General features: G+C 39.4%; 2 protein-coding genes and 1 pseudogene across 7 annotated transcripts; 2 read left to right on the top strand and 1 right to left on the bottom strand.

The window, feature by feature from the left end:
* Positions 1 to 32946: 32946 nt before the first annotated feature.
* LOC129552316 (mitochondrial glutathione transporter SLC25A40) lies at positions 32947 to 100022 on the bottom strand. Of its 4 annotated transcripts, XM_055420603.2 has the most exons (13): positions 99792 to 100021; positions 94061 to 94348; positions 60260 to 60328; positions 58823 to 58943; positions 57172 to 57231; positions 55290 to 55396; positions 46488 to 46555; positions 44100 to 44224; positions 43304 to 43477; positions 41370 to 41479; positions 37706 to 37787; positions 35416 to 35496; positions 32947 to 35098 (listed from the first exon to the last, which is right to left on the bottom strand). In XM_055420603.2, exons 4-13 carry the CDS (start codon positions 58917 to 58919, stop codon positions 34986 to 34988), a joined length of 1017 nt encoding a protein of 338 aa, XP_055276578.2. In that variant the 5' UTR covers positions 58920 to 58943; positions 60260 to 60328; positions 94061 to 94348; positions 99792 to 100021; the 3' UTR covers positions 32947 to 34985. The 4 variants fall into 4 exon arrangements, with proteins under 4 accessions (XP_055276578.2, XP_055276577.2, XP_088689889.1 ...); XM_055420602.2 differs by lacking the exon at positions 94061 to 94348; XM_088833763.1 differs by lacking the exons at positions 94061 to 94348; positions 99792 to 100021 and adding an exon at positions 70283 to 70487.
* A 182-nt stretch (positions 100023 to 100204) lies between these two features.
* Positions 100205 to 125549, top strand: DBF4 (DBF4-CDC7 kinase regulatory subunit). Of its 3 annotated transcripts, none has more exons than XM_055420591.2 (12): positions 100205 to 100510; positions 101621 to 101793; positions 109625 to 109804; positions 111967 to 112017; positions 112498 to 112567; positions 112777 to 112853; positions 115179 to 115215; positions 116253 to 116295; positions 119603 to 119731; positions 120185 to 120299; positions 122182 to 122306; positions 124289 to 125548. In XM_055420591.2, exons 1-12 carry the CDS (start codon positions 100465 to 100467, stop codon positions 125262 to 125264), a joined length of 2022 nt encoding a protein of 673 aa, XP_055276566.2. In that variant the 5' UTR covers positions 100205 to 100464; the 3' UTR covers positions 125265 to 125548. The 3 variants fall into 3 exon arrangements, with proteins under 3 accessions (XP_055276566.2, XP_088689875.1, XP_088689882.1); XM_088833749.1 differs by having other exon boundaries at positions 116250 to 116295; XM_088833756.1 differs by lacking the exon at positions 111967 to 112017 and having other exon boundaries at positions 116250 to 116295; positions 124289 to 125549.
* A 6714-nt stretch (positions 125550 to 132263) lies between these two features.
* Positions 132264 to 134587, top strand: LOC129552311 (calcium-independent phospholipase A2-gamma pseudogene; annotated as a pseudogene).
* The last annotated feature ends 9592 nt before the right edge of the window (positions 134588 to 144179 follow it).

Raw genomic sequence — 144179 nt, 5'->3', positions numbered from 1 at the left:
CAGACTTGGGGTGTAATTCTATCTTGTTTGAGGAACATCCAAGAAGCCAGTGTGGCTGGCAAGGAGTGAGGGAGGGAGAGAGGTAGAAAATGAGGTCAGAAACATCACAGAGAGGGCCAGCCACTGCAGGCCAAGGCGCCCAGTGGACTGGGGCCTCTGGGGAATTCGGATTTGAGGCGTCACGTGATCTGACCCACTTTTCAGATGAATCACTCTGGCTGCTGCTTTGAGAATGAACAAAGGCAGGAGAGGGGGCGAAGACAGGAGCAGAGGAGACTGAAGAAGCTCTGCAGTCACTCAGGTGAGAGATGAGGCAGGTTGCACCATGCTGGTAGAACTGGGGAGACAGACAGTCAGACCCAGGTGGCGCAGTGATAAAGCACCCGCCTACCAATGCCAGAGACGCAGGAGACCCGGGTTCGATCTCTGGGTCAGGACGATCGATCCCCTGGAGGGGGAGGTGCAACCCACTCCAATATTCATGCCTGGAGAATCCCATGGACAGAGAAGCCTAACAGGACCAATAGTCCAAGGGGTCCCAAAGAGTCGGACATGACTGAGCAACTGAACATATATTTTGAAGCCACAACCTATAAAATCTTCTCATGGAGTATGAGGTGGGGAAGAAAGAGAAGAATGCAGGATGACTCAATATTTTTGCTGGTCAGCTGGATGGCTGGAGCTGTCAACTGAGAAGGAGAAACACCTGTTGCAGAGGCCAGCTTAGGGGAAAGGTCAAGAGTCAAGGCTGGGCATGTTAAACATTCAAGTAGAGAGATCAAAGATGCAGTTGTATATATGAGCCAGAAATTCAGGAAGGAAGTCTAGATTAGAAAAAAAATTAGACACTGTTGGACACAGATAGTATTTAAAGCCATGAGACCGGCTGAGATTACAGAGGGAGTGAGACTAGTCAGAGAAGATTCATGAGTCAGCCTTGGAGCACTCCAGTGTTGGCTGAGAGGCAGAAAGAAGAGGCACAAACTGAAGGACGCTGAGAAAGAGTGGCCAGTAAAGCAGAAGAAAATCCAAGAAATACGTGGTGTCCTGGAATTCAAATGAGGAAAAAGTATCAAAGAAGAGAGAAGGATAAATTTGTCAGCTGCTTGAATTTGTTAAGTCAGATCAGGACGAAAAGTTGACCTTTGGATGGAGCACGGTTATCAGTGGCTTACCCAGGGCAGTTTTGGTAGTGTGAAAGTTCAAACTCCTGATGCGAGTGTGTTTCAGGGAGGACAGGACGACAGGAAACGGAGCAAGTGATAGAACTCTTTTAGTAGTTTAGGTGCAAAGAGAAGGAGGGAAATGCAGTGGCAGTTAGTAAGAAAAGTGGGGTCAAGAGAGTGTCTTTTGAGATGAAGTAACAGGGATGGTCCAGCAGGGACAGAAAAGTTGACAAGGCAGGAGAGAGAAGGAATAATGTCTGCTAAAGAACTCACTCCTGAGGGGCTGGGATCCATAGCATAGCAGTACAGATGAAAGGACTGGTTGCATAAAAGGGCATGGATAGTTCATTTGGAGAAGCTGGTTCATTTAGAGAAGGCAGGGTGCTGGGTGCAGATGCTGGTCAGTGGGTAAGTGTCATGGCAGGAGATTATGGCAGTACCCTTCCAAACACTGTGACTTTCATCAGTGAAATAAGAAGCATTGTACTTTAGCAGAATGTGAAGATGTAAAATGACTGAAAGATATTTGAGGGAAAAGGAAGCTTGAAGTAATGGTCTGACATAGTGGAAGAGTGAATAAGGAAACAGTTGCTATTGGGCAGCGAAGGTTGGAATACACCAGTGGACAAGACAGTGAAAACTTTGTTCTTATGAATCTTGCATCCCTCAGAATGGACAATAAATAATCTGTTCTGTTCTGTTCTGTTCAGTCACTCAGTCGTGTCCGACTCTTTGCGACCCCGGGGACTGTAGCCTACCAGGCTTCTCCACCCATGGGATTCTCCAGGCAAGAATACTGGAGTGGGTTACCATTTCCTTCTCCAGGGGATCTTCCCGACCCGGGGATCGAACCCGGGTCTCCCGCATCGGAGGCAGATGCGTTCTAAGCATAGTAAATACATTAAATATATAGTAAAGGATCACTTAGTTTCATGGTGGGACAAGTCAAATGGTTTTGTGTTTTTCTTTAGCCATGCCCTGTTGCCTGGTGGAAGCTTGTGGTCGTCGGATAATTTAAATTAGCCAGAGTTGTGGTTTTACCAAGAAACTTGATGAAGAGAGAAGGCAAGGGGTTGTGGATGTCTGCAAGATGAGTGGAAGACAGCATAGCAAAATAGTGAGGAACAGTTAAAATATGCTAAGATCGATGAATTGGAGGAAAAAGATGTTTTAACCATCCAGTACATTTGACCCATCGTCTCCATCCCCACTGCCCTGCACTAGTTAAAGCGGCAGCTAAGAATACTGGGAGGATTAGCATTCTGACTCCCTCAGTTATAAAATCTGTATTCTGTTTCACTTTAACTTTGTTTATCTCTGTCCAAAATGTACTGCCTTAATCACAATAGTTTCACAATAAAAGTCTTGATATCCAGTAAGGCAAATCTCTGATGCAAAGAGCTGACTCATTGGAAAAGACCCCGATGTGGGGAAAGATTGAAGGCAGGAAGAGAAGGGAGCGACAGGGGATGAGGTGGTTGGATGGCGTCACTGACTCAATGCACATAAGTTTGAGCAAACTCCAGGAGACAGTAAAGAAGAGGGAAGCCTGGCGTGCTGCAGTCCATGGGGTCACAAAGAGTCCAACACGACTTAGCAACTGAACAACAACAACAACAGAGGCAAGTCTCTGAATCAGTTCAGTTCAGTTCAGTCGCTCAGTCATGTCCAACTCTCCGCGACCCCATGAATCACAGCACCCCAGTCCTCCCTGTCCATCACCAACTCCCAGAGTTCACTCAAACTCATGTCCATCGAGTCAGTGATGCCATCCAGCCATCTCATTCTCGATCGTCCCCTTCTCCTCCCACCCCCAACCTTTCCCAGCATCAGTGTCTTTTCCAATGAGTCAGCTCGCCGCATGAGGTGGCCAAAGTATTGCAGTTTCAGCTTTAGCATCATTCCTTCCAATGAACACCCAGGATCGATATCCCTTAGAATGGACTGGTTGGATCTCCTTGCGGTACAAGGGACTCTCAAGAGTCTTCTCCAGCACCACAGTTCAAAAGCATCAATTCTTCGGCGATCAGCTTTCTTCACAGTCCAACTCTCATATCCATACATGACCATGGGAAAAACCATAGCCTTGACTAGACGGACCTTTGTTGGCAAAGTAATGTCTCTGCTTTTTAATATATTATCAAGGCTGGTCATAACTTTCCTTCCAAGGAGTAAGCATCTTTTAATTTCATGGCTGCAGTCAGCATCTGCAGTGATTTTGGAGCCCAAAAAAATAAAGTCTGACACTATTTCCACTGTTTCCCCATCTATTTCCCATGAAGTGATGGGACCAGATTCCATGATCTTTGTTTTCTGAATGTTGAGCTTCAAGCCAAACTTTTCACTCTCCTCTTTCACTTTCATCAAGAGGCTTTTGAGTTCCTCTTCACTTTCTGCCATAAGGGTAGTGTCATCTGCATATCTGAGATTATTGATATTTCTCCCAGCAATCTTGATTCCAGCTTGTGCTTCTTCCAGCCCAGCGTTCCTCATGATGTACTCTGCATATAAGTTAAATAAGCAAGGTGACAATGTACAGCCTTGACGCACTCCTTTTCCTATTTGGAACCAGTCTGTTGTTCCATGTCCAGTTCTGACTGTTGCTTCCTGACCTGCATACAGGTTTCTCAAGAGGCAGGTCACGTGGTCTGGTATTCCCATCTCTTTCAGAATTTTCCACAGTTGATTGTGATCCACACAGTCAAAGGCTTTGGCATAGTCAATGAAGCAGAAATAGATGTTTTTCTGGAACTCTCTTGCTTTCTCCATGATCCAGTGGATGTTGGCAATTTGATCTCTGGTGCCTCTGTCTTTTCTAAAACCTGCTTGAACATCTGGGAGTTCACGGTTCACATATTGCTGAAGCCTGGCTTGGAGAATTTTGAGCATGACTTTACTAGTGTGTGAGATGAGTGCAATTGTGCAGTAGTTTGAGCATTCTTTGGCATTTCCTTTCTTTGGATAATTTTCCTAAATAAACGTGAAATAACTTCTTAGGGAAAAATGTTGAGAAAAGTTATCACTGGCTAGAGGAAGCGTTCCAAAATAGTGGCTCTGAGATGTAGGAAGAAATAAAGAGAAAGAAAAGGATCATACATGTATAGATTAATCTCAATGATAATCACTGTAAATAATTTCATAAGGGTCATAAAAGAAAAAAATTAAAGTACATGACAGTAGTCGTGTGTAAGAGGTGGATGAATGAGGTCTGAGCATTTTAAAGTCCTTGCCTTGGCCTGGAAGAGGAAAAAGTGCCACTGTTTAGTCAAAGATAGGCCATGATCTCTAGGAAAGAGTTAACTGTTAAATAGAAAATGAAATATGTACTTATTAAATCAAAATAACCAAAGAATAAAAATAATCCAAAAAAGCAATAATTAAGATTAAAAAAAAGAAATAACTAATGCAGCATGCAGAAGAAGTAAGATGGAGGGAAGGACATTAACTCTACATCAATGAGAACAAAGCAAGATTATCTCAATATCCTACCAACAAAAGAAAGTTGAGATTTCTTACAGCCTGAGTGTCATGGAGAACTCTCCAGTTTATCACAGTGGCTTAAATACTGTTTTTTAATGAATAACCAGATGGATGCACCAGGTAAGGTTGTTTTACTGTTATTAGATAAATGTAAAAGCAGCCCTTGGAATGGGCTGTAACACAGGCAAACACATAAATACAGTCGTGTGGGCATGGCTTCTCTCTCCCCACACACAGGCCTCATGTGCAAGCAACGTATGATGAACACTTTTTTTTTGTCTTTATTATCAAAGTTTATTGTTAGAGTCAGTTCCTATCTACTGGGGAGTACAACTATGTCTCAATATGTGCTATAGTATCTCTAGGGTAATAGCCATTCTGCAGAATAGTTGTACTGGGGCTCTGTTATGCATAGATCATAAGTCAGTGGAAGAGTGAGCCCAGAAAACCCTGACAGTAGAGGAAGTTCCAGTGCTATGCGACCTGTAAGGCATCATCTGTCAGCTGATGATGAGACTCAAGGAGGTGTTGGTGGAATGAAACAGGAGTTGAACCCATTTTCTACTCTTCTCTGCAGGACAACCGTGACTCCAGTGCAGGAACCAAAAACTAGGTCTTATAAAATCCTTTAAGCTCTCAAAACAAGTGAAACAGGAAATAAAGAGGAAAGGGCCAGGAACCAGGATAGTGGAGGATAAATTAAGTGGAATTGGAGGGAATGAAAACTTCTGGAATGAAAAGTAGCAGGATTTAGATGCCATTTGAGATGATAAAGAATACAGTGCAGGTAAAAGCAAATGAGGAACAGTTCAGACTTTGAGAAGTAGTCAGACACCAGAAGTTAAAGTTCCCCTCTTGGAGGAAAACTGGTTTTAAAAAATGAGGAAAGTGGGTCACTATTAGGAATGAGTACCTGAGTAGAAATAGGTGTTTCAGGATGCCAAGAATATTATGATATACCAGTGAGCTGGGTCTATAGGAAGGGAAAGTGGTTGTGGTAGCCTGTTATCCAGATCTGACATTGGAATGACATTTCTAGCAATGGCTTTGTCTTTGAGGTTCTGGTATATTTTTTTGTAGCACAGGTAGCTTTGGTGGAATGTTTTCATAACACTCAACTTACATGGGAATGCAAATTAGTATAGTGTAAAATTTCAAAGGTCTCCCACCTATTTCTGTGGGATAGAAGTTTAGAAGTCCTGAAACAGCTGTGGCTCAAGGCCCAAGCCCTCTTACCAGCCTTGTGATAAAACTATTAAAGGAATTAACCCAACAGTATCAGGTGAGTCAATGAGCTTTGTACCATGTAGACAGCAGATAATTTATGGTGACTTCTTCAGGCAGCCTGAGAAACAGAAGAGCTTGAGTACGAAATGCTACCCTATCATTAAATATAATAATAATGAAAAATAGGGCCATTAAATGAGACCCTAGAAAAGTCTAGCTGCCAACCAGACTGGGAAGATAAATAAAATAGCATAGTTTATTTTAATCTGTATCTTCCATACTAACCTAGTTTGTCTGTAGAAAAGCCATCTGCTGGCACTAGACCAGTATGTATGAATTTTGTCATTATTAGCATCTCATTTTTCCAAAAAAGGAAATGTGTAAGTAGCATGTATACATAAATGATCATTTCTACAAAGCCTTCTTTGCAGTCTTGACCTATGTGGGGACAGGTTCTACTGATGGAAGCATTTTTAGAGGCAGAAGAAAAAACATTAATTTGAGGTTTTCTCCAAAGAAAGAATACCAGTGGAGTTGGGTCCATATGATAAGTTTCTTGTTGGTGTTGAACAAATGGTCTCTTCTCTAGAAAATAAGCTTGTTCACACCTATTTACAGGTTCTATAAATGTAATTTCTAAAACAAGAATTGAGGCAGAAGCAGTTTCTTTTCTAATCACGTCTCTGATGAAATGAAGGCTCCTCAACTTTTCGGACTCTTCATGGTGTAGGATAGTGTTGGGCTCTATTCCAGGGCCGGATGCTCAGGCTGCTGTCCAGACCTGGGTTATTTCAAGCCCCATGGCCTTTTCCTGCTTCTCCCTGTACATTCAGGCTGCAAGGAATCTTCTTGAAGATTTTCCTCCCCAAATATTCCAAACACAGTTCTATTTGCTCAGCTTTCCCTCAGTGACTCTCCGTCAGGCTCTTGATGAACACTTTTTATAGGGACAACTTTATGAACTGACTCTGACAGGGGACAATGTCATATTCCTGTGTGTTGGTTTTTTGTTTTTGTTTTTTTTTTTTAGTTCAGAAGCTTCCTACTTCCTCACATGTCTACCTTTTCACTCTCCCAAGATGTCTTTTATAGAAACTTAACATCTCCTTACAGGCTACTGAGTTTTATAATGTCCTCCTGTCACCACCAAGCTTTCTTTCAGCTCAACAATTTCAGTTGCTTTAATTGTAGAGTATTTTTAAAATAGTGATCTGACCACCTGTTAGACTTGTGAAGAAGAGGAATTCTGGTTGATCAAAGAAGAGAATCCTCCTGATTGTGGTAAATGGGCTAGGAAGAAAAAACATTTTTAGAAAAACCTGTAAATAAATTCATTTCTAATAATTCTAGAACATGCCACAGTTCCAATCAACTCTTAGTCATCTCTTCAAGTCAGGTTCTGCCTAGCTCAAGGTGATATGCAGAGCTGGGTAGAGATAAGTGGCATATTTTAGAGTGAGTGCTGGAGCTCCTGGCTCTTATCCCAGTCTCTCCTCATCAGCCTCTTCTGATCTTGTAACTGTTAATACTAGGTACCTCTTATATGCCAGGCACTTTACACACATCATGTCTAATCCTAATAACACCTCAATTTTACAGTTTCTGTAAAATCAAGAATGAAATAAATTGCCTAAGGCCAAACAGTAAGTGACACAGGTGAGATTCCAGGGTCTGCCGACAGCACCTCCCCTTGTAGGATGCTCTTTGTTTTCTCTGGGAACCCGAGAAAGCCACGGGATGACTTTTATGTTAACAAGACAGCAGGAGCAAGGACCAGCAGGTAACCCTGCTACCTGGTTGGGAAGAAGGGAAGCCATGTTTATGGAGTGCATTGTTTTAGGCTCAGTACTAGCTCCTTTTACCTTCTTAGTTCATTTATTCCTCACGGTGACCTAGTAAGGGGGGTGTTTTATCCTCATGTTACCATATGAGGAAACTGCGGCTTAGAGAAGCGAGAAAGTGTCCCAGATGACGTAACTAGGCAGATAGGAAGCTCTGAGTTTGAATCCCACTGGCTTCAAAGCTATGATAACATGTTGCTCCCTGTTTTAGATTTTTCCTTTAGGAAGGAGTGTGGCGTGAGGTTAATGAAAAGGGACAAGAAAGCCACACAGAGGATTCCCGTTGAGTGCGAGGTTTAGAGACACTTGAGCCCAGGGAGAAGTCCAGGATCAGAACAGGATGCCAGGAGAGGACACTGGAGACTGGACCCTGGTCCTGAGGATGCAGCCACAGGTGAGACGCCACTCTCTGGGCTTTAGTTTTCTATTGGAAAGGGAGTGGAGGAGAAGCGGGTTTGAATTTGGCGATTTCGAAAGCCCCCTCCAGCCCTAAAGTTCTGTGACTCTAAGTGTTAAGAAGGCACCGACCGCATTATCCTGAGAAGAGCTTATGCGTTGTTTTTGGGCGGCCCTGCCCTGTTCTCAGCATCCCTAGAGATGGATGGGTTCGGTGCCCCCGGGCAGCAGACCCCGGGATGCAGAAGCAGCGGCAGGTGAGCCTAGGGGTCTCTCAGCTGCCCCGTCATTGGTGAGCACGTACAAACTGTCCCCCGCAAGGCTTCAAAAAGAAAACCGCACCGAAGGAGTGCGACAGTCACTCTGGAGGGCTCGCGTGGCCCGCCAGGCAAGGCTTTCGGAACACCCAGGAGCACCAGGCTGGTCGCGGGGCTTATCGGCTGCAGCTGGCGTGGCGGGGCCGGGGCTGGCGGCCCTTCCGGGGTGGGCGGCAGCGGAGGGCGGCGCGCCGGGCACCCTTCCCCGCGGGCTGTGCGGAGCGAGCCTGGCGGCCGGAGCGCCTCCTCTGCCCAGGGCTTCAGGAGGCGTCGCGGGGGCCGGACACTCGCGGGGTGGGCGGGGGCGGGGTCTGGGATCGGGGGCGGAGGCGGGGGCGGGGCGGGGGCGGGTTCTGGGGGCGGTGGTCTGGGGGCGGGGGGATCGGGGCGGGGGCGGGGGCGGGTTCTGGGGGCGGGGCGAGCAAAGTCCCCGGCCCCGCGGCCGCAGTCCCGGCGCGCCCGGCGGCTCGGCCAGAGTCAGGCGCGGTCCCAGGTGAGGGAAGCTCGGGAAGCTGGGCTCCGGGCGGGGGGCAGCGTGGCATCCGCGCGGTCCTCCCGGGTCCCCGCGACCAGTCTGCTGGCCCCGACCCCCGGGCGGGGTGGGGAGGCGGGTGTTGCGAGGACGCTGGGCGACCTCCCCAAGCTGGGGCTGGTGCCCTTGCACCTGAGACTGGTTTCTCCCCAGGCTGAGATGGATCCAGAGGTGGGAAGGATCGCAACATTCCGGATCACCGAGACCAGGGAGGACAGATTTGAACTGGGCGTCAGCAGGTACATCACCCTCGGCCCCCGCTGGTCTGCTTTTCTCGTTACACGCGAGTCAGCAGAGCCACATGTAGCCGAGCAAAGAAGTTGAGTTGATGATGCCGTTGGCCTTTGTCTTGGAAAACTCTTAGAGTCTTTTCTGTGGTTCTGACTTTACTCAAGGAATGTCACTGAGGCTTCTTTTGCGACAGGCTGGCCCTCCTGGTGGCTCAGTGGTAAAGAATCTCTCAGCGACGCGGGTCCAATCCCTGGGTTGGGAAGATCCCCTTGAGACGGGCAAGGCAACCCACTCCTGTGTTCTTCCCTGGAGAATCTCCATGGACAGAAGAGCCTGGTGGGCTGCAGTCCACTGGGTGGCAAAGACTTAAACACAACTTAGCCAATAAACCACAACAGGAAACAGAACATGGGTTTGAAGTGCCCTCTTCTCTTTGTGCAGGGCCCTTCGATGAATATGTGTGGTATAACATTCCTTGCATTATGGAGCTCACGACTTCTCCAGAAAACTTTCATAAACATCGTCTGATCTTTCGGGCTTAAAGAGCATCAGACCTCTGCTGTTGATGGTTGTACTTTTTAAACAAATGCAGTGAAGCAGGCAGCTCCTTCCTTGCACCCATTATTCCTCTTCCTCCTCATTTTACCCACCCTCCTCTCAGCTTTCCGGTTCCCTCTTCCTCCCCTCTGGGGGGTGAGGGGTGAGGTGGAGAGGGTAGCCTTGAGCAGCCTGGGGTGGGTTACCTGCGCTTCCAAGGAAATTGTTGCTCAAATGTGAGGGGGAAACCTCTCGCCTTTCTCTGCTCACCTGTCTCTCTCCCTGTGCTGGCTCTTTGGCTCGCGAGGGCCCTTGTCGCTCTCAATTCTCCACCTTAGTAGGGCCATAAGCAATCAGTAAGAGGCATGCTGTCTTTATCCCTCTTTCACTTTGAGGATAGTGAATCATAAGCCTTCAGCCTCAAAATTTATGAGGCTGTTGTGGTCTCTGAGCTCATGCCAAGGCACCCAGAATCAACTGACCTGTGTCATCCAGTGATCACCCAGAGGGAGAAACTTATCAGGTTCTGTAGTGGGTCCTCAAGCTGCAAGTGGCCTGATTAGTTAACAGAGAACATGCCTATCTGGTGGTTAAACCGGGACATTATTTTAGTCTGTTAATTTCTTCATACAATGATCTTGCTTTGTTTCTTCTACATACCATGGTATTCATCCACAGAATATCTAGTTTGCCCTATAAAATTGGAAAACCCATGGATGGTATTTTTTTCTTCTAGAAAAATGTGGTTTTCATTCGCTGGCAATTTAGGCTGGAATTGACTGTGAATCTATAAATAGATGGCATTTTCTCCAAGAAGTCTATTTCTGTGTTGCACTGACTAAACATTGGTGAGTGTACAGAGCTGTTACCCCTGCAAAGGATGCAGTGACACACCAGAACCCAAGGAAGTTCTCAGAAGTGGAGCTCACAGCCTTGTGCTGGGAAGAAGACAGTTCAAAGAGTACAAAAGACTAAGAAAAAGTTAAGATTATGAAATGAAGTGTAATGAGACACATTTTTATAAAAAATAGACCAAACCTTGTATGTTAAAGGAAGTTCAGTTGTCTCAGGAAAATTGAGAGTTACATGGTTGTTCTGATCATGCAGTTTTGCCTGTCACATTCTTGTGAATATATTTCATTGCAGATGTCAGTCCTTTGATTTTAGAAAATGTTCCAGATAGTTTGGGATCAAGTCCTGTGAATAAAACTTCACCTGGAAATTTAAATAAATGCATTTAGGTAAAAAAAGTCTGCTGTCATACAGTTAGCATTTATTTATTATTGAGAATAGATGTAAACAATACATATGCTCAATATGTAATTGCTAAAATCTTGCAAGTAGTCTTTATATGCCATGGAATTAAAGCCCAAGATACATAAAAGAAAAACATTACATCAAATTCCATCTTCCTGCCTAAGGGGAGAACCAGACTGTGTTTCATTCTATACCCAAGACTGAGAAAGCAACAGCGTTTCCAGCCTAAAACCAAATTACTAGCCTGTGGCTTCTGAGACAAATTATCACCAAAGGGCATCAGATATCCCAGACCAGGAAATCAGGGGCACTCTTGGGCTTTAAGTAACATAAAGTTAGATCTACGCAAATATGTGGTCATTTGTGAAAAAGTAGCATCCATAAACTCTTTTCCCAGGGGCACTTAGTCCTGCAGACAATTTTTAGCAGGTAATGAATGCTATGGGAACACGTTAATTAAGGCTAAAGAAATCAGGAGTGCAAAAAAAGCTATTTTAAATAGGGTAGTTAAGGTAGGTCTTGTTGAGAAGGCAATATTTAAGCAAGAACTTGAAAAAAAAATGAGAGAGCTGTGTGGCATATATGTACCACTCCCGGCAGAGGAAATGCAGACCCCGCAGTGGGAATGTGTTTGGAGTGTTCACAGGACAGCAGCAGCAGAGAGACCTAGGTGACTGGAGCAGAGCTAGCAGGAGTGGGAGTGGGCACTGTGCTCAGAGAGGTAACAAAGAAATAATCATGTGGGGCCCTAGAGGCCAATGTAAGGATTTGGCTTTTACTCTGAGAAAAGTGGAGCCACTTGTAAGTCTTTGAGCAGAGTAGCAGCATAATATGATCTGAGAGTTTTTTTTTTAAATTTATCGAAGTATAGTTGATTTACAGTGTTGTGTTAATTTCTGCTATACAGCAAAATGATCAGCTATACATATATATATATATTTGCACACACATTCTTTTTCATGTTCTTTTCCATTATGCTTTATTACAGGATACTGAATGTAGTTCCCTGTACTCTTCAGTAGGACCTTGTTGTTCATCCATCTTATATGTAATAGCTGGCATCTGCTAATCCCAAACTCCCAATGTGTCCCTCGCCTCTTCCTCCTCTTTAGCAAGCGTGTGACTTGTGTTTTTAAGTAATGACTCTGAGTATTGTGTTGTGAATAGACTAAAGTGGGTAAGCAAAAGTGGAGAAACAAGGCAGGAGTTCTCCTGGCTATTAGGGTAGTTATGCAAGTGGTGAAGAGTGATTGAACTCTAGATGTATTTTGAATGTAGAGCCGACAGGATTTCCTGATGCCACTCCCTATAATCATTCAGAAGAGCTGCCTTTACTAATTTTAGATCAATATGTACATTTTTGGCACATGAAGAATTAACTGATCTTGCAGACATTGTTAACATGGTCATCTTCCTTCTGTGCATGCGTGCTGCAAGGCAGGTGACCATTCCCCGGTTATCCAGAGGTTCCTATAGTACCTTGGACAGTTCCTTTGCACTTGGTTATTGCCTTACACCGTGCGTTAAACTGGATAATTTCGACAGTTTGTGGACATCACACTTTTATATTTGATAATATAATATTCAAATATGGTAACTACTTAAATTTATATTCAGTTGACTGTGAAATATTTTGTAACAGTTTTTAAATTCTATTATATATATATATATATATATATTTTTTTTTTTTTTTACAGCAGCCAAGCTAAGGAAAAAATGAAGAAAAGAAAATTTGATTGGACCATTAACATTGGTAAGCTGTGAAATATTAAGTTTGAATCAGTTCTGCCTTCATTTAAGTTTGATGTCTTGGATCTGTAGTGAGAAGTACTTTTAAGATTGTCTGCAGGCAGCGATAGATGTCCTGGATTGGCTCATTGTGTTTACTGGGCCACATTCTCAAGGTGGATGATAAAACAGGTAGGGATAGGCTGGCTGGGAGAGCAGAGCTAACTGGTGTACAGGGAAATTGAAGTTAGGACTGGTGTTTGAAGCACCATACAAACCAATTAATTTCATAAAAATACATCTCTGTGCTTGTTTCACACACACACAAACACAAATTTACCTTAAAATAAACTTGCATATAAGGAGATTGTTAACTACAGAAAATGGTAAATGCTTAAGAAATCTATGTTCACGTTGGCCTCCAGGAAAATTGATTAAATATGAAGTTACTATTACAGATTCAGATATGTTTATGACAATTCTCAGTGGTTTTTCCACTGGTCCAGGGCAAGTCAACTTATTTTTGGAAGAAGTCAAATCTGTTTTTCATTTGTAATATGTCTTAGAGAGGGGACCCAAGAAAATGTCTGCCCACTTTTGGTGAATATGATACGTAACTATGACAGCCATTATTTGATAGCAAAGAACTTGGTTTAAAAAAAAAATGCATGTCATCTGAAATCTCCAGCTTATTAAGTTTCACTCTCTTCTCCCTTATGCTTGTGACTTCTGTGTTTAAAAATCTCAGTAAGGGTGACATTTTTTCAATTCAGTGCTTTAGAGAATAAATTGTTTATAAAACTAAATCTGGTTTTAATGCAAAGGTTTTAAATCTGCCTCTTACAGAAAACAAAATGTCATAAACCTTAAAGTAGAAGCAGAAATTTTCATTTGAATTTGAAAGTTTAACCTTAAATATAAATGTAATCTTTTCCACTCTCTTAATAGATTTTTTTGCTGCTGTTCTGATTGAGGTTCAGGATAAAACTGCATTTTAATAGGAGTTACATAGGCATTCGGGCTTCTCTGGTGGCTCAGAGAAGATCTACCTGCAAAGCGGGAGATCTGGGTTCGATCCCTGGGTTGGGAAGATCCCCTGGAGTAGGGTATGGAGTAACCCACTCCAGTATTCTTGCCTGGAGAATTCCCATGGACAGAGGAGCCTGGCAGGCTACAGTCCGTGGGGTCACAAAAAGTCGGACACGACTGAGTGACTAAGCACAGCACAATACAGAAAGGCATTCTTTTGTTGAAAAATCACTGAAAACAGATCTAGGTTACTTAGGATATTACTGTGAAATTCCTGGAATTTTCACTGAAACTTGGAGACAATAAAATTTTGTTTCATTAATATGAGAAACTTTTTAATTGAGGTGCAGTGTGAAGAAGAACTAAAAAACCTCCTGATGAAAGTGAAAGGAGAGTGAAAAGGTTGACTTGAAGCTCAACATTCAGAAAACTAAGATCATGGTATTTGGTCCTATCACTTCGTGGGAAATAGAGGGGAAAACAGTGGAAACAGTGTCAGACTTTATTTTGGGGGGGCTCCAAAATCACTGCAGATGCTGATTGCAACCATGAAATTAAAAGACGCTTACTCCTTGGAAGGAAAGTTATGACCAACCTAGATAGCATATTAAAAAGCAGAGACATTACTTTGCCAACAAAGGTCCATCTAGTCAAGGCTATGGTTTTTCCAGTGGTCATGTATGAATGTGAGAGTTGGACTGTGAAGAAAGCTGATCACCGAAGAATTGATGCTTTTCAACTGTGATGCTGGAGAAGACTCTTGAGAGTCCCTTGGACTGCAAGGAGATCCAACCAGTCCATTCTAAAGGAGATCAATCCTGGGTGTTCATTGGAAGGACTGATGCTAAAGCTGAAACTCCAATACTTTGGCCACCTCATGCGAAGAGCTGACTCATTTGAAAAGACCCTGATGCTGGGAAAGATTGAAGGCAGGAGGAGAAGGGGACAACCGAGACTGAGATGGCTGGATGGCATCACCGACTCAATGGACATGAGTTTGAGTGAACTCCGGGAGTTGGTGATGGACAGGGAGGCCTGGCGTGCTGTGATTCATGGTGTTGCAAAGAGTCGGACACAACTGAGCGACTGAACTGAATATATTATGTTACATGAGTTTCAAATGTACTATGAAAAGCATTTAAAACATTCCTCAGTTTCATGTAGAAAAGGAAACGGCAACCTACTCGAGCATTCTTGCCTGGAGAATCCCGTGGACAGAGGAGCATGGGGTCGCACAGAGTGGGACACGGCTGAAGCGACTTAGCATGCATGCATGCATTGGAGAAGGAAATGGCAACCCACTCCAGTGTTCTTGCCTGGAGAATCCTGGGGATGGGGGAGCCTGGTGGGCTGCCATCTGTGGGGTTGCACAGAGTCGGACACGACTGAAGCGACTTAGCAGCAGCAGCAGCAGTTGCACATAAATGTTTGAAGACAACATTATATGTCAACTTGCTCCTGTGCTTGAGCTGTGGCCCAGAAACTCAGGTGCTCTATCTCCCTTCCCCTCCGGCCACTAAGGTGAACCTTGGGGACACTGGTCCCTTTGTGGCAATTTTAGGGGCCCTTCCCCACCTGCTCTGGACTTTACCTGCCCGCCTTGTTTCATTCCAAGCTCCACCTGGCTTCCCACCCTTTGTCTCTCTCAACACTCTTGCTTGCCCTCTGTGTTTAATGATGGAATTTGGTCTCCCAGACCGAACTTCTGGAAATCCCTGAGAACAGTTGGCACACCGCCTACCCCCCCCACCACTTCGCACTTTAACCTCAGGGTGCCCCTCCATGGTGACTCCCTCTGACTCAGCCTCCACTCTCAAGGACCCCACTCTGCCCAGCCTGACTCATCACCCATTCTCTTGATGACTGTTCCTTCTTTGTCCCCCAGCGGGAGTGGGGTGAGGAAATGGGCAAGATAAGGGTTAAAAAGATGAGAGAGATGTGAGGGACAGAGGGGAAAGTACAGAAATGGAAAACTAAGAGACGGGAGATGTAGTCTGGAAGGCAGAGGATGAAAGAAGAACAGAGAGGCAGTTTCGGTCAATCAGAAATGGGGAGGAAAAGTGGGAATTTGGAGAGAACTAAAAAAGGTGGTGAAGGACAAAGGGTCTTGGAGTATTATGACACTGATCCGCTGGTTAGCTCTTGGGTGTTGTGCACTTTACTGGTATAACCACGTCCCTCTATAAGTGATAAGAGGAAGTCGCTCAGTCATGTCTGACTCTTTGTGACCCATGGACTATTCAGTCCATGGAATTCTCTAGGCCAGAATACTGGAGTGGGTAGCCTTACCCTTCTCCAGGGGATCTTCCCAACACAGGGATCGAACCGAGGTCTCCCACACTGCAGGAAGATTCTTTACCAGCTGAGCCACCAAGGAAGCCCTCTATAGATGGTACTAAATCCGAGACAGTTGGTGTGGCCACCAGGCCTTTTAGACCTCTCTCTAATATCGTCTTCCATGCTCTGTACTGTGTGCTTAGAAATTCCACCACATGGAGTTCCCTGAGGACTCGTGTAGTTTCCAGTCACCCTGCTGTTCTAAGCCCCCACTTCCCCCCACTTTCTCTGCACTCCCCAGTTCTCCCTCGCTAGTTCTCCCTTGTCCCTCAAGATTCTACAATGAGTATTATCTTCATAAGCAAGACTTCCCCAAAGCACACACCCAGGCACTCCTTAAGTTTCTTGCCCTTCACTATTGATCTGTCTTCCAAAAGCTAACTTAAGCCTCTCAAAGGGGCCTTATCCTCAAAACCCAGAATATCTGTTCCCTCTCTGCCCTTTACAATTCTCCCTCTGAAATATTCTGAATGTCTTTTTAAAGGATGTATTATGTGTGTGTATGTAAATGACATCAGCCCCTAGCTGTTTCTAATTCACTACCTCAGGAGCTCCAGAAGATCAAACAGTATTTCTTAATGAAACAAAATCTTAATCACTTCTGATTATATTGCAATCACTTATACAAATAAGACACTGATTCAATGAAACTAGAATTTTTTCTACACAGATACAAAATAAATAGAATCTTGAAATTACTCTGTCAATGATTTGAATTGAAATTCTCTTTCTTCCCTAATACATTTATTTGGAACAGTTACAAAAGTACTGACCTTAAAGGAAAATCCAAAGAACATACATTGTGAAAAAAGATAAATTATGTTATACAAGCTAAGAATTCTTATCTTTTCTTTCTTTCTTTTTTTAGTTTCGATACTCTGATTGGCAGGATAAATTATTTATGTCTTTTGGCACTATCATGGCCATAACTCATGGATCAGGTCTGTCCCTCATGATGATAGTATTTGGAGAAATGACTGACAGATTTGTTAATACTGGAGGAAATTTCTCCCTTCCAGGTAAGCATCTTTAATTCAGATATGTAGATGTATAGATATATTCATTTATTTAACTGAGTGAAAGATTAGAAATTGATTTTTCTATTCATCATCTGCTTGCTTCATGATTTGCACATCTGGGTAGCTTCAGATATCACAGAAGGAGTTTAAAATTCTCAGTAAAATTCCTCAAATAATCAGTTAAATTTCAACAAATAAATGTCTGCTATTGGACTTTAAGTATAGAATAAGGAAATTTCCAGAAAGCTTTGTATTTCAGTAAAGTAAGGAAGTCAGTCTGCTTGAGGATGGTGGAACCATAGCAGAGCATGTCTACACAGTGTCCATTCAATTAATGGCTGTTGATGAGCTAGCTTCAAAATGCATTAGTTAGCATGGCAATACTTCTTAGCTGTCCTCGGCTTGTAGGTCTGTTTTTTATTTTTTCTTCTTCCCCTCCCCCTCTCTGCCATCCTTCTTCCTAAAATTACACCTACTTTCTGTCTCTAATATTTGGATCAACAGGGTTGACTGTTCCTTAACACAACACTTTACTGAAGAGTTAATGGTTACATACATACAATGGAGTGTTAAAAAGCCTTAAAAAGGAAGGAAATTTTGACACCTGCTGCAACATGGATGAATCTTGAGGACATTACGCTAAGTGAAAGAAGACAAATATCATATTATTCTGCTTATAGGAGGTGTCTAGAAACAAATTCATAGAAACAGAAAAGAAGATAGTGGTAGCTGCGGATGGAGGATAAGGAAATGGGGAGTTGTTTAATGGGTGTAGTTTCAGTTGGGGAAGCTGAAAAAGTTCTGGAGATTGATTTTACCATAGTGTAAATATATTTAGCACTATACTTTGCCAACCAAGGTCCGTCTAGTCAAGGCTATGGTTTTTCCCATGGTCATGTATGGATGTGAGAGTTGGACTGTGAAAAAAGCTGATCAATGAAGAATTGATGCTTTTCAACTGTGGTGCTGGAGAAGACTCTTGAGAGCCCCCTGGACTGCAAGGAGATCCAACCAGTCCATTCTAAAGGAGATCAATCCTGGGTGTTCATTGGAAGGACTGATGCTAAAGCTGAAACTGCAATACTTTGGCCACCTCATGCGACGAGTTGACTCACTGGAAAAGAGTCTGATGCTGGGAGGGATTGGGGGTGGGAGGAGACAGGGACGACAGAGAATGAGATGGCTGGATGGCATCACTGACTCGATGGACATGAGTTTGAGTGAACTCCAGGAGTTGGTGGACAGGGAGGCCTGGTGTGCTGTGATTCATGGGGTCGCAAAGAGTTGGACACAACTGAGCGACTGAACTGAACTGAACTATACATTTAAAATGGTTAAGATGGTAATGTATATTTTATCACAGTTAATTTTTTTTAATTGGGTGCAATGTACTTATCCCAGGGAAGCTGACATTTGGTCCAGTTTTATTAGTCCCATTTTTGTTTTTGCTAACACCAGAGTAATTCCACAGCTTTCTTATTAGGAGCAGTCTGCTTATTTTTAATGTGTTTCTAATTATGCAACCGAATTGCTTTGAAGCTGGAATGGCAGACAGGTGCCACGGACTGTGCCCAGGGCCAAATTCAAGGTCTTTCTGGGGAATGGCACGAGCAAGTCACTTGCAGACCTGTGACTGCTGGAGTGATACACTCACCAGAGTTGCCAGCTTAGTTTCAGTGACCTCCGAATTAAATGACACTTGGTTCTCTACAGGCACATTTGTCATTAGGCAACTTGATTGTCTTGGAGGGTTTGGAATGAGAAGTCCCTCAAATGTTATTAATGCCAATGTCCACTCTTTAGGTTTGTACAAATAATATTCCCATGGCTCTTTGGAGAAAACGAATTGTTACATTTCATGCTCATTCTGAATCCAGAGAGCTCATTGATATGTTTAGGTTTGTAGAGTTTAGCCAAAGTCATGGGGGTTGAGAGACGATAGAGTCCTCAGGTGTCCTTAGCTGAGCTCACTAGCTCATCTCACTGAGATGATGTTTGTTTAGAATCTATTCTTTAGAATTGTTGGATTCTTGGACAGCAAGACTCAAGGGGACCAAAATGAGATGAGAATGTTAGAAGAAAAAAAAGGTTTAAATTACAAGAGGGTCTGACAATGAGTTATTGTGAACAGAGTCCATCCTTGTCAACAGGATAGAGTCTCCGTGACAAGGTTGTTCCCTCACAATGACTCAGTTGTGCAGAAACTATGCGTAAAACATTCCACATCCAAACCTTAAGAATGGAGCCATAGGAAACAGGGTTTCTACAGAGTATGAGGAACTTGATACTTTATGTCAGGTCTATGTGGCTGTAATAATGTAGGAGGTTGTGTGGAGAAATTGATACGCCCTGTGTGCCCTTGCATTGCCACAGAGATGAAAGGAAAAGACATTTTTGATCCCCAGTTACCTTTATTTATTACCCATACTGCTAAAACTGCCTGGACATCCACCAATTCTGTCTTGTGCTGAGTGTTTCTATGTAATATTAATAAAAGAAGTCCTGGACCGAATCAAGGGAGGCAGACATCGATTTACTTTGAGACTCAAAGTGACAGCACTCCTTATTTAATGTCTCTTTGAGTGTTCCTTAAGATATACATTTATTATTTAGGCCTGCACCTGAATTTGGGGCAAATTACTTAACCTCTATAATCCCTATTGTTATCACCTTTGAAAGGTAGGCTTGCTGATAGAATTAAATGAGATGACGTATGTCAAGTGTCTGGAACATAAATATTGAGGGGAAACTAGCTGTAAGAACTTGGAAATGCAACAACCACTCTGAGATTCTGTTTCCTCATCTATAAAGTGTTTAAATGTATGGAGTATATGGGAGCTCTCTAAAATGAAAAGGCAGCTTTAGAATTTCCCATTTCTTTGCCATGGGAGGCATTTAAGCAGAATAGAGAAGGAGTTCTCCATCCTGGTAAATTAAAGTTTCAACTGGAAGCAGTTTTTAGATTATCATCTAGACTCAGCTAGAGGTTCTGATTCAGCTGGTCTTGGATGGAGCCTCAGTTCAGTTGCTCAGTCATGTCTGACTCTTTGCGACCCCATGGACTGCAGCACACCAGGCTTCCCTGTCTATCGCCAACTCCTGGAGCTTACTCAAACTCATGTCCATCAAGTCGGTGATGCCATCCAACCATCTCATCTTCTGTCGTCCCCATTGGACATTTTTATTTTTTTCCACCCACCCCATGTGATTCTAACAGGCAGACAGTGCTGTGAACCACTCAACTAGATAACTGCTTGAAGATTGTTTATGAGGCTGAAGCCTAATACGTAGCGTCTGGGAAGACCAGGTAGCAGTGAATCCCGTGAGATTTCCAGATCTAGCATTCCAGATTTCATCACATGACTCTTCAAGGAACACATTCATACACATTTGTAACATGTGTATGTTACAATGGCGTAACATACGCCATTGGTCCTCTGGCAGCAGAAACTTGGCTTCCTCGGGGCTTGAGGGCTTCTAGGGTTACTCACCCAGAATTAGATTGCCATTCTTGGCCTGGGACTCTGAGAAAGGAGCAGGTCAAGTTCGTAATGTTTGTAGATTCTTATTTCCTAGGAGGGAAGATCAATTTGAGTTATAATATTGGTGTTGGAGAAGAAAAAGTCATTTTAAGATTTCACCTGCTTTCTAAGTTCAGGGGGAAACAGCCCTGTGCGTATAACCTGCAGGTTTCCTTCCTATCGAAGGTACCAGATTTATGAACTCAGGAAGCAAATGAGCGCACAGAACTGAACGGATGAGAACAGAAGTAGAGTCGGGTCTGCTTTCTCAAGGAACTAGTAGCTGATAAAGAGATAGATTAATAAGCAGAAACACTTTGCTATGAACATCTACAGAAAGAACAATCCTGAGGGAGAAATTATGCCGCCATCGGGGCTACAGGCCGGTAATTGATCCTGGTAGGTTAAGTTTAAAATAAATTTCTACCTCATCTCCCTTTGGAAGAAGATACGTGATAACAGAACACCCAGAAAATGTGACCTCGGGGCTATTTGCACAGGATAAAGGAACAAAGCCTAGTTTCTCTCCCAGCATCATGGTAGATGTGTTTCCCAACAGTGCTCTGGTAACATTTCATCCTGTTACTCTGTGAATGCAGTGGGCATGGGCTGTTTTCTTTTTCTTTTTTACTTTGTGTTTGTTAAAGAAGTGAAATGAGTCATTGCCACCTGAATCGATGGTGTGGTGTGGTGTAGTGTCAGGTGCCGTATGAGACAGTGTTGGGACTCTCAGCCTACTCACTGTACTAACTGAGTGGCTTTGGGTTAGTTACTTTATATCCCTGTGCTTCAGTTTCCTCATCTGTAAAACAGGAATTTATGATATAGCCCTACCTGTATAGTTCTATCTATAGAACTGTGAAAATTAAATCATGTAATGCGTGTATGATATTCAGAACAATGCCCAGCATATAGTAAATGCTCACTGGATCCTAGCTGTTACTAAAACATGTGAACCAGAAAAGGCACATTGACACTTTTATCAAAATCAGTTCAAAGTAAAAGACCAAAATACCAATTTACAGGACTGCTAATAAGCAAGACAAGGAATGCAGGACCCTGATGGATCACCAGTAACCCACTGACTTGGCTTTGAGCAACTCAGTGATCTTTCTTGTCTTTAATTTTTCTCTCTTTGCCATGAATGTAATTCAGACTTTCCATTATTTATGTTGTGAGGAAGCATGTAAGGGATACAGACACATATAGTAACGCAGAATCAAAAGAAGCAAGTATCCATAAAGTGCTTTGTACCACTAAGAAAAAAGTACCTGTTAAATCCTATGTGTCTATGTGGGCCATTTCTTTTTTCTTCCCCTGCCTTCTGTATGCCCTTTGTCAGCTCCTCTCTGCTGCTCTAGGAAGCTGTGTTGCTAAAGGCCCAAGGCCTCTGGTTGTGGGGGGTGGGGGGCAGTACCTGGTGGGGGGGGGCTTTACTTCCCCAACTGGACCCTCGATGCACCCAAACCCTAGGGCCCTTTACATGGACCAGATGATAAGAGTGATTGAGAGTGACAGGGAAAGAGAAAAAGATTCTAAAAACCTGGCAGTGACTTTCAAAAATGTCTTATTTTTATTTTGTTTTTATTTAGTGAATTTTTCACTGGCAATGCTAAATCCAGGCAGAATTCTGGAAGAAGAAATGACTCAGTAATTGGCTAATATATGTATAGATCATGTGTACTTCTTTATACTGTGCTTTTAAAAAACATTTTATTTGAAAATAATTTCAACCTTATGAAGAGTTACAAGCATGTACAAAGAATCCCTGTATACTCGAGCTTTTGTTAGACTCTTTATCCTATTGTTTCCATTTATACCCCCTCCCGTGCATTTTAAAGTAAGTTGCACAGGGGACTTCCCTGGTGGTCCAGTGTTTAAGACTCTGTCCTCCCAATGCAGGGGGTCTGGGTTTGATCCCTGGTCAAGGAAATAGATCCCACACGCTGTTACGAAGACCCAGGGCAGCCAAATGAATAAATTTTTTTTTTTTTAAGTAAGTTGCCCAGAGCATGGTCCTTTACTCATAAATACTTCAGATTGGTTCCTAAGAACAGGGCATTCTCTCCATAACCACAGTACAGCTATCGACCTCAGTATTTAATATTGATACAATACTTTGACCTGGTCTTCCATCTGAATTCCAGTTTTATCTGTTGATCTAATAATGTCATTTATGGAATTTTTTTCCCTTTCTTCAGCCTTATTAATAGAAATCCCCAAAGCCTGTCATATAATGTTTTTATGTTTACTTTTCAATTAATGTTGCTGACTTAAATAAGTACTATCTGTTGCCATAGAGGCCTGAAAGGAAAATACATTTGAGAGTAATGAAATTGAATTTATTATTTCTAAAGATACTAACTTCCCTCTAATTTAGTTAAGACTACACTCTGAGTTGATTTGAATTCATAACATTTTAGCATTGGTTTTAAGAAATCTTTCAACTTCTGCCAATCAGGAAGAGGGTTTTTTGTTCTTCAGGTGAACAATATGGGACACACTTAACGCTAAGAGCTATTCTGCATGTTCAGCCTCTTTATTCCTGTATTTGCAACATGGGGAAGTTTTTCAGAACAGTAAGATATGCAAGTCTAGAATGAGAATTATGGCAGAGTCAAATTGTGTCTACAGATTATCAGTGTAAGTTTTAAAATGATTCATGAACACCACTGTATGTTTGCAGTTAACCACACAACTTTATTTTCCCTTTGGCTGATATTTCAAGTGGATAGATTGGCCACTGTTCATTATAACGTAATAAAACAAAAAAAAATTGTGTTATAATGTCCTACGTGGTCTTTGTGATGTCAGTAAATGTATTAATTTCCAATTCTGAATATTTCTCTCCCAAACATAAAGACTATTTAAAAGAAACCTTTGAATTGCTTTCCAGATATGCATATTATTATTCAGGATTAGGTGCTAGAGTTCTTCTTGCTGCCTAAATACAGGTTTCATTTTGGACTTTGGCAGCTGGCCGACAGATTAAGAAAATTAGGCAAGAGTTTTTTCATGCTCTTCTACAACAGGAAATAGGCTGATGTGACATCAGTGACATCACTGAACTCAATACACGGCTAACAGAGTAAGTATATTGTTACCTACACGTCCATAAATAAACTACTAGCTATAGATGATGCTGTGAAAGTGCTGCACTCAATATGCCAGCACATTTCGAAAACTCAGCAGTGGCCACAGGACTGGAAAAGGTCAGTTTTCATTCCAATCCCAAAGAAAGGCAATGCCGAAGAATGCTCAAACTACCGCACAATTGAACTCATCTCACACACTAGCAAAGTAATGCTCAAAATTCTCCAAGCCAGGCTTCAGCAATATGTGAACCGTGAACTTCTAGATATTCAGACTAGTTTTAGAAAAGTCAGAGGAACCAGAGATCAAATTACCAACATCCGCTGGATCATCAAAAAAGCAAGAGTTCCAGAAAAACATCTATTTCTGCTTTATTGACTATGCCAAAGCCTTTGACTGTGTGGATCACAAAAAATTCTGCAAAATTCTGAATGAGATGGGAATACCAGACCACCTGACCTGCCTCTTGAGAAACCTGTATGCAGGTCAGGCAGCAACAGTTATAACTGGACATGGAACAACAGACTGGTTCCAAATAGGAAAAGGAGTACGTCAAGGCTGCATATTGTCACCCTGCTTATTTAACTTATATGCAGAGTACATCATGAGAAATGCTGGGCTGGAAGAAGCAGAAACTGAAATCAAGATTGCGGGGAGAAATACCAATTACCTCAGATATGCAGATGACACCACCCTTATGGCAGAAAGTGAAGAACAACTAAAGAACCTCTTGATGAAAGTGACAGAGGAGAGTGAAAAATTTGGCATAAAGCTCAACATTCAGAAAACTAAGATTATGGCATCTGGTCCCATCACTTCATGGGAAATAGATGGGGAAACAGGGAAAACAGTGGCTGACTTTATTTTTCTGGGCTCCAAAATCACTGTGGATGGTGATTGCAGCCATGAAGTTAAAAGACGCTTGCTTCTTGGAAGGAAAGTTATGACCAACCTAGACAGCATATTAAAAAGCAGAGACATTGCCAACAAAGGTCCCTCTAGTCAAAGCTATGGTTTTTCCTGTAGTCATGTATGGATGTAAGAGTTGGACTGTGAAGAAAGCTGAGCACCGAAGAATTGATGCTTTTGAACTGTGGTGCTGGAGAAGACTCTTGAGAGTCCCTTGGACTGCAAGGAGATCTAACCAGTCCATCCTAAAGTAGATCAGTCCTGGGTGTTCATTGGAGGGACTGATGCTGAAGCTGAAACTCCAATATTTTGGCCACCTGATGCGAAGAGCTGACTCATTTGAAAAGACCCTGATGCTGGGAAATATTGAGGGTAGGAAAAGGGGACAACAGAGGATGAGATGGTTGGATGGCATCACTGACTCAATGGACATGGGTTTGGGTGGACTCCGGGAGTTGGTGATGGACAGGGAGGCCTGGCGTGCTGCGGTTCATGGGGTCGCAGAGTCGGTCACAACTGAGTGACTGAACTGAACTGTCATTTCTAAAAAAATATGGTTAGAATTTTGATGGGGATTACATTGAATTTGTAGATCAATTTGGGACACATTGCCATCTTAACAATGTTATCTTCCAATCCATCAAAATAAGGGATGTTTTTCCATTTTAACCTCAACTTTGTTTCAGCACTATTTTGTAGTTGTCAGTGTACACACTTGCATACTTTTGCTTAAGTTTATTCCTAAGTATTTTACTCTTTTAGATGTTACTGTAACTGGAAATGTTTCTTAATTTTCTGATTCTTCATTGCTTTTTTTTTTTATCCAGTCAAGGATCACACAGAGCATTCAGTTTTCAATCTTTTTGGTGTCCTTTCATCTAGCAGAGCACCGCGCCCCACCCTCCAACTTTTTCTCTCACTTGACATTTATGTATTTTATGCACCCAGCCAACTGTTTTGTTAAATCCCTGACAATTTAGATTTCTCTGGTCGTTCATTCTTAGTATATTCTGGTTACACATATTTGGGAAGAATCAGTTCAGTTTCATCGCTCAGTCATCTCTGTGACCACATGGACTGCAGCATAACAGGCCTCGCCATCCATCACCCACTCCCAGATGCAGCTTAGCAGCAGCAGCATGTCCTTTGAGTCAGTGATGCCATCCAACCATCTCATCCTCTGTCATCCCTTTCTCCCACCTTCAGTCTTTCCCAGCATCAGGTCTTTTCCAGTGAGTCATTTCTTCCCATCAGGTGGCCAAAGCATCAGCTTCAGCATCAGTCCTTCCAGTGAATATTCAGAACTGATTTCCTTTAGGATGGACTAGTTGGATCTCCTCACTGTCCAAGGGACTCTCAAGAGTCTTCTCCAGCACCACAGTTCAAAAGCATCAATTCTTGGGTTCTCATCTTTCTTTATAGTCCAACTCTCACATCCATACATGACTACTGGACTGGAAAAACCATAGCCTTGACTAGATGGACCTTTGTTGACAAGGTAATGTCTCTGGCTTTTTAATATGCTTTCTAGGTTGGTCATAACTTTTCTTCCAGGGAGCAAGCATCTTTTAATTTTATTTGGAAGAATACAGTATAAATAATGCATGTTTTTTAGTGCATCTCATTAGGAGGTCGCTGTCCTTTTTGCACACTGAGAGACCCTTTAAAAGTTCCTTTCAACATCCCAGTAGTCTGTCACAGAGTCCTTGCTTTGTGGAAAACAAGATGTTCTGAGCTTCTTTGGTACATTTCATGCCCATACCCAGGATCAGCTGTTTCTCCAAGAAGTCCTGTTTCCTTACACTAGAAAATGATACCGGAGAACATAATCTGGGCCATAGAGATGCCTGTTATGACTGGATTGGTCACTGTTTCTAGCCTCTTCACTGGTGGGTTAGGAAGCTTTTTAAAGAAAAATATACCTCAAATTTATTTTACTTTGTAATTCATACATAAAAGGTATCCATGTACTTGATTTTGTATTTCTAAATCTTTCTTATGAGGAAAATATTGGTCCCTAGTTTATAGGAACATAATTATTTGCTTTTCCTTATTATTTGTTTTAACTTCAAAGGAATATTATCTCTGTTACTAAAATAGGATGTTAAAATAGATTAAGATTCGTTAATTATCTTGCAAATATATCCCAGAGTCAGAGTACTATGATTAAAGTTCATGTCAACTCTACTAACTTCTACTTTCATAAGTAACTATCTTATTAGTTTAATTATCTATTGTTCTTTAAAAACATATGCAAATTAAAATAAATTCATGTTCCTCAATATAAAAGATAACATATTATGCGCTTTGCTTTTTCCACTACATAGTATACCTGGAAATTATAGAGATCTTTCATTCTCTTTTATACCTGCATATTACTCCACTGTGTATGTTAGACTGTTAGTCTTTGCAATTACTGTTATAATCTTTATGTATTAAAAATATGTGTAATCAAAGTATATACTCTCAAAGAATTGAAAATAGGACTCAAACAGATACTTGGATGCCAGTGTTCACAGCAGAATTATTTTCAGTAGTCAATAGGTAGAAACAACCCAGGTGTCCATACAGATGAGTGGAGTAACAAAATGTCATACATATATACACACCATGGAATGTTACTGAGCCATGGAAGAGGAATACATACCACATGTATGAGCCTTGAAAAACAATATTACGTTAAGTGAAATAAGCCAGACACAAAAGGGTAAATGCTGTATGATTCTGCTTTTAAGGATGAATCTAGGATAGGCAAATTCACAGAAAGTAGATTAGAGGTTTCCAGAGACTGAGGGGAAGGGGAGAAAGGAAAGTTACTGTTTAAAGAGATAGGGAGTTTTTGTTTGGCACGATGAAAACTTTTTGAAATAGTGGTTGGTGATGGTTGCACATAGTGTGAATGTAATTAATGCCACTGAATTGTACCTTTGTGTGTGTGTATGTAATTAGCAGTCAGTCTCTTTGAAATAGGTCAATGATGAATTAGGAATTTGGGAGAAACCATTGAAGCATTTGAGTTCCTGGAGCATTTAGCAAGAACTCTAAATGGCCTGAAACAGGTCTCTAAGCTTAGACCTTAAAAGGAACATCTGTATCTTTTGATGGTAACAAATGTTATCATCAAAATAAAGTCACTCAGTCGTGTCTGACTCTTTTCAATCCCGTAGACTGTAGCCCACCACGCTCATCCATCCATGGGATTTTCCAGCACGAGTACTGGAGTGGGTTGCCGTTTCCTTCTCCGTAGGATCTTCCCAACCCAGGGATTGAACCTGGGTCTCCCGCATTGTAGGCAGACGCTTTACCATCTGAGCCACCAGGGAAGTCCTTCATCAAAATAACATTTAAAACCCAAATGTAACAATTATTCTCCCATATGTTTTCCTGACAGTGTTGTATCTTCCTATATTTTATTAGTCAGCGAAACCGTGAAGTGAACATCTTTTGGTGTCTGTTCTCATTTTACAAAGGAAGGAGCAGGCTCAGAGAAGGTGCCTTTCCCCAGGTCACACGGCTCTAAGAACACAGGCGTTCTTTCATGTCCCAGCACAGTTCTTACTGAATCATTCATTATATAATTATGCAATGAGTGTCTCCTGTGTGCTGGCACTGGGAATATGACGACAACCACAACAAACTCCATGTCCTTTCTCAGTGTGATTTTTTAATAAAGGAGAGTGCCCCACAGTGATCATATAGCATGACAGTGAAGGCACTGCAGAGGGGCTGTTTGAAACAATGTAGGGTATTCAGAAGCGTCTGACATCTGGTTCAGTTTACATTTCTGTAAGGACGTGAGTAAAGCCTAAGCTTTCCATCTCCTTTGGAAAACTGATTTTCACCTTCCTAGCCTTTCACAGCCTTAGGCCAGCCTCTTAGAGCAAGTGTGCGCACAGTGGGGGTGGAAGCTTGTGCTGCTGGGGAAAGAACATGTTTTCCCCAGGCATGGACAGACCTCTGCCACTCCTCCTTCAGGGACCAAATGACTCTAGCAGGTAACCGTATTCCTCGAGCAGAGTAAATGCTGAATAAGTTTATCCAGTCAGTGGACAAAGGTTCCCTAGGTCAAGCCTCCAGCTGAACTGAAGCAGTTCTGCTGCTTCTGCATCACTTTACCCACATGAGGATTTCCTGCTGTTTCTGTCGCCTGGGCACTTGTATTGTTGCTATAGTTTTTTGTTATTCTTTACTAATTGAATATGACCATATTCTCCCCCAAAAAGGTAAATTCCATTTTTGTTCCAGAATATCTCAAGCTTCCATATCTAGAACCTTAAAAGGAGCACAAATAATCCCTCTGTAATGTTTCTATAAGGGATAGCATTGAAATCACTGGAAGATCAAACATGTCAACATACAGATGTTTGACTTTACAGTATGTTTGCACCGTTTTATACAGTATGTAAAGTTTAATGGTTTTAGGATCTTACTAGAATCAGGCTTCAAGAACAATTAAATATTTGTTATCTTATCCTAATTTTCAGGTAAAGAAGATACTCCCTCATTACTTGGCCTCTGTGGGTCTCTAACATCAGTGGCAAGTTACAAATCTCTAACAAGCCTAAAATCGAATGACTACCTTGCAAGTCCTCCTACAACAGAGATGACAAGTCCAGGTCTGACTCCATCCTGAAAACTTATATGTAAAAGTCAGAAGTTTTTATGTTGCAAATATTCCATATACGTAAGTTTGACTGCTGGGAAAATCTTTGGAATTTTATATTGTTCTGGGACATGTCTGAAAGTCTGTTGCTTAGAGAATTCAGTCCACTCCATGTAAACTTCTGGGTGAAAAAAAAATGCTGCCATTTTTCATTTTAAAATGATTATATTTGTCACTGAAGTTTAAAAATAGGCTTAAAACACTTTCAGATATCCTCTAATAATCCATTGTAAATTGTATATATTATTCAGCTGATTTTCATATATTTAAATGTATCATAGTTGCCAGAGACTGAGATTTAAGTATTTTCTTTTGCTCTCTTATTCAATTATTACATTTTCTAAAAATGACTTACTTCATTATCATGAACTCCTTCCCAGATTCTGATGTTTAAATGCCTTGTCTTTGACGTGAGGAAAAGGTTCTCAGCTGCAGTTTCATAGCAGTTTGTTCAGTTTGACTTTAACAGTTACCATCTAGCATCAATCTAACATTCCATTCAGCATTTTATAAATTTTGTAGGACATGCCTTTAGGCAGTTACTAAATTTGTTTGGGTCACAAGGAAAGTATTTTACATTATTTTAGGTCATTTAGGTAAAATAAATAACATTTTGTTTTCCAAAATTTCCTTTAAAGTTTACCAATTTTAAAACTGATCACATTTATGTCCCATAAATTGGAAAAACTTAAAAATGTAGAACAGATGTCGAAAACAATTTTATCAGGAAAGATTTCAAGTTTATTTAAGGATCTGAGAAGTTTTAAAATAAGGATCAGTTGGCTAATCACTGTACTTAACAGCATGTCTGACATCCAGTGCTGTTTCTCTCTGGTGTGCAAGAATGAATCGTGTCTTACGTGCTTTAACAGCTTCTGTCATTAATCATGCCATAATCTCATTTTAAAACTGACCTTAAAAATTACTAGTTAAAAATTAGTTTTCTTAAAAAGCTCTGAGCTGTCTTTTATATTTTTGCTAATTTTGAAACAATTGTACCTTTGGTCCCCCCAAATTCCACCATATTGAAAGAGGAAACGTATGAAGTATATTTTCTAGAGTAAGTAATATGAGGAAAACATGGTCAATTGTGCCAAAGATGTTTTATACATTGTTTACATGAAGAGACTACTACAGTACTTATCTGGAACTTTGTATGCTATTTTTTGATAATAAAACATTACATTCAAACTTAGTAACTGACTACAGAAAGAACATTCCTTCTAGAATATTGAGAGAAAAGCAGCACTTCCCACAGTCATTCTTGGTATTAGAAATGTGGGAGTGTGGTGGTTCTCTGCAATACTTGACTCTCATTATTCGGAATTTAAGATAATAAACAGTAACAAGGCTAGGCTTATGTTAAGACAGTTCAAACAATGTCATTTCAGGGACAAAGAAAAGAAGGCCTGGAAGCCCTTACATTATTTAGATGTATCAGAACATACTCAGAGCTTTCTTCCTTTAGCTTAAGTCTTTAGTACTTGTAGTAATGCAAATGTTCTTGAGAAATGGTACCGTCAGTCTAGTCTTAATTCTGTGTACCTTACTGTGAATGATGTATCTACAGCAATTTGTAATTCAGCATGGGGAATGGAAGGAAGGTTAAAACAAGGATACTGGAAACCTTGGGAGGAGCAAATGAGAAACAAGTAAGGGCGAAGGGAACTTCAAAAAGTTTAGGCTAGCCTTAAGCACTGTTGCTGCTGCTTTCCTAACAACAGTCAGACTATTTAAATGCTTTCATTCATGGTCCACTCTCAAATGACATTATCCTTCAGTAATTAAAGAAAATCACTGTTACATTTTCCATACATTTTTATAATATAGAAAGGAAATACAGGATTCCATAATTGATCAAAATTTTCGGATTTGTTCTAATGTGTACAGAATCTTGTGCATCTTAACATGCTGCTGAACGCAGACCTAAACACGACATCTGAGGACGGTGACTTTTCCTCCTTTCTTGGAGCTCCTGGTATAAAATTGATCTGCTAATGTGACTTCAGGTTTCTACACAGTTCATTTCTCGCTAGTTACAGAGACAGTTCGTTAATGTTTGCATGGGGTACGTCTGGATCTTCAGCAGTGTTCATTGTTCACACACCCTTCCCTAAACAGAATGCTGAACTGTATGCTATTTCCACGTGTATTTTGTTGCCTTGATGTGTGATCCGTGTTGCATGTATATTAAACATTTTGTACCATGCAGTAGTAGTCTTACTTTTTGACAAAAATGATTTTGGAGAAATCTTCATTTTGTTTCAAATTACTTTTTATTTTCTAAAAAATGACATAATATGCTTTAAAATTGACAACATTCACTCAAGTACAGTACAGTAGTGGTTTTGGCTGGGTTGTGATTTAATTATGTAACAGCCCTGTTTGTTTTCTCATGTGTAAAATGGACTCACCACCATCCTCTCAGCACCGATGTGATAGCATCAGGATAAAGTCAACATTAAATAAAATTATAAGTTCTGAAGTGGTAAGTACCAAGTGCAAACTCCAATTAACTGTGACTGACAGGAACCTTAAACATCCAAGTAGACTAAGTTGGTTTTAAGTCATCTTTATTAGATTTACATACAAGTTTTCAAGTGGTTAAAAATGTTTATCAAATTTACAACTTATGTAAATTCTTTGTTAAATTTCCTGTTGTTGGTTAGTTTCTGGTTTTGATAAACTCATACCCTGGATTACTCTGGAAACGTCACATGACTGCTTTGAACATCAGGGCTCTTAATTTCTTTTACCTAGTCCACTTTGCTCTTTAGTAAGCAAAGCAACCTCTATTTTGCTTTAGCTTTTTTTCCCCACCCATAGGAGGGGGAAGATAAATTATACCAATGCCATGGTGGTACCTTTTAAAAATATACTTTAGTATAAACCAAAACTTTTGTTTTTAAATAGGTCACCTGATCATAAGTCCCATTTTTCATCCTGCCAGTCATTTTTCTAAAACCAGCTTCACTATATAATACTTGGTCTTAATATGTGACACATTCTGGTGTTTTCTGTTTTATTCTAGGCTAACCCATGCTATCCTATTTTCTTTCAGTTTTAAAAAAAAAAAAATCTTAAGAGAAAAACAAAACACAACGCTGTAACTTTTCAGAGCTGTGCCCCAAATACTTCCTTGGTTTTCTCTTGCCTTCTTGTTCCTCGTTGGCAGACCAGGCCCCTTGAACTCCTTTTTCACTCTGATCTACCACGGGGTATGTATATTCTGCTCAAGCCACTGGTGCTAAGTACCACTGCCTGATTGAAGACTCCCAACCTCCAGGTATGTTGCCTTGGACTGCCTATCCTAAGAACCATTTCCCGACCAGTCTCTGCACCCCAGGCCAGGGGAGAATTCTTCAGCTTCTCCATTACTTCTTTTGCTTATTTCTAACAATCACAGCTGAACCCTTACGACCAATGAGAGTAGCTGCAGTGTCTTACCTCCAGTGCTTTTTATACTGCCTACCACGTAAAAGGACTCATCGCAGTAAGTGTTGAGTGATGGAAAAAAACATAATAACAGTAATTTACTTTTAAAAGTTCATTTGGAAAAAGTAATACACCAAACTTTCCCATATCCCTGGAATTTGTGCCCCAGGGGCGGAAAAAAAAAGGCTAGAATTAAAGGAGTCAAATGTGGCTAAATAAAATAGTGAATAGTTTTCCTAGAAATAACTTTATTTTTAAAAAGTAATATAGAATTATATGAGAGGCAGTAAACATGTAATACTTGAATAAGACATTTTCCTTAAAAAATTTACACACATAAGAAATTAAATGTGTATGTTAGAAATTTTAACATTAACAGAATGCATTTAGAAACATTACCAGGAATACAGTTTGTAGCCATACCTTTTTTGGTTCCTACTAGTAATGCTTTTTTTTTTTACCACTTAAGTATAGACAAAGCCTAAATTCAGACTTCTTTTCTTTCAGATACATTGCATGTAATGTATGTTACAAAAACTACAGGGAATTAGGTTTATTTAATTTCTTTTAGTTACAAAATAAGAATTTTCCACAATGCAGTCAGTAGTGGGGCAAGAAGAGGATGAAAGTGACATTAATTTGAAATACATAACTGTTTTTTGAGACTACTGTTCAAAACCTAATTTTTTTTTTGCCTTTTCCTACCAGTTACCCAAAAGAAGCACAGCAGAACAAAGGTAAATTTAAATTTAATACTGTTAAATTCAGTGTTCAAGATAAACATCCATGTGTGTTTTATATATATGTTGACAGTATGGCATTAACATAATTTTATATGAAAGTATTTAGCTAGAAGCACAGTGGTAGCTTTAGAAAGCACAAAATATTTCAATGAAAATATAAATATTTATGGATATATATGTTGCAAACTTAAGGTAAATCAACACAAGATAAAATAAACACAAAAAGCTTAAATACAAACCCTATATAGTTTATTTCTGGTGAAACATAAATATTTTTCTACTATATTAGAAAATACATTAATTCCTACCAACACTAGAGATTTGTCACTTAAATATATATTACTCTATTTTAAGGAAAAAAAGTTTCACATTTTCATAAAATACAGATAGACTGCAATAAAGTGCTTTTTCCTAGAGTATACAGATCCTGAGAAAAACAAAAACATTTAAAAATATTGTTTGCCTTGAAATCATACTCTTTTTCATTCTTACATTCATAAACTAAACTTCTTGGGCATTAGCCTCCAGTGACCGAAAGCTCTTTCTTACAGGAAACTGGCTTGGTAGCTCTTGGTCTAGCACACTCGTGTGAGATGTGTGAAGCCAAGGGACATCTTGAACATACTCTGTCTCAGCGATGTTAGAACAAGCCAACAGACATGACCTAGAGAACATCACCAGTGGTGATGCCTGATGGCAGACAGCTGCAACAAGAGGCCTTTCTGTGCGGAAGCAGCACTCTCACTAGCCTGAGTACAGCGCAGTTTCCCACTGCACACCCAAGTCTGACTGAAGTGAGCATTTAGGATGGTCAGTGAACGCTCTCTCTCACAGAAACAGTAGATAATACAGGGTCTTTAGACATCAAAAATAGCATCAATATCACACAAATTATATTTTTGGTTCATGAACATAAGACAGCCATACCTTTGATCAGAGAAATCTTAATATACATGAGGCCTTAAAACAGTAACAGGGTGGGAAAGAAAAAAAAACACCCAAATATATGTGAATTAAAGAAAGTAACTGATAGGCAATATTTGGTAAATGATGTGAATGATAATATTTAAAGACTGCTTTCCGTTATCTATTTGTTGAAACACTTAAGTATCTACGTCCATGATTTAAACGTGTATAAAAGGCTTGGGAATTCTTTTAGACTCTGTACATCATTCAGCACACAACTGCAAAAATGTTCGACATCTCTGACACTCCCAACAGGATGAAGTTACACAAAATCTGTATCAAACTCTGAGATTATTGCTTTCAGTGTAGAATAATTTTTCTCTTCTTTACAAGAATGCTCAATGGTTAGGATTTCTGGAATATCTTTTCCAAATTCTCAAAAATTAGGATAAAAATTTGAAGTTAGAATGATTAAATGCAAAGTAGAGATTCACTATTCATTTAAATTATAGATAAGAATCATAGAAAATCACTAAGATAACAGTGAAAAAAGCTCTTGCCTAAGAGTCTCCTGTTATTATTTGGTCATGGTTGTTATTTCAGGTTGAAACAGCATCTCTAGTATTGCTGTCTTTGAGCATTTTGTTTCTGGAAGAAAGACTTTCCAAATTCATATGTACTGATCATAACAGCACAAGCAGGAGCAATTTTAATTAAACGAGGAATCAGTCCTAAAAAAGGGAACAGAAAAATTGAGACCAAATTTTACCTTACATTTTAAAATGTAGTTTATTTGGTTTCATTCTGACAGTTATCAAATTAAGTGAAGTAACATATAAAACACTGTCCCATAACTGGTCTCAAAGAACAAGCCGAACTGTTCACTCCAAATTACTTCAAAAGCAACTGGTATTTAAACTTACAGCAAAGATATTTAGGAGGAAATAGTAAATGAGGAATATTTTCAAAAATTTTCTGCTGAAAGGCAATTAATTTAAAAGGTAAAGAAACTTTTTAGTCAATAGCTTGGTATAGGAAATATTTTTACCTGTAAATAATCCAGAAAATCCATTCTTAGCAACAATGTTCTTCATTATAGTCCACGTTGACATTTGCAAAGGCATAGAAACTAAATGTTAAAGAAACGATGCTATTATAAATTAACACTTAATTTCTAATATAGATAAATACATATAAAAGAGTGTTTATGGGCTTTGGGATATATCATTATAATAAGAACAGATCTGTTTACATAAAGAACTATTTTAAATCTTATTTTTAATAGTTGGATTCATTAAAAAGAAATTTTAAAGGCCCTCTTAAGGTACACAGGACCATATGCAATCAAGGAGGAACATACAGAAAGCCTCTCCTGAACTGATGTTTAAGCTTGGCGGTGTGTATCCTTTATACTTTTTTCCGTATCTTAAAAATCTTTCATAAAAATTTTAAAGATGTACAGGAATTTTCATGGGGTTCCCCAAGTGAAGCCATGATAGCCAATTTTCACTGTACTTTTAGTGCATACATTAAAAAAACTTTTTTCCCCCAAAGAGAAGCTTTAAGGAAAATAGCTCATTCTCCCTAGGGAGGGTCCACCTTACTAGAATCTTTCTGAATAGATGTGCTAGTCTTGAAATAAATCAGTCCTGTCTCCTCTGAAGGGAAGAGTTTTCCTGTAACTAACAGTAACATCTCACTTACTTGCAACTACTCAAGTGTCTGGAACACAGTAAAGAAACAGATTTATACATCTTTTGAAAACAGCAAAAATAGATGTTACTCATATTTAAACATAAACCTCATGAATCAGCTGTACATACACAAAGTTCACTTACCTTCGTTGTACACAATGATTCTAAGCAGCTGGCTTAGCCCACAGACTACAGACGCTAAAGGTGAAAAAAAATCTACTAAAATGTGGGCATCCTACCATGAGAACACTGTGACAGCTGAAGATTTCAGTCTTGCCCAGACCAGTGGGTGATAGGCAATCACTCCTAAGTTATCCTCACTAGCTTCTGAGAGCTGCGTTATGAAGCTACAGTGATCAGTGTGTACAGTGATGGCAACGCTGAGTCATTAGGATTAAAGTACATTTTAGTAAGTATGCCTAGGGGAAAGGGGAAAATTAGGGAAAGGGGTCATTCAGTAATAGCTCTGTAGAATTTGCAGCTTAATGAAGAGGGGCTCATTATCTCAAAATTTCTTTTATATAATGTCAGATTCTCTATGAAGATAAATGAGGCCTTGTCATTTAAGAAGCTAAACTATCTATATAAATAGTGTAACTACAGTAATTAGAGCAACCAAACAGAAAGGATACATTTTAAAACCAAGAACAAATTATTTATGACTGAAATTTAACTATAAAAACAGTGACAAAAGCTTTATACTACAAGTTGGCAACTTACACTCCTTGTTTAAATGTTTTCAATTTCGGAAACAACTAGTAAAGAAAGGAGGCTAAGTAGCTGGGTATTTCTAATCTTACGGAGCTCAAGTTCCAAACTGGGCTCTATTTTAATAGTAGGGTGAGATGAATGTAAAAGAAGACAAACAAGAAGACTTCTCAACTGGAGGTAAGCCACGACCGAGCCCTGCCTAAAGATCCAACGTCCAAGAGCTCTTTCTGCAGGGGAAAAGCAACTTCATACACCGTAAGGAAACACTATGATTACTCAAGTACAGACAACAAGAAACACTCCTCTACTGACCAACCAAATGATCAAATCCTAACAATTTTATGCTTCAGAAACAAAGCCCTATTTCCAGGGGGCTTGCTACACTTCCTATAATAATAATAGAATGAATCTAGTAGAAGCAACTAATAGTACTTTTTTATAAACATGGACCATTGTTGAATTCTTTATTGAGGTTGTTCAGTATTGCTTCTGTTTTCTTTTGGTTGTTTGGCCAGGAGACATGTGGGATCTTAGCTCCCCAACCAGATAGAACCTGCACCTTTGCATTGAAAGGGAAGTCCCCAGGACAATACTGTTCTAGAAGAAATTACAGGTTATAAAGTAGTAGATGGGATAATAGGCAGGCAGGGGTAAAAACACATCAAAAGGGAAGCTAAAAAATAGAAAAAAAAAAAAAGAATATGTATATGCATACTAATAATATAGTCTTTAAAATTTCTTAAACTTTTTGTTTAGGTTTAGAGTTTTCTCTGGGTACTCCATTCTAACAATACATTAGTTTGAGTTAAGTAGGGAGGAAGGCAACAGAGGGGCAGGGGGAATCTTGTCTTCCCTATCTAGATATTCCTAACCATCTAGAAAGAAAATACTTTTCATGGCATCTTAGACACATTTTAAATTAATTAAACTTACTTTTCTGGCTTTCATATATCCAAAGTTGTGTCTGCTTTTGTGTTTTTACCACATCAAATGGCAAAGTTGCAACAGCTGCAAACTAACAAAAAGTAAAATTGATTAATTTAAATTTTTTCCAAAGTATTTTATACTCTAATTAGCATATTACTTAATAAGGATAGTAATAAAATCATAACTAAACTGAAACATAAAGTAAAACCAGAGATGTTTAAAGAGAAGCTCCTATTGAAAAGAACAGATAAAGTCTTATGTATTCCTCCCAAAGTTCAGGAGTAAACAGTCCCCCTATATTCCTGAGGTCACACTACACTAGTTGGCAGTCAGAATTCCAACCAGACCTCTGACTGCAAAACCAGTATTCACAATTTCTGATGCTCCTGTGTGTTCCATTATTCCTTTTCTACAGATGAAGGTATAATATGTATTTTAAAGCAGAAATTCAAGTACCTAGTAATTAGCATTTAAAATTTTCCAAAAGTTTAAAAATTGTTAAAATTAAAGAAAATGGACTTTTGAACTTTTAGTGTTACATACGTTTTCTTTATGGGTTTCAACATATTTATCAAATGTAGTTCACAAATCATTTTTAAAAACACATTTCATGCAAATCAAAACCACAATGAGGTACCATCTCACGCCGGTCAGAATGGCTGCTATCAAAAAGTCTTCAAACAGTAAATGCTGGAGAGGGTGCGAAGAAAAGGGAACCCTCTTACACTGTTGGTGGGAATGCAAACTAGTAGAACCACAATGGAGAACAGTGTGGAGATTCCTTAAAAAACTGGAAATAGAACTGCCATAAGAACCAGCAATCCCACTGCTGGGCATAACACCAGAACTGGAAGAGACACATGTACCCCAATATTCATTGCAGCACTGTTTACAATAGCCAGGACATGGAAGCAACCTAGATGTCCATCAGCAGACAAATGGATAAGAAAGCTGTGGTACATATACACAATGGAGTATTACTCAGCTATTAAAAAGAATACATTTGAATAAGTTCTAATGAGGTGGATGAAACTGGAGCCCATTATATAGAGTGAAGTAAGTCAGAAAGAAAAACACCAATACAATATATTAACGCATATATAAGGAAATTAGAAAGATGGTTACGATAACCCTATATGCAAGACAGCAAAAGAGACACAGATGCAAAGAACAGACTCTTGGACTCTGGTAGAAGGCGAGGGTGGGATGATCTAAGAGAACAGCACTGAAACATGTATATTATCATATGTGAAATAGATCGCCAGTCCAGGTTTGATGCATGAGACAGGGTGCTCAGGGCTGGTGCACTGGGATGACCCTGAGGGGTGGGATGGGGAGGGAGGTGGGAGTGGGGTTCAGGATGGGGAACACATTTACACCCACAGCTGATTCATGTCAATGTATGGCAAACCCACTACAATATTGTAATTAGCCTCCAATTAAAATAACTAAAAATTTCAAATTAATCAATTTAACAGTTATTTCCATAATGCCTTAATTAAGCAAGAAAGGTTTTTCTGAAAGAACAAAGTCCCTTAAGAATGTCTTATATTTGATATAACAGTCATGAAAAGTAAAACCTAGTCTCTATTTGCTGTTTCCTAGCTTATATCTGGCCAATATGCTCATAAAGTAACCTTTAAAGTCATTTATTTCTATTTCACCCATCTATGTAAAGAGATTTAAGTTCTTGAAATCAAAGATCCAGGTAAGATAAAATCAATTATCGTTTCTCCACAATCTAACACATATAGTTGCCCTTCCGTATCTGAGGTGTACTGGCTGCAGATCCTGAAACCCATGGAGTATCCATCCCTGATACAACATGGCACAGCACAGCTGGTTCTCCGTGTCTGCGGTTCCACATCTGTGGATTCAGCAGCCGAGAATCAAACTGGTTCAAACTGCAGATGCAGAACCCCTGGATAGGGAGGGCTGAGGGGAGGATCACAGGTAGCAACAATGCGGTATGAGCCTGACACTTTGCAGAGTAACGGGGTTTAGGCTGTTCTGTTTTCTAGCAGGAAGCCTGGACATTATCCCACTGATGTGCTTTTTCTCTTGTAGAGACACATTTTTATTTGTTTAACAGTTAAAAGGCAGTAATATTTTCTAAATTATTAAAGACTTTAAAACTATATTTTCTGTGTTAGGTAAGAAATAATAAAACAACATTCTTTCATTACTGGAAAGCTGGGACAACACCCTATAGCCATTCACCTTTTTTTTTTTTACTTAAAGCACTAAGTACAGAATTGGTTCTACAGTTCTGTTATGGATCACTAAACATAAATGGTACTTGTTTTTCATCATTCATGGTGGATTAAGATATAAATAAAATTTGTAAGTTAATTTTAATCACCTCACAAATAGAAATAATGAGAAGATTTTGCTGATATTCTAACTTCTTAAATTGCTACAAAGAATTGCTCTTTTGCCTCAATATATTTATACCCCACTGGAGGGACTGGGGGCAGGAGGAGACGGGGACGACAGAATGAGATGGCTGGATGGCATCACCAACTCGATGGACATGAGTTTGAGTGAACTCTGGGAGTTGGTGATGGACAGGGAGGCCTGGTGTGCTGTGATTCATGGGGTCGCAGAGAATCAGACACGACTGAGCGACTGAACTGAACTGAAGGGTTAATTTGACATATACCAGACCCGAGAATCTTCACGTCTCAGTTTTGAACACAATCTCAGGGTCTTCTGTAGCCTAGGTTTTCTGACAGTGACTCCAGTATTTTTCCGCCAGTCTCCATGACTTCACTGTGCTCCTTCACTCTCTCAATCTGCTTCCAATGTCAGCACATCACTGTATCATCACAAATTCATTCTCAAAGTATGTGGGGATAAGAAAGCTCTCCATGTCCAAGATCATGGTGATAAGAATCTGCATAAAGGCCCACTACATGAGTTTTCATTATGTGGAGGAGTGGCCAAAGGTGAACTCCCTACTACCCAAAAATGGTCACTGGGTACTCTTCCTTCTAATTGTAAGTTTTGTTAAAATTCTTTTAAGAGGTACTCAGCCAGCATGTTCCCAAAGAAACAGGAATTAGCAGCAAAAGATGCAATTACTTCTATTCAATCAGATGATACACAGAGATAACATTTATAAAATATTAACTAACAAGATCTACTGGTATTTAATGACCAAACTGCCAAACACCTTGTGTAATAAAGTACCATCTAAACTCATTATCATAACTAATGATCTAACAAGTTCAAAAGTTTCAGAAAGATATAATGTATCTGTAATATAATAAAGACAGATATAAAATGCACTGCGCAATCCCTGGTAGCTCAGATGGTAAAGTGTCTGCCTACAATGCTGGAGACCCAGGTTTGATCCCTGGATCAGGAAGATCCCCTGGAGAAGGAAATGGCAACCCACTCCAGTATTCTTGCCTGGAAAATCCCATGAACTGAGGAGCTTGGTAGGCTGTAGTCCATGGGGTCGCAAAGAGTTGGACACGACTGAGCGACTTCACTTTCACTGATAATTTATCTTCACAATAGGGTAGTAAATACTTAGCACTTTGAGAATGCACTACTTTAAAGCTGTGTTACCTCAATAGACATGAAATGCTACATAATATTTTGTTATGTTTCAGTAAGACAATTATCACTATTTCAGAATATAACAACAAAAGAATAAACTTACAGAACCAGACAATGCCCCTGAGGTAAAGTTGATCATAAATGTTGGTTCATATAAGCCAGATTTTGCACACAACCACTTCTTTAAGACTTCATAGTTATACCAGTACATTGCTACAAAAACAGAATACAATGAACACATTTAGAAATGAAATGTGGACTTTACGGAAAATATTTGAAGAATATTATATATTAAAGGAAAAGAGAATTCTAGTATTGACAAACCTTGCTTTCTGCTTAGATAAATACTAGGTGAAATTTGTAAAAATAGTAAACAAATTCTCAGTAATATTCTAGGAGTCTTATAAACAAAATTATGCATCAGTAAAAAGGAGGACTTTAATCTCAAAACCCAACAAGAACACAAGAGAAAAGGTGAGAGTCAAATCTCATGAACACTGATGTAACAATCCAAAAGAAGAAAAACTGAAGTATTTCATGAACTATCACACACTATGACTAATTAGGTTATCTGATAAACACAGTGGTGGTAAACGTTAAGAAATGCTTTAGATACCACGTACCACATTAACAGAATTGTAGAATCATCCAAAATTGATAGAAAAGCATTCAAAGAAATTTCTTAGAAACCTAGGAATAAATCGCAGCTTCTTCAACTGGATAAAGGATATTCATCACGAATTTAAAAATGAAATAGTTATAATTTACACATTATTGTCTACATAGAAAAAAGGTAGGCAGACAAATGAGACTTTATAACAGTTTTAGAAGAAGCTGAATATAAGCTAACAGACAAAAATCAACTCACACTGCAACATCCACAAACACCCGGAAAACTTTTTTAAATAGATTTTTTTAAAACAGGTACTAAGACCTGCAGATCTTATACATACCCACCAAGAGACTATTCATTTATAAACAAGAGTGACGTCAAAACAGTTGCACATATAAAACAAAACTTAAGGAATATTTCCAAGTAAAATAAATTTTATACCTCACAAATAGGTAAAAATGAATACCATTGTTTAGCAATAACACCTATGTGGTAAAACTAGTTTTTAAAATCAAATAAATGATAAAAATTCAGCTAAGAAGTTACCACTAGGATGTGACAGTGGAGGTGGACATATGTGGTTTCATGATTTTAAACTATAGCGTCTAATTCATTTACAGAGGTGGTGATGTCACGGGTGTTTATTAGCACACTTGGTAATTTATATCCTTTTTATGTATAAAATATCAAAATAAAAAATGAAAACGTATTGGTCTAAGAATCCATGGTGTTTCTAAAAAGCACAGCTGAACACAAAAGTCAAAGAAAAATACTAAAGGAACGGGAAAGATATGGGACTGTGAGCAGGAGTCCAAGCAAAGGGTTAACAAAAGGAGAAAGAATGTGGGAAGTTAATATAACGGTTCTCAATAATGATTTCTTCCAGGTTTTAAATGGAAACATCAGTTTCACAAGAGAAGTACTACTGAAGTATGCACATTCTGTAAGTTGTTAAATTTTGTATTTCATGACTTTCTCCCTTTTCATAATGCAATGGTTAGCACAATCTCGAATCTGATTTATAATGGTCCCTATAAGACACTCACTCAAGTGGGGGAGATTTTTAATAACTGAAAAAAGTAGGAGTCAATATAATTCACAGGTGGTCTTAAATGTTATATTTTGATTTGTAGTACCTTACATATCTTACTAATTATGACTTCTTTACAATAATTTTAAAGGTAGTTTGCATTCAACAACTGACATTTAAAAAGAAAGAAAACACAAAAAGAAAAGAAAACCAGGCTTGAAACAGAAACCGTTCATTAAATAAATACTTATCAAGATCTGAGAGAGCCACACTGAACTAGGTGTGTGTGATCACCTAAGACAGTAACATGCCTTTAGCCTTAAAGAGTCTAGAATTTCCTTGATTTAAAAGTGGTATACACAAAGCTTCTTAAAATGTAGCAGATAAATCCTACCTGAGAATGGTACATCTCTAAGAATGGTAGGAGCCCAGCCCCTCCAGAGGGAAATCCAACCATCTTCAGATACTTTCTTGCTGACAAATCGATGCAGTTCCTCGTAAGAAAACTTCTTAGATTGCATCTTGGTTCTAATCAATTCCAGTGGACTTATTACAGTCACTGCGCCAACTGGTATAAAACAAGCAAATACAACAAAAGCAAAGCCATGCATTATGAAAACATGCGTGCAGAAATGAGTATTTCATGCATTTTTATATTTTAAAATTTTATTCCGAAATGTCTGCAGACTCTATCTAGCATCCGATGATGGCAACATCCTGGCTCAGGTTTTTTTCCTTGCTAAAGGTATTTCACATACTTATTCTTTCAAGAGCAGTTCCACAGTCATTACCCATCAACCAGGACTATTATAAACCTCACTTCCACTACAAAGAGGAAAATGTCCTTCTGATTAAACTCTGAATCTCGAAGTGTATACAGAAAATGACGAAAGACTCTGGCATTAATTAGACTCTGTGTTATTATCCTAAAATCTAGAATCTAAGGTCTACAACCTCAAATCTAAAACTTCTGTCCAAGAATTAACGGGATAGGTTGATCCCGTCCCGTTCTGATGGCAGTCACCACACAATATGACCTCTAAAGCATATAGGTATTAACACATGAGACAAACTACAATGCAAAATAAATGTTTACCAATACTCTATGTGAAGTTCTCTATGAATATAAACATTCTAAAACAAGCTTTAAGTAGAAATCAAAATGAAAACATTGTGAATTTATTACTTACGTCTGGCCACGATTCCAGCAACAATTGGTACGCAGCTTTCATTTTCTCCTAATTTAGATCTCAGAAGAGCAGTTAATTGATCATAGCAGGTAAAATAAATAACTGTGGCAGGAACTGCCATCACTCTGTTAGAACAAACAAAAAGATTGGTACAAAACTATCAAAGGCTTAAACATATTCTTACATTATTATGAAGCACAAGATACGGTGCATAGTGCATGCGTGAGCAGTCATATCAGACTCTTTGAGACCCATGGACTGCAGCCTGCCACGCTCCTCTGTCCATGGGATTTCCCAGGCAAGTATACCAGAGTGGGTTGACAGTTCCTTCTCCAGGGGGTCTTCCTGACCCGGGTATCAAACCCACCTCTCTTGTGTCTCCTGCACAGGCAGGGGCGTTCTTTACCAACTGCACCACCTGGGAAGTACAAAATGAAGATCCTTCTATTTTACAGAAGCTGAAAAACACAACAAATCAGCTATGAGATCAATTTTTCTTTAAGAATTAGCAGTGTTTAACTTAGACTCTTGAGAGTCCCTTGGACTGCAAGGAGATCCAACCAGTCCATTCTAGAGGAGATCAATCCTGGGTGTTCATTGGAAGGACTGATGCTAAAGCTGAAACTCCAATACTTTGGCCACCTCATGTGAAGAGTTGACTCACTGGAAAAGACTCTGATGCTGGGAAGGATTGGGGGCGGGAGGAGACGGGGACGACAGAGAATGAGATGGATGGATGGCATCACCGACTCGATGGTCATGAGTTTGAGTGAACTCCGGGAGTTGGTGATGGACAGGGAGGCCTGGCGTGCTGTGATTCATGGGGTCGCAAAGAGTCAGACACGACTGAGCGACTGAACTGAACTTAGACAACAAAAATATGTAAAGTAGGTTTCTGCTCTCCAGAGATTTGTAATGTAGTAGAGAAGGTAAATTCAGAGCACCCAGTCAGGTCATAAATATGAAAAGACAAATAAGTCGTCTTGACTTATTCTATGTCTGGTCTTCATTCCCAACTACATACATTACGGTAACATGAAAATCACTAAAGTAAAAAATCTTGTAAAAATTACTTGTAAAAAAGTACAAGCACAATTATAAAATACTTTTGAACTGCGGACCATGTCATACCTGCTTATACCTGAAAATAATGTCACCAGAATTATATATACTCAAAGCAAATTCCAATGACATTCTTTCAAATGAAAATATCAAGAGGAAGTTATTAATTAAGTCGAAGTTATTAATTAAGTTATACAAAGTCGAAGGTACTGTCATGTCATAAAGATTTAATGCATAAGTCTCTGTTTCTGGTCTAACCAAAGGACAATCACAGACCACATGTGGGAATGCCTAATACTCTACAGTTAAGTGTGGTGATGAGAACTTAGTAACAGGACTGATTGCTGCTCCTGGATCTATCACCAACCTTATAACCTTAGGCACTGTTTAGAATATGTGCCTCAAAACTGACTAATGTGCTTCATAACAAGATAAATCAGAAAGAAACGAGGCAGAGAAAGGCAAGGTATCAATTGTAATTTTTACATTCAGCCTTACTAGCTTGTCATATGAATTCACGTAATAGCTAGTTAGTACAGAATTTAATTATCTGGAAAAGAAGTATAAATAGCACAATATCGCTCATTATTTTACTAAAATAAAAACTCAAATGAACACTAATTTCTTAATTTCTGAACATGAAAAAATAAACTACGCTTGTGCCCCAAACTGGTATCTTCAGCAGGGCCTATTTGCTTGACCTTGGGTCGTCTTCAAGGAATTTAGCCCTTGAAATATTCCCTGTAACAAGGCTTTTCTGTATGTCTGGAGCACTAAATCAGCTTGCCTGCACTGATTTGTACAAATGATGTGAGTTTTGGTAAGCATCTGCTTCTTTCAGGGGGGCTGGAGTTTCAGTAACCACAGCCAGTCATGAACACAGCATGTGTCTATATCATCAGCCCCTAGTGCAAACCCTAGACTCAGATTCAAGTGCCGGTAAGGCAGAACCCCTGCACTTGCTGAGGCAGCCTGGGGCTGGGAGAGGCAGCATGCGCCCTGCGTGTCACAAGCGGGGTCTCGGGAGGACTCCGCCTGGCCAGCTCCTGTTGTGCCTTTCCCCTCACTGATTCCGTTTCATGCCTTTTCTCCTTACTGATTCCACTTCGTGCCTTTTGCGGTAATAAACCACAGACATTAGTATACATCCTGTGAGTCCTTCTAGCAAATCATCAAATGTGAGGTAGTTGTGAGAGTCACAAAACAATGCTCTAGAAAATGAAAAGTTCTGATATTAAAAATACGTGATGTTGTCTCATCATACTGATAAGGCAAAACATAACCACCACCATCACTGAGTAAGAAAAACACTAAATTTCAACTTACAATGTAGGAGGAAGGCCACTCCAAAGGGATTTAATACCCTCATTTCGAATGATTTTCAAAAAAGCATCCTAAAATTGTAATAGAAAAAAGTGGTCAAAATATATACCTGATATACCTGAACCTGATACAAAAATGTTTATAGTGATAATTGGTATTTGATTCTTTTAAGCATCATTTCTAAAATATAAGCTTTCCAGATTTATATAAGTCCATTCTTTAAAAAGGACAAAAAAATGAATTTTTCTCAACTTCCAGACACAAAGCATTTCTAAATGACAGTTCCTGCTTACAAAATAAACCTACATTACTCAGCTTGGGAGTGTTCTACTTAGGGCTGAGAAGCAGTATTTTTTGAAGATTATTATAAAAAGGAAGTGGAGGGATGGCTGAAACTTAGAATAACTCTCCTCTCCAATTATGAAATCTAAGAGAACATTATTTAAACCCAATATTTGAAACCTCTGAGGAAGAACAAAAAGCAAGTAGAAACTAGAGGGAAGCTTACTGTTAAAAGTCAAAGTGCTGTGAATGAAGTTTGCACATTTACAGCTTTTTGCCCATGGGAGCTGCAAGGAACAGTACATTTACTTGCTTGAGATGGCAAACACCAGAGTTCAGACTCATAAACTAATCAGAAAGTCAGAAGGGAAATCCTAGGAAAAGAGGCTATGAGAACATGTTGTTGTTGCTGTTTTAATCGCTCAGTCATATGTGACTCTGCGACCCCATGGACTGCAGCCCTCCAGGCTCCTCTGTCCATGGAATTCTCCAGACAAGAACACTGGAGTGGGTTGCCATTTTCTTCTCCAGACAGAGGACGTTAGCTCTTGAATATAGAGACAAAGTCAGCCACAAGATGTAGCTCACCACTCAATTGTGCAGCCCCAGGAGAAGACAACAAAAACAAACCAGACACCCTGTGGATGGCAGATGGGATGGGAATTTCAGCTGCAGCCCACCACGGTGGTGCCTGAGTGTGAAGTCTGAATCTAGCCAAAGTTAACTGCCTTTTAGAACAGAACTGTCTCTTGGGAAGAATATAAAAGAACCCAGAGTCTTTACAATGCATTCTTCATAATGTTCACTGCTGCTGCTGCTGCTGCTAAGTTGCTTCAGTCGTGTCCGACTCTGTGCGACCTCACAGACAGCAGCCCCCCAGGCTCCCCCGTCCCTGGGATTCTCCAGGCAAGAACACTGGAGTGGGTTGCCATTTCCTTCTCCACTATCCAATCAAAATTCATTAGACATAAAAAGAAACAAAAGGAAAAGTAATCATCAGAAACCATCACTGAGACGATTAAGATGATGCTATCTGCAGACAAGAACTCCAGAACACCTATTATAAATATGTGCAAGGGTTATTAAAAAGATGATGGGTCCATAGTACATGGACAAATTTGGAATTCAGCAAGGAAATAATTACTGTTAAAATTGCCAAGTGAAAATTCTAAGCCGGAAATGAAAAATTAACTACATGGGCCTAACAGCAGAAAGGAGACAGCAAGGAGTCACTGAAGACAAACCTAAAACTAAATCAGAAGAAGGAAGAGAAAAAGAATGAAGAAAAATGGGAACTTCCCCGTGGTCCAGTGGTTAAGACCCTATGCCTTCACTGCCGAGGGTCCAGTTCAATCCCTGGTCAGGGAACTGTGATCCAGCAACCCATATGGTATGGCCAAATAAAAAAAAGCCAAAACTTTAGAAAAATGATCAGAGGCTCAGAGACCTGAGGGGAAATATCAAGTAGTTCAACACTAGTTTATGTGGAGTCACAGAGAAAAAGAAAGAAAACAAAATAGGAAATCACCTGATGAAATGATGAGCAAAAACCTCCCTGAATTAGTGAAAGGTATCAATTGACAGGGTCCCCCCCCCAAAAAAAAAAAACCCAAGTGAATTAAAAAAAACAAACAGTAGAGGAAAATGACAAAATACATATAGGGGAAGGATGATTAAATGAAGACCAGCTTCTCAGCAGACACATGAAAGGCCAAAAGACACTGTAATAACACATTTAAGGTGCTAAAAAAAAAGCAAGCCAGAATTCTGTATGCTGCCAAATACATGTCAAAAATGCTTTATAAAGACATCCCATAGAACAAAGAGATTACACTGCCAAAATACCTTCATTAAAGAAATGCTGAAAGAAGTCTTTAGGATAAAGGGCCATAGTGGCGCCACGTACTACCATCTTCAGAAAGGCAGGAAGGACAAAAGAAGTGGCAGATATATGGTTACAGGTAAAATATGTATTTCTTTTTAACTATTTAAAAGACATAAGACTATTTAAAGTGAAAATTCTAACTGTGACTGTGGCATCTGTAAAGTCCTAGGATGTCCATCCGGGAGGCAGCAGCACAAACGAAGAGGAGGGGGTAAGGGTGTCAGGACACGAGGGGCCTGAGATCCACTCTGCTTGCGAGTCAGCAAGTGGGCCTGCGTGGCACCATGAGAGCCCAGGTAAAGACGAAACTCTGGGGTGAGACATAAAGTTCATCATCGTGGCAACAGCAGCAGCCAGAGTGTCGGCATTCTGACCCCTGTATCGAGCCCCAGCTTCCACGGGCAGTGTGACGAAGGCTAGATGACGCTGAGCACACAGTGGATGCACCACAGGAGAGGAAACCTGACCTCAGCGACCCACATCACTGACGGCGGGGAGTAAGCACGCCTGTGTCTTCCAAGGTCACTCACTCTCCAAACAGCCTTGAAAAGATGATCGGGAACAAAGGACAGACGATGCCACACACATGAGATATGCCCAATGTGAAACACTTTTGAAGGACTGTTTGCCTAGAAACGGGAATTGAGGCATCAATATAATGTTATTAAAATTCAAACCAATAACAGGAAAGGAGGAAAACAGGGAATAATTAGAAAAATACACAAAAATAGATTAATACTCCAACCATATGAAAAATTATATTAAAGGACTAAACTTGCCGATTAAAAGTTACTACATCAACAGCCATCTGCATCCTATTTGTGGAGCCTCTAGGCCTTCCCAGGTGGCGCCAGCGGTAAAGAATCCACCTGCCAATGCGGGTTCTATCCCTGTGTCAGGAAGATCCCCTGAGTAGGAAATGGCAACCTGTTCCAATATTCTTGCCGTTAGAATCCCATGGACAGAAGAGCCTGGCAGTTCATCGGGTCACAGAGGGTGACAGAACAAGACAGAACTGTTACAGAAAATTAAAGACCAGAAATTGAAGGTGACTCAAACAGATGTTTTTTGATTGGAAGAATAATGTTAAAATGACCATACTACACAAGATTCAATACAATTCCTATCAAAATGACAATGGCATTTTTTACTGAACTAAAATAAATTCTAAAATTTATATGGAAACACAGAAGATCCTGCATTGGCAAAACAATCTTGAGAAAGAAAAACAAAACTAGCGGTTATCATTATCCCTGATTCCAAACCACATTATAAAACTGCAGTCATCAAAACAGACCCCTAAGGTGGCAGAGTTGAAGGATGTGTTCTCATCTTCTCCTGCGAGAACTCCAAAATTGCAACTAGCTGCTGAGCAATCATTGAAAGACTATTGCATCCCATCAAAAAAAGATACTCCACATCCAAGGGCAAAGGAGAAGCCCCAACAAGACAGTAGGAGGGGCGAAATCACGTTTAGAATCAATCCCCATACCTGCCAGAGACACTTGGAGGGCTCAAACAAAACCTTGTGCATGCCAGGACTCAGAGACCCCACAAAAGACTGAGCCACGCCTACCTTTGAGTGTCTGAGTGTCTCCTGTGGAGGCATGGGTCAGCAGTGGCCTGTTGGGGGGACAGGGGCTCCGGCTGCAGAACTGGGAAGCACAGCATGTGGCCTAAGTCTTCTTGGAGGAGGTTGCCATTAGCCCAACCACAGAGTCACCGAGCAGATGCCAACCACAGAGTCACCGAGCAGATGACCCACAAACTGGAGAACAGTTATACCGAAGAAGTTCTCGCACTGTTGCAAAAGTTCTAAGGCCCAAAGCAGATTTCTCAACCTGGGGATCCAGCAAAGGGACTGAGAATCCCCAGGGAACTTGACTTTGGAGGCCAGTGGGATTTGATTACAGAACTTCCACAGGACTGGGGACCAGACTCTTGCAGGGCACAACAAAAACTTGTGTGCGCCAGGACCCAGGAGAAAGGAGCAGTGACCCCATAAGAGACTGAGCCAGACTTGCCTGTGAGTGTCCCGTGTGTCCGGCAGAGGCACGGTCAACAATGACCTGCTGTGGGGTCATGGCACTGAGGGGGAAGGAACACAGTCCCACCCATCAACAGAAAATCGGATTAAAGATTTACTGACCCGCCCATCACAGCAAGATCCAGATTCACCCACAGCCAGTCCCTCCCATCAGGAACCTTCCACAAGCCTCTTCCCTTTATCCATCAGAGGGAAGACCAGAATCTGTGAAAACCAGAATCACAGAAAACTAACCAAACTCATCACATGGATCACAGCCTTCTCTAACTCAATGATACTATGAGCCATGCCATGTAAGACCACCCAAGACGGATGGGTCATGGTGGAGAGTTCTGACAAAACATAGTCCACTGGGGAAGAGAATGCAAACCACTTCAGTATTTTGCCTTGAGAACCCCATGAACAGCATGAAAAGACAAAAAGATAGGACACTGAAAGATGAACTCCCCAAGTTGGTAGGTGCCCAATTGTTACTGAAGAAGAGTGGGAAATAGTTCCAGAAAGAACGAAGAGGCAGAGCCAAAGCAAAAACAACGCCCAGTTGTGAATGTAACTGGTGATGGAGGTAAAGTCCGATGCTGTAAAGAACAATACTGCATAGGAACCTGGAAGGTTAGGTCCATGAATCAAGGTAAATTGGAAGTGGTCAAACAGAAGATGGCAAGAGTGAATATTGACATTTTAGGAATCAGTGAACTAAAATGGACGGGAATAGGCAAATTTAATTCAGATGACCATTATATCTACTACTGTGGGCAAGAGTCCCTTAGAAGAAATGGAGTAGCCCTCACACTAAAAAAAACCCTGAAATGAAGTACTTGGGTGCAATCTCAAAAACGACAGAATGATCTCGCTTTGTTTCCAAGGCAAAGCATTCAATATCACAGTAATCCAAGTCTATACCCCAACCACTAATGCCAAAGCTGAGGTTGAATGGTTTTATGAACACCCATAAGGCCTTCTAGAACTAACACCAAAAAAAGATATCCTTTTCATAAAAGGGGACTGGAATGCAAAAGTAGTTAGTTAAGAGGGACCTGGAGTAACAGGCAAGTTTGGTCTTGGAGTACAAAATGAAGCAGGGCAAAGGCTAACAGAGTTTTGCCAAGAGAATGCACTGGTCATAGCAAACAGTCACTTCCAACAACGTTAAGAGATGACTCTACACATGGACATCACCAGATGGTCATTACCGAAATCAGACTGATTATATTCTTTGCAGCCAAAGATGGAGAAACTCTATACAGTCAGCAAAAACAAGACTGGAAGCTGATTGTGGCTCAGATCATGAACACCTTATTGCAAAATACAGACTTTAATTGAAGAAAGTAGGGAAAACCACTAGATCATTCAGAAATGACCTAAATCAAATTCCTTACGATTATACAGTGGAAATGACAATAGATTCAAGGGATTAGATCTGACAGAGTGCCTGAAGAACTATGGATGGAGGTTGTTAACACTGTATAGGAGGTGTTGATCAAAATCATCCCCCAAGAAATGCAAAAGGCAAAATGGCTGTTTGAGGAGGCCTTACAAATAGCTGAGAAAAGAAGAGAAGCTAAAGGCAAAAGAGGAAAGGAAAGATATACCCATCTGAATGCACAGTTCCAAAGAGCAAGGAGAGATAAGAGAGCTTTCCTAAATGATCAGTGCAAAGAAACAGAGGAAAACAATAGAATGGGAAAGACTAGAGATCTCTTCAAGAAAATTAGAAATACCAAGGAAAGATAGGCACAATAAAGGACAGAAATGGTATGGATCTAAAAGAAACAGAAGATAATAAGAAGAGATGTCAAGAATACACAGAAGAACTATACAAAAAAGATGTTAATAACCCAGATAACCACAACAGTGTGATCACTCACCTAGAGCCAGACACCTTGGAGTGCAAAGTCAAACGGGCCTTAGGAAGCATTTTAACGAACAAAGCTGGTGGAGGTGATGGAATTGCAGCTGAGCTATTTCAAATCCTAAAAGATGGTTCTATTCAAGTGCTGCATTCAACATGTGAACAAATTTGGAAAACTTAGAACTGGAAAAGGTCAGTTTTCATTCCAACTCCAAAGAAAGGAAATGCCAAAGAATGTACAAACTACCACACAATTGCACTCATTTCACACACAAGCAAAGTAATGCTCAAAATCCTTCAGGCTAGGCTTCAACAGTATGTGAACCGTGAAATTGCAGATGTTCAAGCTGGATTTAGAAAAGGAACAGGAAGCAGAGATCAAATTGCCAACAACTGCTGGCAAGTGTTGAAAAAAGCAAGGGAAATTCCAGAAAACATCTACTTCTGCTTCACTGTCTACGCTAAATCCTCTGACTGTGTTCACTTCAGTTCAGTTGCTTGGTCACATCCGACTCTTTGCGACCCCACGGACTGCAGCACACCAGGCCTCCCTGTTCATCAGCAACTTCCACAGTTTACTCAAGCTCATGTCCATTGAGTCAGTGATGCCATCCAACCATCTCATCCTCTGACTGTGTGGATCACAGCACACTCTGGAAAATTCTTAAAGAGATGGGAACACCAGACCACCTGACCTGCTTCCTGAGAAATCTGGAGGTCAAGAAGCAACAGTTAGAACTGGACATGGAACAACAGACTGGTTCCAAATCAGGAAAGGAGTACATCCAAACTGTGTATTGTCACCCTGCTTATTTAACTTATATGCAAAGTACATCATGAGGAACGCTGGGCTGGAAGAAGCACAAGCTGGAATCAAGATTGCCAGGAGAAATATCAATAACCTCAGATATGCAGATGACACCACCCTTATGGCAGAAAGCGAAGAAGAACTAAAGAGCCTCTTAATGAAAGTGAAAGAGAGTGAAAAGTTGGCTTAAAACTAAACATTCAGAAAACTAAGATCATGGCATCTGGTCCCATCACTTCATGGCAAATAGATGGGGAAACAGTGGAAAAAGTGACAGACTTTATTTTTTGGGCTCCAAAATCACTGCAGATGGTGACCGCAGCCATGAAATTAAAAAGACGCTTGCTCCTTGGAAGAAAAGCTATGACAGAGACAGCATATTAAAAAGCAGAAAGATCAATAAAGGTCAGTATAGTCAAAGCTATGGTTTTTCCATAGTCATCTACAGATGTGAGAGTTGGACCATAAAGAAGCCCAAGTGCTGAAGAATTGATGCTTTTGAGCTATGGTGTTGGAGAAGACTCAGATTGAGGGCTAGAGAAGGTGGCAACAGAGGATGAGATGGTTGGATGGCATCATCGAGTCAAAGGACATGAGTTTGAGCAAACTCAGGGAGATGGTGAAGGACAGGGAGCCTGGTGTTCTACAGTACATGGGGTTGCAAAGTCAGACAGGACCGAGTGAGTAAACAACGAATGACGCCTCCATTAAAATCTCTGAAGAAAGGCATCTGGATGCTTCCAGGCTGGTGAGCACAGGGAGGTGCCGGGAGAATGACAGGCCTGGAGAGGACACAGAAGCTCTACGCCTCCCCTAAGTCCTGCCCTGTGCACCTCTAGCTGTTCCTGAGCTGTGTCCCTTCATAATAAACTAGTAATCTCTTAAGTAAACTTCCTTCCTGAGTTCTGAAAGCTGTTCTAGCAAATTACTGAACCCAAGGAAAGGATCATAAGAACTTCTGTCTTTTGACTTACAGCCTGTCAGGCAGAAGCACGGTGACAACCTGGCCTTGAGAGTGGCGTCTGAAATGGGAGCAGTCCCGTGGGAGCTGACAACTAACTCCAGGTAGATGGTGTCAGAATTGAGTTAAACTGCAGAACACCACCGAACTAAAGGACTGCTTGGTAGGGGGAAAATACCACTAATCTTTTCAAAAGAATTCTGAGTGTTCAGAGAGAAAAACAGTAACTAGTTGTTTTCTAATACGTTGACACCAAACCTGTGAATGAATGTATGCAGCAGTTTTACTCGGAGTCAAAAACTGGAAACCACCTGAAACAAACTATGGTATACCCATACCATGTAATACTAGTGAGTAATAAAAAGGAACAAACTATTGATACATTAAAGAACTTGAATGAATCTTCAGACAATTAAAATAAGTGAGAAGTACCAATCCCAAAATGTCCTTTTTATGACTCTATTTATAGAACATTCTTAAGATGACAAAATTATGTAAAGGGAGGACAGGCTAGTGGTTGGTAGGAGTTAAGAAGGTGGTGTGACTACAGAAGGGAAACAGGAAGGATCCCTGGAATTGTTCTGTATTGTCACTGTATCAATGTCAACATGCTGATGGTCATATTGTACTCATCCTGTTACATGTTACCAACTGGGAGAAACTGGGAAGAGAGTACACAGGGTCTGTCTCTGAATATTTTTCTTAAAATTATGTATGATCTACAAGCATTTGAAAATTTTAAAACTCTACTCCCTTTTCCCCCGTATATAAGAAAGATGAACATAAAGTTAACAAAGAATTAAAAGTAAAAAAAATCCCTCCCCTCTCCTGCTTCAGTGTCTACCTTTTAACTGTGTGCTAACTACATGATGGACTTTTTACTCTCTTGCAACTGTTGAATCTTTCATACAGAAGAGTAAACATAAGAATAAAAACCATGCTGTGATTATAAATAATGTCAACTCTTTACCAATGTTCCCTGGAAACGTCCTGGCTTCTTATACCATGCTTTGTTGCCTTCCTCTTCACAGACACACAGATGATCCATTAGTCCATTACTATATAGAAAACATTTTCCTAACAAAGAAGATTACAATGGTCAACAATTATTTCACACAAGTGTATTATTTTTACAGATGATCAAAATAAAAATACAAGGAGGAGCATGAACAAGGTAAAATTTTGTCTTCCCCTTTTAGGATGAAACAAACAATCTGATTTGTTTAATGACAAACTCACAGTGGGCTCTAAACTCACAGTGGTGAAAAGCAATTGAATAAACTACCGGATTCCGTTTGCAGGACTATAGTAAAAAAATGTACACAGAAAAAAATTCTCTTCAGTTATCTGAGGTAATGGAGAGGAAAGATAAGAGGAAAATCTCTTTTGAAAAGACAGTATGGGTGTGCGTCTTGTCTATCTGATCAGAAGAAAACTCTGTGGTATGTAAGGGAAACTCAGACCAAAATACATTATGAAACAATGCATATCTGAATCTTAAAAGAGCTCATTACAAGGAAAAAGTTTTATTAACTATACGAGGTGATGGATGCTGGCTAAACTTACTATGATAATCATTTTTCAATATATACATACATGAAATCATTATACTGGACTCCTAGAACTAACACTATGTTCTATATCAATTACATCTCAACTGAAAAAGTAGATTATGAAAAAGTATGTTTTTCATAATCTCAACCCATGTGAATAACGCTATGCTTTGTGTCTTTCTCTGTATTTTTACTGCTTAATCTAGACATTGGTCAGCTCCCTCTTAATTGACTACAACTTTTTCTAATGATTCCTTCCCATTATTGGATTCATTCTTGCTCTCACAACTGTCTTCTCCATTTGACCATATATAATTCTGTCAGTTTTATAACACACTGATCTACCTTTAATACATAGGGAACTACTCTGCTTTTCATCCCTTCCTACAATCCAGCTATCCTTTGATCCACCTGGATACCTGTGGTTCATTCTGTCTCCCTGATACGCATTCAACAGAGTGGCATTTATGTACGAGCCTTTTTACAGTCTGTTTTCCACTATTTAAACACATTTGAAATGACATTATCTTTATAAAAACTGCAAAATATGGATCAAGGAACTGTTATTTTGCCTATCTAATAAAAACATATAACTACTCTTCTCAAAGTCCACATAAGCTATAATGTCTAGCGATTAACCAAGCTGCTTGATAAAATATTGAAATTCCTATTACTATTCAAGCAACAATTAGATGCCTGTTGGAGGAATACTGTAGGATTGGCACAGCTCTTGGACTACAGCAGGAAGCTAGAGTCAAGGTCCCTTATAAGTAAAATTCTGTTCTTACTTGTGAGACATATACTGAGATACAAAATTGCCCTCTCCATTTGTTAGTAGGTTCATGAAAGTGCTATATGTGTTATACATATACACACATACACACACAGGCTGTTGACCCTTGAACAACCTGAGTCTGAACTGTAAGCGTCTACTTATACAGACTGTTTTCAGTAGTAAATACTACAGTTACACGATCTGCAGTTGGCTGAGTCCAAGGATGAGGAACTGCAAAAGCCGAGGAATTATGGACATTGAGGACCAACTATAAATTATAGGCGGATTTTCAGCTACACCAATGGTGGGCAACAGTAACCTCCTCATTCTTCAAGGGTCAACTGTACTTGTTTTCTACCTAGACTTCATCAGGTACAACTAAGAAATGAGGAAAATGTTTCCGCATGAGGATAAAGGCATTAGTTTTCACAAACTGGCAGAAAGAGAATATTATTTTTAAAAAAATGAATGCAGTGACATTTAAAAACCTAACATTACATTTTCAGGATAAGGTGAACACATACCTTTGGGGAATGGATTGTTTTGGGCTTGGAGTCGAATTTTAACAACATCAAAGGGTGTCACTATGAAGATACATAACAATTTCAATTAACAAGTGATAACTGTAATTTGTAGAGATGTTTGTCCAAAGAACACAAAATATACCACATGATACCTATATAATGGTTTTATATTTATCATAAAGTGGTTTTAAGTGTTAACATTCTAATTTTTTGGACTTGAATTTTGTTTAAAGAGGACCAATGAGAAAATTTAGTTACTTTTTCACAGGTACAAAACTCTCATTTTGGAGAAGGCACTCTTGCCTGGAAAATCCCATGGATGGAGAAGCCTGGTAGGCTACTCCATGGTGTCGCTACGAGTCAGAAATGACTGAGAGACTTCACTTTCACTTTTCACTTTCACGCACTGGGGAAGGAAATGGCAATCCACTCCAGTGTTCCTGCCTGGAGAATCCCAGGGACGGTGAAGCCTGGTGGGCTGCTGTCAATGGGGTCACACAGAGTCGGACACGACTGAAGCAACTTAGCAGCAGCAGCAAACTCTCATTTATACTATTTCTACAGCTATAATTCCATTAACATTAAAGCTAAAATACTAGTATTTGTAAGAAAATATGTATTCTAAGATAAAAAATGTTCCAAAAGACCACTTAAATGTATTACAAGTAATCAATAATCAAATAATATAAGTCTCCCCATATTAAATTAAAGTCTCCCTCTGTTAAATGCACCTGTATCAAATAAAAACCACAGGTATTGCAAATTTGAGTGAGCTAGTAATAACTGATTCTTGCTACCATATTGTGTTACTCTATTTGGGAACAGTGCAGCAAAGGAAAATGGCATTATGATCTGAAGTAAAATACTACATTCTTAAGCAATTAGTTTACATTTGTTCTAACCATCTTGGGCTTTCTGGTGGCTCAGACAGTAAAGAATCTGCCTGCAATGTAGGAGACCTGGGTTCAACCCCAGGGTCAGGAAGACCCCACAGAAAAGGAAATGGCAACCCACTCCAATATTCCTGCCTGGAAAATTTCATTGACAGAGAAGCCTGGTGGACTACACTCCATGGGATCACAAAGAGTCAGACACGACTGACAGACAAACAAGTGCTATCTTATTTAAATAAACTAGCCAACTCATTAAAATGTTAAACTGTCACCTACTGTGTCATTTGGCAGTGTCTATAAAAAATTCATTTAAAGACAGAGAAATGTAGTCCAGAGAAATTTAAGCAATTCACTAAAAGCAAAGTAAAAGATAATCTGAATTTCTTGCTACTGTAAGTTGCCCAACTTCTGTATTTTTCATTATGCTAATATTTAACCCCATATTTTTACTATTTTAAAAAGGATAATAGTCATAAAAGTTTGATATTGACAGAGACCTCAAAGAACTTCAGATCTAAGCCCCTAAATTTACAGAGGAGAAATTAAGTTCAAAGAGAATGAGGACAATCCCGAAGTACATTCATCCTGAGAACAGCAAAGTAAAGACTAAAATTCTAGCCTCTCGATTCTCTGTCCAGGGTTCTTTTCTGTTATCACGCTGAAGCATCAATGATAATATTATCAGTATTTCACAGTAAAACTCAAGTGGGATCAATAATTCATTCAGATACATCATCTACATCCTAACATTATTTTACCCATCAGGGATGTCAGTATAGCTCCAGTGCAAGAGGCGAACATTTGCTGAAGCGGTGTCACTGTGATAACTGGTGGTCCCTCTGATTCAGGATCCATGTCTTTAACTAACAGCAGCAAAATCTGTTAAAGAAAAGCAAGATGTAAAACAAAAGTGTAACAGAAGATGCCCTCAAAACTAACTGCTCAAAGCTAAAGAAACTATGAAAACTAAAACCAGTATTACTATCAAAGCACAGGCTGTTGACCAGCAGAAGTATACACGTAAGTTCTATATGCAAAGGCACTACACTATTGTCATTAAGAGAACATATTCTCGGATGTTCCAAAAGGGTAATGTACTTCAGCTAAGCTATGTGAACAGCATCACATTTGCAAGACAAATCAATAGAGCATTAAGAAAACGGACTCTAGCCATGGAACAGAATGAAAGCAGTTGACCAATAAGACTCAAAATCAGAATTCGGCCTCATAAGAACCCCTCAGATACTTGAATCTAGTAGAGTTATCAGCAAATGTAGCACTATTTTTATTGCACTGCAAACACAGCTGCAAAAGGACAAAATAAATCAAAAGCATAACCTTCATAAAAAGCATTATTTTAGAAATAAGACAGTGAGAAAAGCAACATATACTCTTTCTGAAAAACTCAACACAAAAGAGTATAAAAATCACTTATAAACTTATTAAAAAAATAACCACTGGCAACATACTGTATCATCTTTCCAAAGGTCTATGTACACAAAAACGCAAATATGGAGGCAGATTACCTCTAACCAAATATGTACAAACATTCAAGTATCTATACATGCATCTTTTTTGAAAGACAAAAATAGATTAACACCATTCATAGCTTTTAGTAGCCAGCTTTAACGCTTAAAAATATAGATGTTAATAAATACAGATTGACATTATCATTTTTAATGCTTACATGGTTTTCAATTATATTTAGTCAGCCTCTTATTCAGGTTATTGCCAATTTATTAATTCTTTAATTTCATAAACTCTCATATAAATATCTTTATACATACATCTTATTGTAGTGTCTTTACAATTACTACAGGAGAAAAAGTAAGACTGCTGGGCTAAGCTAAAAACCTAAGAAAAATTACCAATGCTTTCCAGAAAGACTGGACCAATTTATATTTCTATGGTAATATATGAGTTACTGTTAGCCCATAAATTCACCAAACACTCTCTCATACTATATATCATTTACTTTTTCTGACCCATTTGAAAGTAGACTGTATACATCATACCTTCTTCATCCTAAGCACCTCAGAATATTTTCATATAATTGAGGTACAATTACCAAATTTAGGAAACTTAATGCTGACAGTATTCTAAAGTTCATTTTCCAATTCTGTCATTTATCCCAATTACAACCTTTATAAAATGAATGCTTCTATTGTTTCTTTAGGCTTTTATTATTTACCTACCTGATTTAAGTCTTTTCCTCAACTCTATGTTCCAATATTTTATTGTTTGTAACATCAGTATCTGAAAATCTGTAATGAAAAAAGAAAGAAACTGTCTTATCTTTTCACACAGGAAATGGATAGCAAACCTAAAGGAAAGGAGTATATAAAAAAACTTTAAAACATAAATCAACTAATATTTATTAACAATTATTTATGAAATATTTTTATTAAGTACTTTGCAGAATATGATGAGCACTCCAGAAATATTATCATTAGAGTTATGAAAGTATTATCACACAAAAATCTTCATATTATCCCAGCAAATATACTCTACTTTAAAAACAGACAATTCTAAACCTGAACATACTGACGCATCTTAGTATCAACAGGAGTTGAACAACCAGATTTTGTGACCCTTAGAGGAAATTCAGACTAAAGTAACATGGTAAAGGTTGCCACAATACAGGAGATGGTAACATTCTGGTCTACAGGACTAAGGTCTTATCTTCTTCAAGTGAAAAGTAAGGTGTGAAAAAGGTGGCAGGGAGGTACACTGTTCTATAATAAAGGAATCCACTCAAATGCATCCTGGTTTAAATAAGAGAACTTTAAAAAGCCAGTTTGAAAGTGACTAAAGAAATCTGAATGTGGGTTGGATATCAGATATTTTTAAATTATTCTTGATTTTGTTTGGTCAGATAATGCTATTGTGCTTACATAAGAGGTCTTTTGGAATGATTTTGTTCACTGCCTGCTGCTGCTGCTGCTAAGTCACTTCAGTCGTGTCCGACTCTGTATGACCCCAGAGACAGCAGCCCACCAGGCTCCCCCGTCCCTGGGATTCTCCAGGCAAGAACACTGGAGTGGGTTGCCATTTCCTTCTCCAATGCATGAAAGTGAAAGTGAAGCCGCTCAGTCGTGTCCAACTCCTAACGATCCCATGGACTGCAGCCTACCAGGCTCCTCTGTCCATGGGATTTTCCAGGCAAGAGTACTGGAGTGGGTTGCCATTGCCTTCTCCATGTTCGCTGCCTACTGTACAATATTACGGATTTCTATCTATAGTTCTTCAGGCACTCTGTTTGTTAGATCTGATCTCTTGAATCTATCTGTCAAATTTCCTCTTCTTCAACAAACAAGGGAAAGAAATAGAGGAAAACAACAGAAAGGGAAAGACTTTTTCTCTTCAAGAAAATCAGAAATATAAAGGAACATTTCATCCAAAGATGGGCCCAATAAAAGAAACAGTAAAGACCTAATAGAAGAAGAAGAGATCAAGAAGAGACGGAAAGGATACATAGAAGAATTATACAAAAAGGTCTCAATGACCCGTATAACCACGATGGTGTGGTCACTCACCCAGAGCCAGACATCGTAGTGTGAAATCAAGTGGGCCTCAGGAAGTAATGCTATCAGTAAGGCTAGTGGAGGCAATGGAATTCCAGCAAAGCTATTTAAAATCCTAAAAGATGATGCTATCAAAGTGCTGCACTCAATATGTCAGCAAATTTGGAAAACACAGCAGTGGCCACAGGACTGGAAAAGGTTGATCCTCATCCCAATTCCCAAGAAGGGTAGTACTAAAGAATGTGCAAACCACTGGACAATTAGTCCGGTGCTCATTTCCCATGCTATTAAGTTTATGCTCAAAATCCTCAAAAGCTAGACTTTAGCATCACGTGAAGTGAGAACTTCCAGGCATATAACCTGGATTTAGAAAAGGCAGAGAAACCAGAGATCAAATTGCCAACACTCTCTGGATCATACAGAGAGCAAGGGGATTCCAGAAAAACATCTACCTCTGTTTCACTGACTATGCTAGTCTTTGACTGTGTGGATACTAACAAACTGTGGAAAGCTCTTAAAGAGATGCGAATACAAGACCATCTTCCCTGTCTCCTGAGAAACCTGCATGTGGGTCAAGATGCAACAGTTAGAACTTTGTACGGAACAACTGACTGGTTCAGGATTGAGAAAGGAGTACGACAAGTCTGTTGTTTATTGTAACCCTGTTTATTTAACTTATACACAGAGCACGTCATGAGAAATGCCAGGCTGGGTGAGTTACAAGCTGGAATCAAGATTACCAAGAGAAATACCAACAACCTCAGATATGCGGGTGATACCACTCTAATGAGAGAAAGCAAAGAACTTAAGAACCTCTTCATGAGGGTGAAAGAGGGGAGTGAAAAAGCCAGCTTACAACTAAATATTAAAACAAAACACACAAAGAACTAAGATAATGGCATCTGGTTCAATCTCTTCATGGTAAATAGAAGAGGAAAATGTGGAAGCAGTGACAGATTTCCTCTTGGGCTCTAAAATCACTGCAGATGGTGACTGAAACTGTGAAATTAGAAGACAACTGCTTCTTGGAAGAAAAGCTACAACAAACCTGTGTTAAAAAGCAGACATCACTTTGCGGACAAAGGTCCATATAGTCAAAGCTATGGTCTTTCCAAAGGTCACATATGGCTGTGAAAACTGGACCATAAAGAAGGCAGAGCATGGAAGAATTGATGCTTTTGAACTGTGGTGCTGGAGAAGACTCTTCAGAGACCCTTTGACAGCAAGGAGATCCAACTAGTCAACCTTAAAAGGAAATCAACCCTGAATACTCATTGGATGAACGGGTACTGAAGCTGAAGCTCTAATACTTTGGCTACCTGATGAGAACAGCCAATTCATGGGAAAAGACCCAGATCCTGGGAAAGACTGAAGACAGAGGAAGAGTGTGAGAGAAGATGAGGTGGTTGGATAGCATCACTAATTCAATGGACATGAACTTGGGCAACTCCGGGAGATGGTGGGGGACAGGGAGGCCTGGAGTGCTACAGTCCATGGAGTCAAAAGAGTCAGACACACCTTGGCGACTGAATGACAACAAAGTGTCTTTTGGGAGAACAGTACGGAGGTTCTTTAAAAAACTAAAAACAGAACCACCATAAACCCAGCAATCCCACTCCTGGGCACATATTCTGAGAAAATCGTAATTCAAAAAGACGTATGTACCCCAATGCTCAATGCAGCACTAGTTACAACAGCCATGACATGGAAACAACCTCAGTGTCCAACCACAGATGAATGGACAAAACAATGTGGTACATATATGCAATGGAATATTACTCAGCCATAAAAAGGTATGAAATTGGGTTATTTGTAGAGATATGGATGGACTTAGAGTCTGTCATATATAGTGAAGCAAGTGAGAAAAACAAATAACACATATATGTAGACTCTAGAAAAATAGTACACATGAACCTACTTCCAAGGTAAAAATAGACATGCAGAGGTAAAGAACAGACACGTGGGCAAGGGGGAGGGGGAGTGGAGGGTGGGAGGCATTGGGAGATTAAGATTGACATATATACACTGCACTGTGCTTAGTCGTCAGTTGTTACGACCCCATGGACTATAGCCCACCAGGCTCCTCTGTCACTGGGGATTCTCCAGGCAATAAAAAATACTGGAGTGGGTTTCCATGTCCTCCTCCAGGGGATCTTCCCAGCCCAGGTCTCCTGCATTGCAGGAGGATTCTTTACTGTCTGAGCTACCAGAGAAGCCCCATATATACACTACTATGGAAAAAACAGCAGTGGCCACAGGACTGGAAAAGGTCAATTTTCATTCCAATGCCAAAGAATGTTCAGACTACCATACAATTGTGCTCATTTCATATGCTAGCAAGGTACTGCTCAAATCTTTCAAACTAGGCTTCAACAATACGTGAACGGAGAACTTCCAGGCATACAAGCTAGATTTAGAAAAGGAAGAGGAACCAGAGAATAAATTACCAACACCCGTTGGATCAGAGAAAAAGCAAAAGAATTCCAGAAAAACATCTACTTCTGCTTCATTGACTATGCTAAAGCCTTTGGCTGTGTGGATCACAGCAAACTGTGGAAAATTCTTCAAGCAATGGGAATACCAGAACACCTCACCTGCCTCCTGAGAAACCCGTATGCAGGTCAAGAAGCAACAGTTAGAACCAGACATGGAACAACGGACTGGTTCCAAACTGGGAAAGGAGTATGTCAAGGCTGTATATTGTCATCCTGCTTATTTATCTTACATGCAGAGTACATCATATGAAATGACAGGCTGGATTAAAACACAAGCTGGAATCAAGATTGCCAGAAGGATCAACAACCTCAGATATGCAGATGATACCACTCTTATGGCAGAAAGAAAAGAGGAACTAAAGAGCTTCCTAATGAAGGTGAAAGAGGAGAGTGGAAAAGCTGGCTTAAAACTCAACATTCAATAAGATCAAGGCATCCAGTCCCATCACTTCATGGCAAATAAATATGGAAACAGTGACAGACTTTATTTTCTTGGGCACCAAAATCACCGCAGATAGTGACTGCAGCCATGAAATTAAAAGACATCTGCTTCTTGAAAGAAAGGCTATGACAAACCTAGACAGTGTATTAAAAAGCAGAGAGACATTACTTTGCCAACAAAGGTCCATCTAGTCAAAGCCATGGTTTTTCCAGTAGTCACGTATTGATGTGAGAGCTGGACCATAAAGAAGGCAAAGTGCCAGAGAATTGATGCTTTTGAACTGTGGTATTGGAGAAGACTTCAGTTCAGTTCAGTTCAGTTCAGTCGCTCAGTCGTGTCCGACTCTTTGAGACCCCATGAATCACAGCACGCCAGGCCTCCCTGTCCATCACCAAATCCCGGAGTTCACTCAAACTCATGTCCATCAAGTCATCTCATTCTCTGTCGTCCCCTTCTCCTCCTGCCCCAATCCTTCCCAGCATCAGACTGTTTTCCAGTGAGTCAGCTCGTCGCATGACTTGAGAGTCCCTTACTCTGCAAGGAGATCAAACCAGTCAATCCTAAAGGAAATAAACCCTGAATATTCTTCGGAAAGACTGATGCTGAAGCTCCAATACTTCAGCCACATGATGCAAAGAACTGACTCACTGGAAAAGACCCTGACTCTGGGAAAGACTGAAGGCAGGAGAAGAAGGGGACAAGAGAGGATGAGATGGTTGGATGGCATCACCGACTCAATGGACATGAGTTTGAGCAAGTTCCGGGACATGGTGAAGGACAGGGAAGCCTGGGGTGCTGCAGTCCAGGGGGTCGAAAAGAGTCAGATACAGCTGAGCGACTGAACATCAACAACAGATGTATAAAATGGATAGCGAGTAGGAACCTGCTATAAACCACAGGAAGTTGAGCTCTGTGATGACCTAAATGGGTGGGAAAGAGGTGAGGAGGAGGGAAGTCAGGAGGGTTTGGATATATGTACACATATAGCTTGATTCACTTTATTGTACAGAAGAAACTACACAACATTGTAACGCAATTATAATCCAATAAAAAAGAAGATATTCAAATATTAAAAAAGAAACTTTATTAAGAGATTCATACTGACATATTAAGGGCTAAAATGTAACAGCTGTAGCTTACACTACTTCAGAAAAAATAAATATATTAACATGTTAATAATCTGTTAAATCTAGGTTTTAAGTATTTTAAGTACTTAAGTATCTTAAGATACTGTCTTAAGTATCACACAATAAATTTTTTAAATTCCTAAAATGTATGTAGAACCTTCAAATCTAAGAATCTACTTCTAACATATGAACACAGGTCTTCTAAGTAAAAAAGTAACATACATAAGCTAAAATACATGTATATACCTCCTCCTGAAAGGTTAAAAGACGTATATGCTTTAATACCCATCCTGCAAGGTGGCAACTTGAATATTCTCACCTGAAATTAAAGCCAAAAAAATTACATATTTCTACCAATTATTTAGAATGTAAGGGGGAAAAAAATCCAAAAAATTAGATGTAACGTTTTAGAACCAAAAATTAAAGTCATTGAACTTTCATTTCTTAACATATATATATATATTTCAGGAAAAGGTCATTATCAACAATCTCTAAAGATCATAACAAGAATCTACTTATGATATCTGAAAAATCAGTCTCCTTTTAAAAATACTAGGGGTCAAATGGATAACCCAAAGATTAGGGAAATATGAAGAAAAAAATGGGAAGTTCCTAATATCTTAGTGGATCATCAAGAACTCAAAACGTATTCTCTAGTGCTGTAAATTCCCTCCAGTCTAATCAACCTACTTACAGCTTTCTTTGTATCTACTCTTCTGTATGGCAGGTACCATCCCTTCTTCAGGGACCACATGGACTAGTCAGAAAGATGACATTAATATCTCCTTTACCTTATGCAGTCACAAACATATTTCTACAGGAATAGCTTCCTTCCTCAACTCCCTATAAAAATTCTCTTTTCTGCACTTTTCCTGCATTCTGAACTCAAGTTAGTATTAATGATTTGCTCTACCTGGTCAAGGTGGTCTTCAAGTATAAACGGTAAACATTCTCAAACATGAGTAATCAATGAGCTCCTCTTGGAGGAGAAACGAAAGCTACCTGATGACAACATCTACTCAACCAAGCAATAAATGGAGATGATTTAGTAAAAGGATTATAGCAATATCCAAGTCAGAAGATAGTAAATCAATATATACTTAGTATCATCAGAACTTTAAAAATTTTCCACAAGTGTGTGCTAAATGCTATCTTATTACAGTCTTATGTTTCCTGATCATTAATGATTTTAACATCTCTTCATATTATTAATAGTAGCAGCATTTATTGCCTCTTCCGTAATATGTCCATTCATATCTTTTGTCTTATTTTCTTACTGATTGATTGACTGCCGCCCCCCATGGCATGTGGGATCTTAGTTCCCCAACCAAGGATTGAAACTACACCCCTTGCACTGGACCAGCAGGCAAGTCCCATTTGTCCATTTTTCCCTTGGTGTATTGACATTTTTTACTGGTTGAAAGAATTTTTTATTCTTAGTACAAATTATTTGCAGGTTGTGTGAATTCTCTCTTCTCAGAGTCTATGATTTATCTTTCTACATTCTTTACAGTATCTTTTTGATAAAGTTCTTCATTATTTTTTACAGAAAAAACACAACATGAACTCTACAGCACTGTTAACTGTCTGCACATTATTTTACAGATCTCCAGAACTTTTCCATCTTGTGACTGAAATTCTCTACTCATTACTAGCAACTCTTTCCCCTTTTCTTCAGTCCCTGGCAACCACCGTTCCACTTTCATCTTCTAGAATATGATTACTTCAGAAGCTTCCATGATTAGAATCATGAGGTGCTGCTCCTTCTATGACTGGCTTATTCTGCCCAGTGTAACGCCCTCAAAGGTAATTCATGTTGCAGCCTATGACAAGATTTTCCTCTTTCAGAAGGAGTATATGATACCCTATTGTATGTAAATACCACATTTTAATTATCCATTTACCCATCAAGAGACATCTACGTTGTTTCCACCTCTTAAACTGTGCATATGGCTACAATGAACACAGGAGTACAAATCTCATGATCTTGATTTCAATTCTTCTAGATAAATATCCAGAAGAGGGACTGCTAGATCATATAGCTATTCTATTTTAAATTTTTTGAGGTATCTCCACAGTTTTCCATAGCTTATCATTCTACATTCCCACCAACAAAGCACAGGCTCTGATTTCTCCACAGCCTCACTAGCACTTGTTTGGTATTTAACTATGGCCATCATACCAAGTATAGGAAAGACTAGATATCTCTTCAAGAAAATTAGAGATACGAAGGGAACACTTCATGAAAAGGTGGGCACAATAAAGGACAGAAATGGTATGGACCTAGCAGAAGCGATTAAGAAGAGGTGGCAGGAATACACAGAACTATACAAAAAAGGTTTTAATGACCCAGACAGTCACGACGGTGTGGTCACTCATCACAGACACCCTAGAGTGAAAAGTCAAGTGGGCCTTAGGAAGCATTATTAAGAACAAAGCTAGTGGAGGTGATGGACTTCCAGCTGAGCTATTTCAAATCCTAAAGGATGATACTGTTAAAGTGCTGCACTCATTATGCCAGCAAATTTGGAAAACTCAGCAATGGCCACAGGACTGGAAAAGGTCAGTTTTCAATCCAATCCCAAACAAAGGCAATGCCAAAGAATACTTCAAACTACCACACAACTGCACTCATTTCACATGCTAGCAAGGTAACACTCAAAATCCTTCAAGGTAGGCTTCAACAGAATGTGAACCAAGAACTTCCAGGCATACAAGCTTGATTTAGCAAAGGCAGAGGAACCAGAGAGCAAACTGCCAACATCTGCTGGATCATTGAAAAAGCAAGGAAATTTCAGAAAAACATCTACTTCTGCTTCACTGACTATGTGAAAGCCTTTGACTATATGGATCACAACAAACTGTGGAAAATTCTTAAAGACATAGGAATACCAGACTACCTTACCTGCCTCCTGAGAAACCTGTATGCAGGTCAAGAAGCAACAGTCAGAAATGGACACATGGAACATACGACTGATTCAAAATTGGGAAAGGAATATGTCAAGGCTGTATATTGTCACCCTGCTTATTTAACTTACATGCAGAGTACATCATGTGAAATGCCTAGCTGGATGAATCACAAGCTGGAAACAAGACTGCCAGGAGAAACAGCAATAACCTCTGATATGCAGATGGACCCTAATGGCAGACAGCAAAGAGGATCTAAAGAGCCTCCTGATGAAGGTGAAAGAGGAGAATGAAAAAGCATGCTTGAAACTCAACATTCAAAAAACTAAGATCACAGCATCTGGTCCCATCACTTCATGGCAAATGGATGGGGAAACTATGGAAACAGTGACAGACTATTTTCTTGGGCACCAAACTCACTGCAGATGGTGACTGCAGCCATGAAATGAAAAGACGCTTGCTCCTTGAAGAAAAGCTATGACAAACTTGGTGGATTAAAAAGCAGAGACATCACTTTGTCAACAAATGTCCATATAGTCAAAGCTATGACTTTTCCAGTAGTCATGTACAGACGTGATGTGAGAGTTGGACCATAAAGAAGGCTGAGCACTGAAGTACTGATGCTTTCAAACTGTGGTGCTAGAGAAGACTCTTGAGAGTCCCTTAGACAGCAAGTTCAAACCAGTCAATCCTAAAGAAAATCAACCCTGAATATTCATTGGAAGGAATGATGCTGAAGCCAAAGCTAAAATACTTTGGCCATCTGATGCAAAGAGCCGATTCATTGGAAAAGACCCTGATGCTAGGAAAGACTGAGGGCAGGAGAAGAGGGAGACAGAGGATGAGATAGTTGGATGGACGATGGACTGACTCAGTGGATGGACCCAGTGGACATGAGTTTAAGTAAACTACTGGAGACCGTGAAGGACAGGGAAGCCTGGCACCCTGCAGTCCATGGGCTTGCAAAGTTGGACAGGACTGAGCGACTGAACAAGAAGTATCAAGTGATAACCTTGGGATTTTGATCATCTGCTGGATGATTAGTCATGCTCAGTGTCTTTTCACATATGTTGGTCATTTGTACCTCATCTTTGAAAAATGTCTATTAAGGTCTTCTATCCAATTTTAAATCAAATTATTTGTTTTTTAAGCTAGAGGTGCTTCATAAATATTTTGGATACTAGACCCTTAATAGATATATTGTTTGTAAATATTTTTCTCCCATTGTATAGACTGTCTTTTTACTAGTTTACTGCCTTTGGGGTACAGAAACTTTTCAGTTTAATATACTTTCATTTTTATTGTTGTGTTTCTCGTGTAACATCCAAGAAATCACTGCCAAGATAAATGCTATGAAGCTGCTATCCTGTTTTCTTCTAGGAGTTTTTATAATTTGGGGCCTCACACTTAAATCTTAATCCATTCAGAGTTGATTTTTTATATGGTATAAGAAAAAGGTCAAAGTTCTTAATGTAGCCAAATTTATTGATCTTTTCCTTTATAGATAACACTTTTTTGTGCTTTCTTTAAGCAATCTTTCCCTACTCAAAAGTCCAAAACATATTCATCTATATTTCTCCCTAAAAGTTTTAAACTTTTGCTATCACCTTAATCCATGACTGACTAAACTTTCACCTTCAATCCATGCAGAAGTATTTTAATAGCATGTGAAGCAGTGATCCAATTTCACCTTTTTCCATGTTAAAATAGATAACCACTTTACCCAGCTCCAAATATTAAATCCCTCTGGGACTTCCCCAGTGGTCCAGTGGTTAAGACTTTGTCTTCCAATGCAGGGGGTACAGGTTCAATCCCTGGTCAGGAAGCAAGGATCCCCTAGGCCTCAGGGCCAAAACACAGAAAGATAAAAGCAATATTGTAACAAAGTCCAAAAAGACTTTAAAATGGTACATGTCAAAAAAAATATATTAAAAAAAATATTAAATCCCTCCTTTCTCCTTTAAACTGACATACTACTTGGTCAAAACTGAGTTTCATTTCAGTATGACCTGCTTCAGGTCTCTCTATTCTGTTTGCCAACTTATCCATCCTTAAACTGTAGCACACTGTATTATTATTATGTCCTAATAAGTCCTCATGTTGAAAGGGTAAGTCTACCCTCCCTGCTCCTCTTCTTCACAAGTGTCATGGTTACTCTCGGCCCTATGGTCCCTTCACAGAAGTTTAAAAACCATCTTACCATGATCCTTGAAAAACCTCTTTGGGATTTTGACTCGAATTGAATTGAATCTACAGATAAAACTGGTGAGGATTTTAACTGTGAATACAGTGTATTCTTTCATTTCAGTTCAGTTCAGTCGCTCAGTTGTGTCCGACTCTTTGAGACTCCATGGACTGCAGCACGCCAGGCTTTCCTGTCCATCACCAACTCCCAAAGCTTACTCAAACTCATGTCCATCGAGTCTGATGCCATCCAACCATCTCATCCTCTGTTGTCCCCTTCTCTTCCCACCTTCAATCCCAGCATCAGGGTCTTTTCCAGTGAGTCAGTTCTTCCCATCAGGTGGCGAAAGTATTGGAGCTTCACCTTCAGCATCACTCCTTCCAATGAATATTCAGGACTGATTTCCTTCAGGATTAACTGGTTTGATCTCCTTGCAGTTCAAGGGACTCTCAAGAGTCTTCTCCAACACCACAGATCAAAAGTATCAGTTTTTCTGCACTCAGCTTTCTTTACAGTCCAACTCTCACATCCATACACAACTACTGGAAAAACCACAGCTTTGACTAGACGGACCTTTCTTTCATTCATTCAGATCTTACTGTTGTTCTAATTTTTAAAATTTGTCCTATAGAGATATTGCATATTTGTGGCAGATCTAGTTCTAGGTACCTGATAATCTCTACTATTAACATAAAACAGTGTCTTCCTTTTAATCACATGTTCTCTGTGTAGTTGGGCTTCCCCTGATAGCTCAGTTGGTAAAGAACCTGCCTTCAATGCAGGAGACCCCGGTTCAATTCCTGGGTTGGGAAGATTTGCTAGAGAAGGGATAGGATACCCACTCCAGTATTCTTGGGCTTCCCTTGTGGCTCAGCTAGTAAAGAATCTGCCTGCAATGCGGGAGACCTGGGTTCAATCCCTGGGTTGCAAAGAACCCCTGGAGAAGGGAAAGGCTACCCACTCCAGTATTCTGGCCTGGAGAATTCCATGGACCGTACTCCATGGGGTCGTAAAGAGTGGGACATGACTAAGCGGCTTTCACTTGCTCTGTGCAATTAGAATATGCAATTGATTTTTTGGTCTATTAAGCATGTATCCAGCCAATCTTGCTAAAAAAAAAATCCTCTATTATTTTTAACTGTTGACTTATAGTCTCTCGTGAGATTTTTATGTAAATGTGTATGCTATGCTGTGTTCAGTGGCTCAGTCATGTCTGACTCTTTGCAACCCCATACACTATACCCCATTCCTCTGTCAATGGAATTGTCCAGGGAAGAATACTGGAGTGGGTTGCCATTTCCTCCTCCAGGCAATCTTCCCAACCCCAAGGGGTGAAACTGCATCTCTTGCATCAGCAGATGGGTTCTTTACCACTGTGCCATGTGGGGAAGTCCATCAAAGTGTATATTTATCTGCAAACAGTGACTGATTTCCATCATTCCTAATTATCATGCTACCATCTTAATTTCTTTTTTTTTGCATAGCTAGGATGTCTAATACAGTATTAAAGAACAGAGAAAATGAGTATATTTGTTCCATTTCTGAATTTTAAAAGAATTCTTCTAACATTACCCATGAGAATGATGTTTGCCCTAGACTTTTTATCCATTTATTTTTAAACAGACATTCTGTTTAAAGGAATTTTCTTTCCAATCCTAATTTGCTATAAAGACTTTCTTTCTTTTTCTTTCATTCTTTTTTCTATTCCAGTTTTACTAATGTAAAACTGATATAAAATTTGTAAGATTATTACAGTGACTTGATGCTGTGAAAAAGTACCTTCTATCTAATTAATCAGCACATCTATCACCTCACATATTTATCAATACTTCTTTTAGTGAAAACATTTAAGTTCTACTTTCTTAGCACATGTCAGTTATACAACACAGTATTATCAATTACAGTCACCATACTTTACATGAGCTCTTCAAACTGTATTCCTCTTATAGCTGGAAAATTTTGCCATTTACTAACCTCTCCCTATTTTCTCCACACCCTGGCCCCAACCACGTTAATACTCTGCTTCTGATTTTTTTAAGAGTCCACATACAAGAGATACCATGCAGTATCTGTGTTTCTCTTTCTGGCTTATTTCACTTGGCATAATGTCAAGGTCCATTGATGATGTCACAAATGGCAGAATCGCTTCTCCTGGCTGAGTAACATTCTATTTATCTGTATCGCATCTTATTTTCTCTCTTCACAATTTTACTGAGGATTAACTGACATACAATGAACTGCTTACAATTAAAGCTTACAACATGAGTTTTGACCACCTGTGAAACTATCACTAATCAACGAAATGAACATAACTGGCAGGCCCGTTAGTGTCCTTCTGCTCCTCTGCCAGCGCTGCCTCCCAGCACCCATGCCTGCACTGATGCAGCGGTCACCCACTGCCACTACCGTTTAGTTAGGATTTCTGAAAATCCCACATGAATGGAATCACACAGTATGTATTAATTTTCTTTTGGCATCTTTCATTTACCATAAGTGTTCTGACACCCATTTATGTATTGATACCTACTTCCTTTCTGTTACTAAGTAGAATCCCACTGTAGAGATATACTACACTTTCTTTATTCATTCCCTGGCTGATACAAATTTAGGTCGCTTCAAGTTGGGGACTAGTACAAATAAAGGGGCTATGAATTATCCATGTATAAATCTTTAGTAAATAAGCAGAAATAAAATGGCTGAATCAAATGGCAAATGCATGCTTAAATTCTTAAGAAACTGCAAATGTATTTTCCAAAGCAGTTTTATCATTTTATATTTGCACCAACATGTAAGTTCTGGTTGCTCCATATCCTTAAAACACTTGGTACAGTTATTTTTAAAAACTGTAATCATTTGAATAACTGAGTAGTGATATCCCAATGTAGTAGTACTCTGCATTTTCCCAGGGAATAATGATGTTGTGCATCTTTTCAAAATATGCATAATTTTATTAGAACTTCCCTGGTGGCTCAGATGGTAAAGTGTCTGCCTACAATGTGGGAGACCCGGGTTCGATCCCTGGGTCAGGAAGATCCTCTGGAGAAGGAAATGGCAACCCACTCCAGTACTCTTGCCTGGAAAATCCCATGGATGGAGGAACCTGGTAGTCTACAATCCATGGGGTCGCAAAGAGTCGGACATGATAATTTTACTATTTGTTGAATAAATAGTCAGAAAATTTCACGTATTTTTTTGGTGTTGAAAAGGCTATGAATACTCTGTACATAAACAATCAACAACCTTATCACAAAAAAGTAATAACATGTACTAAACCAAAGAAAGTCTTCCCTGATGGCTCAGACAATAAAAAATCTGCCTGCAATGCAGAAGAACCAGGTTTGATCCCTGGGTTGGGAAGATCCCCAGGAGAAGGGAATGGCTACCCATTCCAATATTCTTGTCTGGAGAATTCCATGGACGGAGGAGGCTAGCGGGCTACAGTCCATGGGGTTGCAGTTGGACACAACTGACCTACCAACACACACAAGCCAAAGAAGAAGAGAAACCCTTATTGAGTTTTATAATTTTTGGCCATTTGAGTCACTACAATGTAAATTAATCACCTGTAACATAATACTCTTCACTATATACATGGGTTTCTCACATCCACAAGTATTCAATTCCACAAATCACTATAAATTTTAAATGCATAAATACTCCATTTGGTAGTGGCTACTTCCATGGGGAATTTTAAACAAGCTATCTAACATTCATCCTTTAGATAGTCCTCAAGTATTAAGCTACTCTTTTGCTACTCGGAAAAAGACACACAATTTACCAAACAATTTACCACAATAAGCCTCGTTCCAGTCACGAAACAGGTCTCAATGAATCTAACAGGACTTAAATAATATAAAATATGTTCTCTGACAAACTAGAAAGGAATAACAGAAAGGTATCTGGAAGTCCCTAAATAATGGGAAGCTGAATAACACCCCTCTAAATAGCTGTGAAAAGAAGAGAAGCGAAAAGCAAAGGAGAAAAGGAAAGATATAAGCATCTGAATGCAGAGTTCCAAAGAATAGCAAGGAGAGATAAGAAAGCCTTCCTCAGTGATCAATGAAAAGAAATAGAGGAAAACAACAGAATGGGAAAGACAAGAGATCTCTTCAAGAAAATTAGAGATTCCAAGGGAACATTTCATGCAAAGATGGGCTCGATAAAGGACAGAAATAGTACGGACCTAACAGAAGCAGAAGATATTAAGAAGAGGTGGCAAGAATACACAGAAGAACTGTACAAAAAAGATCTTCACGACCAAGATAGTCACGATAACGTGATCACTGATCTAGAGCCAGACATCTTGGAATGTGAAGTCAAGTGGGCCTTAGAAAGCATCACTACAAATAAAGCCTCTTAAGAAACCTGTATGCAGGTCAGGAAGCAACAGTCAGAACTATACATGGAACAACAGACTGGTTCCAAATAGGAAAAGGAGTACGTCAAGGCTGTATATTGTCACCCTGCTGATTTAACTTATATGCAGAGTACATCATGAGGAACGCTGGGCTGGAAGAAGCACAAGCTGGAATCAAGACTGCCGGGAGAAATATCAATAACCTCAGATATGCAGATGACACTACCCTTATGGCAGAAAGTGAAAAGGAACTAAAAAGCCTCTTGATGAAAGTGAAAGAGGAGAGAGAAAGGCTGGTTTGAAGCTCAACATTCAGAAAACAAAGATCATGGCATCTGGTCCCATCACTTCATGGGAAATAGATGGAAAAACAGTGGAAACAGTGTCAGACTATTTTTTTGGGCTCCAAAATCACTGCAGATGCTGATTGCAGCCATGAAATTAAAAGACGCTTACTCCTTGGAAGGAAAGTTATGACCAACCTTGATAGTATATTAAAAAGCAGAGACATTACTTTGCCAACCAAGGTCTGTCTAGTCAAGGCTATAGTTTTTCCCGTGGTCATATATGGATGTGAGAGTTGGACTGTGAAGAGGACTGATCGCCGAAGAATTGATGCTTTTGAACTGTGGTGTTGGAGAAGACTCTTGAGAGTCCCTTGGACTGCAAGGAGATCCAACCAGTCCATGCTAAAGGAGATCAATCCTGGGTGTTCACTGGAAGGACTGATGCTAAAGCTGAAACTGCAATACTTTGGCCACCTCATGCGACGAGTTGACTCACTGGAAAAGACTCTGATGCTGGGAAAGGTTGGGGGTGGGAGGAGAAGGGGACGACCGAGAATGAGATGGCTGGATGGCATCACCGACTCTGTGGACATGAGTTTGAGTGAACTCCGGGAGTTGGTGATGGACAGGGAGACCTGGCGTGCTGTGATTCATGGGGTTGCGGAGAGTCGGACACGACTGAGCGACTGAACTGAACTGAAACATCTCATAGATCAAAGTAAAAATTAAAAAGCATTCTTACACTTAATAATGAAGGCTTCCTTTTGATATCAAGCACATGGTAAGAATATACATGATCACTACCCCTACTTAATGTTTTATTAAAGTTCCTAGGCATCTAAATTGGAGAAGGCAATGGCAAGCCACTCCAGTACTCTTGCCTAGAAAATCCCATGGATGGAGGAGCCTGGTGGGCTGCAGTCCATGTGGTCGCTAAGGGTCGGACATGACTGAGCAACTTCACTTTCACTTTTCACTTTCACACATTGGAGAAGGAAATGGCAACCCACTCCAGTGTTCTTGCCTGGAGAATCCCAGGGACGGGGGAGCCTGGTGGGCTTCCATCTATGGGGTCACACAGAGTCGGACACGACTGAAGTGACTTAGCAGCAGCAGCAGCAGGCATCTAAATAAGCAAAAAGTACATATAAAGTTTATAAAGGAAAAAAAAATCAGTATTTCCAGATGACATAATTGTGAACACAGAAAACTTAAATTCATCATAGAATTATTAATATTAATAAGTTAGCAATGTTGCTAGCTATAAAAACCAATATGTTAGGCTTCCCTGGTGGCTCAGTGATAGAGAATCTGCCTGCCAATGCAGGAGATACAGGTTCAATCCCTGGTCCAGGAAGATCCCACATGCTGCAAGGCAAGCCTGTGCACCAAAACTACTGAGCCTGTGTTCTAGAGCCCGGGAGCTGCAACTACTGAGGTCACCTGCCACAAGTACTGAAGCCTAAACACTCCAGAGCCTGAGCTCCACAACAAGAGAAGCCACCACAATGAGAGGTTCATGTACCTCACAACTAGCGAGTAGCCCCTGCTCATCGCAACTAGAGAAAAGCCTGTGCAGCAACAAAGACCCAGCACAGCCAAATAAATACTACTCTTTAAAATTATTAAAAATAATTTCTATATACCTGTAATACATAGAAATAAAATTTAAAATAAACAGATGTACAGGAGCATGGAAGAATTTCATGTACTCTGGGGATAAGTTTCACAAAATATTCTCAAGACATCTGTTTAAAAAACATAAAATTTCTAAAAGGTTTTTATGGGTAGACTCCAGATGACAGAGCAGAAGGATGCTGAGTTCACATCTTCTCACACCCCGGGCACCTACCAGGGCTGCTGAGAGGCCTCGGACACCTAAGGGATGGGCGGAATTCCCAAGTGACCGGGTAGGATGATGGCGGGAAAGAGGGGGAAAAGGAAAGTAGAGGTGGGATGGGAGCAGAAACCCTGAGGGGCAGCAGGAGGATGACAGGGGTCACCACTCTCAGAGGGGCCCACCCACAGAGCGAGGATTAGCGGGGACGGGAAGGGACTTTGGGAGACAGTGGATCAGAGGGGAATGTGCCCAGCATCTCACCCACCCACTCAGCCACTGGCAAGCCTGCTGGGGTCTTGGGCCTGAATCTCCACCTTCTGGGGTCCCCTCCAGCCTAGAGGGTCCTGAGCCTAGACAGCCCCCCCAAGGGCCTTTTCTAGCTGCTGGGGTCTTCAGCCTAAGCACCTTCCTCCCCTAGGGCCTTTTCTGGCTTTTTCTGCTGTTGTAGTTTTTTTTTACTTTGTCGTCATCATCTCATTTTCAGAAAAATATCTCTTTTCTATTTTTTTTTAATTTTTTTATTCTTTCTTACTGTTTCACTCCTTTTTCTTTGTTGCCTACCCACCCTACCCCCCAGCATGGCGTATGGGGGGGTCTTCATTCCCTGGCCGGGGGTTGGGCCTGAGCTCCCATTGTGGGAGCACCAAATCCAAACCACTAGACCGACAGAGAATCTAGGATCCCAGGGAATGTTAACTGATGTGAGCTATCCCAGAGGTCCTCATCTCAGCACCAAGACTCAGCTCCATCCAATTGCATGCAAACTCCAGTGCTGGACATTGCAGGTCAACCAACCAACCAGCAAGGAAAAACCAAAGCCCCATCCATCCAAAAAAAGAAAGAGATGAAAAAACAATATAGGACAGACGAAGGAGCAAGGTACAAACTTACAAGATAAAATAAATGAAGAGGAAATAGGCAATCTACCCAAAAAAGAATTCAGAGTATTTACAATAAAGACAACCCTAAACCGCAAAAGCAGAAGGGAGGCACAGATCAAGAAAACAGAAGAAATGTTTACCAAAGACCTAGAAGAACTAAAGAACAAACAGTGGTGAACAACACAACAACTGAAATACACCAGAAGGAATTAATAACTGAAGGACAACGGAAGCAGAGAAAATGAATAAGCGAGTTGGAAGACTAGATGGTGGAAATAACTGGTGAAGAGCAGAATAAAGTAAAAAAATGAAAAGAAATGAGGGGAGTCTCAGAGACCCCTGGGACAACATTAAATGCACCACCATTCAAATTACAGGGATCCCAGAAGAAGAGAAAGATAAAGAGTCTGAGAAAATATTTGAAGAGACTATAGTCAAAAACTTCCCAAACACAGGAAAGGAAATAGTCAACCAAGTCCAGGAAGCACAGAGTCTCATACAGGGATAAACCCAAGGAGAAACACGATGAGACACATATTAATCAAGCTAACAAAAGTTAAATTCAAAGGAAAAAATATTAAAGCAGCAAGGGAAAAGCAACAAATAAGGTTATCAACCGATTCTTCAACAGAAACTTGCAGGCCAGAAGGGAGTGGTGGAATGTATTAAAAGTGATGAAAGAGAAAAGCCTACAACCAAGATTACTCTATCCAGCAAGGGCTTCATTCATATTTAATAGAGAAATCAAAACCTTTACAGTCAAGCGAAACTTAACAGAATTCAGCACCACCAAACCAGTTTAATAACAAATGCTAAAGGACCTTCTCTAAGAAGACGAAAACTTCTCCAGGAAGAAGAAACATAACCACAAAAACAAAGCCAAAACAATTAAGAAAATGGTAACAGGAACATGGGCTTCCCTGGTGGCTCAGAGGTTAAAGCGTCTGCCTCCAATGCGGGAGACCCGGGTTCGATCCCTGGGTCGGGAAGATCCCCTGGAGAAGGAAATGGTAACCCACTCCAGTATTCTTGCCTGGAGAATCCCATGGACGGAGAAGCCTGGTAGGCTACAGTTCACGGGGTCACAAAGAGTCGGACACGACTGAGCGACTGAATGGAACGGAACAGGAACATACATATTGCTAAGTACCTTTAATGTAAATAGAACGATTGCTCCAACCAAAAGACACAAACTGGCTGAAGAGATATAAAAACAAAATCCATATATATCCTGTCTATAAGAGACCCACTTTAGACCTTGGGATACATACAAACTGAAAATGAAAAGACAAAAAAATATTCCATGCAAATAGAAATCGAAAGCTGCAGTGGCAATACTCATATCAGATAATTAGACCTTAAAATAAAGGCTGTTTCAAGAGACAAGGAGGGTCACTACATAATGATCAAGGAATCAATACAAGACGATATATTATAAATATACATGCACCCAACACAGGAGCACCTCACATAAGGCAAATACTGATAGTCATAGAAGGGGAAATACAGCAACACAATAATAGTGGGGAATTTTAACACGCCACTTACACCAATGGACAAACCATGCAGTCAGAAAATAAATAAGGAAACACAAGCTTTAAATGGCATAACAAACCAGTCAGACTTAACTGATATTTACAGGACATTCTACCCAAAAGTGGCAAAACACACTTTCTTCTCAAGTGCATACAGAACACTCTCCAGGAGAGATCACATCTTCATCCACAAATCAAGTCTTGGTAAATTTAAGAACACTGAAATCATATTGAGCACCTCTTTTAACCACAATGGTGAGATTAGAAATCAATTATAAGGAAAAAAAACTAAAAAATATATATATAAACACATGGAGGCTAAGAACTGCACTACTAAATAACCAACAGACCACTAAAAGAATACCAAAGAGGAAATAAAAAAAACATAGAAACAAATGACAATGAAAAACACAACTTAAAATCTACAGAACAAAGGAAAAGCAGTCCTAAGGGAAATCTGGAGCAACTCAATCTCATCTCAAGAAACAAGAAAAATCTCCATCAAACAATTGGGTGCTTCCCTGGTGGCTCAGTTGGCAAAGAATATGCCTACAATATAGGAGACCTGGGTTCAATCTCTGGGTTGGAAGATCCCCTGGCAAAGGGAATGGCAACCCACTCCAGTGTTCTTGCCTGGAGAATTCCACAGACAGAGAAGCCTGGCAGGCTACAGTCCATGCGGTTGCAAAGAGTCAGACACCACTGAGCGACTAACACTTTCACTTCCAACCTTACACCTAAAGCAACTAGACAAAGAAGGGAAAAACCCCTAAAGTTAGCAGAAGGAATAGGTCATAAAGACCAAAGCAGAAATAAATGAAATAAAGATCAATAAAAAAGCTGGTTCTTTGGGAAGATAAAATTGATAAACATTTAGCCAAAGTCATCAAGAAAAAAAGGACAGGAGTCAAATCAATAAACTCAGAAATGAAAAAGCAGAAGTTACAACTCATGCCATTAAATACATAAGGGACTGCTATAGGCAACTCTATGCCAATAAAATGGACAACCTGGAATAAATGAACAAATTTCTAGTGAAGTACTATCTTCCAAGGCTGAACCTGGAAGAAATAGAAAATATAAACAGATCAATCCATAAGTAATGAAGTTGAATTGAAGCTGTAATTAAAAATCATCCAACAAATAAAAGTCCAGGAACAGATGGCTACACAAGCAAATTCTGTTAAATATTTAGAGAAGAGCTATGGAGAGGAAATGGTAACCCACTCCAGTATTCTTGCCTGGAAAATCCCATGGAGGGAGGAGCCTACAGTCCATGGCATCGCAAAGAGTAGGACGCTACTGAGCGACTTCCCTTCCCTTCCCTTCCTTCTGCCAGAGTCCAGTGTCACCACTAGGTGGCGTACTTGGTCGGAAATCCAAAGGTAGCGGGGGTGTATGGAGAAGGTTGCAGACTGGGCTACAAATGTTGGAAGCAGAAACAGAGGTGATGCTCGTGATCCCAAAGGTTCGGAAAAAAAAAAGAAAAAAACATATTTAGAGAAGAGCTAAACACCTATCCTTCCTATACTCCTCAAACACTTCCCAAAAAAACTGCAGAGCGAAGAACACTCCCAAACTGATTCTATGAAGCCACCACCACCCTGATACCAAAACCTGACAAAGAAAAAAGACACAAAAAAAGAAAACTAAAGACCAGTTTCACTGACGAATACAGACACAAAGCTCCTCAACAAAATCCTACCAAACAGAATCCAACAACATATTAAAAGGATTATATGCCATGACGAAGTGAGATTTATCCCAGGGAAGAAAAGAGTCTTCAATATATGCAAAATCCATGTGATATACCAGATTAACAAACTGAAGAATAAAATCCTCATGATCATTTCAACAGATTCAGAAAAAGCATCTGTCAAAATTCAGCACCCACTTATTATAAAAACTCTCCAGGAAATGGGCACAGGGGAACCTACCTCAGTATCATAAAGGTCATACTGACAAACCCACAGCACAGATCATTCTCAATGGTGAAAAACCAGAAGCATTTCCTCTAAAATTAGGAATAGGACAAGAATATCCACTCTCGCCACTTTCATTCAACAAAGTTTTGGAAATCCTAGCCACGGCAATCATAGAAGAAAGAGAAATGAAAGGAACACAAATTGGAAAAGAAGAAGTCAAACTGTCACCTTTTGCAGATGACATGACACTATACAAAGAAAATCCTAAAGATGCCATTGGAAAACTACTAGAGCTAATCAATGAACTCGGGTGCAGGATACAAAATTAATGCACAGAAATTCTTGCATTCCGATACACTAACAATGAAAGATCACAAAGAGAAATTAAGGAAACAATCCCAATTATCACTGCAACAAAAAGAATAAAACACCTATGAGGCCTGCTTGGTGTTCAGTAGTGAAGAATCCACCTACCAATTCAGGGGCTGCTGCTGCTGCTGCTAAGTCACTTCAGTCGTGTCCGACTCTGTGCAACCCTATGGACAGCAGCCCACCAGGCTCCTCTGTCCACAGCATTCTCCAGGCAAGAATACTGGAGTGGGTCGCCACTGCCTTCTACCAATTCAGGGGATATGGGTTCAATCCCTGACCCGGGGGATGCCATGAACAACAAAAACAAGAATAACATCTAGGATCACACAGAGTAATAATTACCTTAAACATAAATTGATTAAGCGCACCAATCAAAAGAAACAGATTGGCAGTGTAGATACAAAAACAAGACCCGAATATATGCTTTCTACAAGAGACCCACCTCAGACCTAGGGACACTTACAGACTGAAAGTAAGGGGGTGGGAGAAGGTACACTATGCAAATGGAAATCAAAAGAAAGCTGGAGTAGCAATACTCATATCACACAAAACATACTTTAAAACGAAGACTATTATAAGAAACAATGGACAGAACATAATGATTAAGTATTCGAGTCAAGAATATATAACAATCATAAATATATATATACACACCCAACACAGGAACATCTCAACATGTAAAGCAAAAACTAACAACCATAAAGGGAGACATTGACAGTAACGTGATAATAGTGGGGGACTTTAACATCATACTTACACCAATGGACAGATAATGGAGACAGAAAATAAATAAGGAAACACAAGCTTTAAATGATGTAACAGATCAGACAGATTTAATTGCTATTTATAGGACATTCCGTCCAAAAACAGCAGGCTACACATTCATCTCAAGTGTACACAGAACATTCTCTAAGACTGACCACGTGCTGGGCCACAAGGCGAGCCTTGGTAAATTTCAGCTCAGTTCAGTTCAGTCACTCAGCCATATCTGACTCTTTGCGACCCCATGAATTGCAGCACGCCAGGCCTCCCTGTCCATCACCAACTCCTGGAGTTTACCCAAACTCACATCCATTGAGTCGGTGATGCCATCCAGCCATCAAATCCTCTGTCGTCCCCTTCTCCTCCAGCCCCCAACCTTTCCCAGCATCAGTCTTTTCCAGTGAGTCAACTTGTCTCATGAGGTGGCCAAAGTATTGCAGTTTCAGCTTCAATATCAGTCCTCCCAATGAACACCCAGGATTGATCTCCTTTAGAATGGACTGGTTGGATCTCCTTGCAGTCCAAGGGACTCTCAAGAGTCTTCTCCAGCACCACAGTTCAAAAGCATCAATTCTTCGGCGATCAGCTTTCTTCACAGTCCAACTCTCACATCCATACATGACCACGGGAAAAACCATAGCCTTGACTAGACGGACCTTGGTTGGCAAAGTAATGTCTCTGCTTTTTAATATACTATCAAGGTTGGTCATAACTTTCCTTCCAAGGAATAAGCGTCTTTTAATTTCATGGCTGCAATCAGCATCTGCAGTGATTTTGGAGCCTAATAAAATAAAGTCTGACACTGTTTCCACTGTTTCCCCATCTATTTCCCATGAAGTGATGGGACCAGATGCCATGATCTTAGTTTTCTGAATGTTGAGCTTTAAGCCAACTTTTTCACTCTCCTCTTTCACTTTCATCAAGAGGCTTTTGAGTTCCTCTTCACTTTCTGCCATAAGGGTGGTGTCATCTGCATATCTGAGGTTATTGATACTTCTCCCAGCAATCTTGACTCCAGCTTGTGCTTCTTCCAGCCCAGCGTTCCTCATGATGTACTCTGCATACAAGTTAAATAAGCAGGGTGACAATATGCAGCCTTGACGTACTCCTTTTCCTATTTGGAACCAGTCTGTTGTTCCATGTATAGTGCTAACTGTTGCTTCCTGACCTGCATACAGGTTTCTCAAGAGGCAGGTCAGGTGGTCTGGGATTCCCATCTCTTTCAAAATTTTACACAGTTTATTGTGATCCACACAGTCAAAGGCTTTTGCATACTCAGCTATAAAAAGGAACAAATTTGAGTCAGTTCTACTGAGGTGCATGAACTTGGAGACTATTATACAGAGTGAACTAAGTCATAAAGAGAAAGACAAATATTGTATATTTACACATATATATATATGGAATTTAGAAAGATGGTATCGAAGACCCTAAGTGCAAAGGAAACACAGGCATAAACAACAGACTTTTTGACTCAGTGGGAGAAGGCGAGGGCAGGATGATTCGAGAGAACAGAACTGAAACATGTATGTACATTACCGTGTGGAAAACAGATGACCAGTGAAAGTTCAATGCATGAAGGGCACCCAAAGCCAGTGCTCTAGGACAACCCAGAGGGACAGGGTGGGGGATTCAGGATGGGGGAGGCACATGTATACCTGTGGCCGATTCATGTTGATGTACGGCAAAAACCATCACAATATTATAAAGCAATTATCCTCCAATTAAAATTAATTAATTTTCCAAAAAAAAGCTTTTGCATAGAAGTGGAAACAATATACAAAACGAACAGATGCACAGATTGGGATAAAATATTTGCAAATGATGTGACTGACAAGGTATTAGTCTCCAAAATTTACAAACAGCTCATGATGCTTAACAGCATCAAAACAAACAACTCAATGAACAAATGGGCAGAAGATCTAAATAGACATTCCTCCAAAGACAAACAGATAGCCAAGAGGCACATAAAAAAAATGTTCAACATCACTAATTATTAGGGAAATGCACATCAAAACTACAATGAGATACCACCTCACACCAGCCACAATGGCTAACATCAAAAAATCCACAAACAATAAATGATAGAGAGGGTGTGGAGAAAAGAGAACCCTGCTGCACTGTTAGTGGGAGTGTAAGCTGGTACAGCCACTAGTTGACACAGAGCTACCATAGGACCCTGCAATCCCACTCATGGGCATACATCTGGAGAAAAACATGATCTGAAGAGATACATGCACCCCAACGTTCACTGTAGCACTATTTACAACAGCCAAGACATGGAAGCAACCTAAATGTCCATCCACAGAGGAATGGATGAAGATGTGGTACGTATATACAATGGAATATTCAGTTCAGTTGCTCAGTCGTGTCTGACATTTTGCGACCCAAATGGACCGCAGCACACCAGGCCTCCCTGTCCATCACCAACTACCAGAGTTCACTCAAACTCATGTCCATCGAGTCGGTGATGCCATCCAACCATCTCATCCTCTGTCATCCCCTTGTCCTCCTGCCCTCAATCTTTCCCAGCATCAGGGTCTTTTCCAATGAGTCAGTTCTTCGCATCTGGTGGCCAAAGTATCAGAGCTTCAGCTTCAAGCATCAGTCCTTCCAATGAGTACTTAGCACTGATTTCCTTTAGGATGGACTGGTTGGAACTCCTTGGCAGTCCAAGGGACTCTCAAGAGTCTTCTCCAACACCACAGTTCAAAAGCATCAATTTTTCTGTGCTCAGCTTTCTTTATAGTCCAACTCTCACATCCATACATGACTACTGGAAAAACCACAGCCTTGACTAGACGGACCTTTTTTGGCAAAGTAATGCTTATGCTTTTTAATATGCTGTCATAACTTTCCTTCCAAGGAGTAAGTGTCTTTCTATTTCATGGCTGCAGTTACCATCTGCAGTGATTTTGGAGCCCCCAAAAATAAAGTCTTTCACTTTTTCCACTGTTTCTCCATCTATTTGCCATGAAGTGATGGGACCGGATAATGCCATGATCTTTGTTTTCTCAATGTGGAGCTTTAAGCCAACTTTTTCACTCTACTCTTTCACTTTCATCAAGATTCTCTTTAGTTCTTCTTTACTTTCTGCCATAACGGTGGTGTCATCTGCATATTTGAGGTTATTGATATTTCTCCCGGCAATCTTGACTCCAGCTTGTGCTTCTTCCAGCCCAGCATTCCTCATGATGTACTCTGCATATAAGTTAAACAAGCAGGGTGACAATACACAGCCTTGACGTACTCCTTTTCCTATCTGGAACCAGTCTGTTGTTCCATGTCCACTTCTAACTGTTGCTTCGTGACCTGCATACAGATTTCTCAAGAGGTCTGGTATTCCCTTCTCTTGAAGAATTTTCCAGAGTTTGTTGTAATCCACACAGTCAAAGGCTTTGGAATAGTCAATAAAGCAGAAATAGATGTTTTTCTGGAACTCTCTTGCTTTTTCCATGATCCAGCGGATGTTGGCAATTTGATTTCAGCCTTTTCTAAAGCCAGCTTGAACATCTGGAAGTTCATGGTTCACGTACTGTTGAAGCCTAGCTTGGAGAATTTTGAGCATTACTAGCGTGTGAGATCAGTGCCAATTGTGCGGTAGTTTGAGCATTTTTTGGCATTGCCTTTCTTAGGGACTGGAATGAAAACTGACCTTTTCCAGTCCTGTGGCCACTGCTGAGTTTTCTAAATTTTCTGGCATATTGAGAGCAGCACTTTCACAGCATCATCTTTCAGGATTTGAAATAGCTTAACTATTCAGCCATTAAAAAGAACAAAATAATGTCATTTGCAGCAATATAGCGGGACCTAGAGACTGTCACACCGAGTGAAGTATTAAGTCACACAGAGAAGCAGAAACATAGCATGACATCCCTTATAAGTGGAAGCTAAAAAGAAATAATATAAATGAACTTACAAAACAGAAAAAGACTCACAGATTTAGAGACAGAACTTATGGTTACCAGGAGAGGAAGACCATGTGGGAGGGAGAGTTAGGAAGTTTGGGATGGATACATACACACTGCTGTATTTAAAACAGGTAACTGATGAGCAACCACTGTATAACACATGAACTCTGCCCAATATTGTGTGGCAGCCTGGATAGGAGCCGGGTTGGGAGATAATGGACATATGTATCTTTATGGCTAAGTCCCTTTGCTGTTTACCTGAAACTATCACAACATTGTTAATGGGCTGTGTGTGTTAATTGTTCAGTTGCTCAGTCATGTCTAACTCTTTGCAACCCCATGGACTGTAGCCCGCCAGACTCCTTCTGTCCACTGAATTTTCCAGGCAAGAATACTGTAGCGGATTGCCATTTCCTACTCCAGGTGATCTTCCAAATCTGGGCATCAACCCGTCTCCTGAGTCTCCTACATTAGCGGGCAGAGTCCTTACCATCATGTCACCCAGGAAGCCCCATTAATTGGCTATACCCCAATACAAAATTAAAAGTTAAAAAAAAAAAAAAACTACAATGAAGTACCACCTCACACCAGTCAGAATGGCCATCATCAAAAAAAAAAAAAAAAAATCCTACAAACAATAAATGCTGGGGAGTGTGGAGAAATGGGAACCCTCTTGCATTGTTGGTAGGAAGGTAAATTGATACAGCCACTATGAAGAACAGTATGGAGGCATCTTAAAAAACTAAAACTAAAACTATCATATGACCCAATAATCCCATTACTGGGCAAATCATAATGGAAAAAGACACACGCACCCCAGTGTTCATTACAGCACTATTTACAATGGGGAGGACAAGGAAGCAACCTAAAAGTCCATCAACAGATGAATGGATAAAGATGATGTGGTACATATATACAATGGAATACTCCTCAGCCATAAAAAAGAATGAAATAATGCCATTTGCAATAACATGGATGGACCCACAGATGATCATTACTAAGTAAAGTAAGTCAGAAAAATAAAGGCAAACACCACATGATGTAACTTATGCATGGAATCTAAAATATGGCACAAATGAACCCATCTAGAAAACAGAAATGAACTCAGAGACATAGAGAACAGACTTGTGGTTGTCAAGGGGGAGGCAAGTACTGGGAATTTGGGATTAACAGATGTACAGTATTATATATAGGATGCATAAACAGCAAGATCCTACTATATAGCACAGGGAGTTATAGTCAACATCCTGCCATAAACCATAATGGAAAAGAATCTTTTAAAACATGTCTATATGAACATAACAGAATCACTTTCCTTTAGAGCAGAGATTGGCAAAACACTGTAAATCAACTATATTTCAATTTAAAAAATAAAATTAAAACAAAATTAAAGGTCTTAATAGAAAAAGATACCATTTTATGGAGTGAAATAATAAATGCTATATCAAACCTTCCAAACTGGTTTTAAATTTAGAGGAATCGTAACAAAAATTCTCAATTTTTAAAAAATTGTGGATTTGATAAAATACTTCCCAAAAACTATATTGAAGTAAAATGGCAAGAGTTGTCATAAATTGTGAAATGCATCTAAAGAAGTGCTTACAAGGAAATTTATGACATTATATGCTTATATTAAAAAAAAAAAATCTAAAAAACAAGGATCAAAGCACTTGCTTTAAGAAACCAGAAAAAGAAGCACAAATTAGAACCAAAAAAGGCAGAAATAAATAAGTCAACCAAAAACAGAAATGAATCATTCACTAGAGGTTCAACAGCATATAAGAGAGGACAGACAAAAGAATCAGTAAACCTGAAGATCAACTGAGATCACTCAGTCTGAGGAACAAAGAGAAAAATAATGAAGAAAAATGAACAGAGTCTAAGAGACCTAAGTGACATTATCAAGCATACCAACCTACACATAATGAGAGTCCCAGAAGACAGAAAGGAACAAAAAGAACGGAGGCCAAAAGCTTCCAAACTTTGATTAACAGAAGGGTGGGAGGGGAGGCGGTGGAGGAAGAAGAGAAGGAGAAAAAGAAACTACACATTCCAGAGTCTCAACAAACTCCTGGTAGGATAAGCTCAAAGACAGCCACACTAAAAACACTATAATTAAACCACCAAAAGCCAAACACAAAGAGAATCCTGAAAACAGGGAAAGGAGCAATTCATTACATTAAAAGGATCTTCAATGATTACAAGCTGATTTCACATCTAAAACCTGGAGGCCAGAAGGCAGTATACATTCCCAGATAAACAAAATCTGACAGATTTTGTCTCCAGTGATCTTGTCCTACAAGAAATACTAGGGAGCATTCAGATTAAAATGAAACACACCACTACATAGTAACTAGAATTCATATGATGAAGCAAAAAGCACTGGCAAAAGTAACAACATAGACAAATATAAAAGACAACTGGTCTTCCAACTCAAGATGGCAGAGTAGAAGGATGTGTGCTTATCTCCTCTGGCAAGAACACCAAAACTGCAATTACCTGTTGAACAACCATCTACAGAAGGGCATTGAAACACACTGGAAAAAGATACCCCACGTCCAAAGACGAAGAAGCTGCAGCAAGACAGTAGGAGGGACGCAATCACAATAAAATCAAATCCCATACCTGCCAAGTGGGTGACCCACAGGCTGGAGAACAATAATACCAAAGAAGTTCTCGCACTATTATGAAGGTTCTGAATCCCAGCCCGGGGATCCAACACAGGGACTGAGAATCCCCAGGGAATCTGGCCTTGAGGGCCAGCGGGATTTGATCACAGGCCTTCCAGAGGACTGAGGGAACCAGGGACTCCAGTCTTGGAGGGCACAAACAAAATTTCAAGACAATGGCAAGCCACTCCAGTACTCTTGCCTAGAAAATCCCATGGATGGAGGAGCCTGGGGGGCTGCAGTCCGTGGGGTCGCTAAGGGTCGGACACGACTGAGCGACTTCACTTTCACACACTGGAGAAGGAAATGGCAACCCACTCCAGTGTTCTTGCCTGGAGAATCCCAGGGATGGGGGAGCCTGGTGGGCTGCCGTCTATGGGGTCACACAGAGTCGGACACGACTGAAGTGACTTAGCAGTAGCAAGACATAGAGAAGAGAAGCAGTGACACCACAGGAGACTGAACCAAACTACCTGCTAGTGTTGGGAGGGCCTCCTGTGGAGGCATGGGTTAGAAGGGGCTCACCACAGGGACAGGGTCACTAGAAGGTCCCCCTTAGCATAAACCCTCTGGGAGTTCACCATTAATCCTACCATAGAGCTTGCAGACCCAGGGCTGGGTCACCTCAGGCCAAACAGCTACCAGGGATGTAGCTCAACCATCAGCAGATAATTGGATTAAACCTTTACTGAGCAAGACTCTGCCCCTAGAGCAACACCCAGTTTTCCCCATCACCAGTCCCTCCCATCAAGAAGCTTACACAAGCCTCTTAGCCTCACCCATCAGAGGGCAGACAAAAGAAGAAGGAAGAACCAGTCTAAAACAAAACAAAAACCATACTACAGAAAGTTAATCACAAAGAAGAAGCAGAAAGTTATGTCCCAGATGAACTGACAAGATAAAATCCAGAGAAACAACTAAATGAAGTGGAGATAGGCAACCTTTCAGAAAAAGAATTCAGAATGATAGTGAAGATGATCCAGGATCTTGGAAAAAGAATGGAGGCAAAGAATGAGAAGATGCAAGAAATGTTTACCAAAGACTTACAAAAACTAAAGAACAAACAAACAGAAATAAATAATACACTCGAAGGAATCAATAGCAGAATAACTGAGGCAGAAGAACAGATAAATGACCTGGAGGACAGACTGATAGAAATCACTGCCACAGAAAAGAATAAAGAAAAAAGAATGAAAAGAAATGAAGAGAGCCTAAGAGACCTCTGGGACAACATTAAACGCACCAACATTCTCATTACAGGGATCCCAGAAGAAGAGAGAAAGGACCTGAGAAAATATTTGAAGAGGTAATAGCTGAAAACTTCCCAAACATGGGAAAGGAAATAGTCAACCAATGGCAGGAAGCACAGAGAGTCCCAGGCAGGATAAACCCAAGGAGGAGCACAATAAGACTCGGTAAGCTTCCCTGGTGGCTCACAGGTTAAAGCGTCTGCCTCCAATGCGGGAGACCCGGGTTCGATCCCTTGGTGGGAGGATCCCCTGGAGAAGGAAATGGTAACCCACTCCAGTATTCTTGCCTGGAGAACCCTATGGACGGAGAAGCCTGGTAGGCTACAGTCCACGGGGTCGCAAAGAGTCGGACATGACTGAGCGACTGAACGGAACGGAATCAAACTGACAAAAATTAAAGACAGATAAAATATTAAAAGCAACAAGAGAAAAGTGACAAATAACATACAAGGAAACTCCCATCAGGCTATCAGCTGATTTCTCAACAGAAACTCTACAAGCCAGAAGGGAACGGCATAATATATTTAAAGTGATGAAAGGGAAGAACCTACAACCAAGAATAGTCTACCCAGCAAGACTCTCCTTCAGATTTGATGGAGAAATCGAAAGATTCCCAGACAAGCAAGCAAAAGTTAAGAGAATTTAGCACCACCAAACCAGCTTTACAACAAATGCTAAAGGAACTTCTTTAGGCAGGAAACACAAGAGAAGGAAAAGCCCTACAGAAAATAAACCCCCCAAAATTAAGAAAATGTAACAGAGTCATACATATTGATAATTACCTTAAATGTAAATGGATTAATAAGTGCACCAACCAAAAGACACAGATTGGGTGGATGAAAACATGTACATGTGTGCACTTCCCTTGTCATATCACTCTGCTCGACTCCCACAAATTTTATGCAATAATTTTATATGGTTAAGTTAATCATGTTCCCATGATGGCCTGAAATTACAATTATCTTTTTTTTTTTGGGGGGGGGGGGGCGTCTGGCTATTTATTATGAAAACTGATAAACATCTTTTACTATTGTGATTATGTAACTATTACTTAATTGTATCACAATTAGTTAACAGAAAAGTAGTAGAACTCTGTATCACCCAAACTAGGATCTAACAGAAAAACTTGTAATCCCTTTTTAAAATCCAGATGCATATCAGAATTATCTTGAAATTTTTTGAAAAATACAAATGTTCAGGTATTGCCTTTTTTCCTCCAGAGTTCCAGATGTTTCTAATGAGCAGTCATGCTTAAAAACAACTGAACTATATGATGACCTTTTACTTTTATCTAGTCTGTTTCCCTTTTCCTATTTCATATTCAGTGCTCTCATTTCATTTATGTTCTCCAATTTCTCCATCTCTTCTTGCATACATATATATAAATATGCATAATATATATATTTTAGAAAACCTATGAACTTCTGCCTAACTAAAATAATTATGACATTTGATTCCACCTGTTTGACTTATCATAAACAGAATGCTAGATTTCTAACTAAAAAACAGATATGCAACAAGCAACAAAGGTTTACCGCATAGCACAGGGAACTAGAATCAATATCCTGTAATAACTTATGATGGAAAATAATGTCAAAAATAATATATGTATATTTGTATAACTGAATCACCTTGCTGTGCACCTGAAACATTGTAAGTCAATATACTTCAATAAAATATATATTTTTTAAGAAGACAACTGGATATAGCAATAAAATAAATCTTTGATGATGAGCATACAACACATAAAGATGTAACTTGTATGACAGCAACAACACAAACGAAGACGTTAGGGGATGGAGCCATATACTATTGAAATTAAAAAGACATTAATCTGATTGTTATAAATTAACATACTAATTATACTTCCCCAGGCAACTATTAAGAAAATAATATAATAGATTAAACAGAGACAAGGAAACTAAACTGTATAAGAGAAAATATCTATTTAAAATGAAAGAGGCAGTTATGAAGGAAGAGTATAACAACAAATCTAAGACATACAGAAAACAAATAGCAAAATGCCAGATATAAATCCTTTCAAATGTAAAACAGATAAAACAATCCAAGAAAAGGGCAAAGACTGGCAGAATAAAAAAAAAAAAGATCAAACTACACCCTAGCTATAAGAGACCTATTTTAGATTCAAACACAAAAATAGACTGAAAATAAAATAATAAAACCTAAGTATAGGCAATATACATAAACATAAAAGTCTGCATTAATGGATCTTTAATTAGTAATTCCTTTTTTCTTCCCTCTATTGACTTAAAATACAATTATACAAAACAATAACAAACTATATTAATCACTTTCATGCATAACATTATTTACAACATACAATACCATTAAAGTTGCATATTTACTTATATACAATACATGCTTTACTATATATAAACATATTTAATTACATACTTGTAATAGACACATTTAAAGGCACATTTTATGTGCTTATATATATCATATACATTATATACAACAGTAACGATATGTCATTTACAAGGGGGCTGGAGGAATGGAGTTATATAGGAGAAAATTTTTTACATACCATTAAAACCAAGTTGGTATAAATCTGAAATACTTAAAAATTAAATGCGAACTGCAATCCTCAAGAAATAAACGAAAAACATAACTAAAATATATATAGAAAAAATGAGAATGCAATCAAAACATTACACTAGAACATCTAACACAAAAGAAGGTGGTGAATGAATTGAGAAACAAAAATGTATGACATACAGAAAAAAAGAGCAAAGTGGCAGTGTAAGCCTTCTATTGTTAATAATTTCATTAAAGACAAACGGATTAAATTCTCTAAGAGACTGGAAGAGTCAATATAAAAAGTGATCTAACGATATGCTGCCTACAAGAAACTCATTTTAGAACCAAATACACAAATGGGTTGAGAATGAAAATGTAAAAATTTATTCTATGAAAACTGTAACCAAAGGAGAGCCAGAGTGCCAATACTAAAACCAGACAAAAACTTCAAAACAAAAATAGTTACAACATCAAAGAAGAATGATATAAAGGTCAATCTACCAAGATTTTTAAAATTATAAACATATATACAACAGAGCCCCAAATTATATGAAGCAAAAACTGACAGAAGACAACAATAGTTGGAAGCTTCAATATTTCATTTTCAATGATAAAAAGAACTAGACAAAAGATTAACAAGGAACTAGAAAATTAAATACTACAAACCAACTAGACCTAACAGACATACATAGAATACTCCACCAAACAAGAGCAAAATACATTCTTCAAGTGAACATGGAATATTCTCCATGACAGTTAGGGTACAAAATAAGGTTCTATTAAGTTTAAAAAGACTAAAAAATTACATAAATCATCTTCTCTGATCACAGGAAGAAAAAAATAGAAATCAATAACAATAGGAAATTTCGAAATTTAAAGCTGTTGAATGAAACAATACACTCTTAATTAACCAACAGGTCAAAGAATCCATTACAAGGTAAATTACAAAATACCTTGAGAGAAATTTAAATGAAAACATAACATACCAGCACTTAAGGAACGCTACAAATGCAGTGCTAAGAGTAATAAGAGGAGGGAAATTAATAGTTGTAAGTGAAGTGAAGTCACTCAGTCGTGTCCAATTCTTCACGATCCCGTGGACTACAGCCTACCAGGCTTCTCTGTCCATGGGATTTTCCAGGCAAGAGAACTGGAGTGGGTTGTCATTTACTTCTCCAGGGGATCTTCCTGACCCAGGGATCGAACCCAGGTCTTCTGCATTGCAGGCAGATGCTTTACCCTCTGAGCCACCAGGGAAGCCCAGTTGTAAAGGCCTACATTAAAAAAATAAACGTATCAAATCTTTATTCAAACCTGAACTTCTCCCTTACAGAACCCAAGAAAAAAGATAACTAAACCCAAAACAAGAAGAGGAAAGGAATATTACAGATTAGAATGTAAACAGAGTAGAAAAACTAGAGAGAAAAATCAATGAAACCAAAAATTGGTTCTTTAAAAAAGAAAAAGTGAAATGTTAGTCACTCAATCATGTCCGGCTCTTTGCGATCCTATGGACTGTAGTCCACCAGGGTCCTCTGTCCATGAAACTTTTCAGGCAAGAATACTGGAGTAGGATGCCATTCCCTTCTCCAGGGGATCTTCCTGACCCAGGAATTGAACCCAGGTCTCCCTCACTGCAGGCAGATTCTTTACCATCTGAGCCACCACAGAAGACCTCTTTAAAAAAGATAACCAAAATTAACTTTTGGCTAAACTGACCAAGAAAAATAGGAAGAACTGGTAAAATCAGGCGTGAAAGTAGAGATATTACCAGAAGCTTTACAGGAATAAAAGTTACAGGAGATGAACAAGTAGAATTGCACCATAAAGATGGCTGAGCGCCGAAGAATTGATGTTTTGAAATTATGGTGCTAGAGAAGACTCTTCGGAGTCCCATGCACAGCAAGATCAAACCAGTCAATTCTAAGGGAAATCAACCCTGTATATTCATTAGAGAGGGACTGATGCTGAAGCTGAAGCGCCAATACTCTGGCCACCTGATGCAAAGAGCCAACTCAATGGAAAAGACCGAGGGCAGGAGAAGGGGTTGACAGAGGATGAGAAATGGTTGGATGGCATCATCGACTCCAAAGACACGAGTCTGAGCAAACTTCAGGTGATACTGAAAGACTCGGAAGCCTGATGTGCTGTAATCCATGGAGTCACAGAGTCAAACATGATTGAGCAACTGAACAAAAATCTGTCAACAAATCACTTGAAATAAACAAATTCCTAGAAACACACAAAGTACCAAAAGTTACTGAAGAAAGGTAACACTTTCTAACTCATTCTATAAAACAAATATTACTCTAACACCAAAACCAGAAAAAGATATCACTTGAAAACTGCATACTAGTATTTCATATAGATATATGAAACAGGAGGGAAGGAGGCAGGACATACCCTTAAAGAAGAACATATCGATGATATGACATGAACAGGTCAGAACCAAGATAGCAGATGATTCCACTTTCAGTAACCTTGAACCTTATCACACACTCACTGTAATATATATTAACGTGCTAAATGACACACCCATTGGCACCGTATCAGTTCCCAGGCCAACCATAAAAGGATAAAAAGTGGGCAGTGGTCCAATTCCTAGAAATCTCCAATTCCTAGAATTCTCCCCCCATTCCCTGAAAACAGTTGGAATAATCCTCCCTATGAAGTTCAGTTCAGTTCAGTCGCTCAGTCGTGTCCGACTCTCCGCGACCCCATGAACCACAGCACGCCAGGCCTCCCTGTCCATCACCAACTCCCGGAGTTCACTCAAACTCATGTCCATCGAGTTGGTGATACCATCCAGCCATCTCATTCTCTGCTGTCCCCGTCTCCTCCTACCCCCAATCCCTCCCAGCATCAGACTCTTTTCCAGTGAGTCAACTCGTCACATGAGGTGGCCCAAGTTACTCAGCCCATTAAAAATTTACGCCCCCATATTTCATATCACTCTCATCTTTTGACATGGGATCTCAGTGTGTCTATAGAATGTGTATCTCTCTAAATAAATCCCACTTCATACCTATTACTTTGTCACTCATTGAAGTCTTTGACTGTGTGGATCACAATAAACTGTGGAAAATTCTTCAAGAGATGGGAATACCAGACCACCTGACCTGCCTCTTGAGAAACCTATATGCAGGTCAGGAAGCAACAGAACTGGACATGGAACAACAGACTGGCTCCAAATAGGAAAAGGAGTACGTCAAGGCTGTATATTGTCACCCTGCTTATTTAACTTATATGCAGAGTACATCATGAGGAACGCTGGGCTGGAAGAAGCACAAGCTGGAATCAAGATTGCTGGGAGAAATATCAATAACCTCAGATATGCAGATGACACCACCCTTATGGCAGAAAGTGAAGAAGAACTAAAAAGCCTCTTGATGAAAGTGACAGTGAAAAGTTGGCTTAAAGCTCAACATTCAGAAAACTAAGATCATGGCATCTGGTCCCATCACTTCATGGGAAATAGATGGGGAAACAGTGGAAACAGTGGCAGACTTATTTTTTTGGGCTCCAAAATCACTGCAGATGCTGATTGCAGCCATGAAATTAAAAGACGCTTACTCCTTGGAAGGAAAGTTATGACCAACCTAGACAGCATATTAAAAAGCAGAGACATTACTTTGCTAACAAAGGTCCGTCTAGTCAAGGATATGGTTTTTCCCGTGGTCATGTATGGATGTGAGAGTTGGACTGTGAAGAAAGCTGATTGCCGAAGAATTGATGCTTTTGAACTGTGGTGTTGGAGAAGACTCTTGAGAGTCCCTTGGACTGCAAGGAGATCCAACCAGTCCATCCTAAAGGAGATCAATCCTGGGTGTTCATTGAAAGGACTGATGCTGAAGCTGAAACTCCAATACTTTGGCCACCTCATGCGAAGAGTTGACTCACTGGAAAAGACCCTGATGCTGGGAGGGATTGGGGGCAGGAGAAGAAGGGGACGACAGAGGATGAGATGGCTGGATGGCACCACTGACTCGGTGGACATGAGTTTGAGTGAACTCCAGGAGTTGGTGATGGATAAGGAGGCCTGGCGTGCTACGATTCATGGGGTCACAAAGAGTCGGACATGACTGAGCGACTGAACTGAACTGAAGGTCATAAAACTACCTAGGAACAGAGTCAGTACTGAATGAAACTCATTTTCTCTTGATTCACTGCCAAATGTTTATTAATTAGACCATGATTCTGCTCATGTTCTCCAGTTTTGCTTAACAGAACTCTTTAATCAACTTTCCACAAGGAATGCTGCCTCCATGTATCTCTTCTTGCATTCATACCTGTCACCTGAAGCACATCTCAAGAAATACTTTAACATAAACCTTATTCTTTTACCAATAACCCTGATTATATACATGATGGTAAAGAGGTGTCTATGTTTACAGGCCATAGATATGTGACTACATCCTTCTTCCACTGGCTACCAAAAGATATGAGGTCCAATAATAATTTTTTAAAATTGTCTCTGGGTTACAGATCAGAAAATTTCTAACACTGTGCAGCAAAACAAACTTTCTGCTTATTCACAGTTTGACATTATCACCGGCAGTGCAGTCAAGGGTGTGTCTCAAAGCCTAGGGTGCTACTGTTACTGTCCTTCCTCGTTAGAGCAAATAAGAAAGGTACCTCAGCTTTCAATGCAACATAAAATGGCCTTCCTATTTTTGTGCTGTTCAACAGAAACATATTTAAATCTTTTCCATATCCCCTAAGAGCTTCCCTGATGGCTCAGAGAGTAAAGAATCTGTCTACAATGCAGGAGACCGGGGTTCAGTCAGTGGGCTAGAAGATCCCCTGGAGGAAGTAATGGCAACCCACTCCAGTATTCTTGCCTGGAGAATTCCATGAAAGAGGTACAGTCCAGGGGGTCACAAAGAGTCGGACATGACTGAGAGACTAAAACTTTGACTTTCATATCCCCAAACCTTCCAAAGACCCTATCTTCCCTTCCTATCACTGTAATTTCCTACACGGACACATTTTTTGCAAAGAGTATGCTCAGTCCACCTCCTCTTCAAGCCCATCATTTTCATCTAGTACTGTATTTACCTTAGCCATCTTCTGAAATTCTCACTAAGGCACCAAGGACATCTTAGGCACCAGAATCAAAGGCCCATTTTTCAAGTCTTAGCTTTTTAGAACTCGTGAAGTTGGAGAGGCGGATATAGAGTTCACCAGGATGACAGCACTTACTTAGCTCTTACTCTGTGCCAGGCATAGTACTAATTAAGCTTTCAAAAACGTTCCAATTAATTTTCACATCTGAAAAGCGTTTTTCACTCCCTTTTCAGATATTAAAATTTAGGATCAAAATTACCCAAAAACCATATAGCCAGTGAAGCCTGCACGATGCCAATGTTCATAATTTTGTGACATTTGAAGATTAATTCCAAGTTTTCTTCCTAACTCTGTGGCCTTTTCTCCAACTCTTTCACTATTTCATCATCCTGTGCTCATCACTGCTTCTCTTATTTCACATGCTCTCCTGGGCAATTTCCATTTCCTCCCATGACTTTAACTGCATTCTATATCAGTGTTTCTCAATCTTTTAAAACTTTTTATAAACATAAAAGCCTCACGCTCTTCCTGTAGCTTATATTTTGAAAACAGATTTTTCCCCAATAGAAATTATAATGCTGAATGTTTGTTCAAACTATACCCCCTTCAGCCTTTAAAGCTCTGATAACCTCGTAGGCATCATCCCATGACTGAGAATCAGTGCTTGGGCTGTAAGTCTCTCAAACTATCTTCCCTCTATTCGACAGGATCACCATTCTCTCCCAGACATCTCTCCTGAACTACAGACAAATGTTACCAACGATCTAATAAAAAGAGATTCTTTACTATCTCCCCAGACCCTTCAAACTAAGGCCATTCAAAGCAAAACTCTTATTTCCCTTAGCAAAGCTGAACCATCTCTTTGTGTCCTCCATTTTGGCTAAAGGTATTTACAATATCCCCTTTTCTACGCTTCTTAAGGTACCTATTTGTGGAACAGCGGTACTGGCACTAACTCCCTGAGCTTTTTCATAACAAGTTAAAAATCAACCACCAAACAAAGAGTAATTATCATGGCCAGGTGGTAAGGAAAGCACAGTACAAGATTTAACTCTTATTCCTTAAGAAGTTTACAAGCAGAAACATACCAAAATCCTTTTGTGTGTGTTAAGTGTTTTCTCACAAGACGAAATTAACTTAGTTTTCAAAGTATCTCAACGGAATCCTTAGTACAAATCCCATTTTAAAAAATGTAAAAAACTGAGATACAAAAGGAGTAAGGAATTTAACCAAATTTTTACAAACGGATCTGTGGAAGGTCCAGACCCAAAAACCTAGACTTGAGATTTCAAATCTCCTTTCCAGTTCCTGTTGAAATAAACTTGTCAGTAAAACGAAATCAGGTGTAGGTACAAGAGGTCAACAGAGTAGCGCACGCAGATACCAACAAGCACAAGGCGGCCGGGGCGCGCTCTAGGCCGGGGGCTTCCCGGCCCAACCCTAGCTCCGACGCCCCCCGGCCGCTCTCCGTGAAATCTCTCTGCGGCCTGCCTCCAGATGGCCCGGTGACCGCGGGAAAACCGCAGTCGGAGGCGCGGAGAACAGAGCCTGCAGCAGCCAACCCGCCCCGCCCCAAGCTGCTTCCCGGCTCGGCCGCAACCGCGGCGTCTCCAGCAGCCGGCACAGTCGACCCGCGGGGTGCAAGCGTACCTGGTGGAGGAAGCAACTGGAGGGCAGGCGGTCCGGGCAACCTTGAAAAGCCGGAATGACCCCCGGTGGCGAGCTGGGCCGGCCGGCGGCGCTAGCTGCACTCACTTTGTTCGGTCAACTCGGAACTACAAGGATTCTTCCGGGCAGCGAATGGACGCGGGGCAGCAAGCAGAGAGCGCCGACCCGAAGCCGAAAGGCATCGCAGGTGAGGAGCTGGCGGGGCACAGAGACACCGCCCGTGGGGGCGGGGCGCCGGCGCGAGGGGCGGGACGCGCAGGGCGAGGGGGCGGGCACTAAGGGACTGGGCGCGCTGCGCGAGGGGCGGGCACGTGGGCCGAGCGCGAGGCGGGGCGCGCGACGTGAGGGGGCGGGGCGCGCGACGTGAGGGGGCGGGGCGCACGTATCGGCGCCGCGGCTGCGTGACGCGTTTTCAAATCTTCAACCGCCGCAGCCCACTCGTTTTTGCTTTTCCTCTTCCTTCTCCGCGCCCTGGGGCCGGATTCGGCCCCGGAAACCAAGCCAGCGGGCGCGGCGTCTCTACTTCGTGGGTGTGGTGGGCCGCGGAAGGGGAGAGGCGACCGGCGGGTCAACGGGCCTCGAGGAAGCCGAGTTTCCGCGGCGGCCCGGGGCAACACCGTCTCCCGACCCAGCATGTAGGTGCCGGGCGGCTGCCATGAACTCCGGAGCCATGAGGATCCACAGCAAAGGACATTTTCAGGGTAGGAAGCCCCTCCTCCGTTTGAAGTCCCTTTAATCCTTTCCTCCCCTCCTTGTTCCATTGTTGATTCCAAAGAGTTCTCGCCCTGGGTCTCTCAGCTTTTCTGCCTGACACGTGCGTCCTGCTCTGTGGCCTGAAGGAAAGCACGGTTCGGGGAGCAGGGGGATCCCGGCCCCTGGCGCTCTCCCGGCTCCAGCTTCGGCCCCAAATTCCTCGTCGTACGGTCGGTTATAAAACGAGAAGACTGTGCGGGAACCCGCCGGTGCTCCCACAGATGCTGCGACCCTTGGAGGCTGCAGATCGAGCTTCGGTTTAAAAGCAGATGTGTTCGGGGCTTTTCGCTTCCTGATTAAATTGTGGATTTTTGTTCTTATGAAGTTGAAGCAAAGTATTTTATTTCAAACACACCTTTGCTGTTTTCAACATTATAAGCAGAAACAAAAGCAAACTTTCATTTTCAGGCACTTGTTAAGTAGTCTGGCCTCCAAGTGTTTTTTCTTAATATATAGTGTGTGTGTTTATGTACAGTGTGTGCATGGTCTGCTACTATAAACAGATTTGAGTTCTTTAATTTTTAAGCAGTTGTTTGTAGCTCAGATCTGTTTTCAAAAGAAAGAATGAAATGAATGGTGATTTGGTTCTTCAAGTGGATCATTTAGTTTTTTTAATATACACTGACTCTACATGAAACTTAACCTTGAGCAGTCAGGAACCTTTGAGGACTAGGTCAGTACCAGTTTTGAGTGTTCACCAGAATGCCAGAAGCTCAGTATTTGTTGAGTAAATACTCCATGGAGTTTACATCTTATGAAAACTTTGAAATTGGTTTTATATAGTTCCATGCCTTAATGCATAAAACAGGATTAAATGCATGAATATTTCCTGCAGATCAGCTCCTGTGAACAATAAACGTTTTGTGACATACAGTATCTGTTTAAAGACTATTTTGCCATTATCCTAAGTGACACTACAGAGGAAATATATTAAAATGTTAACGCTGAATTAGTAGGATTTTTCCGTCTGTGATATAACTATTACATAAACTTTTTTTTAAAACAGTAAGAAGTTTCTGCATAAAGTATGATCTAATTCTGAATTTTTTAAACAACAGGTGGAATCCAAGTTAAAAATGAAAAAAACCGACCATCTTTGAAATCTCTGAAACCTGATAACAAACCAGAAAAATCCAAATATAAACCTCTCTGGGGTAAAGTGTTTTACATTGACTTACCTTCTGTCACCATATCTGAAAAACTGCAAAAGGACATTAAAGATCTGGGAGGGGTAAGTCAAATCCATGCACTTTGACCAAAAAGAAAAGCTTTCTAACTTATAATCATTTAAAATTTTCCTTTAGGAAAAAAAGGTATAACCATAGAGCACCAGGGGGCTTCCCTGATCACTCAAAAGATAAGGAATCTCCCTGCAATGCGGGAGACCCATGTTTGATCCCTGGGTAGGGGAGATCTGGAGGGCTATACAGTTGAGGTCACATCAAATTGGACACAACTGAGCAACTAACACTTTCACTGTTTACCAAGCTTAAATTTTTTATCATCTGTTTATCATTAATGCAATGTCATGTAACTTCGGAAACCTGACAGAACTTTCAGATTTCTGTCTGGTGTAAAGTTCACAGTGTGAGAAATGAGACACCCTTGTCTTGGAGGAACTGCTGATTGCCTTTTCATTGTAATGTTGGGATGTCCTTCAGATGGCAGGAGCTCTTTGATTGTGATTATCAGGAAGCTAAATATAAATAAGATGGTACTTACAGAACAAGGAAAACCTGTTTAAACCACAAAGAATTAAAATTTCTTTTGACTGATACAGTCTCAACAGAACGAATGTCACTAAGGTAGCACTTTTGGATTATGAATACGGGAAATGTGCTTCTTTCCTACATTATACATTTGAGTATTAGAAATTTTAGATAAAATTACAAGATTTTTTTAGGATTAAGAGTAATCCTGGATAAATTTTGGCAAGGTTAAGATTTAATTTCCTGATTCTTCCTGTTTCAGAGATTTCTACTGTACTTTGAGTATGTTATGGTTAGCATTTTTAAATAATATGAGTAAATCCTGCCATAATGAGAATAAAAACTTGCAGAACATGTAAGAGGATTTTTGGAACTGTTTACTGATATTTTACTTAATCTGTCTTTGAAAAGCTATTCTACTGTTTTCCTGTTTTCTTTAACTAAAACATTGTCACACACTTGTCACAGTAGTAGCATGTTATTAGAATAACCATATGACTACATTCCTAAAGGTTATGTTTTATAACCTAGCACGTTTGAATAAAGGATCCTTTCATTTTAAAAAGTAAGTACTCAAGTGATCAGAGAAGTTAAGTGACTGGCTCAGGGTAGAATCAGCCTAATTTCCAGACTCACATAAAATTGCACCATTCTGTTCCTCTAGAATCCATGGCTACAGTGGAAAAACTCATTAACCCTGCTGATGTAAATCAGTAATTTTAGATTTGCGTTTTTAGTAGTGGAGCCCTTCAAACAAAATCATGTTCAGAAGTCCAATGTATAAAGCCACTGAAAAAGGAACTGCCCTAGCTAAAAGAGCAGTACAGAAGCTCTCATCCCTATAGCAGTTCCTGAGACACTTGCAAGAACCAAATTTTGAATTAACTTATACATTAGATAACAGTTGAGAGTTGGTTTTATCAAATTTTCATCATAAAGTGGTTTGAAGTATGCCAATAAAATGAAGAGCATATTTCCCCAGAGCTGTGTATTTTGAACTGAATTTGATTATTCTTTAATTTCTCTGAAAAGCTTTTTAATCAAATTCTAATCTCCCCAACACACTACCTTTCCAACAATTCACTGATGTCATGATTTCTGTCCCTAGCACAGTACTGTTTCTATCACTGAAAAAGACTGTTAAGATCGCAAATGTGAACTATAAAGGAACTTTGACCTCCATACACTTAAGTTTTAAGATTCAACTGTTAGAAATAGTTATAGATATTTCATAGATATTTCACAGATATTTCTTGAAAGGATTATGCTTACTATTAATTTTTATAATTACTCCATACACTTAAGTTTTAAGATTCAACTCTAAGAAATACTTAGATATTGCATAGATATTTCTTGAAAGGATTATGCTTACTATTAATTTTTATAATTACTTAAATCCTTTATCCATTTGTAATTTATCCTGCCTCAGGCTATTAACAGTGTTAGTCTGTTTTAAAATGGTCTATGCATTTTTTTTCTCTCATCGTAATGAAAACATCTGGTTCAGTCGCTTAGTCGTGTCCGATTCTTTGCGACCCCATGGACTGCAGCACACCAGGCTTCCCTGTCCATCACCAACTCCCAGAGCTTGCTTAGACCCATGTCCAATTGAGTCAATGAAAACATCTAAATATACTTTTTATTTGGAGAATACACTTCTGAAAATTAAACCACTGAGAGCACATCAGGAAAGTCTGACATAATGAGAAAATATCTTTAATAGTGGAAAGGAAGACTGCTCTTGCAAAAGCAACCATGTAAAGGCCCATGTCTAAACAGTGTGGGCTAAAATAAGAGAGTTGGGAAAGAAAGGAGCGATACGGTCAGATGCCTTACCATAGCATGGACTTGAGGATAAAGTTACTTGGTTTTGATGTTCAGTGTAATCTTTGAGTCATTAGAAAATAAATTTTGAGTTTACTCTTTTAAAGACCTATATTCAACAATAGCTAATAAAGACTGATAAAACTAAGTTAATGGTACAGGACCCAGTATTAAGTATTTTGGTAGATTCAAAAATGAATCTGATACTTAGTCCACCTGCAATTTCTAATCAAGCAGAGATGGCATTGTTACAATTAATTGTTATATAACAGAATGTTAAAAGGGAAAGATTATTTCCAACTGAGGAACCTATGTGTTTTGAGCAGCTGTTAATAATAGATTATGACTTGATCTTGGGATTTAGATGGGGGGAATAGCAAGAAACAATGTTACATTGGGACCAGACTATGAAAGATACTTTGTTCACTACTAAAGAGTTACAAGAGGTATAGGAAATGGAAAACCAAAGGAAATGTGGGTACTAGCATAATGACAGACATACAGACCAGTGCAACAGAAGAGAGAAACCAGAAATCCTCTCGTATAGTCACCTGATTTTCGTCAAGGTTGCCAAGACCATTCAGTGGGGAAAGGATAATCTTTTCAACAAATAATGCTAGGAAAACTGAATATCAACATGCAGAAGAATAAAAATGTACCCTTCCTGTACATTATATGATGCAGTTAATTAAAAATGGATCAAAATCTAAAACGTAAGAGCTAAAGCCCATAGAGGAAAGTATTGGGGAAAATCTTCATGATATTAGATTTGGCATTGACTCCTTGACTATCATACCAAAAACACAGACAACAAATGAAAAAAATAGATAAATTCAACTTAATAAGAGGTTTTGTGCATCAGAGGACTACTGTCAAGAGAGTAAAAAAGATAGCCCACATAATGAGAGAGAAAAATTTTGCAATTTTTTTCTGTTTGCAGTAACTGTTGACAGATTAATATCCAAACTATAAAGAATTCCTACAACTCAACAAAAATCAACCCAGTTAAAAAATGAGCCAAGGACTTGAGTAGACCTCTCTCCAAAGAAGATATATATAAATAGCCAATAAGCACAAGAAAAGATGTGCCACATCACTATTAGGGAAATGCAAATCAAGACCCCAGTAAGACAAATGTAGAAAACCAACTTAAACAGCAAGTTCCTACTGTATAGCACAGGAACTATATTCAATATTTTGTAATATACTATAATAGAAAAGAATATATATGAATGTGTAGCTGAATCACTTTGCTGTACACCGCACACTAACACAACGTTGTAAATTAACTATATGTCAATCCAAAGAAGCAGTGTGTTAACCACCTCACATCCATTAGGACAGCTGCTGTCAACATAGGTGTCAGTGAGGATGCAGAGAAACTGAAACCCTTGTGTACTGTTAGTGAGATTGTAAAATGGTGCAACTGCCATGGAAAATATGTTGTTTACTCAAAATAATGAAAGGAATTATCATTATAATCAAGCAATTCCACTTCTGGGTATATATCCAAAAGAACTGAAAGCATCTTGACGAGATAATTTATATACCCATGTCCAGAACACCATCACTCACAGTAACCAAAAGGTGGGGGAAAAAAACATATTAATAAGGACATGAATGGATAAATGTGGATTATACATACAGTTCAGTCACTTACTCGTATCCCACTCTCTGCGACCACGTGGACTGCAGCATGCCAGGCTTACCTGTTCATCACCAACTCCTGGAGCTTACTCAACTCATGTCCATTGAGTTAGTGATGCCATCCAATCATCTCATCCTCTGTCGTCCCCTTCTCCTCCTGCCTTCAGTCTTTCCCAGCATCAGGGTCTTTTCAGATGAGTCAGTTCTTCGCATCAGATGGCCAAAATATTGGATGTTCAGCTTCACCATCAGTCCTTCCAATGAATATTCAGGACTGATTTCCTTTAGGATGGACTGGTTGGATGTCCTTGAAGTCCAAGGGACTCTCAAGAGTCTTCTCCAGCACCACAGTTCAAAAGCATCAATTCTCTGGTGCTCAGCTTTCTTTAGAGTCCCACTCTCGCATCCATACACTACTACTGGAAAAACCATAGCTTTAACTAGACGGACCTTTGTTGGCAAAGTAATGTCTCTGCTTTTTAATATGCTGTCTAGATCATAGCTTTTGTTCCAAGGAGCAAACCTCTTTTTCATTTCATGGCTACAGTCACCATCTGCAGTGATTTTGGAAACCAAAAAAGTAAAGTCTGTCACTGTTTCTGTTGTTTGCCCATCTATCGGCATGAAGTGGTGGGACCACATGCCATGATCTTAGTTTTCTGAATGTTGGGTTTTAAGCCAACTTTAGTTAAATAAGCAGGGTGACAATATACTTCCTTGACGTACTCCTTTCCCAATGTGGAACCAGTCTGTTGTTTCATATGCAATTCTAACTGTTGCTTCTTGACTTGCATACACATTTCTCAGGAGGCAGGTCAGGTGGTCTGGTAGTCCCATCTCTTGAAGAATTTTCCAGTTTGTTGTGATCCAGACAGTCAAAGGCTTTGGCATAGTCAATAAAGCAGAAATAGATGTTTTTCTGAAACTCTCTTGCTTTTTTGATAATCCAAAGGATGTTGGCAATTTGATCTCTGGTTCCTCTCCCTTTTCTTTTTCTTTGGGGGGGGCCTCGGTCAGAAGGACTTGGGCCCCCCCTCTCCCTTTTCTAAATCCAGCTTGAACATGGAAGTTCTCTGCTCATGTACTGTTAAAGGCTAGCTTGGAGAATTTTGAGCATTTCTTTGCTAGTGTGTGAGATGAGTGTAGTTGTGCAGTCATTTGAGCATTCTTTGGCATTGCCTTTCTTTGGGATTAGAATGAAAACTGACCTTTTCCAGTCCTGTGGCCACTGCTGAGTTTTCCAAATTTGCTGGCATATTGAGTGCAGCACTTTCACAGCTTCATCTTTTAGGATTTGAAATAGCTCAACTGGATTTCCATCATCTCCACTAGCTTTGTTGGTAGTAATGCTTCCTAAGGCCCAATTGACTTCGCATTCCAGGATGTCTGGCTCTAGGTGAGTGATCACACCATTGTGGTTGGAATATTATTCAACATTGAGATTAATGGAATTCTGTTCCATGTTACATCATGGGTGAACCTTGAAAACACTCTTAAATAAATCAGACTCAAAAAGATAACTACAGGATTCCACTTATATGAACTACCTAGAATTGTCAAGAGACTTCCTTGATGAATCAGCAGTAAATCCATCTGCAATGCAGGAGATATGGGTTTGATCCCTGGGTGGGGGAGATCCCTTGGAGAAGGAAATGGCAACCCACTCCAGTATTCTTGCCTGGGAAATCCCATGGACAGAGAAGTCTGTCAGACTACAGTCCATGGGCTCATAAAAGAGCTGGACACAACTTAGTGACTAAACAATGACAGAATTGTCAGATTGACAGAAATAGGAAGTAGAGATTAAAAGGCTGGTGGGAGGGGGAAATGGGGAGTTACCGTTTAATGGGTACAGTTTCAGCTTACAATGATGATCACGTTCTAGAAATGGATATAGTTCAGTTCAGTTGCTCAGTTATGACCAACTCTTTGCAACCCCATGGAGTGCAGCACACCAGACTTCCTGTCCATCACCAACTCCCAGAGTTTACTCAAACTCATGTCCATCAAGTCAGTAATGCCATCCAACCATCTCATCCTCTGTCATCCCTTTCTCCCACCTTCAGTCTTTTCCAGCATCAGGGTCTTTTCCAATGAGTCATTTCTTCCCATCAGGTAGCCAAAGCATCAGCTTCAGCATCAGTCCTTCCAGTGAATATTCAGGACTGATTTCCTTTAGGATGGACTAGTTGGATCTCCTCATAGTCCAAGGGACTCTCAAGAGTCTTCTCCAGCACCACAGTTCAAAAGCATCAATTCTTGGGAGCTCAGCTTTCTTTACAGCCCAACTCTTATATCCATACATGACTACTGGAAAAACCATAGCATTGACTAGACGGACCTTTGTTGGCAAAGTAATGTGTCTGCTTTTTAATATGCTGTCTAGGTTGGTCATAGCTTTTCTTCCAAGGAGCAAGCATCTTTTAATTTCATGGCTGCAGTCACCATCTGCAATGATTTTGGAGCCCAAAAAAATAAAGTCTGTCACTTTTTCCATTGTTTCCCCATCTATTGGCCATGAAGTGATGGGACCAGATGCCATGATCTTAATTGATAATGTGATGGTTATTAAAACATTGTGAATGTACTCAATGCCACTCTATTGTACACTCAAACATGGTCTAAAAGGTAAATGTTGTTACGTATTTTATCACAGCTTTTTTATTTTTTTTAAATGTGGGAGATTGGGCTTCTCTTGAAAAACTGGGACTTCTGTTAGTGCTAGGGCCCACATATTTATGAAAATTTTTTTAAAAAAGAGTATTTGATATGTAATTGTTCATTTGCATTCTTGATGACCCTTGTAGGCATTTGAGTTTGTAATCCTTGGCATATATAAATGTACTTTATTTACTGGTGATGAAAATATTATTCAGAAAAAGATGTAGTGATTTGCATTTAACCAAGGCAGCTGCTGGTCTTAGCAACAAATTCTGTGTAATGCTTAGATGAAATTAAGTCATCATTACATACATTGTTTCATTTTTATTATCCTCATTTATGTTGTGAGATGCTGTAGAAATTAGATATAGCTGTTTAAAATATTTTTAGTTTCATTTATGCAAATAGTTAATGATTAATAATATTTTCTCTACTTAATTTTCCTACCTTTGAATGGGAGTGATTTTCAGCATTGACTTTGGTATATGTGTTTATAAATTCAGGCAGTGGTTTTCAGAGTAGGGAAATTCTCTTCAAAATAGTCATACACTCTTAAGGGTAAAGGTTTCCTACCTTTTAATAGTTTGTCTTATGGAAAGATATAACTTTATGAGTTTGAATTGTACTGTCCATTACTGTAGCCATTAGCCACATTGGCTATTGAAATTTAAGGTAACTAAAATTAACCAGGTTAAAATTGATTTGCTCAATCACATGACACTTCAAGTACTCCATGTGGCAATGGCTACCATACTGAACAATGGTGATAAAGAACATTTCCATCATTACAGTACATTCTACTGGACAGTACTGCTTTAGAGCATCGACTTGAATCAGAATACCTGTGTTCACTCAATGTTGTAAATCAGCTGTACGTCAATTTAAAAAAAATTTTTTTGATTAAGGTTAAGAAAAAAATACGTTTATTCAAGTTCCCTTATGACTGGCATAACCTCAGGTAGGTGACTTCACTTCTCTCCTGTTTTCTTCTCCAGTACCTTGGGTTATGTGGATTAAACTAATTATGATATATAAACTACATGCTGTTCTTGTGTTATTAGAACTCTCCTTGTACTTTCTGAGAACTCAAGGCTCAGTAATACAGTATAGAAATTTAGAAAATATTGAGAATGTTTCAGATTGACATTTCCTATTGTGCCTAGCATATGAAACAGTTAATGGTTTATATGAGTTCCTTAAAAATATTTTGTTTTCCTTTAGCGAGTTGAAGAATTTCTCAGCAAAGATATCAGTTATCTTATTTCAAATAAAAAGGAAGCTAAATTTGCACAAACCTTGGGACGAATCTCTCCTATACCAAGTCCAGACTCTGCGAATACTGCAGAAACCACATCACCTCATCCCAGCCACGATGGAAGTTCATTTAAGTCTCCAGAGACAGTAAGTCTCTTAAATATGCTTTGAGACTCTCTGAAAGGCTATGAATGAGTGAGTGAAAGTTGCTCAGTCGTGTCCGACTGATTGCCATGGAATCTACAGTCCATGGAATTCTCCAGGCCAGAATACTAGAGTGGGTAGCCTATCCCTTCTCCAGCAGATCTTCACAACCCAGGAATCGAACCATGGTCTACAGCATTGCAGGCAGATTCTTTACCAATTGAGCTATGAGGGAAGCCCCTGAAAGTCTATAGGATGTTATAATTAAGAGTGGACTGACAGCAGAGTTCACCTAGGTAGAGTACTATCTACATTAAGTGTATCTACATTAAATGTGGCTTTCCAGTTGTCAATAAGGCTGCTGTTGTATATAGAATGGTGATTTTTTTCTCCTAATAATACTTATATAGTCCTACTCCAGGGTGCTTCCTAGGTGGTGCAGTGGTAAAGAATCTGCCAGCCAATGCAGAAGACATAGGTTCAAGCCCTGGGTTGGGAAGATTCCCTAGAGGAGGAAATGGCAACCTATTCCAGTATCCTTGCCTGGAAAATTCCATGGACAGAGGAGCCTGGCAGGCTACATACAATACATGGGGTGGCAAAAAGTTGGACATGACTGAGTGACTGAGCAAAATCATACTCTGATTCCTAAAATAAACCCTTGCATTTAGTGATGACTTATGTTTAGAGTAATTAACAACTAAAAGATGACAGCAGGTCATTTTTTAAAGAAGGAATAGACACCTTTGTTTGTTTCAGAGAATGGTAAACAAACAGTAGCCCAGGGGCCAAATGCCGCCTGCTGCCTGTTTTTTTACAGCGTGCGAGCTAAGCATGGAGTTTACATTTTCAAGTGGTTGGGGGGACATTCAAAAAGGATACTTTGTGACAAGTGGCAGTTGTATGAAATTCAAATTTCATTGTTCATAAATAGAAGTTTTATTGGAATACAGACATACCCATTCATATAGGTATTGACTGATTGCTTTACTGCTATAAAGGTAGAGTGGGATAGTTGCAACAGAGACTATATGGCCTGCAGAGCCATATGAACATGTACTCTCTGGCCCTTTAAAGAAAAAGTTTGCCAACCCCTGGTCTAGATTTACTGACATCACTTCAGTTCAGTCGCTCAGTCGTGTCCGACTTCTTTGTGACCCCATGGACTGCAGCACACCAGGCTTCTCTGCCCATCACCAACTCCTGGAGTTTACTCAAACTCATGTCCATCCAGTCGGTGATGCCATCCAACCATCTCATCCTCTGTCGTCCCCTTCTCCTCCTGCCTTCAGTCACATCACTACCACTCAGTTGCCACTAAGTTGTAAGATACAATAATGAAGGGTAAATTAAATTGATTTAATTGCTTATGAAAAGCAGAAGAGATTGGAAAAATACTGTTTATCTCATTTTTAAATTGAAATTAATTAAATAATTTTAACTATCATCCCCATCTTACCTCATGTAGCCATTTGGGAAGCAGGGACACCTAGAGGCAGGGAAGAACAGGTAAGAGAAATGAGATACACAAGAGAAATCACTTGGGAAAAAGAGACAAATATACAGAAGAAAAAAATTAAAGAAGAGATGTAGGAAGCCTCATACATTCTTTCAGTTCATGCTTTTTTTGAGCAACAAGGTTGTACAACAGTGACTAGTTCCAAATTTAAAGCATTTCAACTAATTTTCCTAATGTCTTATTTAAAACAAACTGTGTAAAAAACAGTATATCCAGTCTACTCATATTGTTAGGTCTTCAGTTAAACAGGAAATTTAAAATGTAAGCTTACTATTTAATTACAGGCAGAATCTCAAATCAGTCTATTTTATTTTTCACATTGAATAACATTTACTACAGAACTGACCTTGGATCTCATTCAGCTGAGTTCAGTTGCTCTACTTAAAAAAGAAGAAACAGACTTTTTCGTCAGAAATCTTATTGCAAACAAAGACCCTATGTAGATCAGTTTTTACCATATATTTATTATGCTGATGATTATTAAGACTTGTGTAAATAAAATGTATGTATTTTAAAGCTCATGTTTATATTAAAATTCATTTTTAAATTTTATATACTTGCTTTGCTCATTTTGTCTTTTTAAAATTTTTTCCAGTGAGGCACTATGTATAACTATAAGTTTGGTTGTTCTTTGGTCTTTCAATAGGTATGTTTGAGCAGAGGAAAATTATTAGTTGAAAAAGCTATCAAGGACCATGTAAGTAGGGATTTTAAAAATTCACAGTGTTTATTCTGTTACTAGAAATTGAAGTGTAAAATAGAGATGTTCCTGAAATCTTTTCCTCATTTTTAATAGAAAAAGCCTAAATTTCAGCATGTGTCTCGTTTTATAAAAACAGAATCTGTTTTTCATGAAGAAACACCTCCATCTTGTGGCCTTTTATAGTATTACTGGACACTTCTGAAGCTTGTGGCATTCTGTGATTTAAAATAATTTCTTGAAACTATTAACTGTAAGGCTACAGGGTACATTAATTGTCAAGAATATCAGAGTGTATTAATCAGGAATGATTCTAGAAATTCCAGAAGGAAAAATGGATGTTCTCATGGTTATTGTAATTGTGTGGGGTCTGTTCTGAATAACCATAAGTGATATTAAATGTCAATATTTTTAATTTAGCTCATTTAAAATAGTAATTTCCTAGAAAATCTATCAAACTTTTTTTTTTTTACACAGGATTTTATTCCTTCAAACAGTATATTATCTAATGCCTTATCATGGGGAGTAAAAATTCTTCATATTGATGGTAAGGATTTTATTAATGTTTTTGACGGTATTTGCTATAAGTGTCTATCTACTTCTTGCTTCCTAATTTAGATAGTGAGAATTTTAATAGCAAGACATACCTGTAACATTAATTCTTTCATCTAAATTTAGTACAATTTTAAGAAAGTAGAAGTGTTTAACTTCAAAAGCAAAAATGCTAATCTTAAACGCTTCTTTCTTTTAAAAAAGACGTTAGATACTACATTGAACAAAGGAAAAAAGAACTGTATTTACTCAAGAAATCAAGCACTTCTGTAAGAGATGTGGTATGTTATTTTCCTTAATTTTAAAACTAATTAGAGAAAATGATTAAGCTTGGTTTTTAGTTATGTATCTATAAACTTTTTTGCCAAGTGGAAAATATTACTGCTAGAATACCCTAGGGGTAATCATGTATACTGTGTGCGTGACTCTGCTATCTGAATACATTACTGCATATCACTGTAGGGTTTACTCGTACAGTGAGAGTTGTTTCAGGGATGGTGGCATAGTTTTATCTTCTTCTTTGATGGCTACTGGAGCCAAGAGAACAGATATTTTTGTTCATTCTGAAGGAAAACACCATGACTGACATATTGCATGAGAAGCTCCTAATGTGTATAATATACTTCTTTCAGGAACACAAATAAGGAGGCTTACTTATCAAGTTCTCTAACTTCTGTCATATAGTATGACTATCTGGCCTAACCTCAAAATAGTTGTTAAACAAGTATGTTGGGCATTAACGTCTGTTAGACCTAATGCTCTACATCTTCAGTTTCTTCCCTTTTTACTAGCTTCCTCGACAAAGCCTCTGTATAGAATCATGCCTTCATGATCCTTTAAAACAAACCTCTTCTGTCCTTTAAAACAAATACAATAAAACCTCCCTTGACCTCACATCCCTACCTACTATTTAATCTTTATATCATCCAGACATCTGACATTTCCACTTTTCAACCTGTGAGGTAACTACTGACCGATTTGGTATTTCAGGTGTGCACTTGTTTTAAACCAGTCATACTGGTTCTCTCAGCTACTGTTCACTTCCTCCTTGAACTTAATTTCACCTGGAACTTCTCTCATCCCTTTGCTTTCTTATAGTTCTCCTATCTCAGAACATTCTTTTGTGGTCTGGTTTTTCTTCACTCAATCGTTAAATGAATCTAAATGGTAAATAAAATTTATAGAAGAATGTATATAAAGACATAAAGCCATATGTAAGACGGCATGTTTGGGAAATTTTCTGTAGTATAATACAACCTGATCTTTGAGTATGAAAGTGATAAGAAATGAAGCTAGAAAGGTTAGTAGGTTTAGATAGGTCTTTGCATGCTAAATAGAGTTAGATTTTATTTTTAAGAGTTTGGACCATTACTTAGAAATAACTGATAGAAGAACCTTGTTGGATAGATATTTTGGAAGGATCCTGTGGTAGCCAATTAATGATATTTCCTTGCAAGACTGATCATTTTACTCTCAAAGTTCTACCTTTTCCAAAATGCAGTAGAGTTGGAAATCATACAGTATGTCGCCTTTTCAGATTGGCTTCTTCCCTTAATAATAGGCATTTAAAGTTCCTCCATATTGTTTTGTTACTTGATAACTCATTTCCTTTTGTTGCTGAATATTCCACTGTCTGGATGTGCCACAGTTGACCCATTTACCTTCTGAAAGACATCTTGGTTGGCATCCAACTGGCATCCAAGTTTGGCTGCCTATGGTACCTTTACAGCTGCAGTTTCTTAACTGGGGTCCACTCTCAAGTCAAAACCGGGGGAAAAAAAGAAGGGATTCCCTTTGTACTCTTTGGACAACAGGAGCCTCTTTCCTGGCTCTTTGTAGCCAAAAAGATGAGGTTTGTATAGGAGATATAGCTACTGACTCTGCTATTGCTGCCAATTTCAGGACTAGAGGTCCATTCTTCAAGAAGCATTGCAAGAGAAAAGAGGGTAGGAGAATAGGAAATATATCCCCTATCCCTTTAAAGATAATTTTGACTTCCTTCTGCAGTACACTTACTTTTGTTTACTTTTACTCCTTAAGTAGTAGTTCATTGAATTTTGTCCAGTTTTTATTGTCATCACTCCATATAGGGAGTGACCATATAGAATATATTCCATCTTGACTAGAATTAACAGGCTAATAATTTTTTTAATAATTCTTTTATGAGTTTATCACAAAGGTTTTGCTGAATAAGGGCATAAAAATAATTAACATGACTGTTTTTAGATTATTCTGTTAACCATGCTTTTTCTTTATTGGTTGATTTCTTTCTGTGAAGATAAAAACAATTATAGCTAAAATGCAAGGTAGGTGTTGGGTATACTGTAAAATTAAGCTTATGTTACTAAGTTCCATACCAGTGGTTAAGATCTTTAATTCTTGAATGATCTTTGTTTTCTTTCATTTCTTTGGTTGAATTGATTTTAAAAAGCAGCTTTTTCTCGTTTTTTCCCCCCATGAAACTATAGTAATCAGCCTTCCTTTATATAGTTCTTTTTCTATATGGTTTTTTAATTTTGAGGATATTGAACAGTTGCAGTACCTGTTTTCATTTTTCAAGCCCAGTGTTTTCACTATATATCTGTATTTCCACCCCCCCTCCCCAGGGGAAAAGAGTAGGTGTTGGCACTCAGAAAACAAAAAGTAAGTATTTTGATTTTCTTAAGTGTGCATGTTTTGCTAGAAAATAGAACAGACATAAAAAGTCTACTGAAAAATCATGTAACCAACCCTTTAAATGACTTATTCAGTGGTTTGTAGCCTTACGGAGAAGGCAATGGCAAGCCACTCCAGTACTCTTGCCTAGAAAATCGCATGGACAGAGGAGCCTGGTGGGCTGCAGTCCATGGAGTCGCTACTAGTCGGAGACGACTGAGCGACTTCACTTTCACACATTGGAGAAGGAAATGGCAACCCACTCCAGTGTTCTTGCCTGGAGAATCCCAGGGACAGTGGAGCCTGGTCGGCTGTCGTCTCTGGGGTCGCACAGAGTCGGACACGACTGAAGCGACTTAGCAGCAGGAGCAGCAGCCTTTTCCCCTATGGCTGTCTGGTGAAGCCTGTGGGTTTTTGTTAGAATAAATTTTTATACACTTTTTAAATTTATTATATTACTAACAAAATAAATTATATTGAAATTCAGTTATCAGAATATTTTTCAATATAAAATAGTTGTATACTTGCTTTTATTACACATTTAAAAGTTCTACCAGAGATAATTGCTACTGTAATTTGGTTTTTAAATGATGAGTGTAAATGATGTTTTGAAATATTTGTAGTAACTAATATGGAAATGTTTCAACTGGTATCAAAATTAGAAGCTCTTCTAATACTACTGTGGTCCTCTTGGTTATATGCAGAGGAAATGTTGAATTTCAGTTAGAGACTAGTGAACATGAAATTCAAATTTTCCTGTTTTTAGCTCAAAATTCTCCTGAATTCTACTTATAGATCCTTTGGGGGATCCATTCAGTTTAAGAATTTCAGAATATAGACAGAGAGTTTGTTATTTTGGAAATGGATGATCTGATCTGATACCTGAAACTAAAAATTTCAAACTGAAATGAAATGGGTAATGGATACATAATTGGATTATTTTAGCCCGAGAAGTTTTCTTTAAAAATTTTAAAAATTCTGGATTTATAAATACCTAATATCACACTTTATATATTCCCAAGCAGGTAGACTCAAAAAGCCTTTTGTAAAGGTGGAAGATATGAGCCAGTAAGTATCTTGAATTCAATCTGTATGATTTAAAAGGAGAAAATATTTGATTAAAGGAGAAAATCTAATTAAGCTATTTCCACTAATACTCTTAGGTCCCTTTATGTTAGATTTACCTGATAGTAATATGCATGTGGCACAGTTTCAAAAAGTAGCATTAGGACAGCAATGGAGCAGACAGAGAACAGACCTATGGACGTGGTGGGAGGAGAGGAGGGAGAAAGGGAGATCTATGGAGAGAGTGACAGGAATGTACAGTACCATGAGTAAAGCAGATAGCCAATGGGAATTTGCTGTATGACTCAGGGAACTCAAACAGGGCCTCTGAGACAGGCTGAAGGGTGGGGCTGGGAAGGAGGTCCGGGAGGGAGGAGACATGGGTGTAACTATGGCTGATTCTTGTTGTATGACAGAAAACCACAAAATTCTGTAAAACAATTATCTTAAAATTTTTAAAAAAAACATTAATTACTTTGTGCTTAAGGACTGAATTTAGTTTCAGTAGGTTTTAGATAGTTACTTGAAAATATAGTTTAGAGCAACCATGAGACCAACTCATTTTTCAATACTTCAAATAACCCTTCTCTGGCTGAATGTAATACCATATGATTTAGAACTATTACTTAAAGATTGCATTTACATTTTTGAAAAAGAAATTATTAGTTACTACTTGGAAATATAAAATCTGACTATAACATCTAAGTTGATAGTTGTCCTAAACTCATTCTGAACCTCTGTAACATAATCTTAATGAAGACTACAGACATAAGTAAATTAACTTGGCATGGGAGATTTAGATTTCTCTTAACATTCTACTACTCATTTAGACACATGTGATTAATTCTCTTGGGTACTCACTGAGGTGACAAAGATGCATTGAACACTTTTTATTAAATGTGCTACTATGACAGAAAAGTGCAATTTAAAATTAGGCCTAGAGAAGCATCAATAAGTAGAAAGACAGCCCATGTTCATGGATTGGAAGACTTCTTATTTTTAAGATGTCAGTACTACCGAAAGTGATCTACAGATTCATTGCGGTCCCTATCAAAATCCCAATGATTGTTGTTATAGAAAGAGAAAAATCCATCCTAAAATTCATATGGAATCTCAAGGGACCCTGAACACCCAAAGTAATTTTGAAAATGAAGAACAGAGTTGGAGGTTTATACTTCCTGATGTCAAACTCACTACAAAGCTGTAGTAATCAAAACAGTTTGGTACTGACATACAGATGTATGAACCAATGGAATAGAAGAAAGAGCCCAAAAGCAAATCTTTATATGATCAAATGATTGTGGACTAGGGTGCTGAGAGCATTCACTAGGGAAAGGAGAGTCTTTTTAATAAATGGCATTGAGAATACTAGATAGCAACATGCAGAGAAGAATGAAGTTGAACCCTTAACTTTATGCAATATATAATATTAACTCAAAATGAATCAGAGACCTAAAACTATAAAGCTTTTGGGTAAAAAACCATGAGTAAGCTTTATGACATTGGAATTTGTGCTAATTTCTTGGATATGACACTAAAAGCAGAAGCAAAAATAACTAAATTTTACTATATCAAAATTACAAATTTCTGTGCCCAAAGAACCCAACACAATGAGAAGGCAACCTTTGGAAAGGGAGAAGAAAGTTGCAAATAACGTATCTAATAAGATGTTAATATAAAGAACAACAGAAAGTCAAATGACCCAGTTGAAAAATGGGCAAAGTTCATACATTGATTCAAAGATATAAATTACCAACAGGCATATGAAAAGATGTTCAACATTACTAATCGTTCAGTTCAGTCGCTCAGTCATGTCCGACTCTCCGCAACCCCATGAATCATAGCACGCCAGGCCTCCCTGTCCATCACCAACTCCCGGAGTTCACTCAAACTCATGTCCACAGAGTCAGTGATGCCATCCAGCCATCTCATTCTCGGTCGTCCCCTTCTCCTCCCGCCCCCAACCTTTCCCAGCATCAGAGTCTTGAAATGCAAATCAAAACCACAGTAAGAAATCGGTGAAGTTGCTTAGTCGTGACCGACCCTTTGCGACCCCATGGGCTGTAGACCACCGGACTCCTTCATCCATGGGATTTTCCAGGCAAGCATACTGGAGTGGGTTGCCACTTCCTTCTCCAAAGAAATCTATTACCTCACAACTATTAGGATGGCAACTGTTTTGAAAAGAAAAAACAAAATAAGTGTTGGTGAAGATGCAGAGGTACTAGAACTCTTCTGCACTATTGGTAGGATTATAAAATGGTGTAACCACTAAGGAAAACCATATAGAGATTTCTCAAAAATTCTGAACTGTATGATCCATGAATTCCACTTCCGAGTATATATATCCAAAAGAAACACACGGTTTTGAAGAAGTACTTGCACATGCATGTTCAGCACTACACTATTCACAGTAGCTGAGAGGCAGAAGCAAGCAAAATTTGTTCATCAACAGATGAATGGATAATATGGTATATATATACAATGGAATATTGCTGTGTTTAGCCTTGCTCAGTCATGTCTGACTCTTTGCAACCCCATAGATGGTAGCCCACCAGTCTCCTCTGTCCATGGAAATTTCCAGGCAAGAATACTGGAGTCGGTTACCATTCCCTTTTCCAGGGGATCTTCCCAACCCAGAGACCAAACCCAGATCTCCCACATTGCAGGCAGATTCTTTACCATCTGAACCACCAGGGAAGCCCCCAATGGAATATTATTCAACTTTAAAAAGGAATGAAATTTTGATACATACCACAATATGGATAAACTCTGAAGACATATTACTTAATGAAGTAAGAGGAAATTATTGCATGATTCTACCTAATGTGATACCTAGTGTAGTCAGATTCATAGAGACAAAGTAGAATAGAATGGTGCTTGTCAAGGGCTGGCAGAGATTGGGGAATGAAGAGTTACTTATTTTGTTATATATGGATACAGTTTCAGTTTTGAAAGATGAAATCTCTAGATATGAACAGGTGTTAGAATCTGAAAACATTGTGAATATATTTAATACAAGGGAGAATGAAGAGTTACTTATTTTGTTATATGTGGATACAAAGTTTCAGTTTTGAAAGGTGAAGAAAGCTCTGAATATGGACAGGTGTTAATCTGAAAACATTGTGAATATACTTAATACAACTGAATTGTGTTCTTAAGAACAGTAAATAGTTAAAGATAGTAAATTGTAACTGATTTCTATTGTTTGTTTCAGACTTCAGATGAATTATATGATTTTAAAATATAAGACTTAAAGCATGTTTTCTTTCATCATAAAGATTCTCATGTGTTTGTTTTTTACTTTTAGGCTTTATAGGCCATTTTATCTTCAGCTGACCAATATGCCTTTTATAAACTATTCTATTCAGAAGCCCTCCAGCCCATTTGATGTAGAAAAGCCATCTAGCACCCAAAAGCAAACTCAAGTTAAACTAAGGTTGGTTTTACCTTCAAGCAGTTTTTAATCTTTTAAATAAATACTTTAAATAATTCATTTAATGCTGTGGGGTGTGTGTGTGTGAGTGAGTGATCACTATTAAGGTTTCTCCTTTGGATATTTTTAATGCCCCTTTGCTAGATTTAAAGTCTGAATTTTTTTCATTGTGTCACATTCAGACACTTTAGATTGGGGTTCGAAAGGAGAAGCTAAAAAATATTTGTGAATAATTAAAATATGTTGTTTCTCTTCAGTGATGAGATAATTCTCCTGAATAATCATTAAATTCTCATTTTGCTTCTTAATTTCTTAAAGAGAAGAATGGTTAGAAGTAATTGTTTATATAAATCTCTGCAGATTATACCAGATGCTGTTTAAAGTCTAGGACTGTAAATTTTTTTTTAAGTATTCCCTGTGTTCAGTAGTTAATCTTTTACCATGTGTTTCTGTCAGGATCCAAACAGATGGTGATAAATGTGGTGGAATTCCAGTTCAATTCCAGTTAAAAGAGAAGAAAAAAAAGGGATATTGTGAATGTTGCTTGCAGAAATATGAAGATCTTGACATTGTAAATATGATTTTGTATTTGAGGGGTTGATGTTTCTAAAACTAGGAATAATATTTGCTGTATAAATTTTAGCTTATTCTTTTGATTGTGGTTGGTAGCTTCATAATTATGAAGTAGCATATACTTCTTTTTGATAGAATTATCTTAAATTTTAAGAATCCCAAGTGGGGAAATATATATTGAAAAGTCATTTTTATCCAGTCAGCAAATACTTATTGAGTGGTTACTGTGTACCAATCACTGCTCTGAGTGAAAAGCATCATATAAAAGAGACCAATTCCTGACCCTTGTGAAGATTACATTCTGTGGAAGGGGAGGAGAGAGAGGTAACCACAGGATAAAAGAATAGTGAGGTATATATTGAGAACATTAGATCAGTGCTATGAGAAAGCAGGAATGAAGATGTTGCTATTAGAGTAGACAAGGAATTCCTAATTGATAAAGTGATATTTGAGTAGAGACCTATGTGACTTTGAGGGGACAGACTTGTGAATATTGAAATAAGCAATGCAGAAGTGGTAAAGTAAACTGATGGGATCAAAGAACAGATGTTGGTGGACTAAACAATGGTAGTAGAAGTGATCAGACATGGTGAGATTGTGGATATAATTTAAGGTGGGGCCAAGAAGACTTGCTAATTGATTAGATGTTGGGAGAGAGATGAGGTGAAGGGCCATGGGTGAAGTGCAGTATTTCCGTCCTTAGCAATTTACAAATGGGCAAGAGATCTACTAATGGGAGCATGAGAAGAAAGTGGAGACTTTTTTTTGCAATAGCAAAAAGAGAAATAGTTGAAAATGTATGTGGAATGACGAGAAGATGGGAACAATTACAATTTATAAACTGATTAAAAAAAAAAGCAAAAGAGCTTTGGATCCATGCTAGCCCAGGTTTGAATCCTGGCTTCCTGCCTATGTGACCTTAGACAATAGCTGGCACTGTGCTTATTAAACATTAACTGTTATTGTTGAATGTTAATTTTTAAAATAATAGGTCTGTTTTGGTACTTGGTTTTAGTAGAAGATAGTGGGAAAGTTGAGAAAAAGTACTTGAAATATCTGATTTCATAAACTACCTCTGTCTTCAGACTCTGAATTGAACTTTGTTTTTTAACGGAAGTTTGTGTCACATTTTTGTGTTCAGTTTATCTAATAAAGGAGGAAATCGTTTTAAATTATTTTTAGTCAGAAGCTGAACTTGCTCAAAAATATTTTATCTAAGTTTTATCTCAATACACTGAATTTGTTGACTTTGTTCTTGACCACCCTTAAAATGAAGAAGACCGTCTTGGTACTCTCTGTCATAAGTACTGGGTAATTGAGATCATTATTTGCTTATCTCAAAAATGTTTTTATTCCCAGCATTAGTTGTATTTTTTTTTTAATTTATCTTCTAGATTCTTATTTTGGGTTCTTATATGTTAAATAACATTTCATGTATTTAATATTTTATAAGCTTTACCTAACTTACTACTTGGTGGTAATTATATAAGGATAAAATAATGTAGTAAAGAGAAGTCTTTCCAAAAATATTAGCATACTCTAAATGTTCATTAGTATACTCTAAATGCTCAGTATTTCTGTTTTTCTTCAGCTTTATTTCATTTTCTGATGTAACTCCCTCGTTTTCAGTTCCCTTAAAACCACAAATTCATTAGTACTTGATTCTTCTCACTGGAAAATGGAAGACTGAAAACCAAAGTAGTTTTAGTGGTTTCTGAGAAGATAACTTTTATTCTACTTATTTTAAGTTCTGATAAAGGATATTTCTTTGGAGTAGTTATTAGAAACTTAATTTTAAGGGCATGAAAATATTAGAAAACCTGAACAAAAAAGTATCTATTGCTTTTAAAATATAATTATTATATACTTTTTTGTTGTAGCATCTTCTGAGTGAGCAACACAGAAACTTTGCACAGAGTAATCACTATCAAGTTGTTGATGACATTGTATCTAAGTTAGTTTTTGACTTTGTGGAATATGAAAGGGACACGCCTAAAAAGAAAAGGTAATTTATCAACCTAAGTTTTAAGAATATCAAAAATAAACTAAAAATAAATCCAAAGTTTTCTGTTCTTAGAAGGATTATAATTTTAGGATATAAATATGGTTAAGAACTGATTACTTCCACCACCAAAAGTGCTTACCTTAGACTACTTTTAAGGCTCTCTTCTTAACATTATAGTCGAAAAGAGGAGTTGGCAAAAAATACAAAGAATTATAGTTAATGTTTTAGGCTTTGTGAACCACAAGATGTCTATTGCAGCTACTCACCTTTGCCTCTGTACAATGAAAGCAGCCACAGACAGTAAGTAAACAAATGGGTATGGCTATATCCCAATAAAACTTTATTTAAAAAATAGGTGGCACACTAGATAGATTTGGCCCCTCATCTAGACCATCTCCTTAGACTCAAAAAATAGAACTTTTTGTTATTCTTAAGGAGTTTTAAGAAATTCTTCCACTTTACTTCTGTTAAGTCTTCTTTATACTTTAACTGGATATTTCTGCTCTGCCTGCTGATAAAAACTGTCAGTACCTTTAATAAATATTAAGTGTGAATACAGTGCTGTTCAATATACAGTAACTGTACATTGACAAACTAAGCCTCATTAAGATTATACCAATAAATCTAAAATTTTTTTAAATGCTTTCATGTGGATATACCCTAAAATTGGTAATAATGCAATAGGTTGTTTAGTCCTTAATATCTGTTTTTAGACCAATCAAAGGCATAAAGACTACAAAATGTGATACCAAGCTATAGCTTCTGAAAACTGACTGGAAAGTTTTTTGGCTATATCTAGTTCCTAAACATCGTATTTCTGTAACATTCAGAATGATTGTTCATGATTGATTTAATAGAATATTTGGGGAAGAAGGATATTTTCAACTATTAAAACGTATATAGGCTACAGTAAGAAAGTGGAATTTCCTAAAAACTCATTCTGCAGCAAAATTCTACACTAGTACTTACACATAAACTGGTTATTCCTTAATCAGCTATCTTATTACCTGCACAATTTTTATTTCTACAGGCAAGTCACCTAAATATCTCTGGACTTTCAAAGGACTACTGTGTTTATATTTTATATCCTCCATTTGTTCAAGATGAGTCTTAAGTGAAAGTATCAACAAAATAAGTAGAAAAGGAACCATTCTGGTTTTGAAGGGGCAGTTGGAATTCTGTATTTTTCTTCATTATCTCTGACATGTATAACATAAAACATAATTAGTGAGCTGTTGTAACCACACGGCTCAGTGGTAAAGAATCCACCTGCCAGTGCAGGAGACATGGGTTCAAGCCCTGGATTGGGAAGATTCCCTCAAGGAGGAAATGGCAGCCCACTCCACTATTCTTGCCTTGGAAATCCCATAAACAGAGGAGCCTGGCAGGCTACAGTCCATGGGGTCACAAAGAGTAGGATATGACTTAGTGACTGAGCACACACACATAATACAAAATAGCATCTCAAGAATATTAAGAGGTTCTATGAAGAAGAGAGTTTCAGGTCAAATATGTGTATAAAACTTAAGGACTACTAATTTGTCATGTTTAGAAGTATGTTACAAGGTTTCTGGTTCATTATAATATAGAATTGATTATATTTAAATATAAATAAAGTAAAACATAGAAGTTAAGAAAATTTTCAAGATAATAAAAAAATTAGGAGCAGACCCAAATCCCTTCACCATCATCTTTTTTTGATTTATGTGGTCAAAGCAGTTTTAAATACCAAGTTCAAGATACTGCTTACCTGTGGTAGAAAGTGGAAGAATGTGGATAAGGAGTGGCACACTAGAGTTTTCAGCTATATCTGTAAAGTTTCATTACTTCAAAAACATCTAAAGCAAATTTGGCTAAAGGTTAAGAGTTGTATATTTTTGTAATGTTGTCTTAATTGAATAAGTTTAGTAAACATTTAAAAGATACTCAAGGAGTTTTAATAGCAATTATTTTAATTTTTTTCTTTTTTTTTTCCTTTGAAGAATAAAATACAGTGTTGGATACCTTTCTCCTATTATTGCAAATGTTGTGAAAAGGTCTGAAACTAAAGAAGAGCTGGAATTGCTGCATAATTCTCAGAAAGACTCCAGGGAAAATGTACATATGATGGAGCAGGGTTTCCTATATAAAGAACCTATGCAGGAACCTGAACAAAAGTCTGTGTCTTCTTCAGAACATACCCTCCACCATTCTAGTGAACTGAGAGAACGTGATAAAACATCTCATAAATGTTCCATGTTAAATCCAGCTGAAAATGACATAAAACAAAATTTTACAGCTCTGCCTCCTTGTAAAAATAAACAAGAATGCATTCTTGATGTTTCTGAACACAAATTAATTTTCAGTGAAAGTGACTTAGAAGTAAAGGTAGATCACTGTCCATGTAGGCCACAGACATCTATACAAATTTCTAATTTCAATACAGATGATAGTGCACCTCAGTGGAAACAAAAGTCAGATACTGGGCTTTTTCCAGCAAAGGATCTGAAAGAAAAGGACCTTTATTCGGTATTTCATCGTGATTCTGATCTGTTAGCAATAAACAGTTCACAGGAGCACCTGACACTTTGGGCAGAAATTCCATCCCAAAGCCCTCCTGAGGAACCCAACACGTGTGACATCAAGAGTATGGATAGTGTGCCTTCTGGTAAAATCTGTCGGAAAGTGAGAATACCATTAGGAAGAAATAAAAAAGAAAACCTGGAACCAAATGTGGAGTTAGATGAGAAAAGAACTGAATTTCTTACTACACAAGAAGAAAACAGAATTTGTAGCTCACCAGTACAGTCTCTACTGGATTTATTTCAGACTAGTGAAGAGAAATCAGAATTTTTGGGTTTCACAAGCTATACTGAAAAGAATATATGTGATGTTTTAGATATTTGGGAAGAGGAAAATTCAGATCTGTTAACAATGTTTTTCTCGTCCCCTTCAACTTCTACATTTACTGGCTTTTAGATTTAAAAAAATAAATGCCTTTCAGAAGCAATGAAGATCATACTCTTGACATTTTTATAAATATGTATAAAAATTCTTAGTTTGGGGAATGGGGGGTTGCCAGTTTTGTTTACAGAACCAAATGTAAATATTAACAATAAAGGTGATTTTGCATTTTTCTACAGATTGCATACCTATTTTAGAAAAATTATGGAATAAACTTGTGACTCTTTACATACTGTGTTCATAATTGTTTTCTAAGAATTATTATGAATAGTGAATTTGCTTTATGTCAGTGAAAACTAATTTCAAGTGAAATTTTGAGAATATGAACATTTAGCATTATAAATTAGGTACGCTGGTTTTATGTATTGTCTATTAAAACAGATTTCCATAATATTGCTTTTAAAAACCTCATTTTCACACAAAACACAAAAAAATGTATTTTGGTGTCTTGAGTTTTAGAAATCATTACCAGAAACATTGACACTTGAAGGTGAACTTCGTGGACCATGCTGGGGTGCTGGCACTGAGTTATTTGTAGCTCATTAGAAGCTATGAGGAAAAAAACCAGGCTAGCTTATGAAATGAAATAATTTTTCTTACCTTTGGAAATACTTTCCAAAATTAATTCTTTCATCCCTACTTTGGGGGACTGTCCTGGTGGTCCGGTGGCTGAGACTCCATACACCAATGCAGGGGGCCTGGGTTCCACCCCTGGTCAGAGAACTAGTTGCACATGCTGCAACTAATTTTGTAGAAAATAGTTTTTAAAAATCCCTAATTTGGTATCAAGAAATGAGAAAAGGGGTGACAATGAATTGTAGATAAGTTTCAAAACAAGACTGCCTTTGATCACTAGGCAATTCAACAATTTAGAGAAAATTCAAATATAAGGAAAATTTCAACACCAGTACAGTTAATAAAAATCGGTAAACAGGATAGAAAATTCCATTTGTTAAGTATGAGGGTTTTTACAGTGACATGTTTTCAGTAGTGAACTCATATAACAATGGACAAATACCCATTTTCAAAATGCTCTCATACTCATTTCAAAAACAGATTGTTCTCATTGTTAATGTCTTTGAAGGGCTAAAAATTTTTTTTTTTCAATAACTTTGAGGTTCCCCATAGACCATATTAGTTGCCCCTAATAGTAATCCCATACTCTTTCCTGTGTTAGTACATTTAAACTATAAAAGCTGAGAGCCTTAAAGGCAACTCATCACAGGTTGGGTTCCCACAGGAAGTAAACTCTGAGTTTAGCATACAGGTGGTTTTCTAAGGAGTGCCTGTGGACGTAACTGACCCCACAGGAATCCAGGGTTCCTAGGTGAAGCTGACTGGTAAATCAGGAAATGGTCAATGATCACTCCAAGAAGGGGCATGACTAGGCAAGGAGGTTCTGCAGCTGGGAACTCCTGAGGAGCTGACAGTGTCTATCTACTGCCTGTCCTCCCACCAGTTGGGGGTACACGTTCTTTATTAAAGAGGCATCAGGGTCAATTACTCCTACCGGGACAGGGCCTCCTTGTCTGCTGGTCTCGATATAAGGAACCCAAAGGGGCTAAGTGATAACTGCAGCTTATAGCGCAACAGGAATTACTCAGATGGGAAGCACAAATTCCAAGAGGGACACAAGAGGAACACTGGTAAGGAGGGCCACTCCTGCTTCTGCCTTTCGGTTCCCATACCCATGTATTCTTTTATCAGAGACACAGCACCATATAAATCTTTTGAACTCAAAGTATATACTATATCCTAGATGATATCCCATCCTCAAAAATACCACCTCCACACTGCTAAGCTAATGCTACAGCTGTGCCTTTAACAGGCTTCCTGGGTGGTTCAGCAGTAAAGAATCTGCCTGCCGATGCAGGAGACGTGGGTTCAATCCCTGGGTTGGGAGGATCCCCTGGAGGAGGAAATGGCAATCCACTCCAATGTCCTTCCTGGAGAATCCCATAGACAGAGGAGCCTGGTGGGCTACAGTCCACAGGGTCGCAAAAGAGTCGGACACGACTGAAGAAACAGTATGTAGGTCTTTAACAGGCCATTCCAATACTTTTATCATTGAGGAAGCTTCTGGTGATTGGGTATGAATTAAGACCACAGATGACCTGACTATGGGCTCACTACTACACCTCAGCTATAAAGTTAGTCCCCTACTATAACATGAAAGTATGTAAGATGCCATGCCAATAAATCAAATCCTCAAATTGCGATGGTGTGAGCAAGAAAGACAGACTCACACCTGAAATACATATTCTATTGTGTCTAGAGTAATCAAGTTGTCATCAAGTGACAGCTTGGTCTCTTCAAGGTGCTGTAGCAGGAGCTCACTGTTAGTCTGTTTCTGACAAGTTGAACTTCAGGCAAAAGCAGAAACACTAGATCAACTTAAAAGAATATAATATAAGTCCATATTATTGAGCCCAGTCATGGCTTTCATCCCTGCCCCCATAGCCCTTCTGCTCATAAACCCACTGTGCCAGCACTGGGGTGATAGTAACGTGTGATATGAAGATGCTCACACTTCATGCCCGCTCCCATATGCCACATGCCTCTACCCCTTTCACTTGATCTTCCAATCTTTGTCTCACAAACCCCTTAATAGCCAGTCAAATCATTTTTCACTGTCCGAGAGTCCACATATATTCTAAACTCATGCCATTTCTCTTTCCACACACAGGGGTAGACTAGGTCACCACTTGAATCTCCGCCCATTGGAAAGGTTTTCCCTGTGTTTGACTTTGACTGCCATCTATTTTCAGCTTGCACCCACAGAAGCAGCTAGTCCATGAACCAAGTCTGGGTTTTTCCTCCTTTTTACAACTGGTCATAAAGGATGGCCCATACACCTGTAGGCGTGACGAGATACAGAAGTGATGGATGGCATGGGGTCCATGCTGCCTGCTCATGCAATTCCCACGAGCCCTCAGGTCCTGCTCTTGCTCAGCCTGGATGGACCAGTCCCATCTTACCATGGATTACCGCATACCTGCTTCAAGTGATGACTCGATGGGTCTGAAAGAATCCCAACTCAAGACTGCCAGCTGTAACCACATGAAGATTTTTGCCCCATGGTCAGGTACTTCATCTCTCATACATCATCTCATAAAATGAACTATTTTCATTTTTCATACAATATGTAATTCTCCACTGAAGATGGCATGGCCTTACTCTAAAACCCAAGCCCTCAGTTGTGATTTCCTATTAGTGCTTACCATAAACTCCAGCTTTCCTTCAACTGAAGTCTCTAGAACCTTTGAACCTGCCAGGCTATATGACTGCAGAGCCTTTTTCTGCTCACAGTTGACACCCTTTCATGCCATTGTGTGGAAGTACCTAAATATATTCCAATGGGAATATACTGCCTCTAAGATCCAAAGAGGCCTACTAGACATTATGCTTCCTTCTTTATGTTTGGGAAGTTCAGGGTGCAATCGTTTGTCCTTTACTTTGGAAGCCACATCCTGGAATCCCTCTGACCAATAGAACTCTAAAACTGTTACTGATGTGAGAAGGCCCCTTAATCTTAGGGTACCTCTCCTAGGATATCTCTCCTACTCTTTAGGGAGCATGTGTGTCTCATCAAAGTGTCCAATGTGCTAGCAACTTCTTGCTCATAGGGTCTAATAAATACGTTATCATCGATATAATGTATTATAGTGACGTTCTCTGTGGCATCCTCTTCAAATTATAGGATGACAAAGGACAAGAAAGTTTAAACAGCTATGAGGTAAAGTCACAAAAGTACACTATAACATTTTCCCTGTGAATACACACTGTTTCTGATCTTTTACTTTCCCAACAGGGATGGAAATTATGCATCTACCCAACCAATGTCTGCCTACCATGGACTCAAGACTATGTTCATTTGCAACGGAAAGGATACCACATTTGGCACTTCAACTGCAGCTGAGCCTGTGACTTAGTGCAGTTGTAGTCTACGGTTGTCTTTCTCAACCCAGATGATGAGAATCAATTAGCTTTTAGGTACTTAATATTCCCTCCATCACCACCACCCCCTCCACCACTACCCCATGGTAAGATACTGTTTTTGATTTATTATTTGCCTGAGTGATAGAGGCAGTTTTGGAAATTCCTACTTACTTGGGTTTTTTTTCTAATTTTCTTCTCTTGTCTCCCCCATTATAATGATTCTTATATACTATAGGTCAGGGACAAAATTTGAGGGGATTTTATGAAGTACTGAGTATTCTCTAATAAAATATTCAGAGGCTCAACAAATGATATTGCTGACCCACTGTGAGCCAAACCTAGGCCAGGACTCCACTTATTAGCTGGTTGGCACATCCCCCCATTATATGAGGTACTTTGGATCCCAGGTATCAGTGTCGATTCAGACCCTGTGTCCCACAAATATTTGGGTATTCTCACCTTTATCCCCGGGCTTCCCTTGTGGCTCAGCTGGTAAAGAATCTGCCTGCAATGTGGGAGACCTGGGATCGATCCCTGGGTTGGGAAGATCCCCTGGAGAAGAGAAAGGCTTCCCACTCCAGTGTTCTGGCCTGGAGAATTCCATGGACTGTATAGTCCATGGGTTCACAAAGAGTCAGACATGACTGAGTGTGACTTTCACTTTCACCTTTATCCCCAGTGCAATTACTCAAGTACCTTGAGATAAGCCCCTTTGGGGAAGGCGTTGGGGAATCATTACCAAGGGTATTTAACACGCGTCACAGTATCCTTCTCCTCGGGACCGGACTGGTGTCTTGTTCAGTCCATTTCTTCAGTCAGTGGGTTCTGGGTTGAAAAACTGACTCAAGTTCGGAAACAGAACGTGAGAGCATGACTTAATCAACTACTCTCAGCCTCCCAAGGTGAATTTATTTTAATGATACATATTGAGTAAATTCGGAGAAGGCAATGGCAAGCCACTCCAGTACTCTAGAAAATCCCATGGATGGAGGAGCCTGGTAGGCTGCAGTCCGTGGGGTCGCTAAGGGTCGGACACGACTGAGCGACTTCACTTTCACTTTTCACTTTCACACATTGGAGAAGGAAATGGCAACCCACTCCAGTGTTCTTGCCTGGAGAATCCCAGGGACGGGGGAGCCTGGTGGGCTTCCATCTATGGGGTCACACAGAGTCGGACACAACTGAAGTGACTTAGCAGCAGCAGCAGCAACATTGAGTAAATTCCTTTGTTGTTAGCCATCTGTTTTGCTCCTAAAAGGAACTGTGAACCAACTCCATAGCTTTCTGAGGATCAGGCCTTCTCTGGCTGCCTCTTGAACCTTGACAAGTATTATTATAATTATGTGCACCTGGCATCCATATATGTGAAAGGTTTCATTCAAATATATAAAATTATATAGAGATATGTAGAATGGGCAAGATGTGTCTAGAAGCACACTACTTCAACAACAGTCAAAGGAGATGAACATGATACACCACATAAAATGAAAGTTAAAAACTGTATGATCCTCTCGACAGATCCATGAAAAGCACTGAACAAAATTCAAAATCCATTCATAATAAAAACTGTCAACAAACTGGGCACAGAGAGAATGTTTCTCAATATAAGAAACGTCATATATGACAAGCCCACAGCTAGCATCATACTCAGTGGTGAGAAACAAAGTCCTTCCTCTGAGATCAGGAACAAAACAACGACGCCCACTGGTGACACTTTCATTAAACATAGTAAAGTTCTAGCCAGAGCAGTTAGTGACCAAAAAGACATAAAAGGCATCCAAATCAGAAAGGAAGAAGTAAAACTGTCTCTATTTGTAGGTGACATGATATTATATACATAGAAAACCCTAAGAATTCACCCCCAAAACTGTTAGAACTGATAAATTCAGCAAAGTTCAAACATGTCTTTGAAGAGCTCCAAGTGAAGTCCTGAGCCAGTTCTACTTAGCTGAGGGTTCTAAAGAATACTCAAGAATTCTGTAATAAAACCTTGCCTTTCTCCAATCTATCAAGGACAATGAGCAATATCCGTAGTTCCTTGATCATTACAAAGTTCCTCCAAGTTAGGGAAACCCCAGCCACATTTTACCCAGGGGAAGTTGTAGAGCAGACAGGAGTGCCTCAAATAAGTCACCCTGGGTGTCTTATTAAAAAGTCTGGGCTTAACAACAGTACTTCAGGGATTCTTTCCAAGATCTATCTCTTTCTGACTCTGAACCCACTAGCTATATCTGGCTGGGCAGACAGAAACATAGGAGTTAAGATAATAATTCTGAGAGATGTAACCCAGAGAATTTTTTTTTTTTTGCTATGGTGTAGGGATATCTCACTGGCCTCTACCAGTGCCTAGGATAAATATTCTACACCCATTCCCAGCCAAAAATTTTCTGATTCAAAAGTTAGTATATCAGGAATCTTAATACCTACCAAAAAAAAGGAGTTGGAAGATTCAGCATCATTAGAAAGGTACAAAGTTCATTCTAAATGAACAAAAGCAGCATTTCTGTTTAAATGCCAGTTTCAAGTAACACTATTAATAGTACTTAGTACTGATATAGAGCTTCCTATGTACCAGGCATTATTCTCAGACCTTTTTATCTAATTAACTCCTTTTATCCTTATAACAATCCTATGATGAAGTAGGTTCTATCATTATTGTTCTCATTTGCCAAATGAAGATACTAGGGCATAAAAATGTTTGGTAACACATATCCAGTGGCAGAGCTGAGATTTAAACCCAGGCAGTCTGGCAAAGAATTTGTTTTCTTAGGCACTCTGCTATTCAGTGTAGAACCTGCCCCCAGGATACCTGCAAAGTTAAAATCCAAGTCTAGGGGCTGAGGCGACGCGCGTATGGGGGAAAGGCATGTCGCCCCTGCCGCCCAAGTAGTTGTGGCCTGCATCCCGTAATGCGAGAAGTCTTTGTGGGAAGCAGAGGAGCAAGCTTTGCTTTCTTGTGCTCACCTGAACATTACTGGAGGATAAGCCACATCAGTCTACAGAGAGGTGTTCATGCGAGCAGAATAAGATGTAAATGGACCAAAAGTGAAGCTCATTCTTGCAGTAAGCACTGTTCCCCCCAAGCCACCATGGTTTCCATCTTGGAATCTTGAGACTTAGCACTTCTGCTCCCAAGGGACTTACAAAAGTGAGCCCTCGTATGTCCCGTATTAAAAATACTTTGAACTCTGTTTCAAAGGCTGTCTTTGGCAAGCAAAATGAAATGATCTCTCGTTTAGCTCAACTTAAGCCAAGTTCTCGAATATTAAGAAAAGTGACAGATAGTGGTTGGTTAAAACAGAAAAGTGTTAAACAAACCATCAAGTTTCTGAAAAAGTATAGTGACAAGTCAGTAGGAAAGAGTTCTGTTCCAGCAAAGGAAAGTCAGGTTATAGAGAAAGATGATATAGGTAAATCAAGCCTTTTTCATTACACATATAATATAACCACAAAATTTGGAGAGTCATTCTACTTTTTGTCAAGTCATATTAATTCATACTTCAAGCGTGAGGAAAAAATGTCTCAACAGAAGGAAGATCAACATTTCCAGGAAAAATCAGAACTTGAACTTAAAAAGGTTGAAGATGAGAAACCCAGTTCTCCAGATCCTGGCGTCCTGTCTGTTAAGAAGCTAGACTCAGAAGCTTCTTTATATTCTGAGGACAAGCCTGGAAGTCCCAGTGGGACACCTGAGGTTCTTCCCATTTCTACTAAACAGAGTATTGCTAACTTTCTTTCTCGTCCCACGGAAGGTGTACAAGCCTTAGTAGGTGGTTATATCGGTGGACTTGTCCCCAAACTAAAGTATGATTCAAAGACTCAGTTAGAAGAGCAGGAAGAGGCAACAAAAGCCGAGCAGGCTGTCAGCAAAGACAAAAATGCAGAGGAGAAAAGGCGGTTATCTCTTCAGCGAGAGAAGATCATTGCCAGAGTGAGTATTGATAACAGAACCCGGGCATTAGTTCAAGCATTAAGAAGAACAACTGACCCAATGCTCTGCATTAATAGGGTTGAAGAACTGACTTTCCATCTTCTAGAATTTCCTGAGGGAAAAGGAGTGGCTGTCAAGGAAAAAATTATTCCTTATTTACTACGACTGCGACAAATTAAGGATGAAACTCTACAGGCTGCAGTTAGAGAAATTTTGGCCTTAATTGGCTATGTGGATACAGTGAAAGGAAGAGGAATCCGGATTCTCGCAATTGATGGTGGAGGAACCAGGGGTGTGGTTGCTCTTCAGACACTACGAAAATTGGTTGAACTTACTCAGAAGCCAGCTCATCAACTCTTTGATTACATTTGTGGTGTAAGCACAGGTGCTATATTAGCCTTCATGTTGGGATTGTTTCATATGCCCCTGGATGAATGTGAGGAACTTTATCGAAAATTAGGATCAGATGTATTTTCACAAAATGTCATTGTTGGAACAGTCAAAATGAGTTGGAGCCATGCATTTTATGACAGTCAAACATGGGAAAACATTCTGAAGGACAGGATGGGATCTTCACTAATGATTGAAACAGCAAGAAACCCCACATGTCCTAAGGTAGCTGCAGTAAGTACCATAGTGAACAGAGGGATAACGCCAAAAGCCTTTGTGTTCAGAAACTATGGACATTTTCCTGGAATCAACTCTCACTATTTGGGAGGCTGTCAGTATAAAATGTGGCAGGCCATCAGAGCCTCATCTGCTGCTCCGGGATACTTTGCAGAATATGCGTTAGGAAATGATCATCAAGATGGAGGTTTGCTCCTGAATAACCCTTCCGCATTAGCAATGCACGAGTGTAAGTGTCTTTGGCCAGACATCCCATTAGAGTGTATAGTATCCCTGGGCACTGGGCGCTACGAGAGTGATGTGAGAAACAACGTGACATACACGAGCCTGAAAACCAAACTGTCCAACGTTATCAACAGTGCCACAGACACAGAAGAAGTTCATGTAATGCTTGATGGTCTGTTACCTCCTGACACCTATTTTAGATTTAATCCTGTTATGTGTGAAAACATACCTCTAGATGAAAGTCGAAATGAAAAGCTGAATCAGCTGCAGTTGGAAGGGTTGAAGTACATAGAAAGAAATAAAGAAAAAATGAAAAAACTTGCAAAAATATTAAGTCAAGCAAAAACAACTCTGCAGAAAATTAATGATTGGATAAAACTAAAAACTGACATGTATGAAGGCCTTCCATTCTTTTCAAAATTGTGATGAGTGTGTGTGTGTAGTCTCCTAACTGGATGCCTGTTGAGAAGATCCACAGAATTCAATAAGGAATCATGGGGTTCAGCATAATTTATCTTTAAAATGCTCTTGAATTCTGGAGAATCCTGAAAAGACAGTGTTTGGACCAGCTTGCACAGTACAGAGAGAGTGTACTTGGTTATAGAATTCATATGGAAATTAGGTTTTTATGATGTTAATAATTAACTGTGCTTTAGGAATCTTACTGTACTAGTTGGTGTTAGTACATATCAATGTGTTGTTTGATGTTTGAAATTTTATTAATATATGTGCCAAACAAGAACTGAAAACTATCACATTATACTTGGTATTTTTACTTTAGTCACCATAATCATGTTCAATTTATTTGATCATTGATTTTCTTTCATGTGGAAAAACTAATTTCTTCATTACTTTAAACATTACTTAGGTTTTTAATAGCTACATTCTGTGATCCAAATGTTGCCACCCACGATTGTCATGTGATCTAAACAGATGCAGAAAAAAAAATGGAATTCTCTCTATCAAAGGACTTTTACATTTGAAATATGAAAGAGCCAGATACCGTTTTCTATTCCAAATATGTTTATTTCAACATTGTTTGGTTCTGAAAGATAGGTGACGTTCCAGTCAACCACTTTTCCCCCCTAAAATTTCAAGACGATGCTGTGTGTCCATTTTCCAGCTCTAGCTTATCATTCACTCATGAAATTAATTATTTGATTTTACTGAGTAAATACCCCATCATTAGCAAAAAATAAACTGTTAAAAAACAAAAACAAAATAAAAAAATAAAATCCAAGTCTAGGACATGAAGTTCTAATCCCACATGCCAATCCAAACAAGCCCTGACAGCACTCTAAACCTTGATAACAGCTCAATCAAATGATGTCATTGCCCAAGTCAGATTTTTAACTACGGAAATACAGAAAGTGTAGTATATGATGAATAAATCAAAGGCTTCTAGAAAAGTTCTCACCAATGCACACATCGTTTCAGATTTCAGTGTCTTTGTTTATGCTGCAATATTCTCCGTTCTTCATCATGCAAATTCCTCCTCAACTTTCAAATTCAGAACAAGCATCCTGTTCCCTGGGAGGCCTTCTTCATTCCCAACTCCAAAGGCAACCCTTTTTCTGCACTCTTTATTGACGCATTTAGCACCTTCTAGTCTATCTTCTCGGAGAAGGCAATGGCAAGCCACTCCAGTACTCTTGCCTAGAAAATCCCATGGATGGAGGAGCCTGGTGGGCTGCAGTCCGTGGGGTCGCTAAGGGTCGGACACGACTGAGCGACTTCACTTTCACTTTTCACTTTCGCACATTGGAGAGGGAAATGGCAACCCACTCCAGTGTTCTTGCCTGGAGAATCCCAGGGACGGGGAAGCCTGGTGGGCTTCCATCTATGGGGTCACAAAGAGTCGGACACGACTGAAGCGACTTAGCAGCAGCAGCAGCAGTCTGTCTTCTATGTTATTCTCATCACCCTAGATGGTAAACTTTGAAAACAGAACTCTTTGGAAAGCCTCTGTTTCCTCATTTGAATACTGAGAATAATAAAATTACATCTCCTGTGAGAATTAACTAAAATAATCTCTGTAAACTTCCTTGACATTTAGTTAGCACTCGAGTGAAGGATAGCCACTATGAAAGTACAGTTTTGTAACCTCGGGTAGCTGATAGTATTGACATACGATACACAGTAAATGCTAAACAAGTACACAATGATATTCAAAAATCATTGAGGAACAAAAAATTCACTGAAGATGTACTTCAAACGTCTTAGTTAAAGGTCTTCATTGCTCGCCCTGATTCGTCAGTTTCACTTGTGGAAGTTTCACAATTCAAGTTGTCACATACCTTGCTCATTTTTCCTTTCTTTGGTTCCTTTTTCTCTTTCATGGTTTTAACTTCAAATAAAAACAACGGTTGCCTTCACAGGTTATTTAAAACAGATCAAGTTTTGTTATGATTGCTAGCACAAGAAAAATTTCAGTGCATCCAAAAAAATTTCTAAGCTCCTTGACATAACCCATTTTACTGTATTATCAAGAATACAATAAAAATGCCCGACTAATAAAGAATCTGGAAAATTGCTTTGAGAAACTTGATATTATCTATTGGATAAAAGAAATTTCTGGCCCTGAAGTAAGTCTTGGTCTGTGTAGCTTGTTTACTTTCTTGAACATCTCCCAAGTATCTCTAAACTCTCCTTCTTACTAATTATACAAATATATAAAAATTGATTAGTATAAAGTTATTTTACCTTAATTCCTTTGAAGGGAATAAAATAGCCATATTATATCATTGAATAAGGTATGTATTTCCTTATACAGGGAATTTCACGCAGTTAGAATTAAGGTTTATTTTACTCTAATATTTTTTACCCTTTATATATTTAGGAAACCTGAACCTTACTGCAGAGATTCAACTTAATATAATTATTTTCACAGTCTATCGACATCCATGCTACAAACTGTTAGCAAATGTCTATGCTATATAAGCACTATGCTGGGTGCTTGGGATAGAGGAAAACAAATGTTACAAAACAAAAAACGTCAGCAGTGATAAATATCACAAAGAAAAAGAAAGCAGGTTAAGGGGAATAGAGAATGAAGGGGAAGAGGTTTATACAGATTAGGTAAGTATCTTTGAAGGAAATAAGACAGTGTCACAGGACACTGAGAAGCAGCTCTCCAGGCAGACAGATTAGTGAGTACGAACTATACTATCCCAAGGCAGAACTATATTCTGCTTGTTCGAAGCAAAGAGATCAGTATGACTGGAGTAGTGTAAGTAAGGGAGAGGAAAATAAGTAGGAGATGAGGTCAGAGAGGAAGCAGGACCCAGATCATACGGGGCCTATGGATTCAATGGAAAGATGACATGAACACATATGTAAATCTTCTAGCAATATTTTAGAAAGTAAAAAGAAACAAAATTAATTTTAATAATGTATTTTATTTGACCCACATTATCGAAAATATCACTTCAATACATAATCAATACAATAAAATATGAATAACATTCTTACATTTTATCTTTCCTACTAAAAGTCTTTGAAATCTGATGGGTATTTTATATATGCAGCACATCTACATTCAAACTAGCACATTTCAAGTGCTCAACTGCTCAAGTGCGCATGCGGCAAGTGGCTACTGCATCAGTGCTGTTATAGACAAGTAGAAAGCCTTTAAAAGGTTTTTAAATTTGTTTTACGTATTTACATATATATATGTATATATATGTAAATACGTAAATATGTATATATATGTATATATATATGTAAATACGTAAAACAAATTTAAAAACCTTTTAAAGGCTTTCTAAACCATTCAATATTACAGTAATCCAGGCCTATGCCCCAACGAGTAATGCTGAAGAAGCCGAAGTTAATCGGTTCTATGAAGACCTACAAGACCTTTTAGAACTAACACCCAAAAAAGATGTCCTTTTCATTATAGGGGACTGGAATGCAAAAGTAGGAAGTCAAGAAACACCTGGAGTAACTGGCAAATTTGGCCTTGGAGCACGGAATGAAGCAGGGCAAAGGCTAATAGTTTTGTCAAGAGAATGCACTGGTCATAGCAAACACCCTCTTCCAACAGCACAAGAGAAGACTCTACACATGGACATCACCAGATGGTCAACACCGAAATCAGATTGATTATATTCTTTGCAACCAAAGATGGAGAAGCTGTATACAGTTAGCGAAAACAAGACCAGGAGCTGACTGTGGCTCAGATCATGAACTCCTTATTACGAAGTTCAGACTTAAATTGAAGAAAGTAGGGAAAACCACTAGACCATTCAGATATGACCTCAATCAAATCCCTTATGATTATACAGTGGAAGTGAGAAATAGATTTAAGGGACTAGATCTGATTGATAGAGTGCCTGATGAACTCTGGACGGAGGTTCGTGACATTGTACAGGAGACAGGGACCAAGACCATCCCCATGGAAAAGAAATGCAAAAGAGAGAAATGGCTGTCTGAGGAGGCCTTACAAATAGCTGTGAAAAGAAGAGAGGCAAAAAGCAAAGGAGAAAAGGAAAGATATAAGCATCTGAATGCAGAGTTCCAAAGAATAGCAAGGAGAGATAAGAAAGACTTCCTCAGTGATCAATGCAAAGAAATAGAGGAAAACAACAGAATAGGAAAAACAAGAGATCTCTTCAAGAAAATTAGAGATTCCAAGGGAACATTTCATGCAAAGATGGGCTCGATAAAGGACAGAAATGGTATGGACCTAACAGAAGCAGAAGATATTAAGAAGAGGTGGCAGGAATACACAGAAGAACTGTACAAAAAAGATCTTCACGACCAAGATAGTCACGATAACGTGATCACTGACCTAGAGCCAGACATCTTGGAATGTGAAGTCAAGTGGGCCTTAGAAAGCATCACTACGAACAAAGCTAGTGGAGGTGATGGAATTCCAGTTGAGCTATTTCAAGTCTTGAAAGATGATGCTGTGAAAGTGCTGCACTCAATATGCCAGCAGATTTGGAAAACTCAGCAGTGGCCACAGGACTGGAAGAGGTCAGTCTTCATTCCAATCCCAAAGAAAGGCAATGCCAAAGAATGCTCAAACTAGCGCACAATTGCACTCATCTCACACGCTAGTAAAGTCATGCTCAAAATTCTCCAAGCCAGGCTTCAGCAGTATGTAAACCGTGAACTCCCAGATGTTCAAGCAGGTTTTAGAAAAGGCAGAGGCACCAGAGATCAAATTGCCAACATCCGCTGGATCATGGAGAAAGCAAGAGAGTTTCAGAAAAACATCTATTTCTGCTTTATTGACTATGCCAAAGCCTTTGACTGTGTCGATCACAATAAACTGTGGAACATTCTGAAAGAGATGGGAATCCCAGACCACCTGACCTGCCTCTTGAGAAACCTGTATGCAGGTCAGGAAGCAACTGTTAGAACTGGACATGGAACAACAGACTGGTTCCAAATAGGAAAAGGTGTACGTCAAGGTTGTATATTGTCACCTTGCTTATTTAACTTATATGCAGAGTACATCATGAGGAACGCTGGGCTGGAAGAAGCACAAGCTGGAATCAAGATTGCTGGGAGAAATATCAATAACCTCAGATATGCAGATGACACTACCCTTATGGCAGAAAGTGAAGAGGAACTCAAAAGCCCCTTGATGAAAGTGAAAGAGGAGAGTGAAAAGGTTGGCTTGAAGCTCAACATTCAGAAAACAAAGATCATGGCATCTGGTCCCATCACTTCATGGGAAATAGATGGAAAAACAGTGGAAACAGTGTCAGACTTTGTTTTTTTGGGCTCCAAAATCACTGCAGATGCTGATTGCAGCCATGAAATTAAAAGACGCTTGCTCCTTGGAAGGAAAGTTATGACCAACCTTGATAGTATATTAAAAAGCAGAGACATTACTTTGCCAACCAAGGTCCGTCTAGTCAAGGCAATGGCTTTTCCCGTGGTCATGTATGGATGTGAGAGTTGGACTGTGAAGAAGGCTGACCGCCAAAGAATCGATGCTTTTGAACTGTGGTGTTGGAGAAGACTCTTGAGAGTCCCTTATACTGCAAGGAGATCCAACCAGTCCATTCTAGAGGAGATCAATCCTGGATGTTCATTGGAGGGACTGATGCTAAAGCTGAAACTGCAATACTTTGGCCACCTCATGCGACGAGTTGACTCACTGGAAAAGACTCTGATGCTGGGAAAGGTTGGGGGCGGGAGGAGAAGGGGACGACGGAGAATGAGATGGCTGGATGGCATCACCGACTCTGTGGACATGAGTTTGAGTGAACTCCGGGAGTTGGTGATGGACAGGGAGGCCTGGCGTGCTGTGATTCATGGGGTCGCGGAGAGTCGGACACGACTGAGCGACTGAACTGAACTGAACTGAACTGATGTATATATATATAAAGAAGAGTAGCGAAAGGCAAAGGCAAAAAGGAAAGATATACCCATTTGAATGCAGAGTTCCAAAGAATAGCAAGGAGAGATAAGAAAGCCTTCCTCAGTGATCAGTGCATAGAGAAAAAAAAAAAAAAATAGAATGGGAAAGACTAGAGATCTCTTCAAGAAAATTAGAGATACCAAGGGAACTTTTCAAGCAAAGATGGGCACAATAAAGGACAGAAGTGGTATGGACCTAATAGAAGCAGAAGATATTAACAGAGGTGGCGTGGCAAGAATACATAGAACTATACAAAAAAGATCTTCAAAACCCAGATAATCATGATGGTGTGATCACTCATCTACAGCCAGACATCCTGGAATGCAAAGTCAAGTGGGCCTCAGGAAGCATCACTACCAACAAAGCTAGTGGAGGGGATGGAATTCCAGTTGAGCTATTTCATATCTTAAAAGATGATGCTGTGAAACTGCTACACCCAATATGCTAAAAAGCTTGGAAAACTCAGCAGTGGCCACAGGACTGGAAAAGGTCAGTTTTCATTCCAATCTCAAAGAAAGGCAATGCCAAAGAAGGCTCAAACTACTGCACAATTGCATTCATCTCACACACTAGCAAAGTAATGCTCAAAATTCTCCAAGCCAGGCTTTAACAGTACATGAACCATGAACTTGCAGATGTTCAAGCTGAATTTAGAAAAGGCAGAGGAACCAGAGATCAAATTGCCAACATCCGCTGGATCATTGAAAATGCAAGAGAGTTTCAGAAAAACATCTACTTCTGCTTTATTAACTATGCCAAAGCCTTTGACTGTCTGGATCACAACAAACTGTGGAAAATTCTTCAAGAGATGGGAACACCAGACTACCTGACCTGCCTCCTGAGAAATCTGGAGGTCAAGAAGCAATAGTTAGAACCTGACATGGAACAACAGACTGGTTCCAAATCGGGAAAGGAGTACGCCCACGCTGTGTATTGTCACCCTGCTTATTTAACTTATATGCAGAGTACATCATGAGAAATGCTGGGCTGAAGGAAGCACAAGCTGGTATCAAGATTGCTGGGAGAAATATCAATAACCTCAGATATGCAGATGACAACACACTTATGGCAGAAAGTGAAGAAATAAAGAGCCTCTTGATGAAAGAGGAGAGTGAAAAGGTTGACTTAAAACTCAACATTCAGAAAACTAAGATCATGGCATCTAGTCCCATCATTTCATGGCTAATAGATGGGAAAACAATAGAACAGTGTAAGACTTTGTTTTGGGGGGCTCCAAAATCAGTGCAGATGGTGACTGCACCCATGAAATGAAAAGACGCTTGCTCCTTGGAATAAAAGCTATGACCAACCTAGACAGCATGTTAAAAAGCAGAGACATTACTTTGCTGGCAAAGGTCCATCTAGTCAGAGCTATGGTTTTTCCAGTAGTCAAGTATGGATGTAAAAGTTGGACTATAAAGAAATTTGAGCACCGAAGAACTGATGCTTTTGAACTGTGGTGCTGGAGAAGACTCTTGAGAGTCACTTGGACAGCAAGGATATCCAACCAGTCCATCCTAAAGGAAATCAGTCCTGGGTGTTCATTGAAAGGACTGATGTTGAAGCTGAAACTCCAATCCTTTGGCCACCTGATGTGAAAAACTGACTCATTTGAAAAGACCCTGATGCTGGGAAAGATTAGGGGTGGGAGGAGAAGAGGATGAGATGGTTGGATGGCATCACCAACTTAATGGACATGAGTTTGAATAAACTCCGGTAGTTGGTGATGGACAGGGAGGCCTGGCGTGCAGCATTCCATGGGGTCACAAGGAGTTAAACGCGACTGAACTGACTGAACTGATATAAAATATTTATATGTTTTATATAGATATATAAGAACAATATAATGAATTTAAAGTTGCCATCACCCAGTTTCAACAACCAGCAATACGTGGCCATCTCTCCCTCCATGCACCTTCCCCAAACCTAGATTATTCTGAATATACTGAAGAGTTCTTCACAAAGGAATGACTTCTAACAGCTCCCTGACTGCCAAGTAGAGAATATCTTGTGAAGGAGAGGCACAGATGGCAACAGGAAGACGTGTTCAGTTGTGTCCAGCAGCTTGTGAACCCATGAACTGCAGCACACCAGGCTTCCCTGTTCTTTACTATCTCCTGGAGTTTGCCCAAACTCATGCCAGTTGAGTCAGTGATGCCATCCCACCATCTCATCCCTTGTCTCCCGCTTCTCCTCCTGCCCTCAATCTTTCCCAGAATCAGGATCTTATCCAATGAGTTGGCTTTTCGCATCAGGTGGCCAAAGTATTGGAGCTTCAGTTTCAGCATCAGTCCTTCTGATGAATATTCAGAATGAATGAATATTTTGGGGTTGATTTCCTTTCAGATTGACTTGTTTGCTCTCCTCACTGTCCAAAGGACTCTCAAGAGTCTTCTCCAACACTACAGTTCAAAAGCATCAATTCTTTGGTACTCAACCTTCTTTATGGTCCAACTCTCACATCTGTACATGACTGTTGGAAAAACCATACCTTTGACTACACAGCCCTTTGTCTGTTATAAGCCTGTTACAATAATCCAGGTGCATTTACAGCAGCTCAGTTGGAAGTGATGGCAGTGGAAATGGTAAGACATGGAGGACTGATTAGATCCTTAATATATATCAAAGGTAGAAGCTGACAAGACATATTGGTGAATTGGTTATGGAATGTAAGACAGAACGATGAGAGACGACTTCACGGTGTTAGGCCTGAGCACCTGATAGAGTTGCCATTTACTGAAACAGAGGAGACTCAGAGGAATAGCTGCACGGAGATGGAGAGCTCATCTTTGGACTTGTTAAGTTCAGATAACCTATTAGGCATCCAAGTGCCGATAGTGAATAAAAGTTGTATATCGAGATCTGCAGTTCAGGGAAGAAGTCCAGGCAGAGATATACATTTTAGAGTGATTAGAAAATAGGTCCTATTTAAATCCATGGGTGGAGAAGGCAATGGCAAGCCACTCCAGTACTCTTGCCTAGAAAATCCCATGGATGGAGGAGCCTGGTAGGCTGCAGTCCGTGGGGTCGCTAGGGGTCGGACACGACTGAGCGACTTTACTTTCACTTTTCACTTTCACACATTGGAGAAGGAAATGGCAACCCCCTCCAGTGTTCTTGCCTGGAGAATCCCAGGGACGGCGGAGCCTGGTGGGCTTCCGTCTATGGGGTCACACAGAGTCGGACACGACTGAAGTGACTTAGCAGCAGCAGCAAATCCATGGGACAAGATGCAAGCTCTAGGAGATGAATATGAATGGAGGAGAGGTCCTGCTACACTACAAAGTTGAGAGCAGGAAAAGGAGGATCTAAGAAAGAAGACTGAATCAAAGCTCCAAGTGAGACAGAAAAAAAATACAAATAAACACAAGAAAAAGTAGTGTCCCAGACAAGTAAACAAGTATTTCAATATAGCAATACATATCACACATACACACACATAGCAATATTCAATATAGCACAGGTACCCATACTCAATGTTTTATAATAACCTATAATGGAAAAGAATCTAAAAAAAGAATACATATGTACATATGAGTCAGACATGACTGAGCACACACACATATGTATAACTGAATCATACTTTGCTGTATATCTAAAACATTGTAAATCAACTATATTTCAATAAAAATTTTTAAAGAAAGAAGTATTTCAAGGAGGTGGTATGCTACTGCTGCTGCTGCTAAGACGTTTCAGTCGTGTCCGACTCTGTGCGACCCCAGAGATGGCAGCCCACCAGGCTCCCCCGTTCCTGGGATTCTCCAGGCAAGAGTACTGGAGTGGGGTGCCATTGCCTTCTTCAGAGGTGGTATACCAAAACACAAAACTA

The sequence above is a fragment of the Moschus berezovskii genome, chromosome 3 (genome assembly GCF_049115385.1).
Source record: "Moschus berezovskii isolate FMDL1 chromosome 3, NW_MosBer_1.0, whole genome shotgun sequence".
NCBI lineage: Eukaryota > Metazoa > Chordata > Mammalia > Artiodactyla > Moschidae > Moschus > Moschus berezovskii.
The sequence above is the reverse complement of the archived record's forward strand: the minus strand, read 5'-3'. Positions and strand labels throughout refer to the sequence as shown.

Excerpts from the sequence above, each read along its gene's own strand:
- LOC129552316 (XM_055420603.2), bottom strand. The coding sequence starts at position 58,919 with ATGGATCCTGAATCAGAGGGACCACCAGTTATCACAGTGACACCGCTT. Across the intron at positions 41,480-43,303 it reads TAGAGATGTACCATTCTCAG|CAATGTACTGGTATAACTAT; the intron begins GTAGGATTTATC and ends CTGTTTTTGTAG. Across the intron at positions 37,788-41,369 it reads CAGGGGCATTGTCTGGTTCT|TTTGCAGCTGTTGCAACTTT; the intron begins GTAAGTTTATTC and ends ACTTTTTGTTAG.
- DBF4 (XM_088833749.1), top strand. The coding sequence starts at position 100,465 with ATGAACTCCGGAGCCATGAGGATCCACAGCAAAGGACATTTTCAGG. Across the intron at positions 100,511-101,620 it reads CAGCAAAGGACATTTTCAGG|GTGGAATCCAAGTTAAAAAT; the intron begins GTAGGAAGCCCC and ends TTTAAACAACAG. Across the intron at positions 112,854-115,178 it reads GCACTTCTGTAAGAGATGTG|GGGAAAAGAGTAGGTGTTGG; the intron begins GTATGTTATTTT and ends CCCCCTCCCCAG.